The 144,179-nt window shown below is 43.4% G+C and overlaps 5 protein-coding genes across 11 annotated transcripts; 3 read left to right on the top strand and 2 right to left on the bottom strand.

Moving 5' to 3' along the window:
• Window positions 1-8,683: 8,683 nt before the first annotated feature.
• Window positions 8,684-11,292, bottom strand: neurod6a (neuronal differentiation 6a). 4 transcript variants are annotated; one of them, XM_033638193.2, is made up of 2 exons: window positions 10,861-11,292; window positions 8,684-10,492 (listed from the first exon to the last, which is right to left on the bottom strand). In XM_033638193.2, the coding sequence occupies exon 2, from the start codon at window positions 10,484-10,486 to the stop codon at window positions 9,551-9,553; it is 936 nt and encodes a 311-aa protein (XP_033494084.1). In that variant the 5' UTR covers window positions 10,487-10,492; window positions 10,861-11,292; the 3' UTR covers window positions 8,684-9,550. The 4 variants fall into 4 exon arrangements, with proteins under 4 accessions (XP_033494084.1, XP_033494085.1, XP_033494082.1 ...); XM_033638194.2 differs by having other exon boundaries at window positions 10,885-11,292; XM_033638191.2 differs by having other exon boundaries at window positions 10,809-11,290.
• Window positions 11,293-30,092: 18,800 nt separating this feature from the next.
• Window positions 30,093-69,817, top strand: itprid1 (ITPR interacting domain containing 1). Of its 4 annotated transcripts, XM_078162861.1 has the most exons (17): window positions 30,093-30,299; window positions 31,020-31,140; window positions 32,999-33,050; window positions 35,822-35,859; window positions 37,503-37,556; window positions 41,997-42,045; window positions 47,652-47,729; window positions 47,851-48,053; window positions 55,080-55,609; window positions 56,037-56,094; window positions 57,441-57,553; window positions 57,714-60,062; window positions 61,902-62,029; window positions 62,822-62,933; window positions 63,612-63,896; window positions 68,075-68,125; window positions 69,030-69,817. In XM_078162861.1, exons 2-16 carry the CDS (start codon window positions 31,029-31,031, stop codon window positions 68,120-68,122), a joined length of 4,209 nt encoding a protein of 1,402 aa, XP_078018987.1. In that variant the 5' UTR covers window positions 30,093-30,299; window positions 31,020-31,028; the 3' UTR covers window positions 68,123-68,125; window positions 69,030-69,817. The 4 variants fall into 4 exon arrangements, with proteins under 4 accessions (XP_078018987.1, XP_078018988.1, XP_078018990.1 ...); XM_078162862.1 differs by lacking the exon at window positions 68,075-68,125; XM_078162863.1 differs by lacking the exons at window positions 30,093-30,299; window positions 31,020-31,140; window positions 32,999-33,050; window positions 35,822-35,859; window positions 37,503-37,556 and adding exons at window positions 39,276-39,304; window positions 39,513-39,634.
• Window positions 69,818-73,565: 3,748 nt separating this feature from the next.
• On the top strand, window positions 73,566-79,543 carry ppp1r17 (protein phosphatase 1 regulatory subunit 17). The gene is made up of 3 exons (XM_033638202.2): window positions 73,566-74,079; window positions 76,546-76,713; window positions 79,404-79,543. The coding sequence occupies exons 1-3, from the start codon at window positions 74,010-74,012 to the stop codon at window positions 79,472-79,474; spliced, it is 309 nt and encodes a 102-aa protein (XP_033494093.1). The 5' UTR covers window positions 73,566-74,009; the 3' UTR covers window positions 79,475-79,543.
• An 812-nt stretch (window positions 79,544-80,355) lies between these two features.
• pde1ca (phosphodiesterase 1C, calmodulin-dependent a) lies at window positions 80,356-113,072 on the bottom strand. Its single transcript, XM_078162913.1, has 17 exons — window positions 112,842-113,072; window positions 102,173-102,223; window positions 101,918-102,077; window positions 101,117-101,230; window positions 99,695-99,877; window positions 98,360-98,426; window positions 97,717-97,833; window positions 94,668-94,808; window positions 93,075-93,175; window positions 92,743-92,871; window positions 91,271-91,372; window positions 87,753-87,873; window positions 86,572-86,653; window positions 85,054-85,174; window positions 84,123-84,286; window positions 82,352-82,660; window positions 80,356-82,103 (listed from the first exon to the last, which is right to left on the bottom strand). Exons 1-17 carry the CDS (start codon window positions 112,924-112,926, stop codon window positions 81,943-81,945), a joined length of 2,208 nt encoding a protein of 735 aa, XP_078019039.1. The 5' UTR covers window positions 112,927-113,072; the 3' UTR covers window positions 80,356-81,942.
• A 5,741-nt stretch (window positions 113,073-118,813) lies between these two features.
• Window positions 118,814-128,197, top strand: LOC117265040 (uncharacterized). The gene is made up of 5 exons (XM_033639426.2): window positions 118,814-118,959; window positions 121,316-121,424; window positions 123,194-123,313; window positions 125,852-125,930; window positions 127,786-128,197. The coding sequence occupies exons 1-5, from the start codon at window positions 118,862-118,864 to the stop codon at window positions 127,875-127,877; spliced, it is 498 nt and encodes a 165-aa protein (XP_033495317.2). The 5' UTR covers window positions 118,814-118,861; the 3' UTR covers window positions 127,878-128,197.
• Window positions 128,198-144,179: the final 15,982 nt, after the last annotated feature.

The following is a 144,179-nucleotide window of genomic DNA, read 5'->3' as shown; positions in this document are numbered from 1 at the left end:
GGGGCCCCCCTTCAGTCCCCACTACATTGGACTATTCCGTCTTACTGCGCATGTGCCGAAAGGATTCAGGAAGACAGCAGCAAAACAAATGGCTTGGCGCGGAGAAGAGAAGAGGATCGTAAGAGAAATGAAAAGAAGTTACCCCAGCGGAGCTGAGAAAAGGAGACAGAAGGAGGAGAGTAGAATATTTGTCACAAAATTGGCAAAAGTCACTAGTTTTTCCACCGTCACCACCAGCAACAATCAACCAGCAGCAACGACGTCGACATCCGTTCAGGAGGGTCTGACGTGTGGAGACCGAGATGAACAACCAGTGAGTAACGTTATAGTATACGCTGATAAGTATTCCTTTACGTTATGCATTCAAAACATTACACAGTATGAAAGTAAATTGATCCCTGTCAGTGTTTTAGCTTTGTAATAATATCGCTTTAATGTGTTATAATTTACTGCTGTAGATGTTTAAGGTTGAGGAAAAGGAAAAAAAAGGAGAGGAAGACAATGAGTAAAAGGGACGGGAAGAGAGAGGGACAAAAGATAAAAAATAATACATGTGTATTCTGTTCAAATGTGTGTATCTGTATAATTGACCTGTTGTTGTTGTTTTGTGTGTTACCTTCTCATTTCAGCACCACAGCAATAAAAGGATCAATAAAAGGATGTGGAGGCCCCATGCCTGTCTTCACCCTGGGCCCCAAAATGACTAAATCCACCCCTGACTGTTGTCAGTCATGCTTCTGTTATTACTGCTGCTATTGCGGCGCCTACAAATAGTATTCTGTTTATTCCATAATTATAATTCCTGTGCATCTGTGTCCCTCTTCCTTCTCTCAGCCCGTGCAGCAGAGGCAGACGGTCGCCCGCCGTAGAGTTTTGGTTCTGCTCGAGGTTTCTGCCTGTTGAAAGAAAGTTTTTTTTCTCACTACTGTCGCAGAACGGAGAAAAATATTAAGTGCTGATATTGTTTGAACTGTTGGGTCTGAGTAAATCAAAAGAATACAGACCAGACCGGCTCCACATGAAGAGCATCCTGAGATAACCTTTAATAATAAATTAAATTAAACTGACTTGACTAAATCTGTGTCCATGAGATATTTCACTTCATATAAAGGCTTGAAATTTTGATTTTTGTTTTCATAGTATTTAAAACAAACCTTCACAGGACAGCCTAACAGCCGACGCCCCTGCCAACAAAACAAAAAACAGTGGGACGATGCCAAACACAGAAAGAGGGGGAGCTCCTCGGGGGCCAGGAGAGAGCAGGACGAATGCCAGAGTGACTCCAGTTGAAAATGCAAATGACTTGTTGGCTGTTACTGCGGCGCGACTTCAGTTCTGGAGCATCACCTGCACCCGCCTCTCTTGAGAGCCACTGTTCTGAGGAGCTTAGCATCTTAAACCCTCTAATTAAAACTAGAATCCCTCCACCAGGCTCCGCAGCACCCTCCTCGCCGAAAAGCAGCTTACTGAGAATTCAATGGAGTAGACTATGTGTCCCGCACCATCTGCAGCGCAGGACTTTGAAAATGGTGACAGAGGGAGAGAATACAGTGTGTATGTGTGTCTGTCTGTCTGTCTGCGCGCTCCACGGACACATGACGCATGCTGACCCACAGAAGAGTCTTCGTGTGGTCATGTCTGGTTATTCTGTCATGGGCCCAGACTGGCGAGGGACTTCCTGCGAGCTCCTCTCACCTCCTCTCCCTCTGCACACATCCATGTCTCATTAATGCACGTTGGCCTCCTCCCTGGAGTTTTGTGCTTTCTCATCCTGCAGGTTCCCATGGATCGCCGCCATGTTCCTGACGCCCACTGCTATTGTTAGCGTTAGTTTTCTTATTTCCATTTTTACATACATATTATTATCATTGTTGTTGTTGTTGTTGTGCGTCCCTCTCTCTTTAAACCCAGTCGGTGGAGGCAGATGGCTGCCCACCTAGAGCCTGGGTCTGTTTGAGCTTTCTGCCTCTTGAAAGGACGTTTTTCCTCTCCACTGTCGCCAAGAGCTCGCTCATGGGGGAACTGTTGGGTCTCTGTAAATTAGAGTACAGTGTGGACCTGAGGAGTGAGGCCTGTGCTGAGAAGCAGGGTTTGGAGTTAACTCTGGGTTTTCAGTACTGCAAAGCTGGCTCTCTATTTACTGGGATAAATCACCGTGGTGACTGATGCTAAACAGCTGACCTGATCACAGCCCGTCAACAGCCCGACCTCTGACCAATCAGATCACTGAAGACAAAAGTCCAGAGTCTCAGATAAGACAGAGGAGCCTGTATGCTGTTACAGGTCAGTAGAATCAACTCATAGTTTCCACTGGTTTTAAACCAGAGCTTCTAACAAACACAGATGGTTTACACACTGAACACATTTAGCTCATTTTAACTGATGCAAAGTTTATCTTAGTCGCAGTGACGTGTTGATATTTGACACTCTGATTCATCACTGCAGTTCAGAATAACACGAGACACCTGTGTGACGAGAACTAGGAACATAAAGATATTAGGAAAATAATCCACACACTGTTAATCAGCTCCTGTTATTATAAATGCCACATTTGGGTCACACAGACACAGTGCTGCCAGGTGGGTAATGTAGGATTATCGTACCAGAGACTCAAAATTATCGTATTTTGAGGGAAATTATCGTACATCCGCCATAACCAAAATAACAATCCTACTGATGCGCTATAGGCAAATATAGTCACTCTAGTGTTTACTTTTTTCATTTTCCTTGCTTCTGTTTTTCCTCTTCTTCTTCTTCTGTTTTGAATCTCATTCTCGCTCGACTTCCTGACGGGTCCTAGCGCCTCGTGGGGTGGGTACAGCTGACCATTCAGCCAATCGTGCTCATTGTTCAGAGACAAACGTCACCCGTAGCTCACGCTAAGCAAAGTGCGATTGGCTGGAAACATGTCACATGGGAACAGATGCCTTCAGGGCTCACAAAAAAACCTCTGGCATACTGATTACAACCACACATTCATGAAATGGTCAAATTATCGTACATTTGGCCTTTTTTGGGATTACTGATCGTACAGAGGGCCAAATTATCGTACAAATACAATAATTATTGTACACCTGGCAACGCTGGACAGACGTCATCAGTCATCAACAGTCAGCTTAGCTTTAAAGCCTTGTTATGAGGTGAATTTAAAAGCTGCAGTGATTACTCAAACTTGGTTAGCGGGGGGTAGACACCAGCAGAGGAGAGCCCGGTCTCACTCCAAAATCCGGCACTTGGGCAGTGACTTTTTAACGTCTTATTTAACGTCAACATGATACGCAGCTTGTTGCCGTCATATGTTTAACAGCACCAAGTAGCATCAGGGTTAAACGCGGCGGGACAGGGAGGAAAGTTAAGGCGGTGAAAGTGTGAGTGTGGCAGGTGGGAGGGGTGGATGGGTCCAACAAACACGGACTTTCACCTGAGAGAGCGGTGTCTGTGTCATGTGAGATTCTAAAGCCAACCACATGTGTTTGTTGTTTAAGGGGAAAAAAGTCTATTCATGGTGTTGTACTGATGTTATGCTTTTATTTTGAAAGAGACTTAATGCAAACTGTACACTTCCTGTGAAAACGGGGGTGTATTTTGAAAATAGACAAAGTGGAAAGTCCATGACCAAATGTGGACATGAGGAGGTCGCAGTGAGAATGTGTTGGCAGGAAAACGTACTGAAGGAAACTTAAATAGGCTCAAATATGATTTATTTATAAATTATTCCCTTCTGCAAATGAAAATACAGCAGAAAGAAATGAATGAAAGGTAATAATCATAAATATCTCCTTTGTCCAACTGAAGATAATCACAGTGAGGAAGAAATGCCCAAAGTTCACTATTTAAAATGAAAAAATAGGAACCTGGAAGAAGCAATGCATCGCAAAAAAACAAAACATAAAAGGAATCAAACTCACCGGAGAGGAATCAAGAAAAGAAACAATGGTCCCACTTGTTAGTCGGCTCAGTCCTCTGATGGTCCTCCACACACCCGGCCGAGGAAACACCAAATGCAAGAGTCCACTGAGGTTTATTTCCGTCCCAACACTGTTCTCCTCTCCTCCTTTGCAAACAAAATCAAAAAACCCTCCCCAAACAATTCCCTGCTCCTTTGTTCCCCACAGGCCCCGCCCCCTTCACCTGTGTGCAGCAACACACCTGAACACAGTGAACTAACAGGTGTGAGAGAGCGACACTGCAGGACACACTGACAGAGGATTTGAAGGCTCTTCTGCTGTAAACCCTCCAACAGTGCCGTACATGTGTCCTCACCTCTGTGGCCGTGTCATTAACGACCCGCTCTTCACTGCAGCAGCAGCAGGAACAGTCTGGTGTCACTTCAAAGTGTTTATGTGACATGTTCATATTCAGATGTGTGGAGAGTTGCCAGATGACGCTAAATGAGTATCTTGATTCTCACGTTAAGAAAACTTAAAACAAAATTCTGAAACAAACATTCCTCACATCAACAGGTCTGGTTTAAACAGATCTGGGCAACACTTCCTCTTCTGCACCTTGGACATGAAACAATCTTCAATAAGATCTGACGTTAGAAAAACTTTTATCCATCAATGAATTTAAGGGCATCATTACAAACGTGGTGACAGAGACGTGGGTTTTTTGTTTTTTTGTTTTGAGCCTGGTCTCACTCAGAGAACCAACTAAGAAAGGCGTCCTTTAACGTCGGCATGATACGCGGTCGGTTGCTGTTATAGTTTAACAGTGCTCTGCAGCATCAGGGGTAAACACGATGGGACAAGGATGAAAATTAAGGTGGCGAAAGTCTGAGTTGGGCAGGCAGGACGGGTGGTGGATGGGTCCAACAAACACCGACTTTCACCTGAGAGAGCGGTGTTCGCGTCCCGAAAGATTCTAAAGCCAAACCCTGCTCTTTTTTCCTAAACCTAACCACGTGTGGTCATTGTTTAAGGGAAAAAAACATCTATTTGCAGTGTTACATAGTAACATAGTGCTTTTATTTTGAAAGAGACTGTATGCAAACTGTGCATTTCCTGTGAAAACAGAAGTGTATTTTGAAAACAGACAATGCATGTAACAGGCTGAAGTTGACACGGCGTCCCAGAACGTCAACAACCAACACACCCAGGGTACCTTGGACGCCATATGTGGATGTAGTCTGAGTGGGCGGAAGTTTGCTGCATAGATCAGCCTCTCATTGGGCGGAACGAGCCACCCGCTGAAGTCCCGCCCTGCCAACTCCGGTTGTGTAGCAGTTTTCAACACGTCCTTTACTAAATTTTGCGGTGTTTGATCTTGCGGGGATGTAGCCATTTTTCTGCCATGGTTCGCGTCCTGTAGGCGATATTTTTGTGGGCGTGTTACACCAAAACCTGTTTCCCCCTGGCAATATTTTTGCAAGTGCACCGTTGCTGTGGCACCGCCCAGAACGATTGTGATTGGTTAAAAGAAGTAAAAAAAGCCGGGTGTTTTTTTTCTCCAATCTTAAAGTGAGAGTCGGCCCAGCCAGACCTTTCTTTTCTTGAGAAAGGTCTGGTGAGCGAGACTAACGTGGACGTGGAAAGTCCATGACCAAACGTGGACATGTGACGAGGTCGCAGTGAGGATGATGATGGTTTTTCTTGGGAGGCTGCTCTGTTTGAAGAGCTGTTATTTTATTGTAGATTGTTGTATTACATGTTGTATCTGTTGCATTGGCTGCTGCCTCGGCCAGGTCTCTCTTGTAGAAAAGATTTTCAATCTCAGCGGCACTTCCTGGTTAAATAAATAAAAATAACTAAATGAAACATTATTTATTCATTTGTTCTGCTGCTGCTGTGCTGTCCTCGTTGCTGCCATGACAGACAGCTGCGATGCTTCTTCACGTACACATGGAGTTACTCTTTTTTTCCACCACCATCTACAGGAAGGACTAGAATAGAGTTGAGGAGGTCCCATGTGACGAACACATCTGTGAGTTTTATGACTTAATTCTTATATATCACCAGACTGCAGTTTACAGCTCTTATAATCGTTAACTAATCACTCCTAAGGTGGTCTTCTCGATGGTTGTGAGGTGAGCAGTGGAGTCATGGCGTTCATGTCACTCTCAGGAGTGTGTGCTTGCACGTATCCGACAGGCCATCACAGTGTGTGGTGGGATGATGCTGATGTTGAGCTCTTTGGCCAGACAACCCTGCATAAAGAGCTCTTCCTGGTTCAGAGTTCATCTCTGTGCCTTGTTCTTGCAATCGAGAAACTTCAGGTCGCCACAATATATTGTTGTAGTTCAGTGAAATAAGTCAAATGTTGTAAAATGTGTACTCAAATGATGTTGTTTCAGTTAAGAAGCTGCTGAGATGTGGCAGCATGATGAAGTGATGAGTGCAGCATTATGACAGGCTGTGAACAACCCAGCAATTAATCCTGATTATTTAAAGCACGTCTTTGATCTGAGCACAATGTTTCTCTCAACGACAGAAGTGATGGCCACAGCTTTCAATATCAGAGGTAAATACTGGAATCATCCCTCAGAACACTGCGGCTGAAATTAAAAATATATATTATGGAAACATATCTTTTTAAATAAATGTGGCCACTGACTTTACAACCTTCACTGTGACTGCAGGGTCCTCAGCAGCGATGCTGTCAGACATGTAGCGTGTGCAGGGATGAGTTTCCATCAAGCTGACATTTATAGTTGATGCAGACACAGAGATCAAGCAGCAGAGCCGGCTGCATTTCATACACCGTGCTGAGGCTGTTGGACGGTTCAGACGCTGACACTTTGCAGCTAATGTTGGCAGCAGTGAGATATTAAAGGTGTGAAGACGAAGCTCGCTGTCGCCCTGTCACAGCCCAAGTGTGAGGAAGCAGTATTGTGTCTCGACACACCTTCTCGCAACACAATCAGACGTTCTTTACTGATGTGCTTTGATATGAATGGACAGGAAACAGGAGGGCGTCCTCACTGTGTTTAGTAATATTGATATAATAATACTGAGATGTCATTTTTGAGGAACTAAGAATAACAGAAATGATGTCACTGCAGTATTGGGTCTATTTATGGGAAGAAAATAAAGAAGAGTTTTATCAGTTTGCTATAGCCGCGTTACGCTGTAAAATATTTCACTGTGCATTTACAGTAAATTACTGGCTACTAGTTGCATCACGTTCACTGTACATTACTGTGTCATTTTTACAGTAAATGACTGTGAAATGGCAGCTGTATACTGTGATCTCACAGCAGTTACACCTGCATATTACTGTGATTTAGCAGCATGCTCCTGCAGATTTACTGTATTTAATGTAATCTGACAGTTAAAGCGCGTTACATTACGGTGATATAACAGTATGTTCCTGTAAATGACTGAATTTAACTGTAACTTCACAGCTCATGTGCATCTGATTGCTGTGATTTCGCAGCATGCTCCTGTAAAATTCCTGTATTTTACCTGCATGAATTTCACAATGAAATTCTGAATTTGGCTGAATGTCACAGTAAAAGTCTGCGTGTAATTTTTATTGTGAAATATTACAGTTACATTTTGTGACTTCCTGGAAATAATTTGCAGCGTGTGATATTATATTTTTACATTACATTATATTCTATTATATTTTTATTTTATATTTTTACAGGAGGATCACATTATTATTATTATTATTATTATTATTGTTATTAATCTGTGTAAAAATGTAAGCCTCCTGCTTTCAAAGCAGCAGATCTTCAGGAGGCTGTTAACTGGCCTCTTTTACGGGCTCCTTTCATTTGGATTTTGACGCCAATGTTTTTAGGAACATGTCTGGCTGAATCCTGTTTTTAATCAATGAAAATCATGTCATTGATTTAAAGATAAAATTATTGAAAAATTAAAAACATCAAATCCTTTCATATAGCTGGTGTGTGTGTGTGTGTGTGTGTGTATGTGTGTGTGTGTGTGTGTGTGTGAGTGAGGGATCAGAGAGTATCCGATCATCATCCCTGATAGATTTGGGTTAATGTACGAGTGTATCAGGGATGATGAGGACAACATATGGGTTAATACACTGTGTAGGTAATTACAAAAAATTCAGGTGCTCTTCAAGGACAGGTGAGCTCAGTCAGAGTGGAGGTCCAGGGTTCAGACAGGAAGTCCAGAAATATCTCTGCAGCTCTCTGACTGGTTAAATGTCCTTTATTAATACACAGATAAACCAACAACTGAAGAGTCCTCATCAGGGCGTAAAGTGCTGGAAACAGGTGTGTTATTTAAGAGCTCATGTAGAGGTCATATGACACAGGTTACATGATATATTATATCATGATTTTTTTTTTTTAGAGTATAATTCTTTTTAGCTCAGGTTTTATTTATGCCTCTACTTATTATATCTTATATCCTATATCTTATATTTTATATTTGCATGTTATGTCAAGTGTAGTGTCTGCACCGAGGGTCTAAAGACAAAAGCAATTTCGATCCTCTGTATGTCCTGTACATATTGTAGAATTGACAATAAAGCTGACTTTGACTTCGATATGATAATAGATCAGGCTGCCTGAACCCTGGACCTCCACTCTGACTGAGCTGAGCTGTCCTTGAAGAGCACCGGAATTTTTGCAATTACCTGCACAGTGTATTTTGTATTCACCATCCCAGTTTGTTTTAACCTGCACACACACACACACACACACACACACACACACACACACACACACACCAACAGTCTCTGATGCCTCCACACAGAGAACAGGAACATCATCTCTCATCACCTGTTTTTTAAACTCGTCTTTTATTTGTTCTATAAAACAAAGCTGTGACAAAGCTGAATGACGCAAACGTGCACTGCACCAGAACAGAGAACAATTCACCAATAAATGTAAGACTTTCCAACAAGAAGGGACGGCAGCAGCTACACTCACTGAGGGCCACGGGAATGAGGATGACACTCCACCTTCATCACTGGAGCCAAACATCTGTTTTCATTCATCTGACTGAGATTAAATATGAATATAATGTCAGTGTGTTTGAGTCAGCTGCAGCGGGAACACTCAGCCTGTTAGACCTGAGTATAAGGCGACATTATTACCGAGATATCTACATCAATAGGACTGGCTGTGCAAATTCACAAAACGCGTCCATGTCGGAATAACTCAGCTCCCCTTATTACAAACATACAGTTAGCTATTTACATATTATCAGTCAAAGTTACACTCAGTACTCTGCACGGAATATTCACAACAAAAGAATAATACAAATAATAATAATGATAATAATAATAATAATAATAATAATAAATGCGGATAGAAAGGCGCTGAGTGTGTGTGTGTGTGTGTGTGTGTGTGTTTCGTTTTCCATTGGATGTGTCGCTGTCTGCTCTGTATTGCATAGTTCCCTGAGCCTTTCTTTGCAGCTGCAGTGAAGACACCAGCTTTAATTAAGAAATAGAAATAAATAAAAATAAAATAAAATAAAAATACAATAAATAGAAATAAAATAAAATAATTCTAAATATCGCTGTGTGTGTGTGTGTGTGTGTGTGTGTGTGTGTGTGTGTGCGCGCGCATCCTCTGATGATTAAAGTCAAACTGTACAGTCTCGGTGAGCTGTGTGTGGCTGGCTCATTAACTATGGAAAGGCTTGTTCAGTTCCTCCTGCACCTGGTAAAACTGGCCCCGGAGGTGGATGTCATACGGGCCGAGCTCTGCGGAGGAGCCCTGGCTGCTGATGGAGCAGTACCGGAGGCCGTAGTGACAGCTCCGCTCCGCCGGCTCCTCGTGTTTCAGGGAGAAAATCCCGTTGAAGTTGATGGGTGGGCTGAGGGTCCCTGCGTCCAGCGGGCTGGAGCTGTCCGGGGACGGACTGTCGTACAGAGCCTCGTAGGGCCCGAAGAGGGAGCCGAAGGGCCGCACGGCTCTGCCGCTGTCCGCCGAGCTGTTGCTCACCGCCTCCATCCCGTGGTGGTGGTGATAGGTCGGGTAGAGGGAGAACGAGTCCCCGCCCGGCTCCGAGAGGAAGCTGCGGGAGTTGAGCTGCAGGCAGCCGGCCACCAGGTTGGTGGTGGGCTGGGAGAGACCCTTGCACAGGGTCTGCACGAACGTGAGCAGGTCCGGCCTTTTCCCGGAGCTCAGGATCTCACTGAGGGCCCAGATGTAGTTCTTGGCCAGGCGGAGCGTCTCTATCTTGGACAGCTTCTGCGTCTTGGAGTAACACGGCACCACTTTCCTCAGGCTGTCCAGCGCGTTGTTGAGGCCGTGCATCCGGTTCCTCTCCCGCGCGTTGGCCTCGATGCGCCGCAGACGCACCCGGTCCAGTCGGGCCTGGCTCAGCTTCTTTTTATGAGGACCCCTTCTCCTCAGACCGCCCGTCTGTTCCTCTTCCTCCTCCTCCTCCTCCTCCTCCTCTTCCCCCTCTCTGCCATCCTCTCTGCCGGACTCAAACGTGTCCTCCGGGGCTCTGCCGGGCTCCGGCTTCACCGGTCTGACTAATTGGTTGGTGGCCCAGCTGGTCCTGAAGGGACTGCCGGTGTGGTTGGAGGGCGGCTTCTCAAAAGTCAGCATGTCGTCCTGCAGGAGGAAGAGTGACATGAATATTAGAGGACAGGAGATCAAACTTTATTGATGCCAAACAGATAGAAAAATTAAAAAGAGATCAGCTGGTTCCTGTTTGCATTTTCAGATAGACACAAATCACCACAGCCTGAGGCTTCACCTGAGCATTATTATTATAATTATAATTATAATTATAATTATATTGACTTCAGTCAGAGAGTCTCGACATAATGACATCACTTAAAAACAATAACTCTGAGTGTACAGCATAAATCCATGTGATGAGAAAACATCCTAATCATGCAGCTCCTGCTGAACACAACCAGCCCACCTCTCTTTATTATCTTCCTCTTCAACAAGACAAATCAACCTCACAGCAGAACCTGACAAACTGTGCTCCATCTCACTGTGACTGTGCACCAGCAGCTCCTCACCCAGTCCTGCTGTTACATTCCACAGAGCATCTTCTTGAAGCTTCCAGACACACAGACAGGCTTTCAGCAGCAAATATCAGCTCTCCTCCTCTTCCTCCCTCCTCCACCTCCTCCTCCCTCCTTCCTTCCTCTTCTCTCTTCTCCTCTCCTCTGTCTCTCTTTTCCTCCAACAGTAAAGACCTTGATGCCATCTGCTGCTGACGTCACCAGGCAGGTTAGCTCTCCAGGGACGCTCTCCCTCTCTCTGTGTGGCTCTCTGTCTCTCAGCGTCTCTCTGTCCGTCTCCCCCAGCTTCTCCCCACGCCTCTCCTCCATGCCTCTCCCCGGTCTCTCTGGCTGCTGTGTGGGGGATTCAGTGCCAGTCTCTTCCCGTGGGACTGGTTCGAGTTTCTAGATGAAAAGTCTGAGCGGTGCAGCTCGTTCGGTCACGTAATCGCGTGAAGTGATGATGCTGGTGGATTTGTTCACGCCACTTTCATTTCATCAGCTGACTGTGCTGTCAAACATGCACATAACTTCCGGTGTGCTCCAGGAAACAACTCAAGGCTTCCTGTGAACCAGAGCAACGCGTCCTCACTGTGACCTCATCACATGTTCACATTTGGTCATGGACTTTCCACGTCCACATATGACGTCCAAGGTACCCTGGGTGTGTTGGTTGTTGACGTTCTGGGACGCCGTGTCAACTTCAGCCTGTTACATGCATTGTCTGTTTTCAAAGTACACTTCTGTTTTCACAGGAAATGTACAGTTTGCATACAGTCTCTTTCAAAATAAAGAGCCTGGTTTCACTCTGAAGACGTTGAAATCTGGCGTGTGGGCAGTGACTTGGGGTGTCAGAAACCAACAAAAATAAGGCGTCCTTTAACTAGTGATGGCCAAATGAAGCCTCATGAAGCATTTACTTTATTTTATGAGCCCACTAGATGGCGCTTTTTGTTCAACAAAAGGTTGAAAGCACACTGAATTGCCATTCTTTGAGCCTCTCTCTTTAAACCATGAGCGCCATCTAGTGAGATCAGAAAATAAAGAAAATGCTTCACAAAGCTTCATTTGGCCATCACTACCTTTAACGTCAGCATGATACGCAGCCAGTTGCCGTTATAGTTTAACGGTGCCCGGCAGCATCAGGAGGAAATGCAGCTGAACAAGGATGAACGTTAAGGCGGCGAAAGTCAGAGTGGGGTGGTGGATGGGTCCAACAAATGCAGACTTTCTCCTGAGAGAGCGGTGTTTGTGTCCTGTAAGACTCTAAACCCAAACCCTGTTCTGTTTTCTCAAACCTAAGCACATGTTTTAGTTGCTCAAACCTTTTTGATAAATAGAGAGCCAGACCTCCAGAAAGAGGTCTGTGCTGAGCCCCGAATGTCCTCAAATCCAAGAAACGCCTCTGCGTACACCTGACCTGTGTGGGGCTTTTGTGATTGGCCCCTGGCTACCTGTTATTTTGCAGAAGTGGCCCCTGGGCAAAGCAAGTTGAGACTCCCAGGTATGGGCTTGTCATGATAGGCTTTTAATGTGAAACACCTGCAGGAAAGTTTTGTCGATTGTATGCTAACATCAGCAGAGAGCAGCATGGAGGTGATGGAATTATTGCTGTAGAAATATAGATTATGCTGCATTTACCATGTACGTCATTATAAGACCCCTTCCCTCCCAGTGTTTGAAAAAAACAAAGTATTTTTAATTTAGAAGACAAAGACCACCTCTGATCTGTGTTGCTAAAATGAAAACACCTCCATGACCAGCAGAGAGACACACCAGCTCACAGTGGTAACAGGTGTGTAGTTAACCTTCATGTCCTTTGAGTTGCACACATCCACCTTTCCCTTCACATCCACTGAGACAGAGCTGCTGTAGTGAACCCCGCCTCCCGGGGTGCCTCAGCTGGCGTGGGTCTTTCTGGTCCAGTACACACACTAACATCTGATGAGTCAAACTCCCCATCTCCAGCTAATCACCTCACTGCGCTAATTGCAAAAGCAAATATGCAAATTCATATTAATTAATTACTCTGTTAATTAGTTATCTCGGCTTCTGGGGACGATAAATCATTGTGTAGTAAATATAAGGCAAAGAGGAGGCGCCCTCCCAAACTGAGCACACATACTCATGACGGCAGATCCCACAATAGCAGGTTGAGTAAAGGCCCCTGACCCGCTGACACCGCCGTGAACAGATACCACAGTGTAGTCGAAGGCAGGGAGAGAGCAGTCCGACACACACTGACTTCATTAACACATATCCTGCTCTTATAGACTCAGTGATGGGAGGCCAGTCTGCAAACGAGGCTACAGACGTTCACACCATGTGGCTGGGCTCACACCCTCTGCTATTACTGGCAGCAGAGGCGTTTTGGTGTACCACGAGACAATGGTAATGACATGAGGGCTGTCAGTTTGTCAGCCTCTGATGTACCAAAGTGAGAAATACAAGTTTCAGAAGTTGTCAGTAGCATCTTCTAAACTTCCCAACCATCACTCCATGTAGCTCCAAATAATAAGGTAATTATTAATAAATGACAAAAGTAATTGTAAGTTTAAAAATGTTTAGTTTATGAATGCACACTGCAAGTTCATAATGTCATAAATACATGGATAAATAATTTTGTTCCCTCAGGTTAAAATGTACGTGATTGCAATTAGTGATGGCCAAATGAAGCTTCGTGAAGCATTTTCTTTATTTTCTGAGCCCACTAGATGGCGCTCATGGTTTAAAGAGAGAGGCTCAAAGAATGGCAATTCAGTGTGCTTTCAACCTTTTGTTCAACAAAAAGCGCCATCTAGTGGGCTCAGAAAATAAAGAAAATGCTTCATGAGGCTTCATTTGGCCATCACTAAGTGAGGCGAGGAGGAAGACCAAGGCACGTTTCAGTCTGTGTATCATTTCGATAAAATACATAAACTGAGTTTAAAGCAAACATGTGATGTTTTGTTTTAATATCACCCAGGAACCCTCCTGCTGTGAGGCGACAGTGCTAACCACTGCACCACCACTCTGCCATTTATTTATATATTAGCGCTAATTAGCATGTATTGTGGTTTTTGTGGCTTGTCAGTTTAGCTCATTATCTCGTTATCTAGCTGCTAACCGGCAAGCACCAAAGTCCAAATGTAATACAGAAGGTGATAATACTTTTCAACAAAGGGAGTTAATGTTACAGCAAAGTGATGTGGAAACAACAGGTCTGAAAGGTTTGGCATGCAGCAACATACAGACAATAAAGAGAATGGTACTGTGTAATATGTTTCATCCTTAGTTGTGTATTTCATACTGCAGTTACAGAAATTACAGTCATGCTCAGAGATATATCTCAAACCTTTAAGGGGCATTCAGTCTTTCATCAGTGAAAATATATTTCTTTTTTATCCTTGTTTTATTCACAGGTTTCCACCAAATCAAACGTCTTCCTCCGACCTGAGGGACAAACTGTTGTCATCATCCTAAAGCCAGAACCACTTTTAGACTTAAATATCACAATTAATATTTTGATGTTTAACAGACTTTTAATTCTGTGAAGGTGAAAAGACGTTCAGAAAAGGTTCTTACACACACTTGGGACTGTGATCAGAACCGTTCATGTCATACTGTATATTACATTGCATTATACACAGTGTGCAATGATGGTGGTTTAAGCAGGCTGAGAATACTGTACAACGTTAGTTATCTATTATCTCTGAAGGCCCAGACACACCAAACTGACTTCAGAGATCTAGCAGCAATGAAAGCCCCCTGCTGTGACTCCTGATGAATGCGCTGCAAAGATTATAGCCGACAGCCAACCAGCGAGTATGCTCAGCACCTGCATGAGAGGAAATAACTCTCCACACCTGCAGAGGGCGGTAGTCTGTAAATGGTAGGCTGAGCCAGTGACAGTCAGGTCCAAAACCTCAATTCCATGACTGTTCTCTGATGTTTTGATTATTGATTTGACTTCTTTGGACCTCTGATTAACAACGTAGCTCCCATGTGCCTCCCAGTATCATGGGACTTTCTCCAGAGGGCCAAATAAGGCACTATCAACCCACTGCTCCGGGGCCAATCTCAACTGTCAAAAACTGCTCGTCCAGTACCAGCCCCCACCATGATGAAAAACAATGAGTGTACAAACACACACACACACACACACACACACACACACACACACACGCCATAGTTACTGTTGCCATAGTCACACACACACAATAGTTACTGTTGCCACGGTCACACATCATGGTTACTGTTGCCATGGTCACACACACACAATAGTTACTGTTGCCATGGTCACACACACCATGGTTACTGTTGCCATGGTCACACACATCGTAGTTACTGTTGCCATGGTCACACACCATGGTTACTGTTGCCATGGTCACACACACTAAAGTTATTGTTGCCATGGTGACACATCGTAGTTACTGTTGCTATGGTCACACACACTAAAGTTACTGTTGCCATGGTCACACACACCATGGTTACTGTTGCCATGGTCACACATCATGGTTACTGTTGCCATGGTCACACACCGTAGTTACTGTTGCCATGGTCACACACCATGGTTACTGTTGCCATGGTCACACACACTAAAGTTATTGTTGCCATGGTGACACATCGTAGTTACTGTTGCTATGGTCACACACACCATGGTTACTGTTGCCATGGTCACACACACCATAGTTACTGTTGCCATGGTCACACACCGTAGTTACTGTTGCTATGGTCACACACTATAATTACTGTTGCTATGGTCACACACACCATGGTTACTGTTGCCATGGCCACACACCATGGTTATTGTTGCCATGGTCACACACCGTAGTTACTGTTGCCATGGTCACACACACCATGGTCACTGTTGCCATGGTCACACACACACACACAACCACACACACACACACCATGGATACTGTTGCCATGGTCACACACACAATAGTCATTGTTGCCATGGTCACACACACACCATGGTTACTGTTGCCATGGCCACACACCATGGTTACTGTTACCATGGTCACACACACAATAGTCACTGTTGCCATGGTCACACACACCATGGTTATTGTTGCCATGGTCACACACACCATGGTTATTGTTGCCATGGTCACACATCGTAGTAACTGTTGCTATGGTCACACACCATAGTTACTGTTGCCATGGTCACAAACCATAGTTACTGTTGCCATGGTCACACACCGTAGTTACTGTTGCTATGGTCACACACACTATAGTTACTGTTGCCATGGTCACACACACACACACACACACACACACACACACCGTAGTTACTGTTGCCATGGTCACAAACTTTAGTTACTGTTGCCATGGTCACACACACCATGGTTACTGTTGCCATGGTCACACACACACACACACACCCACACACACACCATGGTTACTGTTGCCATGGCCACACATCATGGTTACTGTTGCCATGGCCACACACACAATAGTCACTGTTGCCATGGTCACACACACCATCGTTACTGTTGCCATGGTCACACACACCATGGTTACTGTTGCCATGGTCACACACCGTAGTTACTGTTGCCATGGTCACACACACCATGGTTACTGTTGCCATGGTCACACACTAAAGTTACTGTTGCCATGGTCACACACACCATGGTTACTGTTGCCATGGTCACACACACCATAGTTACTATTGCCATGGTCACACACCATGGTTACTGTTGCCATGGCCACACACCATGGTTACTGTTGCCATGGTCACACACCATGGTTACTATTACCATGGTCACACACACTAAAGTTATTGTTGCCATGGTCACACACACCATGGTCACTGTTGCCATGGTCACACACAACATAGTTACTGTTGCCATGGCCACACACCGTGGTTACTGTTGCCATGGTCACACACCATAGTTACTGTTGCCATGGTCACACACACTAAAGTTATTGTTGCCATGGTCACAAACACCATGATTACTATTGCCATGGTCACACACACTAAAGTTACTGTTGCCATGGTCACACACACCATGGTTACTGTTGCCATGGTTACATACACTAAAGTTACTGTTGCCATGGTCACAAACACCATGATTACTGTTGCCATGGTCACACACACCATAGTTACTATTGCCATGGTCACACACCGTAGTTACTGTTGCTATGGTCACACACTATAATTACTGTTGCTATGGTCACACACACCATGGTTACTGTTGCCATGGCCACACACCATGGTTATTGTTGCCATGGTCACACACCGTAGTTACTGTTGCCATGGTCACACACACCATGGTCACTGTTGCCATGGTCACACACACCATGGTCACTGTTGCCATGGTCACACACACCATAGTTACTGTTGCCATGGTCACACACCATGGTCACTGTTGCCATGGTCACACACACCATGGTCACTGTTGCCATGGTCACACACACCATAGTTACTGTTGCCATGGTCACACACCATGGTTACTGTTGCCATGGTCACACACCATAGTTACTGTTGCCATGGTCACACACCATGGTTACTGTTACTATGGTCACACACACACCATGGTCACTGTTGCCATGGTCACACACACCATAGTTACTGTTGCCATGGTCACACACCATGGTTACTGTTGCCATGGCCACACACCATGGTTACTGTTGCCATGGTCACACACCATGGTTACTGTTGCCATGGTCACACACACTAAAGTTATTGTTGCCATGGTCACACACACCATGGTCACTGTTGCCATGGTCACACACAGCATAGTTACTGTTGCCATGGCCACACACCGTGGTTACTGTTGCCATGGTCACACACCATAGTTACTGTTGCCATGGTCACACACACTAAAGTTATTGTTGCCATGGTCACAAACACCATGATTACTGTTGCCATGGTCACACACACTAAAGTTACTGTTGCCATGGTCACACACACCATGGTTACTGTTGCCATGGTTACACACACTAAAGTTACTGTTGCCATGGTCACAAACACCATGATTACTGTTGCCATGGTCACACACACCATAGTTACTGTTGCCATGGTCACACACCGTAGTTACTGTTGCTATGGTCACACACTATAATTACTGTTGCTATGGTCACACACACCATGGTTACTGTTGCCATGGCCACACACCATGGTTATTGTTGCCATGGTCACACACCGTAGTTACTGTTGCCATGGTCACACACACCATGGTCACTGTTGCCATGGTCACACACACCATGGTCACTGTTGCCATGGTCACACACACCATAGTTACTGTTGCCATGGTCACACACACACACACACACAACCACACACAACCACACACACACACACCATGGATACTGTTGCCATGGTCACACACACAATAGTCATTGTTGCCATGGTCACACACACCATGGTTACTGTTGCCATGGCCACACACCATGGTTACTGTTACTATGGTCACACACACAATAGTCACTGTTGCCATGGTCACACACACCATAGTTACTGTTGCCGTGGTCACACACCGTAGTTACTGTTGCCATCGTCTCACACACACACACACACACACATATACACACACACACCATGGTTACTGTTGCCATGGCTACATACCATGGTTACTGTTGCCATGGTCACACACACATGCACACACACACACACACACACATACACACACACACCATGGTTACTGTTGCCATGGTCACAAACACCATGATTACTGTTGCCATGGTCACACACACCATAGTTACTGTTGCCATGGTCACACACCGTAGTTACTGTTGCTATGGTCACACACTATAATTACTGTTGCTATGGTCACACACACCATGGTTACTGTTGCCATGGCCACACACCATGGTTATTGTTGCCATGGTCACACACCGTAGTTACTGTTGCCATGGTCACACACACCATGGTCACTGTTGCCATGGTCACACACACCATGGTCACTGTTGCCATGGTCACACACACCATAGTTACTGTTGCCATGGTCACACACACACACACACACAACCACACACAACCACACACACACACACCATGGATACTGTTGCCATGGTCACACACACAATAGTCATTGTTGCCATGGTCACACACACCATGGTTACTGTTGCCATGGCCACACACCATGGTTACTGTTACTATGGTCACACACACAATAGTCACTGTTGCCATGGTCACACACACCATAGTTACTGTTGCCGTGGTCACACACCGTAGTTACTGTTGCCATCGTCTCACACACACACACACACACACATATACACACACACACCATGGTTACTGTTGCCATGGCTACATACCATGGTTACTGTTGCCATGGTCACACACACATGCACACACACACACACACACACATACACACACACACCATGGTTACTGTTGCCATGGTCACACACACCATAGTTAGGGTTGCTATGGTCACACACCGTAGTTACTGCTGCCATGGTCTCACACACACACACACACACACACACACACACACACTCTTCATGCTTTGCTGTTCTTGTTTTTATGTCTTTGTATGAAACACGTCTGTGATGAGAGCTGTAAATGTTAAACGCATTCTGCGCTGCACTGAAACATGTTCTGTCTCTGTCTTCAGGATGATAATGATTCTTTTGTCTCATTAAAAGTCTTGCTTTCTCGTTCATTTGTGTGAGCCAGTTCTTTGGCTCTCGTTCACTTTGAAGAGCCAGTTCAAAGATCCAGTTTGTTTGTTTGTTTATTTTTGTTTGTTTTTTTTGCTTTGTGTGGGGGCGGTGTTAGTGGGTTCAACGACGAATCACAAATATAAAAACAGAATAAAACAATTACAAACGTGGCAAGATTAAAAAATACCAAAACATTAAAACCACTACAAACAACCAAAGGCCGTTGAATAATGTACATTTTAAGATTTGTCTTAAAAGTGTCAGTGGTGGAGGATTAATTGAGAGCAGAAGGCTACTCCAGTGCTTTGGAGCTGCTACCGCAAAGGCACCATGTCCCCTCACCCACCAGCCTCGATCACGTGACAGTTACGAGACCTTGTTCGGAGGATCGGAGAAGTCCGGAGCTGGAGTAGGGGCAGAGAAGTTCAGCAATATAGTCGGTGCCAGCTTAAAAAAACCCTGTATCTGATAGGTAGCCAGTGCAGGGACGCTAGCATTTTCTTTATCTGGGGCCGTATTCGCAAACGGTCAAAGGATACTCCTGATTTAGAAAGTCTAAATTAGCCAGTCAACATTATCTATAGGTCTAAATTCATTCATTTATTCATTCATCCTCACTGTGACCTCATCACATGTCCACGTTTGGTCATGGACTTTCCACGTCCACATATGACGTCCAAGGTAACCTGGGTGTGTTGGTTGTCGGATTTCGACGACTTCGGAGTGAGACCGGGTAGATGATACACAATGGTTTGTTGAAAGGAAGAAATTTATCCCCTTCAGATCCCCCGTCTACTCCAGTGGACATAATGTTTTTCTAGGATGTCTAGATCTATCATAACTGCCATCTGACTCCACCCAAATTAATTAATTCATTTTCCAGGACACTGGGCGAGAGGCAGGGTTCACCCTGGACAGGTCACCAGACTATCACAGGGCTGACACATAGAGACAGACAACCATTCACACTCACATTCACACCTACGGACAATTTAGAGTCACCAGTTAACCTGCATGTCTTTGGACTGTGGGAGGAACCATTTTAATGAGGAACCCAATTTTAATGATTCATTTTATTAAATTAAAAAAAAAAGTGTATGTACGGAGCACTTGGTGTCCACAGTTTTGTCTTTGTTGTTCTTTGTTCTGATTGGTTGGCCACTGGCACAGTCCTCCTGAGCCACAGATGATCCAAAAGGCCCATCTGGCAGCCTGCTCAGGGTGCTGATTAGTCATGACTCGGCCCCCTACACCCTACCCACTCCCCTACTGACTCCCTTGGGTGTCATACCACCCACATACAAGCTGTGCATATGGCAGCCTCCTCTGAGGAGCCCCAGTCTCCAACAACGTGAGGCAGAGATAAAGTTCAGGGCCAAAATTCATGTAAAGACTTTTAGTCCTTTATAAAGTCAGAGGATCAGCTGGGAGAGTGTGACTGCTGCAGACAGAACTGTGCACAACAGACTTTTGACTTTTTTTGGTAAACATTTAAAGTTTTAATGGAGTTTCTATGTGAATGTATGAATTAAGAAATAGGCTCTGAAAAAGTTTGTAAAAAAAACTTGTGTCAAACTTGAAAACGGATGTAGGCCTATTATATATTTGGAAAGTTTGAGACAGTGTTTATTTTGTTGATGAAAACTACAATGACAAGTTTTTTCCACGACGAACAGACGATGACAAGCTAAAAATAGAATTTGATTATAAAAGCTGAGCTGATATCTATGTTTCATTTTTATTGAAGAGATGAGATGTGATGAAAATGTTGGTGGTGGACTGTCGGACACTGACAGCTTGTAATAAACTCCAGTAAATAGTCTGCACCAGGATGTTTGGGTTGGTGCGAGTTGTGAGCTGTAATTCAGCAGTAAATAATCAGCCGTGTGTGTCTGACTGTGGATGGTGGAGCTGCTGAATGGATTTGTGGAGTTTGTTAGTTGCAGCGGTGGCTGTTAGCAGCTAGCTCCGCTCGCAGCCTTCACAGCTTCACCCCGCAGGACTCCACTCAGTCCGGACTGGAGAAGGTTTGTGGGTTGATGGTGTTTGACAGGCAGGTAGGAGGCTCAGTTATCTGTGAGTGTAGCTGTGTTGTAAGTAAACAGTCTGAACTCAGATCAGTTTTCTCTGACAGAGATGAAAGTTTAGTTTGAATCACCAACTCTGTGAGAGGACACCAGTTTAAACCTCCAGACTAACATGTTGCACATGAAGAAACAAGTTATGTTTCTGCTTCTTAACAGTCACATGGATAAGTCAGAGTTTACAATGAACCTGGGGACAAATCCTAGTTGGCTCACATTAGTTATTTGTCATGTCAAAGTTTTGACACCACTAAATCACTAAATCAGTTCAGAAAGGACTGAGTGCTGAGCAGCAGGCAGGTTTAAGCAAGCTTTAATGCAGCTAATAAAAAACATCCAGAGCAGGCAGGTAACTGAGAGTCCAAATGAAAGCAGAACCAAAACTAAACTGAAAACCGTTTGGGATAAAATATGATAATTTCAGGATTTAAAAAAAATCAAACTCAAGACACCAGGCAGGAAACAGAGCAGGGAACGACACCATGAACACAGGGATGAACACAGACGAACTAACGAGGAACAAAGGGAAACACACAGGCATATATACAGAAAACTAATCAGAAGAACGAGACACAGCTGGAGGAGGAGGACATGGGGATTGGCTGACAACAAGGGAGACAAGACTAATACGAAATTTGGTATTATTAAATTTCTGAGGTTAAAGTTTTAAAGGTTGAGCAAAAAACACATAAAAGTCACATGATTTTAGCAAAATGATATTTAATGTCATGTATGTGTTTGTTTCACCTGATCTAGTTTTACTGTACAGTACTGGACGGTGCTTGGCCAGTGACCTGTGGCAGCAGAAACCAACGAAAAAAGGCATCCTTCAACATTGGCATGATACGCAGCTGGTTGCCGTTACAGTGTAACAGTGCCTGGTGGCATCAGGGGGAACACAGTGGCACAAGGACTAAAGTTAAGGCAGAGAAAGACCAAGTGGGGCGGGAGGGGTGTTGAATGACTTTCATCCAAGAGGGCGGTGTTCACATCTTGATTCTAAATAATAAGATTGTGAAGCCAAACCTTGTTTTTATTCCTGAACCCAACCACATGTGTTTGTTGAAGGAAAAAAAAAGGCCTGAGACCATCTATCCTCTGACACACAGGAAGCCAGTGAAGGACTCGAGGACCGGTGTGATGTCACTCTGGACAGTAATATTTATGCTGGTAGAAAACGAGTTCTGCCGTCGGGTCAGTGCTGGTCGGTCAGCGGCGTGTACCACTGGTTCAGGCGCAGTATGTTGTTATAAAAGTTACTGCAATGGTGTCTCCACAGGTCTTAGTAAATAAATCAAGCAGACAGCTGCAGCTGGTGCAGGATGCTGCTGTCAGAGGTCACTGAATGTTACAGGCCTGCAGCGTCTGGACTCAGCTCAGATATGGATTGTTTTAGAAGTTCAGGTTTGTGATTGTGTAATGCAGGCAGTGACCACTGGGTGGTGCAACAAGTCCAGTTACCTCTGTTTCCTTCAGCCTAACAGCCTGGAACAGTGCACATTCTCAGAGATTTTTATTTGAGCACATGAGGAGATATTGACCTGGTTATCAGCTGTGTGGTTATGTGAGTTTGTTTCTTTTTTCTAGACAAAATAAAACATTTTGTTTTCTTATTTATTATTTTTGCTTCTATGGCTTTCTTTTTAAAATTCAACTTTTATACAACAGTTTAACATTTTAAAAGACTGTAAAACTTTTAAAGTGCTTTTATAAACAATAAAACAACAACATACAAACACTGACAGAAAGAAAACAAGATTTTTTTTTCTCTTTTTTGGATTTTTTGGGGGATCTTATAGGTTTCTTTAACATTTAACCTCCAAACAGTTTAACATTTTAAAAGACAGTAAAACATTCAAAGTGCTGTTATAAACAACAACAACAACAACAACAAAATCGATTAAAAAACAAAACAAGAAAACAAATTGTCTTGTAAAACTAAAACTCAAAAAATAAAGGCAGCTAATCGTCAAACTCAAGAATGGGCTCATCTCTGAGGTCCATGATGGCATCAACGGTCTGAAACCACTCAGGACAGGAGGGGCCGGGCACCTCCACTGGAACATTGGAGGGGCCCGGGTGAGCCTGTGGCCCCTGGGATGGGGTCGCCACACCTGGGTTGGGTGGCACCCCGTGAAGAGGCAGGGGCCAAATGCGAACAGGAGTCATCCCACTGTAAACAGGGACTGCCACCTCACCTCTGGACAGCAGCTGCGCCGGCAGAGCGGGGTGCCAGCTCACTGTGGCCTGTGGTTGTGGTGCGGGGGCCGCCCCAGGGAGTTGGGGTGCTGCTTCCCTGTGAGGCAGGGGCCACATGCGACCATGAGTCATCTCTCTGTAAATGGGCACTGCCACCTCATGTCTGGGCGGCTTCTGCGGGGCAGGGGGCCGGCTCGCTGTGGCTTGGGGTGTTGGCGGGGGGGCCGCCCCAGGGAGTTGGGATGCCGCTGCCATGTGAGGCAGGGGCCACACCCGAACAGGAGTCATCCCACCATAAGTTGGGACTGCCACCTCGTCTCTGGGCGGCAGCTGCGGGGCAGGGGGCCAGCTCACTGTGGCTTGGGGTTGTTTTTTGGGGGTCGCCTTGAGAGGTTGGGGTGCTGCTGCCCTGTTGGATGGGGTCCATGTATGGGGGGTGGGGGGCCAGCTCCCCGTAGCCTGGGCTGATGGTATCGGGGTCACCTTGAGGGGATGGTGTGTCTCCCCCTCATGTGGCAGGGGCCACACAACACTGGGGGCCATCTGCGTGGTGCTGGAGACTGCCCCCCAGCAAGGAGTCTGGGTCCCCCTCATTACAAAAGACCAGGGGGGCGTTTGGGTGCCCTGGTCTCGGCGTGTCATGTCTCTGGCTGTGCTCCGGCAGTGTCTTTAGCGTCTCTGCTGCTTCGTCTTTTTCCGTCAGATATGTGTTTGATTTCACTGCTTCGTGTTCTCGATCAGCCGAAATACAAACTGTGTGAAGCTGCTGCACGAACACGCAGCACTTCCTCATGTGCTGCTTCACAATAAAAGCTTTTACTGAACAAAAACAACAGAAGACTTTTATTTTGAAGAATCTAAAGGAAACGCAGTGTGCTTATCGCTGCATTAGCGGAGCTTTGTTAGCGCACAGGTAAGTTTAGTGACGCTGCAGGGAGGAAGAGTGAAGAACAAACAGCCACTGTGAGATGATGATGATGATGATGATGAAGAGCTGCAGACAGCAGGCTCTTACTGCACCTCTGCAAACAGCTCACCTCCAGCAGGTAAAGTGCCCTCACCTGCCCTGATGTAGAAAAACACTCAGCCGCTGCTTTTAACCCTTTGAAACCTGGAGCCACGTCACTTCTCCCGTGCTGCCTTCACAGACCTGTCACGTGTCTGTTCAAACCTGTGAGTGCTGAGCTCATTGGTTTGTTTTATTTTGAAAACATAGGAAAAAGGCAACGAGCAACTTGTTAGAAATGAGTAGATCTGGAAAAGTGTTTTAAATTATCGAGGAAAAATGTTCAGGAAACTAAATATATATATTCATATGATCCTAATCACAGAATTATTATATATTTTTATTCTATTGTTTATTTCTTACCTTTTTTTATTTTCTTGTACTTTTACTTTTGTACTTCAGTCATTTCTAGTTAATTTTGGGGTAATTTCTTTTTAAGCTGCTCGTTGTTTTCTTACAATACTTTTAAAATTAATTAATTTGCTCAGGTTTCACTGACTGCACGAGAGCACAACACACTGACACCAGAACACACACAGCACTACAGAGGAAGATTAGGGCCAAGTTTAAAAAAAACAAAAAACATCTTCGAGTTTGAGAATAAAGTCGTAAATCTGCTTTTTTTTTTTTTTTTTTTTGTGGATTTACAACTGTATTCTTGAAATCTAAGATCATTTTCTTTGACATGGCCCTATGCCTCCTTCACACACTGCAGCTGAGAGCACACACCACACATACATTTGATTTAACATCTAAAAAAACAAACAAAAAACAAAACAAATGGCAGAGCTGGGGATGTCTGGGCGGTTCCTGGACATGAGTCCGTCCATCTCACCTTACTGGCAGATATAAAGTGCTGCAATGATACAGTAATAAAGTTCCAGTGTCCTTGAATGAGGACTTTTGAATTAACGTGTCTAAAGGTGCGGACACACCAAACCGACATCAAAGAACTAGCGACAACAAAAGCCAACTGTTGCGTCGTCTATGTCGCCTCACGTCGCCCTGTGTCAGTTGCATTTGAACACACTACACGGACTACATCCAACGGCCAAGTAGCACGTACGTTCTGCGCCTGCGTGAGAGAGAGCGGAGTGAGAGAGTGGTACATCCTGTCAGCCGAGGGATTGCCTCTGTGCCGGAGCTAGCTGGGAGCGGCCAGCGGAGGGTTAGCCGCAGCATGACCGGAGGGAAGCACAGCCAGCTAGCTCCGGTTTGTTATTCAGGTTAAAGTGTGAAGAAGCAGTGGGTCTGTGGGGCAGCTGAGTGAAGTGGAGCCTGAGGAGGAAGCACCGGTTAGCCCCGGTTTCACTACAGGCAGATTCACTCGCTACAGGGGCGAGGAAATAAAACCTGAACAGCCAATCAGAGTGATCTCTCTCACCGACAAGCTCCGCCGCTGATTCAACATGCTCAATCGGCTGAAAAGCCGCAGACGCCGAAGTGCCGACGGTGCGGGACACACCACAAAAACTAGGGCGACAGACGCTCACTGACGGCCCGACTTTGGTCGACGGCCGACCGTCGGCTTGGTGTGTCAGGGCCTTTAGCTAGCTTAGTATTGCTAACATAGATTACATTTGTCTGCAGTATTAAAACCACAAATGTTATTAAGCGCAACTGAACAAGTTTTCAACCATAACATTTAATCAGGTTTGTACATCAGGTCTTGTACATTTTTGTGTCGGGACCAGCTGCAGACTGAGCAACGAGGACAACAGGTCCAAGTTCAGCAGAATCAAGTACGAGGTGCAGCAAACCCAAAATGTCGTGCCCTCACGTGAGGACGCAGGGTCTCAGGAGGAGACAACAGGGTGACAACACTGAAGTCCTCCTCTGGGATTAACAAAATCAGGTTCAGGTTACTGTATTGATACCCAAGGGTAAACTAGTTTTGCAGTCGAGAGTCAAAACATCCATCACAGTTTGAACAATCAAAACAAAAACATAGAACATAGAATACAAGAAAGAAATTTAAAATGACAGAAAGTGCTGCAATGCATGAAATCAAAGCAAATAATTAAAAACGCCAAGAGCAAAATTCCCTACAAGACGTAGGTTACAGGAATAAAAACAGTTCAATAGAATAAGAATAAAACAATGAGATAAAAATCAGTCAATACATGAAAAATAAGATACATGCTCCAAAGTGACTGACTTGTGCAGTTGTGTGCCAAGTCTGTCTTCTTCTTGTTTAACATGGAAACATTTTGAATGTTGCAGCTGCTGCTCTGAGGGAACAGGCGGAGAGAGGAGTGTTGGGTCACAGAGGAGAGGCCCAGGTGAAGATGATGATGAAGACCAGCCAATGAGCAGAGGCTGCACACTGACGGAGTCTTCTGTGAGGAGCAGAGAGCTCTAAGGAGGAAAGTCTCATGTGTAAGCGGCGGCAGCGAGGGGCGGCGTGCACAAAGGGCAAGGACTTATGAGCTCATGAGCCGTGCAGACTGGGACTTCCTCATTCATGGGAAATGATTCAATCCTGAATCCCTATCACGCTCACACTCTGTGTGACTCTCCTGACAGCTGCCAGTGTGCCTCCAATACACAGCCACTCATTCCCACCGTCCAGCCTCAGCCTGCTGCAGGAGAGCAGGGCTTATGGTCTCTAGCACCACCCAGTGGTCACTGTTGAGATTACACAGCCAGAGCCGTACAGAGAACATTGTCATGGAAAGATTTTGATGCTTGATGCATGATACTGGACACTGTGACCAGACATACAGGCAGTCGTATTGTTTAACATTGTTTATTTGCCACTGTTGTGTTTAATGTCTGATATTGAAACACGTCAAGGTTATACATGTGTATATATATGTATATTGTGGCATGCTGTTCAGGAAATTATTATATATATAATATGAAGTTTGAATATATTGAACTAAAGTCAGAATATATGGAATGAAATCTGACATCATGGAGGCACCAGCGCCCTCTTGTGTTTCCTCTGTATGCTTGTATTGGATGCTGCAGCAAGAACACAGTGAATATGAGTGAGTCTGTGAGAGACGTAGTGGCGGCAATTTTAAGCAGTGAAGACGTAATAATTTCCATATTATCTAATACACATGGTAATGTTTTGTTTTTTTTAAGATTATTTTTATTGGGTTTTTGCCTTTATTGACAGGACAGAGAGTGAAATGGGGAGACAGAGACAGTGTGGGGACTGACATGCAGCAAAGGGCCACGAGCCGGATTCGAACCCGCACCACTACGCTACCGACGCACGTTTCAAACAACGTCTAAAAAAAGTGGTGTGAATTTTTTAAAGTCACTTTTTACCACATTTACAGCAATATTTGAAATATGTTAAATATAATGTCTAAGTCTACATATTAAATGTTAAACCTAAATGTTAAATCTAAACCTAAATATTAAATGTTAAATCTAAATATTAAATCTAAATCTAAATGTTGAATCTAAATGTTGAATCTTAACCTAAATATTAAATGTTATATCTAAATGTTAAACCTAAATGTTAAATCTAAATCTAAATATTAAATGTTAAACCTAAATTTTAAATCTAAATGTTAAATGTTAAACCTAAATGTGCTTGGTGAAACTTAATATAAAGCTAATATACAAATACTGCCTGTCAGCAGAAGTACCAAAATAAAAGCCTGGGTGGTCAGACTGTGTTTATAGCATCAAATAACGAATTAAAACCAAACTAATCGGAGAAAATGAACACTTGAACATACATCAGCGTGATTAGAACTACCTTAAATATTCAAGGTTCATTCCATATATTCAGTGCGCAGTATATTTAGCAGTATATTTAGTGCGCCGGCACTATCCACTACGCTACCGACGCACCACACACATTTTGCCATATTTTGCTTCAAACAACGTCTAAAAAAAGTGGTGTGAATTTTTTAAAGTCACTTTTTACCACATTTACAGCAATATTTGAAATATGTTAAATATAATGTCTAAGTCTAAGTCTACATATTAAATGTTAAACCTAAATGTTAAATCTAAACCTAAATATTAAATGTTAAATCTAAATGTTGAATCTAAATGTTAAACCTAAATGTTAAATCTATATCTAAATATTAAATGTTAAACCTAAATGTTAAATGTTAAACCTAAATCTGCTTGGTGAAACTTAATATAAAGCAAATATACAAATACTGCCTGTCAGCAGAAGTACCAAAATAAAAGCCTGGGTGGTCAGACTGTGTTTATAGCATCAAATAACGAATTAAAACCAAACATACATCAGCGTGATTAGAACTACCTTAAATATTCAAGGTTCATTCCATATATTCAGACTTTTTATTCAAACTTCATATTATATATACATAATAATTTCCTGAACGGCATGCCATAATCTCTCTGTCTCTCTCTCTCTGTCTCTATCTATGTATGTATATATATATATCTATATATATCTATATATGATACATATGTATATATATATATATATATATATATACATATATATATATATGTATATATATATATTTATATAGTGCTCAAAAAATAAAGGGAACACTGAAATCACACTTCAGATCTTGATGAATGATTTATTCAAGTGTAAATTCTTTACTGATGTATCAAGAAGACTTTGATGATAGCATATTTGGACCTCAAGCACCTCACCCAGTATGGAGACACTGCCCCCCAGTGGCCAGTGTTGGCTTCCTGTAAGATGTAAAGGCCAAACCCTGTTCTTTATTCCTAAACCCAACCACATCTATGTGTTGTTGAAGGAAAAAAAATGTCAGTTCATGGTGTTGTACTGACGTAGTGCTTTTATTTTGAAAGAGACTGTATGCAAACTGTACATTTCCTGTGAAAACAGAAGTGTATTTTGAAAACAGACAATGCATGTAACAGGCTGAAGTTGACACGGCGTCCCAGAACGTCAACAACCAACACACCCAGGGTACCTTGGACGTCATATGTGGACATGGAAAGTCCATGACCAAACGTGGACATGTGACGAGGTCACAGTGAGGATGAGCTGTAAAAGACAGTGCTATGGAAATAAAGAATAGTGCGAAATATTGACAAAGACAACATTGATTCCTTTAAATCTTCTATTTATAACATTTGAAATGAAGCACACAACAAGAAGCTATCAGATGACCTGTGAACGGACTAACAGTAACTCATTCTCTCCTGCTTATAAAGGAATGTTTGAATATTACATTTAAAGGTACTGTTCCAGGAGCATAAACTTTTCCTGACCTGATGTACCCTGGCAGGCACAAACTGATAAAAGAGGCGCAGGAAGCGATGAAGGCATTAACCAGTCAGCCAGCCAATGTTTCCTTGTAGGGCTGAGAAGTCTAACCAAGTCATTTGCATGTCCCTCCCGTGCTCTGGCATGTTTACTGAGCGGGTCAGGAGCTGAATGAGAACATGCTGCCTGCACCGCTCTGCCTGTCAGCTCCGGCTCGAGACGAATATCAGCTCATTGTGCTGCATCAGGCTCCTCACTACTGGGATCAGCTGCTGCTGATGAGGACAATGTAAAACCAGGAATTATCTGGATCAGTCCAATTACACAGGTAAGTGCTGTGTGCACAGGTGGTCTCTGCTTTTCTGGGGGTCTTTATGTCTCAGTGCCGTGGATGGAGGCAGTATGTTTTCAGGTTGTCTGTCCCATCCTTGTGCACACGTTACTTCAAGAATGCCTCGAGGGAGTCTTTAAATTTGGCACAAACTTTCACTGGGACTCGAGAATAAACTGATTAGATTTTGGTGGTCGTAGGTGAGAGGTGAAGTCTGAAAAAAAAAGTCCTAAAATAATATCTAGATATTTTTGAAATAACGATATTCTTGACAAATTAGTAAAATAATAATTTATTTTTAATTTAAGAACGTAGAGTTGCAACAAAATCAGTGATAGTTTCACAGTTTGCTTCAAATCTTCAGTAAAAACTAAAATGATGTTTCATGTCTTCAGTTTGTGAACAACAACAGTAACTCAGAGTCAGATTCAGATCCTGTCACAATATTAAGAGTTCAACTAAATCAAATCTACCACTAATTACACATTTAAACAAATGTCCCCTGGGATCTATATATATATATATATATAAATCAACAGCTGATTTCCCTCTTTGAGCAAAATCCTGTCATGTTTTCACTGACGTGGATGGAGACTGTCAGAGACACTGGCCTGGCGTGCAGAAGGGTACGACCGTGAGGCAGTAAATCTAGTTTGTGCATCTGTTGCTTATCATTTTATAAGATGTTGATCCCGTCTGTGGTTCCCACCTCTCCAGGTTCCTTCCATGGCATCTGAAGGAGCTCGGGCCAGGAGGACCAATCTGCTTGCATCCAGGGTCCACTGGAGCCCCACAGACATACCTGACTTCATCATGGCTCAGGACCAAAAGGCTCACGGTATGGAGACTATGAAGATGCACTCTGTCAGGACATGATACATACTGAAATTAAAAAAGGATACCAGAGATTTAGTTTAAGCTCATTTACTTTTAATCATCTTGCAATAATGTAACATTAACATGAAAAAAGAGTTACACTAATCATTATTGTGGTTTTAAATTTTGCACATCATATCTCGACGTGGAAAGTCCATGACCAACCGTCAACATATGACGAGGTTGGAGTGAGAATGTGTTGAAGTAACAGACTGCAGCTACATAATTTTATATCCTATCTGTCCATGTAGAAAAGATTTTGTCTTAAATATTTGTAAATAACCAAAATGGATTACCACACAACTGCAAGTCCCCCACTGCTCCGCTCTCCCATGGTGTTCCCCAAGGTTCAGGTCTTGGCCCCCTCCCTTTCATTCTGTACAATCTCTCCCCCTTGGTCAAATAATCTGCCGCCGTGGACATCAGGTTTGCTGCTTCACTCACAACGTTCAGCTCCACGTGTCCACCAAAGCCATCACTCTTGCCGCTCACTCTGCCCTCTCCAGCTGCATCACTGAAATAAAATCCTGGCAGCTAAAATGCCCTCAAACTTCAGCGGGATTTATACTTGTGCGCAGACCCTACGCCATAACCTACGCACATGGCTCTTAGTGATGGCCAAATGAAGCCTCATGAAGTATTTTCTTTATTTTCTGAGCCCACTAGATGGCGCTCATGGTTTAAGGAGAGAGGCTCAAAGAATGGCAATTCAGTGTGCTTTCAACCTTTTGTTGAACAAAAAGTGCCATCTAGTGGGCTCAGAAAATAAAGAAAATGCTTCATGAGGCTTCATTTGGCCATCACTAAGTGAGCATTTCTACTTGTGTGGTGGTGTGTTTGTGTCACTCTGCAGTTACACCTTCGAAACACTAGTTGGCGGCAGAGGCTTCTATGAAGTGCTGTAAAGTTTAGTTGATTCAAAACACACATTAAACACACATTAAACATGGCTTAATAGAGACCATTTCAAACACAAGTACACAAATCAGCTTCACTATAACTCGCAGCATTCACAGACAAACACTTGTCTTTATCTGGACACATTTTCCCCACAAATACAACATGCTAATGTTATTTGCACAAGCCTATGGCATTTTACATAGTAAACATTAGCATAGTGGCTAGTGATCTTCTCATATACAGCCCACAGCAACATTTAACAAAGGTAGCGTTACAAAATTTGGCTCCATTACAACTCACAAGGTTCACTGATAAAACAAAACAGGATACAATGTAAAGCTCAGCTCACCTCCCAGCTACATCAGCTGGGAGGTGAGCTGATAGATCACATGATTCCTTTCTGTGCAACCAATTGGCTAATCCCATTCAGGGCGCCCTATTTAAACTGCTCTGACCTGCCTACTGTTGCTGCTTCCTCTGCAAGCTGCTTTGCAACCTGCCTCCACCCCAGCTCCTCCTTTTCATGCTGTGTCTGACTTATCAATGTCATTTCTGTTTGTCACTGATGCTGCTCTGTTCTGTTCCCGGGGGTCTTTGCTGCTGCTCTCCCTGCCTTAGACTTTCTGTGTCAGCACATGGAAGGGCAGAGATGTGTACTCTCTCCACCTTAGACTCTCTGTGTAGGCCCTAGTGAAGGTAGAGAGGCCCAAATATAATACTGCAAATGAAAACAAAGTTTTCTTTGGCTGAACTGAGGTTATCTGTGCAGCACAAGGAGGAAGACTGTCAGATGAGATGTTGCTGCTGTTCAGCGGTCAGCGCTCAGTGGAGGCTTCCTGCTTCTGTTACATCATGTGTTTGCTGTCAGTTGTTATTTGTCAACGGTCTCATTATAATTTGTTGCATCATGTCAACCACAGGAAACTCGAGCCAGGACAGCGTCAGGAAATGGCTCACCACCGCGGTCACAGAGTGAGTAGTGAGATGGCAGAGCTGTCGTCTGTTCCACCAGCCTCTCTTTTCCACCAAGTATTTTTGGCTGGCAGGTTTCAGTCACTGCCTTTTACCTTTTGTTTCTGAGAAGGTGACATGTGACACATTGGAGAAATGTGTTCTTTTGAGATTTAAAAATTCAGAAGCCCCCTTTCCTCTGTACAGAAAAAACCCGCTAACACTTGCTACTGTAACATCTGGCTTTTAGTATAATGGGAGAGTTCACAATCGGCAGTCGCACCCGGGTCAAATGACTCTGCAGTAGTTACAGGTTTTTATTGGCTCAGGCTTCGATTGGCACTGATGGAAACCAAGATACCCGGCGCTCAGTTATTGACTTCCGGCGTCAGACAGTGACGAAAAAAGCTGTCCTCACTGGAATAGTTTAAAGAGAAAAAACAGATAGAAAACATTATGACTAAAAGTTGACTAAAACATTTTGAATTTTTGCTGAATAAAACCATGAAGGATAAAATGACTAAAATGTGACTAAAACTAATAAACATTTTCATCTGGAGATTAAGACAAAATCTAAAATAGCTGTAAATGAACAGTGTCATTGTGTCGAGCACCACAGTACAAAATAATAGTGATGACAGGAAATAGTTGAATGTTTGAATGGATTTACAAAATACTTTAGATAAGGCTTCTAGCTCTGTTTCTTCCTGTGATACTCCTCACAGTGAATTTATCTTCAACTTCAACACTTTGTTATGACCTGTATTTGAACGGCCACGTATAAATATTTGTGCTGCACACTCCAGACCACATGCCATACATTTATATAGGATATTGCATCATAGGATTGTGACCAGGGGGGTAGACTGTCTATCAAGCCAGGGGGAAATTTTGGGGAAGACCCATACAGGCCAATGCAAAAAAATCCTCATGCAGGATTCAGCCTACAAACAAAGACAAAAGAGAAACGGGTAGGTCGGAGGAAGCATTGTGTCCGCTACTGCTAATAAAACCTTTCACAAAAGTTAAACACATTAAAATGACCTCTCGGCAAAACTGCAGTAGCACTGCAAGAAAACAAGAGAAAAACTCAATTACCCAAAAACCCCTTGATTTAAATTAAAGGAGAGTTTCTGGAGTGTTAACAGAGACGGTCATGAGGTTAAAAGGGTTAAATCGGTTCTCACTTAAGGCAATAATTCACCTCTGTCAGACAGACTTCAAACCCAGGGAGTGTGCTGACCTTCGAGGGAAAATCGTGTTGCCCTCCAACACTGAAAGAGCGATACATTTCACAAGCCACATGCAGGACACCAAACCATACAATCAAAGAAACGCTCCAGTATTACTCACCACAGCAATGATCTGCAGTGTCTTTGCAGCATGAATGAGCTACACCTGAAGCCTGTAGTACGAAGCAGGATGTGGAGTTAGCGAGGTAACTTCAGGGTTAACTCTGGGTTGTCAGTAGTGATGGCCAAATGAAGCCTTGTGAAGCATTGTCTTTATTTTCTGAGCCCACTAGATGGCACTTTTTGTTCAACAAAAGGTTGAAAGCACACTGAATTGCCATTCTTTGAGCCTCTCTCTTTAAACCATGAGCGCCATCTAGTGGGCTCAGAAAATAAAGACAGTGCTTCATGAGGCTTCATTTGGCCATCACTAGTTTTCAGTACTACGGAGCTGGTTCTCTTTTTCCCTGGATAAATCACCGTGGTGACTGATGCTGAAAGCTGACCTGATCACAGCCCGTCAACAGCCCGACCTCTGACCAATCAGATCACTGAAGACAAAAATATCTACGGACAAAAGGAGTCGTAGGTAAAAAAGAGGAGCCTGTACAGTATGTTGTTAAAGGTCAGTAGAATCATTTCATTGTTGAAGGCTCTGTTTCTACTGGTTTTAGATCGTTAACACACTAAACACATGATTTTAACTGATGCAAAGTTTATTGTAGTCGCAGTGACGTGTTGATATTTGACACTCTGATTCATCACTGCAGCTCAGAATAACACGAGACACCTGTGTTGTGAGAACTAGGAAAAAATATTTTATTTTATTAGTAAATGAAATGCAACATTTCAGTCAGACAGACGTCATCAGTCATTAACTACTTTTCCAAACTTTACTGCAGCAGCAGAAACAGTCTGACGTTACCTTAAAGTGTTTTATGTGACTTACTCACCATCATCCAACTAAACAGCAAAAAACACTCTGTGCTAATGTCACATACAGCTCAGTGATACCTGTACGTAATTTAAGACTCTGCTGACGGAGACAGTTTTGACAGCATTTCCAATATTTATACAGTTCCGTTATAAGATTTCAGAGTACAGCTTACATCCCACACCACTGACATTTTACTGTCTCAGGCAGTTTCGTTATCATTTCATATCACATGAAGCAGCCTCCTTCATTCATGGCTCTGATGATGTCGCTTGTAATTAACAGCCCTGCCTCTTTCACATCAACGTTCTTGTGGCTGGAGAGGAAAAGCCAGAGTTGAGTGAACTGGTTGACAACCAGCTTTGTGGCACCAGTTATCAGATGGCTGATGTGATGAGTTAGTCAGACCAGATAACGAAAAGATATCTGGCTTCGTAGTGCAGGCCTCAGGAGCCCATTCAAAGCTAATCAGGCCCTCTAAAGGTGGACTGACCTTTAAGGTGGCCCAGCCAACCCTAATACATGATATTTTCACAATATATTGCCCACATTGCGTGTGTGTGTGTGTGTGTGTGCTTTCTTGTACTCTGTCCCTCCTTCTAATAAAATGTGACCTGTGTTTGCAGGGAAGATGCAAAGCATGAGCCACTGAGGGAAGCTGCAGGTACGACCAATGGAAATCCCTCTTTCTTATTTTCCTGTCGAGAGGTGTGTGTCGCCTCTCCTCTGTGTCAGCTTTATATTGTCGTCTTGCTTGTGTGATTCAGTGGTGCACGATGGTGAGTACAGCGTTTGTGTGCTTCTTACTGAGCTCTTTAGTGATGGGAGTGAAGTGAGGTGAACGGTTCCAGTGAAGTTGCGACTGGCTGCTGAATCTGTGGAGCGGAAAATGAACTTTAAGGCTGCATGTGTTTTGTCACAGAAGTCATCAGTGAGTGAGAGAAAAGGCAGACGCACAGTAGCTGACACGCAGTGTGCACAGTAGCTGCAGTGAAGTACACAGTTACATAACAGCCAGGTTAACATGTTTCTGCAGCTTCAGTGGAAGAAATGAATGTTTTTATGTCTGATGCTCTTCCCCAAATGAGGTTGGTTATTTCTTCACATCAGTTGCTTCAGTTGTTGTTGTTTGTGTTTGTCACGTTCACATTTCCTTCCCATAGAGCTGAATTTAAAATCTTCCGTCTGAATTAATGACACTGAAAATGAATCTGGAGGTGTGACATCACTCTTTGGGGAATTTACACACGTTGTTGTTGAGCAGTGTGTACGATTATCTAACCTACACACCTCCCCCCACCCTGCCCTGAGGCCAGCCCATTCAAACAGCATGCAAATGGTGGTTGAGAAAACCATGGGAACGGCAAATTGCTCCTTGTGCCTCTGCCCCCCCATCCCCCCCCCCCCCCCCCCCCCCCCCCTTGTCGCTCAGGCCGAGACGATCTCCGTCCACTGTGCTGCTGGCTGCTACCTCGGCAGTAATGTCAAGGTCGTAAAGGTTTAACCATGAAAAAACTTGAGCAGGGAGCGTGGGAGGCTGGCCACTCTGCCGCTCAGCTATCAATCAAGTGAAAGCAAACCCTTCAGCACACTGGGTAGGCCCTGAATCGAAGGTTACAACATTGTAACCCTAGTTCTATTGGCACAGGCAGAGCCCTTTACTGGACTCTATGGGTAATACTCTCCTCCAATCATAAGCATGCATATGCCCACTGATGTTTGCATAAATGTAGCAGACCAATCAGGACGTGTCTACCTGAAAATGTGCGTGCTAATAGAACTAGGGTTATCATGACCTTCATTCTATGTCAAACAGGCTCCGCCCTCTACTGGACGATTTGGGTACAGTGGGTGGAACCAAAATGAATGAACACACTATTTCAGCATAACATCGACAGACAGCAGTCTCCTGTCCTCTGTCAGATAATGTCCCGCTCTAGTTTGGAGTTGTGTCAAGCTGAGTGTGTCCAGTGTTGGTTGGTTTTTAGGTGGAGCTGGTTTTACGTTAGCCTCCATCTTTGTTTTGATGAACTTCCTGCCAGATGCCGCTGACTGAGACCTCTGCTGACCTCACCAGGGAACAAACATCAGCACCATCTAGTGGAGCGAAAAGCAACTGATTTTATTTTTCTAGCACCAAAAGTTGGATTAAAATGTGTAATTGCAAAAATTAATAATGTAAATAATAACAGGAGACAGGAGACGTATACAGTCTTGAGGAGGATTACTCTCCTCATCTCTCCCGCTGCTGAACAACACAACACTATTATCTGTCTCTCATGTAGCTGTGTCCTGTGTCCCCTGCAGAGCCTCAGAGGAGGGACCCCAGCGGTGACGATGACCTGGCCCTGGGCGTAGACGGTAAACAGCCTTCTCTCCTGGACTTGTAGGGTGCCATTCTCAGCAGGGAACCTTTACAGGCGCGCTCTGGCAAACTCTGCAGTTTAGGAAAGCAAGCCTGTGATTTATCTTTAGTGTGTATCTTCCAACACCAGCAGAGACAGAATGACTTGCCAGAATCTTTTGTGTATTTATACTGAGGAGGGTGCAGAGTGGTGTGGGGGAGTTCAATTGTTATGTTGCCTCAGCACACCCAGGTCCATACCTCTGAATGTATTTCAAGTTGTACAGAACTGGGTGTTGAGGTTTCAAGGAGCAAAGAGGGCACACTACTGTGATATGAGAAGCAATATCCTTTATTATCCTCTGGTACACCCCCGTGTGGGGGAGTAGGAGCACAACATAAAAGTGTGTAAGGCTGTTCCCTTCCTGGTCCCCAAACCAGTCAGCTCACAGCAAGAGTTACAGTTCAGAGTTAAAATATTTATTATTGTAAGAAAATTAACTTATAACAATAATGTGAAGCAAAAATAACTCAGGGTGGAGCGAGGCCAAAACAACTGTCTAAACCCGGAACATGCTAATTCCACCTATGTGAGAAACAAACAAAAAGATATTCAGTGAATGAGGCTCCCCGCGACGCATCTGAAAACATGAGGAAAGTAAACAAAATAAAATGGCAGCCCACGCCAACAGCTTCAAAACTAAGTTAAACATAATAAATGTAAACTAGTGCAACAAACAGTCTATTAAATGCTCACCATGTTTTACACACACTGACACTAACACTCACTATGGTGGCCCACAGGAGGCACAATCAGTCAGTACCGAAAAATGAATCCCCACATTTAACAAAAATACAATACAGGAGGTTTGGAGGTCGACGACAGGAATGCCGCTGCTGTCAGTGACTGTCAACCGGCCTGTTGGGAGGCCGGGGGTTTATGGTGCGTTTGTTTTGTACTTGGAGGTCAGAAATTCCCAGTTCCCAGTTGGAAGTTTAAACTCGAACGCACCCTGAGATCGGATTTCCAACTCGGAAACTCGGAGCAACCGCATCAATCCCGACTTACGAATTCAAGATGGCTGCCGGTCACATACATAGTGAGTAAACACTCTGCTAAAGTACTGTTTATAGCAATTTTATCTTGTTTGTTTTACATCAGGTCAGCCTCATCTGCAGCATTCATCAGTTGGAGTGCATGATGGTTTTGAAGCTGTCTATACTCTAAAGTGTAAGGGCAACAAAGGGGTCGACACTCCCAGACCAAGCCCACACTGCCATCCAATCAGCATTCCACACCTGTAGGTAATACACAAAGATCCTCTTGCGAAAAGGAGCACTCACTCTCACAGTCAGAGAAACAGGTTGGAGTGAGTCCAAATACAGCCAGAGCTGTGACCTCCTCTAAAAATATGAAGCTGATAACAGATGATATCAATACTGTTTTACTCACTTCATAATTGCAGTAACGCTTCATGTAAATTATTTTATTGCAAATTATCAACAACCACATCAACTCACATGTTATGTCACAGAGCAGACAGATACATGACCTGGGGACATTAAACGTATTTAAATCAATATGCAAAACAATTATTAACACTCACAGGCAATAAAAGTTGTCTATTAACCAAAGTGCAGTCTGCAGACAGCAGGCTGACCTGCACCGTCTGACGCTGGTACAAGAACGAATCCGGCGAGCCCTGAAGCTTTTTGGTATTCTGCACCGTACAGGAAGTAGATCAGCATGTATGGAAAGTGTCAGGTATCTGGTTTGTTGTACTGGATGGCAGAGGAGGGGGACTCGAGTCACATGACTTGACTTGAGTCGCAAATGTGAGGACTTTAGACTTGCTTGACTGACACTGAAGAAAGACTCGACTTTGACTTCAGAACAGATGACTTGACTTTTTTATTTCATACTTTATTTAGTATTTGTAGTTTTTTAGATATTGAGAAGTTTTGTTTTTAAGATATGATGGCACACATGTGGCAGCGGGGGAGGACCCGCCGGCTGATATTCGTGTCCACACGGCTCTGTCCTCCTGCTCTCAGCTCTCCTCTGAGGAATGGCAGTATGAAGAGCAGCATCACCGTGAGCTTTAATTCAGTTCTATCTGTGTCATACGTGTCAGTTAAATTTTCAATAACTCATTCAGTGTTGAACATGTTTTACAGCCAGCGTCACACAGTCGACTCCGGGCTGTTACGCACACACAGTCTCCACTGTAGGAGTCGACACATGCACTTTCATGTCAGCTTTCTGTGCTCAGGCTCTGCTCTTATCTGCACAAGGCTTTACAGTATAACGACTTCCTGCCTGCTGTCCCAACATAAGGTCACTATATGTCAGTGTGTGTATCTGTGCGTCATGAGATAGTGTCCTCAGTGACTGTGCTATTATCTCAGCTGCTCTCTGACAGCAGCAGGTGTGTTACCTGAGCAGAGACTGTCACCCTGACCAGAGGGCTCGGAGCAGCACAGGAAGTATTTCAACCCTCTACTCTAGTAAAAGTAATTAAAACCAGCCTGTAAAAAACTCTGTTTTGTACTTACAGCAAAAGTCCTGTAAAAATGTGCCCTGCGACTGTGTCTGATCTCATCACGTGATTCTGACTCATTCATGTAAAAGTTGAGGTGAAGCTCATTTTAAACTAATGATTATTTTCATTATGCGTTAATCTGCTGATTATTTTCTTTATTAATAAATTATTAAATAATAAAAAGCAAAAGCAGCCAAAAAAAAAAAACAACTTGCTCGACTCAGCAGGGATTTTCCAGTGACTTGAGACTTGAAGGTTATGACTTGATACGTGCTTATGACTTGCACGTGTGACTTAAAGTTTCTTTATGCTTCTGCGTACACTCGACGCAACGTGCACACAGCTGCTCCACAGTTGCTGTGTGCCTATCATAGTTCTGCCTCCTGTTGGTAGTGATGGCCAAATGAAGCCTTGTGAAGCATTTTCTTAATTTTCTGAGCCCACTAGATGGCGCTCATGGTTTCAAGAGAGAGGCTCAAAGAATGGCAATTCAGTGTGCTTTCAACCTTTTGTTGAACAAAAAGCGCCATCTAGTTGGCTCAGAAAATAAAAACAATCTTCATGAGGCTTCATTTGGCCATCACTACCTGTTGGTCTATGTTTATCTTCCAGCTTTGCTCTAGTCACAGTGAAGATGGCGACCGAGAGAGAAAGACTGTTGCTGGAGCTTGAAATGATCGACACTGAACAACAAACTAAGCTCTTCAACTTGATCCATCTTTTAATCAAAACTCAAAACACAACTGATCACAATGGAGACTTCTGAAAATGGCGGTGTTGTGGTACTGCAGCAGGAAGTGAAACCTTGTGAAATGATGTAGTTTGAAGGACCAATCATAGCTCTTGCAGTCCGCGTTGTGTCTGCGTTGCCTTGACGCATGGTTACAATTTGTTGCAGGTGCACGTTGCATCTCTGTGTCGGTCGCAGAGGAATGCGACGCCTCCGCAAAGCCCTCTGCGTCGGTCGTAGGCACACAGAAGCATAAACCTTGCTTCACTCCCACCTCTGATGATTTGACAGGATTGCTGAAGCTGGGATGGGCGGCTGTGTGAACACTAATGACGTAGGCGTGGGCGTTTCCTGTCGCCTCTCTGTCACCTCGACTGAGTGTTAAATTTATGCCCGTGTCTTTTTTGCATGTCTTGATGATGCTTTTGAGGCTGGCTCTGGACAGTGGTGGCGTGACCTGATGAGTTAAGTAAAAATGACATCATCTGAGCTGCTTTCAACCTCAAAGTGAAGGAGTAGTTCCCAGTTTCATCAAAGCCATTTGCACTGCCACATTAAAGTCAGCCTGTTAGAGGTCAGTTTACGCAGACGCTCTCACTATCTTCAGTTTGACAAGAGCCTCTCCGTGTGTCCTTCACTGCAACCCTAGCTTTCCATATGGTCCTTATAGAAAAGCAAACTGTGCAGATCAGAGCTCAGATGACAGCAGACACCAGTCACCACCTGAGGAGTCTGTGCAGAAATGCCTGTAGCTTCACTGGTTGTTGGAGGTTTTGACAAAACTACTGTGTGCGTTTTAAAAACATAAGATATGGCACTACAGAGGGAGAAAGACGACTTTTTTCTTGACACCATGCCAGCATCAAATGGAGTCCCAGTCTGGGAGAGGGAGGCAGAGGTGACTGCCAAAACCCAAACACTCACTGGAGGAATAAAGAGGAGAGGGAGGGAGAGTCAGAGACAGAGACAGAGAGAAACACTTTCCTAATATAGCTCAAGCAGCCTTAACACCAGACCTGGACAGGATGTGCTGACTTTTAACCAGGAGAACATCAAGGAGACGTCTCCCTGTGTTCTGCCTTCCTCCTCTCCTGATGTTTAGCTCTCTGCTTGTGTCATGTATGACCCCACATGGCCTGTTTGCCTCCTCGTCTAGAAGATAACATGACTTTTCTCTCCTGCAGCGTCTTTATATGGTAACCAGGGAGTGAGGACGGTCCAGGAGTTTCTGCGGTAAGACGCCTCTCTTCTTCTTCTTGTTTTCATCTCTTACAGATGTGCACACAGCCAGCAGTGTAGAGTGAGGGGGAGCTCTGTCACACAGCACAGTGCTGGAACTCACTGGCACACAGCTGGTAGATATTCACTGTGGATATTTTAATACCAGTAAAAGTGAAAATGATCTGACTTCAGTGGTGTGAAGCTTTTGTCAGTTTAAATCAGGGTGAAGCTGTTGATGATCTGGAACCAAATCTGAAAACGTTTCATTTTGAGCTTGGTATTAATCAAAGTTTAAACTTATTTTCAGATGTAATCAGGCTGCAGCACAGTTGCAGCTGTATATTAATGTGTTTATGGTCAACGTTAGATTCATTTGAATGTGTTTATTTTGCAAAGACAGCAGCGTCTCAGAGGCCTCGCACCAATCTACTGTATGACCTGAGTCAGAGTCCTGCATGGGTCCATTTTTGAAAACCTGCACCCACACTTACCCTTAAGCTCAGCACCAGAACCAACATGTTTGATCACGGGTGCAGCTTTGACTTAGACGTGACGGGTAACAGGTTGGTTATTGGACGTCTCTTTGACTGGATGGTGAAAACATTCAATCACTGCCAGGTTAGGAAACATGTTAGCATGCTCCTTCCACCACCATCAAACCTCCAAAGGATCCCAACTCCATGTAGGCTGCCACCTCATCCTCGGGCTGCAAAGTTTCATGGCTGGAGTCCTCCACGTCGGTGACCAATGTGACCACGGGGTCAAAGGTTACACTGGTGTCACTGACTTTCAAAATAAAAGGAACTGCAGCTTGATAATAGTGTTTTAGATTTTAGAATATTACACATATACTGCACAGCTTTTTACTGCGTTTTATCCTGAAAAATTAAATATAGATTTTTGTTCTCCCTCACTGCCCGCCCACATGGAGTTCATTTTTACTTATTACACAGCTTTTTGCAGGCTTATAAATAAAACTGAATTAAATTGAACCAACAAATCTGCATAATGCCTAATCTCAGATTAATGCTTTACCCTAAAACACAGAGCTGCAGGGTCAAACTTCAGTTCATGTTCTAACACAATGAACCATCCAAAGCCTCGTTTCCACCAAGCTGTTCAGTTCATTTCGGTGAACATTAGAACCAACACGTTCTCACTGCGACCTCGTCACGAGACACGACGTCCAAGGTACCCTGGGTGTGTTGGTTGTTGAGGTTCTGGGACGCCGTGTCAACTTCGGCCTGTGACATGCATTGTCTGTTTTCAAAATACACTTCTGTTTTGGGAAGAAAAAATGAACTTGAGGCACTGGTGCGTGCAGCAGGAACAGATGCATTTGAATTAAGTTAAAAAGCCTTTATTTCAAAACACGGCTGCTTACATTAAAACATCGACAGGTTTCAACCCGAAGGTCTTCGTCAGGGTGCAAAAGGGTGGACAAGAGTCAAGCAAACATTTTATAAGCTTGGAAGGGGGTGTCACCCAATCTTGATTAATAAGTGAGCGCAGGTGGGTGACAGCAGTGGATTACAATGAGAGGCCGTTTACATGTACACGGTGATTTTGATAAACGGAGACATCTTCCTTCGTTTACCCGCAAACGGAGATTTCTCCTCTGAAAACGAGTCTTTCTAAAAACTCCGGCCAGAGTGGAGATTTGCACGTTTGCATGTAAACTGAGATAAACGGAGATAAACGGAGTTATAGGCAGCCGACGTCACAGTATGCGCCAGAACTTGCGTCTGTGTCAAAAGTGCGACCTATGTTGCTATGGTGACAATGGATACATGGAAGGCTTGAGCTTCTCGTTACACTGCCACCTACAGGTTTGGCATGCTCTTGTGTATATATACATGGGTAAGTGTAAACGAAGATCTTTTTGAAAACGTAGACGGTGAAATGTCCGTTTATGAAAATAGCCAGCAACGTGTAAACGGCCTCTGAGAGGACATTTTGGAAGTGACTCCACAAGTGTTCAATTAAAAAAAGATAATTAAAAAATCCCTGTGCTAAAATGAAAAATTATTAACTAAATATAAAAAATATGCATGTACAAAAGGGAGGAAAGATTACGTATTGGTGTATTTATGTTCTGAAAGTCTATCTTTAAGGCGTCTTTGGTGCGTCCTACACCATTACCATTAGTCTTATATTTTCATTAGTTGAATTTAAGCAGTCATGAAAGGATCTTAATTCAGTCTCACAACCTGAAAAACGTAAATAAATATCATCAGTAAATCAAGAACAGAATTAGATCTTGTCAAGGAAAATATTCTTTTGGGGGTTGTAAATGAATTCTTCCTCCCAAAGACCAAAATACAAGCGTGTTCATGAGCAATATTGGCCGCATATTCGGTGTTGTACATACGCAGTGCTTTTATTTTGAAAGAGACTGTATCAAACTGTACATTTCCTGTAAAAACAGAAGTGTATTTTGAAAACAGACAATGCATGTAACAGGCTGAAGTTGACACGGCGTCCCTGAACGTCAACAACCAACACACCCAGGGTACCTTGGACGCCATATGTGGACGTGGAAAGTCCATGACCAAACGTGGACATGTGACGAGGTCACAGTGAGGATGATGATGGTTTATAAGCAGCTATTGTGTGCATTGTCCCGTTGCTTATGAGCAAAATGAGTTTGACTGGCTGTGATCCATCTTTACATGCTATGTTGGTGACGTGTGCATCAAGTTTGGTTGCATCTAACCTTTAGTCCTGTCTCTGCTAAGAGTTTACCCTTAATACTGAAAAATAATCATCTGTTATTTATTGGTTATAAAGCTTTTGTACGTGATCTGAACAGGAACACAATAACACAAAGCTATTTTTCTGTCCAGGGATCGACCCTTTTACTGTTAGTAAGCAGTGTGACGTCGTGGGCGGGGCTTAGCTGGAGGCAAAACAGTTCTCCACAGACGTTAGCTAGCGCTAGCTAACAAGTTGTGTTGTCTTGTTTTAGACGATGGGGGAAGATGATGTGAGTGGTGCGTACCAACAGGGCTCTCATTTTAGTGTAGAGCGTCAGACTGAATTTACCAACGCACCATGTCAGGTCACTCACTCTCCGGGACCGCCAGTGTTACTTGAATAAGTAAACACTGACCAACGGGACCAGACTGGCCGACCCGTATGCTCTCACTCAGTGGATGGATGATGTCACAGGAAGCCAATCTTACAAAGGAGGACCACACTTGTTTGTTTTGCTATGGAAGCTAACGTTAGCTAATGTGCTAAAAAGTTAGCGTTGCAGAGAAATCCAATCTTCCTCTTAATCCCTCCCCAGTTTCTGATGAGGTGGACATGATAACCCTTAATACACATAACCTTATTCATCCCTACAGCAGGAAATACTTTTTCCCTAACCTGATATGAAGTGTGCGCTGCACATGTGAGCATTTTTGATGATGGCCTCCGTCCAGTCCTTTGGTCTTATCACATTTAACCATAGTTGTCTTTGTTTTTGTTGACGGGCAGTGGCGGCTGGTTTTGAGCCATGACTCCTTCTATTCTGGCTCCCAATAACACAACAAGACAAACACATTTTAACACTCCTATGGAGCCTACAGCCCTGTGGGGGAGAGGCAGCTGCACCTCCAGCTGATGACATGACGTCATCGTGACGTCTGGTTTATTAAAGGGTTGATAGAATGAGTGAAATGAATGTGTGTGAGTGTGTTTGTGGGAGAGAGAAGGCTGAAACATAGTTTATGTATAAACACATTATTAAGATATGACATATTAATTACATCACATTCAGTTGAAGCAGATAGTGAGCTGTATAAAAACATTACCAGCATTATGCTGAAAGGACCTGATAACCTGATGCAAATAGGCAGAGTGATTAGAAGAAATTTAAATAGCTGTTGCTGTAATGTGTTATAGATATGAGCTTCATAAGGACATGGTGTTTTAGTTCATCTTTGTGATTACGTACGGCACCCTCTCAGTGTCTGGTTCAGGCTGTGACAGCAGCCTCTGGACCTGAACACACAGACGCATAACTACAAGTCATATTTACCAGGCAAATAAGCCTCACCTCCCCACATGCACAGCACGCAGCACAGTTTGCATAGAAAGCGAAAGGATCAGAGGAAAGTTACTACAATGCTTGACTGCTGTACAGAAAATATGAATCAGCAAAGAGCAGAGGGGTTGAGTATAAAAGATCCAGGACAGCAGGTTACACTGAGTTGTGATCAACAAAGACCTGCCGCACAATGTAAGTACACAGCTGTTGTTCAACACAAGGCTGCATTTCTGTTCTGTTCTGTATTTAAGATCTGTCTTAATTCAACAACCAACAGCATGTTCATACATTTGATGCTTATGTTCCTGCACATGGAGAGAAACACACAGAAGACAAAACAGCTGGTTGTGAACAGTAGAGCGTCACAGGATGTGTCAAGGGTTTCGAAATAAGCAGGGGTGGACTGGGACAAGAAGTTGGCCCTGGCATGTCGGCCCAGATCAGCACACCATCATCCATCACACAAATATTTGTCTTTCAACATGTTTAACAGGGGCTCTGAGGCTGTTTTTGGAGCATGACATGGTGAAGATGAGCTGCTGAAGTTCAAACGGAGCATCAGAATGATGAAGAAAGGTGATTGAAGTGACTTTGAACGTGGCATGGTTGTTGGTGCCAGACGGGCTGGTCTGAGTATTTACTGGGATTTTCAGCACAACCATCTCTAGGGTTTACAGAGGATGGTCCCAAAAAGAGCAAATATCCAGTGAGCCAAAATGCCTTGTTGATGCCAGAGGTCAGAGGAGAATGGCCAGACTGGTTCAAGATGATAGAAAGGCAACAGGAAGTCAAATAAGCACTGGTTCCAACCAAGGTGTGCAGAAGAGCATCTCTGAAGCAACAACACCTTGTCCAACCTTGAAGCAGATGGGCTACAGCAGCAGAAGACCACACCAGGTGCCACTCCTGTCAGCTAACAACAGGAAACTGAGGCTACAATTCACCAAAACTGGACAATAGAAGATTGGAAAAACCACATTCAGATGGAAGCATGGATCCATCCTGCCTTGTATCAACGCTTCAGGCTGCTGCTGGTGGTGTAATGGTGTGGGGGAGATTTTCTTAGTACCAACTGAGCATGGTTTAAACACCACAGCCTACCTGAGTATTGTTGCTGAGCGTGTCCATCCCTTTATGACCACAGTGTACCCATCTTCTGATGGCTACTTCCAGCAGGATAACGCACCATGTCACAAAGCTCACATCATCTCAAACATGACAATGAGTTCACTGTACTCCAATGGCCTCCACAGTCACCAGATCTCAGTCCAACAGAGCACCTTTGGGATGTGCTGGAACGGGAGATTCTCATCATGGATGTGCAGCCAGACTGGATGCTCTGCCTTTTAGAGGTTTTTTTTTTTTTTTCATAATTCAGTTTTAAACAGAATCATGAAAACAACAACTATTCACAGGAGGTCCATTTTTAAAGGGTTAAAAAAAGGCAGAGCACAGATATGACCTTATGCACCCTGCAGTTAGACAGCAACATCATAATATTTATATATGAGCAATTTATAAAAAACACATGAAAGAAATATTGTTGTGACTGAAAGTGTGAACCCTTTGATGTGTATTGTAGGTGGAGCAGATCAGATCCAGCTCTCAGCAGGTGGAACAGCTTCAGCTCTGCAACTTCAGGTCACTCTGGACCACTCAGGTTAGACACACACACACACACACACACACACACACACACACACTTCAGATGCACTATATTAGTGCACAGTAGAGACATGTACTGAGATCTAAGCATGGCTCCGTTGGCCCCCTGTTGGCAGTGTGATGGACATACTCAACCTGTGGAGTGATGACCCAGAGGAGGTCCTCTTGGATCTGGGCTTTGGCTGCGACGAGCCCGACCTCTCTGGACGCATCCCAGCTCGTTTCATCAATCATCAGTCTCAGGCGAGAGGAATAAACCTGCAGGTGTTTCTGGAGGCCCAGAAGAACCGGCTGGACCTGGAGAACCCAGATGTCAACAGTAAGTCTAAGTCAGCGATCATCAATTGGCCGCTTGCGGGCCACATCCGGCCCGCCAAAGCTCTCCATCCAGCCGCAGACTATTAATTAAGTCAGAAAACGTGAGAGGGGAAAGAAATGCGTTACAGTCATCAGGTTATCTGGTATTTTTTCTTCTTATATTGAAGCAACCCCCAAAACAATTGAGATGGAAATAATTTTATTTGGATTGAGCCAACCAGCGGCACAGGAACAGGGCGATGTTAACCTCCATGTTCGCCTACAAAAAAAAAAAAAAGTCATCCCTATTTACCTGCTTGTTTCCTTTCCTGTCAGCTGTTTGATTTGTTTAGACAATCAGCCTTTTCGTGACACTTTCGGCCTTGCTCTTGTAAAAGGAGTTGAAACAATGCATAGGATGTAACAAGCTCACTGGCTGGCTGTCATCTGCCCTATGTAAATGAATGCGGTGGGTTTGGTGAGGAGAAAGTGGTAACGTTAGAAAAAGAGTTTGCATTTGAAGCACTGAAATGGAAAAGAAATGTCGAGGAAACCCCTGCACAAGCTACAGCTTCTTCTCATTGCTTTTATGTTAAAGATTTTTATTGCAATCCTAGCTCAGCTGAGTTTGGCCTTAGCTACGCTGACATTGTTGTTAGCTCATCTGACTTTGTTGTTAGCTCAGTAGGCTTTGTTGTTAGCTCAGTAGGCTTTGCTGTTGGCTCAGTAGGCTTTGTTGCTAGCTCAGTAGGCTTTGTTGCTAGCTCAGTAGGCTTTGTTGTTAGCTCATCTGACTTTGTTGTTAGCTCAGTAGGCTTTGTTGCTAGCTCAGCTGACTTTGTTGTTAGCTCAGTAGGCTTTGCTGTTGGCTCAGTAGGCTTTGTTGCTTGCTCAACTGACTTTGTTGTTAGCTCAGTAGGCTTTATTGCTAGCTCAGCTGACTTTGTTGTTAGCTCAATAGGCTTTGTTGCTAGCTCAACTGACTTTGTTGTTAGCTCAGTAGGCTTTGTTGCTAGCTCAACTGACTTTGTTGCTAGCTCAGTAGGCTTTGCTGCTAGCTCAGCTGACTTTGTTGTTAGCTCAGTAGGCTTTGCTGTTAGCTCAATAGGCTTTGTTGCTAGCTCAACTGACTTTGTTGTTAGCTCAGTAGGCTTTATTGCTAGCTCAGCTGACTTTGTTGTTAGCTCAGTAGGCTTTATTGCTAGCTCAGCTGACTTTGTTGTTAGCTCAATAGGCTTTGTTGCTAGCTCAACTGACTTTGTTGTTAGCTCAGTAGGCTTTATTGCTAGCTCAACTGACTTTGTTGTTAGCTCAGTAGGCTTTATTGCTAGCTCAGCTGACTTTGTTGTTAGCTCAGTAGACTTTGTTGCTAGCTCAGCTGACTTTGTTGTTAGCTCAATAGGCTTTGTTGCTAACTCAACTGACTTTGTTGTTAGCTCAGTAGGCTTTGTTGCTAGCTCAACTGACTTTGTTGCTAGCTCAGTAGGCTTTGCTGCTAGCTCAGCTGACTTTGTTGTTAGCTCAGTAGGCTTTGTTGTTAGCTCAGTAGGCTTTGCTGTTGGCTCAGTAGGCTTTGCTGGTAGCTCAGCTGACTTTGTTGTTAGCTCAGTAGGCTTTGTTGCTAGCTCAACTGACTTTGTTGTTAGCTCAGTTGAGTTTTTTGTGTTAGCTCAGTTGAGTTTTTTGTGTTAGCTCAGTTGAATTTTTTTGTTAGCTCAGTTGAGTTTGTTGTTAGCTCAGTAGGCTTTGCTGCTAGCTCAGCTGACATTGCTGACATAGCTGCTGTGAAGTTACTGTTTTAATGTAGGTTTAGATACGTGATGGCTACCAACACATGAAAATACTGTATGGAGTCAGACTGTATGGAACATCAGAAACCTTATTAATTTGCTTTGCAATGCTGTGTTTGATTAACGTTAGCACCCTGTTGCTATTGTAGGCCCTGATGCTGTAATATGAGTGGCCAGCTGGACTGTGTGTAAAATTATGCTGAAGCCAATATGATGATTCGGAGATACACTTTTTATAATATTTTATCATCACACTGCAGCAGCTCTGTTGAAGTTTCAGTGGAACATCCTGTGAATATTAAAATAGGCCTACTGTCAGCAGCAGGTCTCTCCTGTCGCCGTCATGTAATGTCATACTGCAATATAAATAGTGTTCGTGACTCTAAAAATGTAATATATTACTTACTACTCTTTCAGGGGCGGATCTAGAAAAATATTTATGGGGTGGCAAGAGGGGGGCAGGAATTTTTGAAGGGTGGCAACATATGGCAGACGTATATATACTGAATTTAATCACAGTTATCACAGTTTGATGAGAAATAGTATGTTCACACTACATAAGGGCACAAGCTGCCATTTATAAACTCATACAGACAAACTTAATCTCATGCAATCAATGTCTTGCATTTGAGGTTTCATGTGAAATAGTTCATATTAGGAATAAGTGTTGAATTAGGTTCAACAAACTCTGAGTCTGACCCTGAACTCTGAGTTGATTTACCCTGAGATGGGAAACTCTGAGTTACCGGTTCCAGAACAGCTGATCTGAGTTAGTTCAGTCAACTCTGAGTATGTTCATTCTGAGTTAAGCCGACAATAAAAAGCCATCATCAATGGAGCTCTGACTCCACGATTCACCATGGCAACAGGTAAATAAAAGACAGCGCCTCCATTTTAATCCAGTGGATGTAGAGATATTAATGCACGTGTAGCAGACGGTGCACGTTTATCTTTAAAAGAAGAGCCTGAGTCAGAGCTAGGAAAGTGTCAATAAGTTAACCATAAAGTTAATAAAAAAGTTTATTCATCATTTATCAGACTTACATTTCCTTAATGAAGATAAAGTGGTGGAATCTGACTGTGTATCAGGCTGTAGATACATTACATTATATTAATAATATATCATAATATATTTGTTCAGATTTAATCTGATGGGGGAAAAACACAGGAAGCAGAAGATTTAAAACATATAGGCTAGGCTATAGATCAAAGACATAAAGACATGACTGTAAACTCACAGTCTGACCCAGTAATAATATGTTTGGTGATTTGCACTTGAAAAGACGTTGAGGTTAAAATACAGTAGATTTTAAAATGTTGCACATCTATTTGTATCTTGACTCAACAGCATTCAGTGACTTTATTTAAGTGTTGGTGGCAAATGCCACCCTATGCCACCCCGGTAGATCCGCCCATGTAAAGTAATAAATTAGTTTACTTATTACTCCCAGCACCCATTAAAACTGGGAGCGCCGTATCTCCCCAAAATTCAGATGTGTGCCTCTGTGTGGATGTCAGGGTGATCACTGTTATGTGCAGCTAAGGCTAGATAGCGTGATTTCTTTTTTTGTTTGTTTTACCTGGGGGGTTTCTGTTGCCTGTGAGCGGTATTTTCCCAAAGATCTGCCTGAAAGATGGAGAGTCACTCATGGAGCAACATTTCATCCACCACATCACTTCTCTGTGTCTGCAGCTGTCCACCAGTTAAATCCACTTGTTGTTTAGCCAGTGCAGAGCTACAGCTGACCTCTGCAGCCGTGGAGGGCTCACCTTTGGTGGGGTGTTTTTCCTGGAGTTTCACGTTGTTGTGCTGTCGGTCGTAGTAGCCGAGGTGTTTCAGACCGGAGGTTTGAGGACGTGTTTTTCACAGTGGAAACAGTTTTACCTGCAGCAGCAGTGTTCCTGTCATCTTTCCCTCTGACAAAATCAGAGTAACGGGAATATTTCCAGTCTCTAAGGTAAGCATTTCCATCTTTCAAGCTAGCGTGCTGCTTTGTGACATGCCTGTGCAGCACAACGATTACTGGAATGAATCAGCTGATGTGATGTTGTATTTTAAGTCAGTAGCGATGTGATAATAAAAGTAAAGTTGTAATGAGTTGTTTGGTTTTGGGCTAATTGTAAAATGAAAATTTTATCAGTAATTAGTTACACTACTGGTTACTGGAAAAAGTCATAATATCACTGTAACGCATTACTGCCCAACACATATTAGAAACAGTACTGGGTCTCACTCGGTCACATTTTGCACCTCCATTAAATTCACAACACAAGTGACATTGAAGTCAAATGTTGTGTGTAATCAGTTTCTTCCTCTGTAACTGATTGAATTTATATTTTACACTCTTTGTAGCTGTCTCCGTAACTACACATGTAAGATGATGTGGCAGTGAAGTATAACTGTCCCTCCTGTCATACTGTAATCACCTTGATATTATCACACAACAGTGCAATCTAACACTGAATCTGTCATGTTTTACAGGTCATCTGAGTCAACTGATGCTCCTCCCTGTTTGACGAGCTGCTCCTGGACTCAGCAGACTCTACTGATACCTTTTTTCCATTGTCACTCCTGGCTGCGCTGAGTAAAGCCATGCCGTGCAGATGTGTCTCCATTATCAGTTTAGAAGCACTGTGCCACGCCAAGCCGCACAGGAGATGGACCTTCTCTGGAGTGGGTCCAAAAGCCGGGCCGCCCGCTGTCAAGCGGGTAGTAGTGAGGTCTCGCCGACCACAGCCAACCCCTGGTGACTCCCCTTCTCCCCCTCAAACAAGCTGTGTGTGTGCTGTGAGACTCTCCTCCCCTCTGTCTGCAGGAGACCAGAGAGACAGGTGTCTTTAAAAGTATCTGTGTGTTCAGCTCTCAGTACATCTGTAGCCTCTGACTGAATCTCTGTGGTGTGGAGTTTAGTTTCTCTCCTGCGTCCTGTTTGTGCTTTAGATATCTGCTTTATTTCACTGTTCCATGTTCACTATCAGCCGTATTAGAAGTTGTGTGAAGTTGCTGCTGGAAAACTCAACATTTCCTCATTTTGCTGCTTCACAATAAAAGCTTTTACATAACAAAATAAGCTAGGACTTTTATTGTGAAGAATCTACAGGAAATTAAATGTGTTTATGACTGAATTAGTGGAACTTTTTTAGCGGCTTTTCATTTAAGACAAGTGTAATAATACAGAAGGGAGGAAGAGTGAAATCAGAAACAGCCACAGTGAGATGTTGATGAAGAGCTGCAGACAACAGGCTCTTACTGCACCTCTGCAAACAGCTCAGCTCCAACAGGTAAACTTCTTTTACCAAAATAAAACAAACCAAGCCATGACTGTGGAAAAGTAGTATTACAGTATGAAAAACTGTCAGATGAGAATTCGCATCAGTAAAGTCTCCACCACAGGAAGTGCCCTCTGTGACCTGAGAGCTCCGTTACCAGCTGACATAACTTCAGTATGAAAACAAGCCTGTACTCTGATGGAGGAGATAAAGTGGACAGTTTGTCTAAATGTTAGGGCTTTTCTACTTTTTGTGTGTTGTAATTTGTAAATTTTGATTTAAGTTTCCATTAACTTTGAATAAAGTTATGTTTCAGGAGGGTTGTTGTCATTTTTGAACTTAGCAGTAAGGATCTGTTGCAGAAATGTGACACGTCCTTTTACAAAGACTTGATGTTATGACACTGACAAACAGGTGAAAGTGAAAAACCAAATTGATTTCATGCACGTAAAAGAGTAATAAACCTGCCTGTTTAACATCCTGACTAAAATGTATGTAATACAGTAAATAGTGACTAAGCACAAAAACATTTCTTAGTATAGAGGTTTTTCTTTTTTCAGACAAAGAGATTAAGAGATGTTTTACCTTGACATGTTTCAACTGTCAGTTTCAGTCTTTTTCAGAAGCGTCATCTGACGTGCGTCGTGACGTGTCTTTATCAGCTGGTGTTTCCTTGAAGGCGTGACCAACCTGGCAATCTCACAGATGTGCCAAAGACACGTCACGACGCACGTCAGATGACGCTTCTGAGGAAGACTGAAGTTGACAGTGGAAACGCGTCAAGGTAAAGCAACATCTCCTAATCTCTTTGTCTGAAAAAAGAAAAACTTCTATACTATTTAACTGAGTCGACAAAATGAACCTAATTGAGACAAAACATTTCTGTTTCACCATCAAACTTAGTCACAGTGACAGATGACAATATGAATTAAAGCTCAGGCCCTCAGGGTGCTGGCAGGGAGCTGACTAATACCACTGTTCATTTCTCTGAGAATCGGACCCTGCACGCAGGAGCGAAATGGCCTATCCTTCATAAAGTGTGCACCTATGAATTACTTATTTCACCATTTTTGCACCACTTTTTGTGGCCACTACATGGCGCTAGAGAACACACTAATTACACATCATGTTGCTGCAAATTAACTGTAGATCACACCATGTAAATTTCTGACAAGTCTTACTTCCTGGTGCCAGTAGGTGGCACAATCACCATGATACCTAATGTGCATGCAGTCGGCTTCAGACCTGTGGTCTTATAAAGCATGTGAAGTTTGGGGCAGATTGGACCATGTATGCTGGAGTTACAAAGCACTTCCTGTTTGGTGGCAAAACATGGAAATTTGACACCTCCCCACGGTCACACGGTTTGATGAAAACTTAAGCTTTAATCAACTTTTGATGTCCAAGGTCTTAAGATGCTATGGACAAAATTTCAAGTCAGTTGGATCTAATCTGTAGGCGGAGTTTGTTAAAGTACAACCCCTGGAAAAGGCCAAAAAATGCACCAGAATGACACATTAAATTCAAAATGGCCGATTTCCTGCTGGGTTTAGGGCACGGCTCCAAGAGGCTTTTTTGTGTGTTTTGGCGTGTTACATATACCCAGCAATTTTTATACCTCTAGGCAAATCATACTGTGGGGGCTGCCTCATTGAAATGTTCTAGGGGAGCACTACTGAGCCCCTTCAGCACAGCAAGGGAAAGAAATCGGGAAACGACAGCAGAGGCCAAGCACATGTCAGTTGGGGTTGGGATGTTATGGTGTAGCAGAGGCGGTGGTGCTAAGGGTTTTCATTTCATGTTTGGATCAGCCTGGTTCTGATGGTGTTTGATGTTCTGAGGAACATCAAGGTTTAAGAAATGTTAGATCATGTATATGATCAGTGGTTAACACTGTAGAGACCGGTGTCACTGAGTTACTTGTTTTGTGGCTATCAACAAATTTGCTGTGAAACATTTTCCTTGTCTTCTTCTCCTGTCTCCTTCAGACCGTTTTAGACAGCTGGAGGTTCTCCAGCAGGTCACTACAGCATTCTCCTCCTTGGTTGGGTCTTCCTCCTCCTCACCTCTCACAGCACCGCTGGGGAAAGACCTGTCTCCTGAGGCCCGGGAGAGGAGGAGTCGGGTGGGCATGCTGTTCAGACGAGCATCAAAGAAATCACTCAGCCAAATCCACAATCAGAAAACCCCGGAGTTGACTGCACCTGCTGCCACCTCTTGTCCCTGTGCTGCACCTGAGTCACCGCAACCTCCATCCAGCCCTGGAGACAAGACAGTCCTCTTAAAAAGAGTCAAACCTGGAGTCCCTGAGACTGTGTGTCTGAGTCCTCTGGCAGAGGAACAAGGAGCTGGTCCAGACCCTCAGCCCCAGCCTAACGAGACACCTTTGATAGGCCAGGAGGAAGCACTCAGACTCAGACAGTGCCCCCTGAGGGAAGGTCCCCCCGTGACAGCCAGCACTTCTTTACTGAGGAAGAGGAGCCCGGGGCTGGCCAGGGAATCATTTGAAATGGAAGAGGCAAGTCAAGCTGCAACAGTTGTCAAAGTTCATCAACCGCAACACAAAAACTATTGTAGCAAGGTGGTTTGAGTTGCTGCCACAAGATTGGGTTAACAAGCAGTTGAGCAGGTGTACCTAACAAAGTGGCCCGTGAGTGTAAACTCTACATACATGCACATATTTTGCAGGATGAGATTTGGTCTGATAAACAGCAGCTTTCTGTCGGAGAGGAGTGTTTCAAAGAGGTTGTGTTCAGGGTGGGAGGGGTCGGTCGTGATTGGTCCTGCCGATAAAGAAACAATTTGTGGAGTGGTGTCTATATCCACAGTTTTTACTTTGAATTGCATTAGATTTTAAAATGCAAATATCTGATTTCCCAGCTATAGTTACATCACTTTAAAGCACTTTCCTGCAGTTTGTTAATGTTGTCTTTGTCTCATTCCAGATCCACAGTTTTGATGAAAGCAGTGTCACTGGGAGCTACACAGGGGCAGAACATTCAGGTGGGTCCTTTATCGTATCATTATTTAATAGAACAAGGAATCTATGGACACATGGACAGGTGTCTGTTACTTTGTATGGCGCCCATGTCTATTATAATAATGCTTTATAATCTGCTTGTAACACTGTATAATTAAAAAAGCCTCGTGTTAAAAAATGAATGTTTCCAGAGTTTGCTCATTACACAAAGCATCACTAGGCACGCCCGATTTAAGAGGATGACATCGTTTTCCAAACTCAATTTTGAACATTTGCACAGATAGAAAGTAGACTTGTAGCTTCTGAACCGCTCTGACTACATGCATGCATGAGGTCTTGCCAGAAAGAAAACTCCCTTAAGTTTCTTGTGAAAGTGTCAGAAACACTCTAGGTGATACAGAGACAGAGTAATGGGCCTCTGAAGTCAGTACAAAATTGAAGATTTTGCCTAAAATAAAATAAAAAATGTGTTTCAGGATGAATAACTGTCTGTGGCTTCATCTGAGCAGGTAAATGACACTGTGGGGCTGTAGGCACACTATCAATGAACACTTATTTCAAATTTGAAGAAGACTGCTCAAAGTATGACCATTCTACAGTGTTTTTACCATGAAAAGATCCAGGCGGAGCTCCAAATGACAAGTCAGTCACTCTGCTTCAAAACAGTCCTATCAGTGATCAAACAACACTCAGCCAGCTTCAAACATTGTACCTTATTGAAATCAGGTGTGATTATGATAGCTGATGTTGTTTATGACACAGAAACACCATAAAATATCACCAAATAAAGCCATATGAAACGTGAAAGTTATGATCCCACTTTCTAGACGGTATATCGCAGCCAAAAATAGTGGTAGGAGTGAGACTCTTACCTTTTATAAAACAGCTAAGTCCTCGCTAACAGCTCCACATAAGATCGCAAGTAATCCTTTAACTTTTCCCGTCGAAAAACGTCATGACATGACTTGTCACCACTCATCATGATTTTGGACTTTGTGTGTTTAGGCTGCTCTGGTGCAAAATACAGAATAAATAAAGAAAAACAATGTTATTTTTGAAAAGTCGAGAGCTTCCTGAATCCAGGTTAAAAAATATCAGTGTTGCTGACCTGAAACTGTGTTTGCGTGGACGAGAGGCTGAAAGATGGAGAAAAATATGCTTTTACAAAAAACGTCTGGATGCATAATAGACAGGGTCATAGTTTGACCTTTAGTGTTGGTATCTGATGAGTTGGGAAAGAGAATGTGTCGAAGCTGTAAACCTTCACAAATTGTGATGTTACGCTGGACGCACAGGATGTTACGTTATGATAATGACGCTCTGTCCCTCCTTGTGTTTGTTTCCTCTCTCCTCCCTCGTGTGTGAGCAGCGCAGGGTGTAATACGGACCAACAGCTGCCAGTCAGACAGCAGTGGCTTCTTAGAGGAGCCCTTCATCCCCTCCCTCTCCCAGCAGGCATCACCAGGACCTGATCTCATCAAGGTCTCTCACTTACTAACACATACTCACTTCTCTCACAAGACCCCAACTTGACTAAAGTGCAATGCTAAACCATTTACGATACTGAAAGGGTTTGGTGGAAACGTGGCTTAACAGTTCCTGTGTCTGTATGTTTGACTCTGTGTTGTCTGTTTGGTTGCAGGCTCTGGCGGGCCTGTCAGGAGGGAGCACCGACAGCCAGAGCAGTGAGAGGCCGGGCTCCCCGTCTCCTCCGTCCTCTCACACCCCTCCATCTCTCCTTCACTCCTCGTCTCTGACCTCTTCTGCTGTTGATAAATCTCCCCTTCCCTCACCCTGTCCTTCACCAGAGCCTTCACCCTGTAGCCCCTCCCCAGAGACAGAGAGTCCACCAGATCAGGTTCAGTCTCCACCTGACTCACTGCCTGTAGCGGCGTGCGATCACCTTCCTCCTCGCTCATCCTCAGCCGAGCTACAGATCGTTACTGGCTCCCAATCTCCAACGTCTCCCGCCTCCTGTACCTCTGCCTCCCCTACGTCTCCCCCCACGCAACCTGCCTCGTTGATTAAAGAGTCAGAGGAGATTGAAATGGAGGATAAGGATCCTCCATGCCCCCACCTGTCCACTGCAGTTCATGACTCTAAAGACGCAGCAAGTGTCCCTCCTCCTTCCTTATCTCCTCCCCCCTCTCCAAATTTGGATTGCCAGTTTTCTGCCTCCGCTGCAATGTCTCCTACACAGTCCGACTCCTCCTCTTGGAGTCCAGGGAGCAAACAGTCGGAGCAGAATGAGGTGGCTTTGTGTGAAAATTCCCCCTCTGCTTCTTGTGGCTTATCACCTCTGCTTCCCCCTTCCCCCGACGAATCTCCCTCTGTGCCTCCTAACTTTAATGTTCCGCCCTCTTCATCCTCTCCCTCACTAACTGAGTCCCTCTCACAGAGTCCAGAAAACAGTCAAAATGATTCCCTTTCCCCAGACTCAGATGGAACAAGCCGCTCCGATCCAACTACCAACACACAAAAGAAAGAGGAAGAAACACCGTCATCTCTGCCCTCTCAGTTGGACGAGGACAAGTCAGACGGCTGTGCCACACTGTCCTGCCTGTCTCCTCACTCCTACACTCCAGTTTATCAGTCTGCCTCGTTATCTCCATCACACAATTCAGAGAGTCTGACAGATCCAACTGTTGGAGGAATATCAGATCTGACCGAGCAGTCCGTCTCCCAACAGGAGGGACCATGCTCTCATGATCATAACACAGACCCTGCTCCAGCCTGTCCCGTCCAAGATGTTATTCATGATAAGATGAATCACCTCTCCCTGGACCTCGGAGAGGGAGAGGGCGAGAGACACACTGACACTGTGCAGACTCCAGAGGCAGCTGTTTACATCTCAGACACAGAGAGCTCTGCGGGCCTGTCAGAGGGTTCTCGATTAGTCTCTGAGGAAGTATGTAACCAAACAGAAATAGATCTACAGGTCCCATCCTGCAGTTTGCATGATGACCTTTCAACTGGAACCAAACCGGAAGAGTGTGAAAGGGGAGAAAATAGCTCAGAACGTGAATCTCTCAGAAGTCCTTCAGTTTTAGTGGAAGTGGAACCAGAGGGTCTCATTAAGATTGAGAGCTTAGATGTGGTATTTCAGACCTCAGTGGATGGATCAGAAGGTGAAAATGAAGACGTGGAAGCCTTTTTTCAGCAGCTTGATTCAGAGGGGCGAGTCTATTGGGCAGAACCCATCCGGGTTTCCAATCCGACCCCCGTGAATGAAGACTCAGACAGCTTTGAAGCCTCAGACAGATCTCCTGGAGGCCTGGATGTTCTAGATCCATTTTTATCGTCATCATCCCCGACAACAACAGACACTGACCAGACGTCAAGAAATGCAACTGCCTCCCCAGATACCAACTCCTCCGTAACCCTAGCTCCAATCCAATCCCCCTCAGCACCCCCGCACCTCAAGCCATCGAGCCGCTCTGTCTCTGTCCAGATGCCTTCGTCTCTGTCTTCTCATATTGTCCACAGGAAGGATGTTCCCTACATGACTGACTCAAAACGCACCCTTCTCCCCAGCGTTCTAACACTGGACACCTCCACCCCTTTCCGTGCTGTACAGTCATGGACAGACCAGCAGATCCAACGAAACACTCTCACCAAGAAGTTATCACACGGAGCTCTTCATGCCGCCCCAAAGGAAGTAACCGTATCCACAAGTGCCACAGAAGCAGCACAAAGACGGGCACTGAACTTCTCTTCGTCTCCGTATTTCCCTCTGCTGTCTGACGACTGGCAGTCACATGACTGTCTCCCCGGGGTGGCTGGAAGTTACCATACGATGTCAGTCTCTATGGATAAGGGGCTGTGGCCTGACGAGGAGGAAGAGGTGGATGGTGATGAAAATGAAGATGAGGAGAAGCTTTGGGAGGGCAATCAGACAGCCACCATGGCATGCTGCTGCTCCTGTGACCATCAGCATACCTGCTGTGCTCAGAGGAGCTACAACAAGCAACACACTCTGGGAAACAGTCCTGTGAGTAATTCAACTCTCTCGATGGTGTGACATGATTTAATTTTAGGTTTTCAGTTCCACTTTTGAACCTGCTCATATCCACACATTTTATAATGTACAGAAGTTTAAAGTTGTTTTGCCATCATTTGATGTTGACTAGAGATGATACGCCGTCTCATGGCGGTCACTTCCTGTCGACGTTACAGATCAAAAGCACAGAGAGTCGTTGACTAGAGATGATACGCCGTCTCATGGCGGTCACTTCCTGTCGACGTTACAGATCAGAAGCACAGAGAGTCGTTGACTAGAGATGATACGCCGTCTCACGGCGGTCACTTCCTGTCAACCTGCAGGTTTTTGCAGAATGGAGTGTTGATAGTTGTTTGTTTCAGCTTGTCTCGTCGTGAATCTTTGTTCTGAACTGGGCTGAGGACCGACAGCTCCTCTGTGTATGTCTGCTGCTTTCACTGTGCTGCACGTTGAATACTGATGATACACAACATGTAATGAGTTCTGGAGTCACTACAACAAATGAACAACAAAAAAACACGAGCATCATTTTGTTCAGTGAAACAGTTTCTTCTGTCTGTTGATGTCAAAGCTCGAAACAGTAGTGAGCTGTGAGCTGTGACGTGTCCACCGTCCAATGAGTCACGATGTTTACACGCTGATATAAACAGTGTATTTGTTGTTACCACAGTTCTTGACATGGAGTCCTTTCAAAGCCGCGACTACATTAACATATCAATGTCTCATTTGCATGTGGAGCTTGTGGAGCTCTCTGAGAGTCGGACAGAGGTCTGTTTGTTCCAGGTACAGAATGTGGTGCTCAGAGGCTGAAAGCTGCTTCACCAGGTTTAGTTTTGATCCTGAGGACAGGAAGCAGACTTGACCCTGACCTCCTGAGAGCTCTGGATGGTTCGTAATGTTGCAACAGATACAAAATCTTTCAGTGCTCCATAATCCAACAGGATATTTTAAAATCAGGTCTTTGACACACAGAAAACCAGTGCACAGTGAAGTGGACTGATGTGGTCTGCTCTCCTGGTCAGAAGTAAAGGAGTATTGTAACATCGCTTTTATCATTTGTTTCGGCATTTTTATTTTAATTACATGAAACAAATAAAAGCACCTTTGTAGCTTTTAAATAAAAAAAACATGTATCTTTACAACCTAAAAACAAATTAAAATGGCTGAAAATAATTACAATGAATATTTGCTTAAAAAATATATGTAGTGTGTTATAGTCCAATGAAGTAATGTACTTTTACAGTGAAATCAGATCATATCTTTCAATACCAATGTGTGACAGTAGGACACATACACATGTATAAAAAACACAACTATATTATACAGTATATAAAGTATGTAAATATAAGTAAGGAATATATATATGTATTAATAAATAAAAGGGAAAAATAAATAAAGAAAGAAAAAAATAATTAAATAATAAATTGAAAAAAAGAAAAATAAATTCACAAAATAAAAACAATAAATAGATATCCTACAAGAAAATTCCTAAAATTATAATAAATGTCTGTTGGATATGTGCATGCTTCTGTGCTTTTAACACAAGTTTATGCACCTTATTTTAAATAGTAAAATGAATACTTTTATAATAAAATATTGTAAAAAAATAAATCATTTTTGCAGATGTGAACTTACAGAAAATCAGATGGCTACATTTACATATTTATTATATTATTTCATGAGCTGCAAGTCAACATTTTTGCTGTAATTTTACTCAACAAATCAGAAAAACCGTGTAGCTTAGCCTGAAAATGTTATATCTTGAATTTCCATATTTCCCATTACCTGGGTACGTGGTTGAAAGGTAACTCTTGCACTTGTTCTCTGCAGTACTCCCTCGATGAGTTGGAGGAGATGATGCTGTGTCTGCAGCAGTTTTGCTCTGTGCTCAGCAACATGGAGGAGCAGCTGTCTGAAGACCAGGCTGCAGTTTACAGCGCTCTCTCTGACCAGGACAGGTATACGCTGAAGTTAAAGAAGCTGTTTGAACCCTGATGTGTTCCACTTATGTCAGCATTAAGGTTACAACACTCACAACAGTCAACATGCTACATTCAGTTTCCATTTTGGCAGTATTAGGTCCTTATCACACAGGAAGCAGCTGGATGAGGCTTTTTGTAATTGTTTTAATGAGATTTGACCTTTTTGCTTTTACCTTTTCCCTCAGTGGAAACAAATTTATTCACTTTAATTTGAGACAATAAAGCCTCCACAAAAATAGTACTTTAAGTCTTGTGTGTGATTTATCCTGGCTGCATATGAGCAGAGGAAATCTCTGCTCGTCGCTAGGCTAATTTATACAATGTAAAATGCCATAGCCTTGTGCTAATAACGTTAGCATCTTGTTAAGAAAACATGTTTAGTATAAAACAGTTGTTTTGTCAGTGAACCTTGTGAGCTGTAATGGAGCCAAATTTTGTAACGCTACCTTTGTTATGGCTGACTTCCTGTTCAGAGCATGGGTCCACGAGATTTTTTTGCATGTCTTAGGATGTTACATGTGCCCACCAATTTTTGTACATGTAGGTGAAAGTTTCGGAGACTGTTAAGGCAAAATTTTGTAGGGGGCACTACTTAGCTGTTTTTTCAAATCAGAGTAAAATACCAAATTTTGTGTGCAAAGTTTCATCAGTTTTTGAGTATGTTAAGCCCCCATAAAAGCAATTTATTTCTAAGAAGAAGAAGAAGAATTCCTCCAATTTCAAGGGTGCTCGGGCCCTAAAGGCTGCATGTATGTGTGTGGTCTGTAGGGAGAAGATTCGGGACATCGAGGAGCTGAGGCGAGCAGTCAAACAGGAGGCTGGAGAGCTGGAGACGCAGTTGAGTGAACTGGCCCATCACTACGACGACAGCTTGAAAATGGTAACAGTCACACCGGCACACTCGAACCTGTCTGCTGCGAGAGTAGTCACTATGGAAGGGATGTTTGAAAATCATCTGTGTGTCTGACTGTGGATGGTGGAGCTGCTGAGTGGATCTGTGGAGTTTGTTAGTTGCAGTGGTGGCTGTTAGCAGCTAGCTCCGCTAATTAGCCGCTGAACGGCAGCAGAGCTAGCAGCCACCAGCCGCTGGACTTCAAGTCTGTTGAACCCCGCAAGACTGCACCCCAATTCAGACTGTGTGGGGGAGGTTTATGGGTTGATGGTGTTTGACAGACAGGTAGGAGGCTCAGTTATCTGTTGGTGCAAAACTTATCCACAGTCAGACACACACAGCTGATTATTTACTGTTGAATTACAGCTCACAACTCGTGCCAACGGCTCACACTGCTCTGATGTGGGTATTTTCGCCGGCTAGCAGAACATCCTGGCACAGACTGTTTACTGGATTTTACCAGCCTGTCGCTCATTTGGCATTTGAAGATAGTTGCAAGCACAGCCGTTCTGCTTTCAACGTCCGATAGTCCACCAATAACATTTCAGTTTCAGTTTTTGTCAATCAAATTAACACTGTTCTGTTCTGTATAAGTGAAGTGGTATTCTTTTAGTTTTACCAACTGTATGACGATGTTTTCTGATTATATCTTTTGTGTTTGAGTAGAAGATGCACAGACTGTTGGATGAGCAGTCTCTGCTCTGCTCTCAACTCAGAATCTTCCTACCTGCATCATCGAGCCCCGCCCCCAACAGGACAGTAGCCACTCAGTGCTGTCTACTGCCCTGGATCCCTCCGGCTGATCAGCAGAGCGGCCAAGTCTCCTCCTGGAGCACTTGGAATGTGGACTCCCTCAGACAGTCACCTCCTGGATCAAAGTGCACCTGTGAGGGCCTGGGATGTTCTCCCACGAAGGCAGACAAGCTGGACATGATGAGTTTCCTTCAGAGAGTAAGGGTATCACAATATCATCTGTAGGGAAACAAGTAGAGAGTGAGGAAGGGGGGGTTCTCACTGTGCTGTCACTGTTTACTATATAACTATATATGCAGTGCTTAATTTGAGCCGGAACGTACTGGAACGCATACCAGGATCTTTTCAGAAAAGGCCCTGGTGCGTTCCGGAACTAATTTGCATGGGTCTAGAACTTTTCGCATCTAAAAACTACATACAGTATTGCCTCATGTCACTAGTGTTGCAGGGTATACTGGTAATGGTAGACCGCGGTACTAAAACTCCACAGTACATATGATAGTTCAAAGTCCAATCGCAAGACGGTGAGTGTCCATGCGCCGTCCCGGCGCGTGCTGGTCAATAACGGCCCGCGCCGGCCACCTGGCACTCAATATGCTGCTGTAGTGGTTTGTTTAGAAACAAATTAGAAGCAAAATCTGGGTTTACAGTGTTCAAACAAGTTGGAGCTGAGCATTTAAACGTATTGTTTAATTTCTTCATTTCCATAATATTTAAAGGCGCTGTATGTAAGAATGTGGCCAAAACGGTTACTGCACTCAAATTCAAAATGCTGCCGCGAGTCGTGTCCCCCCCTCCCCTACAGATTCGAGGTTGCTGGACAGCGGCACGCTGGAGACTGACTTGTTTGCCCACGGGCGGCTGCCGTGGCAGGGCCGCGTCGCCGCGTCCTTGATCTTCGGTTTTCCAGCGGACCGTTCGAGCAAGTCCGGCTTCTCTGCTAATGCTATGTACTGGGACACTGCTAACGCTGCTTGCCGTGCTGCTGTAGCTCAGTCGTAACTGTAACTGATGCTGAGACTCTACTGACTGTGTGACTGGTAGACGGCGGTGGGTGGCACAACAGGCCAAAACACAAATTCAAAACATAAACATGATTTGCGGACCGTAAAAATATTTTTAATGCGAATATTCTGGCTGTACTATTGTTGTCGGTGAGATCAGTGTGTTATATGAACATTATTCCTTAGTCTCTGTGACATATTAGGAGGATTTTAAGACTATTTGCTTTAGATTTCTTACATATAGCTCCTTTAATTGAAACAATGTTTTTAAACAATCTTAAAAATCAAAAGCTAATTAAATTAGAAGAAAATACATTAATTGTAATGAATGATAAGTTGCAATAACTGGTCATATTAGATAGTTTTTTCTAATGATTTTGAGTAGACACTACTAATACGTACTTATCAAGCCTACTGCATAAAATTAAGCTTATATGTTAACACAACTTGACGTCTTTAGTTTCAGCTAATGTAAAAACTAAAGTGGTATAAGACAACGGGTTTCACGCGATTTGCAAGTAAAGTCAACTAATTTGCGTTAAGAGTGCAGATTATGTCTTACCTTTGCTGTTTCTGTGGTCAAAATTTATGTCGGGTCCATAAAACTACTAGAATTGAGTAATCCTGGGTCCCGGTGCCTCTATCAGTCCACGCCTGTCGGAAAATGTGGAGTCTATGAGTTTAAATGGCCACGGGAGAGAAATGAAGTCCTCTGACATCCAATGGAGCCTTGGTCTATGTCTCTATCTGCTTGTTGAATTGGTGATAACACTTTCGTACATGCGTCACCTTATTATAGTTTTATATGGTTATACGTACATAGGTCTGATTGATTTTTTGGAGTAAAGCCAAAAACCACTGGTTTTAGATGGATATAATGACACGTTAGTGACATCTAATAAGTTCAGCTGTTATCTTGGTGCCAAAGAGGGTGAACAAATGTGCCAAAAAAGGCCAATTTCAAGATCTTGCCAAAGCATTTCTGTACTGAAACCTCTCTAAGTGTCTTTTGCTGCATTTTATAAACATCTGTCTGTGCACAGGTGCAGATAAAATGTTGCTTTGTGATTTACTACAGTTCTGTGCTGCTACTACATCATTTCAAAGGAATATTCACTCCAAAAGTGTAAAGTTTTGTCAGGCGAGAATGAAATCTGTCATTTATCTGCCTTTTTTTCTCTCCTATAATCTGACCCAGTTATTCATCTCGACCTTGTAGTTGTAAAGAAATATTCTATTAACTATGGGCCTGAAATGTTTGAGCAGATATCTGAGAAAGAGGCTCTAACAGTGAAAACTCTGGTGTGATATTTCATTTTATTTCGTATATTTGCGTCCTGTCGCTCAGACAGCTCTTCCCACTCTGCCTCCACGTGTCTGTGTGCATTGTACGAGGCTGTAGGCGGGAAACCCTGGAGCCAGCGCAGCAAGTAGTGGATCCCCGTCTCGTCTTGTCTCGTCTCGTCTCGTCTCGTCGTCCTCCGCTTATCCGGGTCCGGGTCACGGGGGCAGCAGCCTCAGCAAAGAAGCCCAGACACTCCTCTCCCCAGCCACCTCCGTCAGCTCTTCCGAGGGAACCCCGAGGCGCTCCCAGGCCAGCCAGGCGATGTAATCCCTCCAGCATGTCCTGGGTCGGCCCCGAGGTCTCCTCCCGGTTGGACATGCCCGGAATACCTCCCAAGGGAGGCGTCCGGGGGGCATCCTTACCAGATGCCCGAACCACCTCAACTGGCTCCTCTCGATGTGGAGGAGCAGCGGCTCTACTCCCAGTCCCTCCCGGATGTCCGAGCTCCTCACCCTATCCCTAAGGCTGAGCCCAGCCACCCTGCGGAGGAAACTCATTTCGGCTGCTTGTACTCGCGATCTCGTTCTTTCGGTCACTACCCAGAGTTCGTGACCATAGGTGAGGGTTGGAACGTAGATCGACCGGTAAATCAAGAGCTTCGCTTTCTGGCTAAGCTCCCTTTTCACCACAACGGACCGGTTAAGCGTCCGCATCACTGCTGACGCCGCCCCAATCCGCCTGTCAATCTCCCGCTCCATCCTACCCTCACTCGTGAACAAGATCCCGAGGTACTTAAACTCCTCCACCTGAGGCAGGACCTCCCCTCCGACCCGGAGTGGGCAATCCACCCTTTTCCGGCTGAGGACCATGACCTCAGACTTGGAGGTGCTGATTCTCATCCCAGCCGCTTCACACTCGGCTGCGAACCGTCCCAGCGAGAGCTGGAGGTCACTGTTCGATGGAGCTAGGAGGACCACGTCATCCGCAAAAAGCAGGGACGAGATCCTCCTGTCACCAAACCAGACACCCTCCACCCCTCGGCTGCGCCTAGAAATTCTGTCCATGAAAGTTATGAACAGAACCGGTGACAAAGGGCAGCCCTGGCGGAGTCCAACCCTCACCGGGAACAGGTCCGACTTACTGCCAGCCACGCAAACCAGACTTGTGCTCCTTCGGTACAGGGACTGGATGGCCCTTAGCAAAGGGCCACCAACCCCATACTCCTGGAGCACCCCCCACAGGATGCCCCTGGGGACACTCCTCCGAGAACCGTCACCTTATCGTGGTGGAGGAGTTTGAGTGCCCTAATGACCCTAGGAGCTGTGCTGTCGGGGGCATTTTGCCCCTGGTAGGGTTTCCCATGGCAGATTGGTTCTGGGTGAAGGGTCAGACAAAGAACGGTTCAGAAGACCCTTCATGATGGAAGATAACAAGAGTTGGTGTACCCGGCCCGGAGGGTTACCGGGGCCCCGCCCTGGAGCCAGGCCTGGGGTTGGGGCCCGTGGGCGAGCGCCTGGTGGCCGGGCCTTCGCCCATGGGGTCCGGCCGGGCCCAGCCTGAACTGGCTACATGGGCTCATCCCCCTGCAGGCCCACCACCCACAGAGGGATCCAGAAGGGTTCGGTGCAGTGTGGATCGGGCAGCAGACCAAGGCGGGGGCCTTGGCGGTCCGATCCTCGGCTACGGAAGTTGGCTCTTGGGACATGGAATGTCACCTCTCTGGCAGGGAAGGAGCCGGAGCTTGTGGAAGAGGTTGAGCGCTACTGGCTAGATATAGTCGGTGGATCCACCCACTGAAATTAAAATGTTCCACCTTCCTGCCAAATAGGAAAATTAAATATAAGGAGTAACACTTGTGTAAACAGAATGACTTCTGTGGTTAACTGTCCACATTGTGCTCTAAGAAAGCAAAAACAATGTCCATTAAAATATGCAGGTTAACTGCAGAACATGTTCCAGGGGTTAATGCAGTATATGCATACGCTAGATGGCAGCTAATATATACAGTACAAATATTATTGATATCATGAGATCAGAGATATTTGAAACCTTAGCACTGTCTAAATGTTGTGTGTCCTTCTTTTCAGTTGAAGGAGTCTTTGCGTCATTCTGTGAACACAGACTCGTTGGAGTAAATGGTAAGTTTATAATTTTACATGGACAATTTGATCATTGTCAAACGATCCAACCTCAATTGAAGTTTCCTTTATTTTCTCCATAAAGGATGCTCACTGGCACGCAGCCATGACAAAAGGCTTTTTAAAAATCGAATAAATACTGAACAAAAATTTAAACAAAATGCTTTTGCTGCCGTTTTTCCACAGATTTAAGTTAAAGGTCTGAGACCTTTGTCAGGAAGATTCCTTAGGAGATCACAAAAGTTTTGAGAACGAATGCAATTGTATCTTTTTTATCCATATTTTTCCTCCCATGACCCCTTAGGACCAAAACACTGGTGGTGAATGCTGCACGTCCAAAATACACCCCTAGTATTCTCAATGTACAACCCCACATACTGGTGACGGCTAGACACACGTCGGCGCTCCTGGACGGGCTGCCCTGCGGTACTTCACGCCACTGTCCTATATCCAGCCTCGCCGCCCTCAGAATTAAATGCAGTTTTCCCCCACTCGCTCTCTGCTCGTACATATCAGCTCCCGCAGTGGCTCTTTTTCTCTGCTCTTATGGCAGCTTCATTAGAGGCTGTCCACACATGATTTTAAGCTAACGCAGAGGAGGAAGAAGTACAGATCTGTAACTTTGTGTGGTCGTCTGTTGAGGAGCTGCAGCACACTGCGTCCAGTGTGTGCTCAGGGCCACAAAACGAATTAAGAGTAGATAAGGAAGGTCTGTGCCATCCAGGTCTTCATGTCCTCAAGGCCGTTTATGAGATTGGCAACATTGGACCTGTGTTTAGGCTTGAGAGGGAGATACAGCTGTGTGTCATCAGCATAGAGTTGAAGGTGATGTTATGTTCTTAATGGTTAATTTATTAATTTAATTGTGCTTCTTTGACAACTTTTATATCATCCTTTGTTTCAGGTGCGAGGCATGCTGCATGAGACTGCATCTGACTGACTCTGACATTTCCTGAGGTCTTCTAATCATATTCAGTATCTTTTCAGATTTACAGTGTAGTGATGGATGTTTCAGAAATGCAAACAGCTGAGTGACTGTCTGATATAACCCCCTAGGATTATGCAAAGAGAAGCGATTGTAACGGCATAGAGTAGGCTGTTTCTGAATTATTAAAATGCTTATTAACAAGGTATCTCAATATAAATGTAAGACAGATGAAGATGTTGTTACACACTAGGCCTCTGCTCAGCGGATGCACAGCGCTTCATTTAAATACCACGACAACAGACCTTAGAACAGTGAAAACGGGTTTGTGTTGTTTGTATGTTCATGTTCTCTATCAGTCTTTGTTATATTGTCTTAGAAAGCCATTAAGGCTGCTGTGCTGCAGAGGAGGTTGGGAACAATAACTCCAACGAGCTGCAGCACACACTTCAGAGCAGGATGTACCAATTACCACAGCACAACCCCTCATCCAGACTTCAAAAGGCTTTGGTTTGAATGGAGAATCACAAGTGTTTTATTTGTAGGAAGCAGAGCTCATATGACTCACCTGCGATAGACAGAACACGGACAGAAACAATCTGTTGCTCCTGTTTGCTTCCACACACAATGTCACTTCCTATTAAAAAGTCGCATACTTGTGCAATACAAACTGTACAAATGTTTTTATTTTCTTAATACTTCTTAATACATAAAATGTAAAACAAATATGAGGGACATAATCCTGAAATAAAAGCCTTTAACTTCTCTGTTGTGACTGGAATATTTCTCATGAGACAAAGAGGGCATGATATGTTTTAACCGGGATTCACCACATCATTTTTCTGCATGTGAAGAGTCCAAGATCCCCCTAACTTGAACACCTGGAGCACCGTGTGGCTTCACATGAATCATGAAATCATTTTCTCATGTCGCTGCTTTAGATTAGATTGTTCTTCTTCAATGTTTGCTTTACTTTCTGGATTTTTCCCACATGGAAATTCTGACCAATCAAGAGCAGCTTTCTGACACAGGAATTTGATCTGGTCCGCTTGTAAATGCTTATTACTTATATTTATTTGTCTCTATATATCATACAGGAGGCTACACACGTTCAAAAACAGTTTGTAAATCAGGACTATAACTCAATAAATTGGGCATTACTGAAATTAGAAACATTCTTTTGTTGTTTTTCAGCCAATTGTTTTGCTTATTACACTGCAAAATGTATTTTCAGTACAATTCAATTAACATTTTAATAGGCCAAACTACCAATAACTATTTTACACATTCATGAGTTTTTTCTTCGGCAGTTGAAAAACCCACAACGTCACATCTGTACTGCTATGAATTGTCAGTTTTCTACGGGGTGCCGTTGTTAGCGCCACACCCAACCCCGAACCTGGAGGACCAGGATCGCTCTTTGTCAGACCTCTACCCTTCGACCTGTCCAGTGTGGGTGACCCTGCCAGGAGACTGTGCTCCCACTGTCATAGCTCTAGAGGTCATTGAGGTACGCAAGCCCCCCGACCACAGCAAGGTGTCGATCCTCCGGGGATAGACCGAGAGGCATCCAGTGGACCCTGCTCTCCCAGCTGGAAGATCTTAACTTTGCTGACGACCTTGCTCTCCTTTCAACCAACTACCCCAAAATGCAGACTAAACAACTTTGCCAGGCAGGTTGGACTCAACATCAACACCTCCAAAACCCAAGTGATGTATGCGAACTCCCCCACAGCACCCATCCTTGGTATCTTCATCAGTAAGGACAGAGGGGCACAAAAAGACATCAACGCAAGGCTGGGAAAGGCCTGGGTTGCCTTTTCCATACTCTGTTCCATCTGGAGGTCCAAGCAATACAGCCTTAAAACAAAGATGCTATTGTATAACAGCAATGTCAAGCCTGTTCTGCTGTATGGTGCAGAGAGCTGGTGAGTGGTCAAAACAGACAAGAGGAGACTGGACGTTTCTCACAGTGGATGCCTCAGACGGATATGCCAGGTCTTTTGGCCTAATAAAATCTCCAGCCATGAACTGTACAAGAAAACAGGTAGCCAGAGCATCACCAAGGAAATTACACACAGACGCCTGAGACGACTAAGACGTGTTGAGAATGGAGCAGGATCGGATCACAAAAGTTGCCTTAAGATGGACACCACCAGGCAAAAGAAAACCTGGGAGGCCCAAAACCACCTGATGCAGAACTGTGACACAAGAGCTGGAACAGATGAACCTGTCATGGGGAGAGGTGCAACATGCTGCCAAGGACCGAATATAATGGAGAGAGCTCACTGAAGCCTTATGTCCCATAGGCGATGAAGAGGAGTAAAGGTCCATTCTCACTGCCGGGATGCAGAAATGCTGGACAGATTTATGGAATATTTGCGCAGCGCTTTCCCGCGTTTAAACCATACACACAGGTGCGGTGCAGAATTTCGCGTTGTTGTGTTCCAATTCCGCTCAGTGTGAACGGGTGTGGGTGAACATGGACGAGAGTAGCAGCAGCAGCAGTGAGCTAGCACTAACGTTTATCAAGCGTCAACATCAACTTTCTTTAGCACTTACCACTCTCACTGCAGCCACCAAGCTGGACAATGGACTGCCAGACGTTGTCCTTTAATTCATTGTTCATAAAATCATCCTGTCTTTTATCAAAAAGGACGGGGTGCTGTGAAATCATGTTTATCAACCTCTCTCTCATACTGTCCTGCCTGGCTGGATTTTGGACTCTCCCGGGTCTGCGCGACGTCACTATAAACAAAGGATTTCATTGGCCCAGCTGTGTAGTTCCGCCGGCGAATTCCACGGGGGTCAAAGTCTGGGGGGAAACTTCTGTTCCGCCCCGGTGTGCAAACTTCCGTAAGAACCCATGAAATCAGCTTTTATATTTTTCCGTGAGAATAATCCACGCGGATATTCACTCTCAGTGAGAATGGACTTTAAATCAGTGAAATCTGCTGAAGTCTGCACCCCAAGCGGACTCTCTGGAAGTCTGCAGAAAGTCCGCTTGAGTCCCTTGTGGACTGGATGAATTGTGGATGTGAACAGCCCTCAGCACTCCCAGACTTCCTGGGAACATGCCCCTAAAATCTGCGGGTCTGCAAGTGGGGTGAAGTGCTGACATCTGGATTCAGCCTAGGTCTGAGAGCAGCCTTAAAGACAACTGAGTGTGAAACAAAAAGCACTCGCCTAATGTTAGAATTACAAGATCACACTTCTGACTGCGCTGTAGTCCTGTCATTTAAAACAGCAGCAGACTGTTTAGAGCAGGCGTGTCCAAAGTCTGGCCCGGGGGTCAATTGTGGCCCGCAGACCAATTTTAATCGGCCCTCGGCTTGACTTTCAAAATATACCATATGTGGCCCTTTACACAATAATGGTTAATCGAGCAAGATCACTTTGCACTTTTACCCTTCACCTCACATATAGGTCTATCATACAGTTTGTAGACAGGCATCACGTAGTAATAGTTCATTAAAAGATAAAAATGGTTGCATTTGTCTCACTTTTTTTAAACCCATTTGATGCGAGAATCAGTTGGCCCCCAGATATTTTCACCTTTCACCCATTCAAAAAAGTTTGGACACCCCTGGTTTAGAGCCTCCGTCCTGTTGCTTCACGTGGAGCAGACCACAATGCATTGCTCACTACAGTACCAAACATTTTACAGCAGTACAGTATTTTAGTGTTATAGACCGGCTGTAAATTCACAGCAGTGGTTTACAGTGTGGTCACCGGCAGTGATGGCCAAATGAAGCCTCATGAAGCATTTTCTTTATTTTCTGAGCCCACTAGATGGCGCTTGAAAGCACACTGAATTGCCATTCTTTGAGCCTCACTCTTTAAACCATGAGCGCCATCCGGTGGGCTTCAGAAAATAAAGAAAATGCTTCATGAGGCTTCATTTGGCCATCACTAGTCAACTGGCAGCATCAGAATATTCAGGCGAAGATTAAAAACCTGTTATTTCTGTGTGAAACCTAAAGACAGAAGCACTGACAGTCACTCTGACTGTTGGGGAATTAACGTCAGCATTAACTTATAAATGAGACCAGACATGTACATGTACGAAACATGGAACAAGAACAGCTTTCAGTTTACTCTGGGTTTGACTTAGATCAGTGCTCTAGGTGAATTTTACAGGACTGGTGAGATGTTTTAAAACATGTATGAATTTAAACCATAAAAGTTTCTTGTCTGCTTAACAAGAAAGTCACGTACAAAACAAAGAAAATAAGAATAGAAGCAGTTTGTTGGGTGTTAAATACCCACTGTCCGTCCCTGTGAGTCTCTTTTATTGCTCTATTTATTAGGTGCAATGTGAGGGTGCATCCAGATGGTCAGTCTCTTGAGAGGAGCTAATTAGACCTATATTGATATTCAGCAGCTCTTCAGCCTGTGGGGGAGGGCACATGGTGGCTGCAGAGGAGAGATGATGCTCCTCCTCTGAGCTTCATAAGCCGCTGCTCCAGTCTGTCTGTGTGACACTGCAGAGACGGAGGTAAGAACACACTTTGACTCTTTTGGCTCAAACGTTCTGTGCTTTACATTTTTGTTTTGTGTCTCTGTTATTTATTTGCAGCCACTTTTGTTGCTTCTTTCTTCTCTTGGTTTCCTTCAGTTTATCTTTCATGTGCCGTGCTGGCTTTGTCAGTTCGGAAAATCCAATTAGATTTCGTCTACTTACCTGACAAAATGTGCGTTAGATTTCAACATGTTGAAAGTTTACAGATCTGAAAGTGACGATCACGGACAAAAAATGTTGTTTAAAGTTGACTGCAGCGTGTGTCGATGCTGTTTTGTCTGATATTAAGCAGATGAGTCACACACACACACACACACACTGCTTCATCCTTTGTTAGTGTCACAAGGTCCACTAATAAATAATGGATTGCAAATGCGTGTGTGTGTGTGTGTGTGTGTGTTATGTGATCTGTGTAGAAAGCTCAAAGGGCCTCAGAGATGACGACTGGCTGTGTGAGGTCGACCCTGGAGCCTGAACATCGACTGATGACACAGGAGAGCAAACACTGTAAGTAAAGAGCTTGGCCATTTAACAATGAAAAAATAAAACAATAATAACAAAATGTTTCAGTTTAAATCTGACTTTGTGCAATCATTTTGTAAAACATATTGTGACTTTTACATTTTTTAGAAGAAGCTTGTGACTCAAATAAATCCCCTCTTTTTAAAATAAGACATGAAAATAAAAGTCCTGACAAACAAACAGTTAATCTGCCGATGGGACAACGATCACACAGAAAGTGTTTTGATGGTTGCAGAACACAAGGCGCAACATACTGCTTTATTTTTTCTTGAATTGAATGCCACCAGTAAAACACTTGCTGCACCTTTTTATTGTTGCAAATCAACCACCCCATCACCTCCTCACCCTGACCTCCCTGTGTCATCAGTCTGCTGTTTATTTATTTATTTATTTATTTATTTCATTGTATTTATCTGACAGCAGTCACTATGTAGCTCCTGACAGAGGGTACTGTCTGTAGCTCTGGTTGAGGGTGAAAGGCTGTCAGCAGATAAACAGAGATCTGTGTGGGTACATGAGACCCTAAAAAAGAGGCTGGATCATGGGGAGTACCACCAGTTGGTCCAGGAGCTTCTCCTCCATCATGGACGTTTACAGTACTGCACTTATCTGCTGTTTTCTACTGAGATGGTGCTAACTGTGCTTTGTAAAGTCGTATAGCTCTGGGTATCCAGCAACCACTACCACCAGTTTCTCCTCCATTGTTTACCAACCGTCACCACCACACAAGCCCCGCCTCTCAAATCATATCATTGGACAATGAGGAAAAAGCAGAGATAACGTGGGGTGTTGAAGTTTTTTCAACTCGAGTTCAGAGCGCTCCAGCAAAAACACCAGGTGTGTAGAGTGCAGAAACGTGAGGCGCCTATCAACGCGAAAACAGTGAGCAAAATATGACACCGCAGTCAGACTTGATATCCACCTTTGCTCGAAGACTAGATTGTATTTAATGTTTTCACCACAGAAGGAAGCCATCTTTTCACAAGCCAGCTGGTGATGTCACTGGGTACAAGACTGTACTTCAGACTAGTCTGACTAGTTTTTATCTTAATAAGTGTTAGCACACAGATCTGGTACTAAAAGGTGGAGCTAGAAACCCTGCAGTCTGATTGGTCAGTAGAGGACGCTCACTCTGGTTTTATGTAACCTCTGTTCATACATCAGTAAACTACAACTATAAAATGAAAGAGAAAAAAATAACTTCATTCACTGGGCCGACTGCCGGCAACTTTTAAGGTGGAACGTTAACTTGTAATGTTACTCAATGCATGAGTTGATGACGTGAATCCATCAGCACACCTTAAATTTCACTGTGACAACTTTGAGCATCACTTTAGTTTTTATATGACACACACTTTTAGTAATGACTTTAAAAATATAGATTAATTTGGAGCGGATTATGTGAAGGTCATATATTCTAATCCTCACTTCCTGTGGGCTACAGCAACACTAAACCCCTGAGCTTGCCTGAGAAGGACTAAATGCACAAAGCTGCTATTTTTAAATATCCCATGGAGAGAGACTCTCACTGCAGCCTGTTCTATTTTGTTGTGAAAATGTGGGCGTGCAGCCTCGTTCTGTGGACGATAAACCAGGTGCAGACTTCCATCTGTGTCACCGCTGATGAGGAAATACAGCGAGTGCTGGACGGAGCAGTGAGTGACAACAACCCCGCCCACATTTAAGAGGACTGTCTGAACACACCGAGGGTCTAGGTACCATGTCTGAAGGCTTACTGCTGGTTCCAGAGGTGCTGGACTGAAAGGGTTTGGTGGAGACGGGGCTTAGTAGACTGTTGACATGGAGACATCGCAGAGATCCTGCTGGCTCTTAGGTGAAATACCGGAGAGGAAGAGCTCCCTCCTCAGCAACAGAATTATAACGTCAGGCTGGTTGATGACTTCAGCTTCCCCTCAGATCATAAACCAAAAGTTTTACTCTGTTTACTCCTCACTGCTTTCGTAACAGCTCCTCTTCTGATATTGTATATCCATGGAGGAAATCCCAGGAAAAAGTACAATATTACAACCTCTTCCACTGTCAGCTCATTTATTGTTGTGAAAGTTTTGACTCCGCCCTCTAGTGCCATCTATTGGCTGTATCTATGCCATCATAATGGATGCATAGAAATATGTGTGCAGTGACGTTTACGTTTGAAGTGGATGTATCATTTTTCCTACGTAAAGGGAGAATAAATGATCCTGAAGATGGAGAAAATATTTTGTTTTTGTTTGTTTTGTAATTTGAGTGAACTGACCGTTAAAATGCATCAGATCACCGCTGTGTTTCACAACAAGCAAAAAACGGCTAAAAAAAGGAAAATTAGTGTTCGCTGTCGAAAAAATCAGAATGAACACCTTTAAATATCTGCATCATGTCTCGTCCACATGTAACAGGTGTGACTAAGAAAAGCTGCTTGGAAATGTGACAGTTTGACTGACTGTGTGACAGACAAGGAAGCACTGGAGAGCCCGCTGGACAGGAAGTCAAAGATGAAGGATGAGGAGGAGGAGGAGGAGGAGGAGGAGCCTCTCTGCGTAGAGAATCAGGAGGCAGACCAGGAGAAGAAACCTCGCAGAAAAGACACGCCTGTCCTCAACTCTCCTCCACATATACCAGGTTAGTACCAAGGTTATTATCCTTCACTACAACTCAACTAAAACTAGAAGTGGAAAAAAAACATTTTGGGAGATGTAGTTGCAGCTCGCGTTTAGAATTGCAGATTGCAACCAGTTTAAATTTCTCCTGATCAGAATCCCTTTAGCGCAGGTTTTAACCAGGAGCCGAATTATCCACAACGGTCCTCTGCACAACAAACAGCCCAGGTGATACAGTAAATCAGTTCAGTGTTTCTCCAACTCTGTTTGGCACACTGGAGACAGGCCTTCAGCCCAGCAGCTGCTCATGTGTGCTCCTTATTATTTCTCTGATAACTTAAGATCCAGGAGCCAGCTGCACAAACCCAACACGTCCTCACTGTGACCTCGTCACATGTCCACGTTTGGTCATGGACTTTCCACGTCCACATATGACGTCCAAGGTACCCTGGGTGTGTTGGTTGTTGACGTTCTGGGACGCCGTGTCAACTTCAGCCTGTTACATGCATTGCCTGTTTTCAAAATACACTTCTGTTTTCACAGGAAATGTACAGTTTGCATACAGTCTCTTTCTTTACAGTTCGGAAAAAAGAACAGGGTTTGGCTTAAAATCTCTCTCAGGTGAAAGTCAGTGTTTGTTGGACCCTCCCACCCCATTTGGACTTTCAACGCTTTACTTTCATCCTTGTCCTGCCGCGTTTCCCCCTGATGCTGCCGTGCGCTGTTAAACTATAATAACAACTGACCGCGTGTCATGCCAACATTAAAGGACGCCGTTTTTCGTTTCTGACACCGCAAGTCACTGCACAAGCACTGGATTTCGACGACTTCGGAGTGAGACCTCACTCTTCAGACAGGCGTATCCACATGATCTAAACCACTTCATTTAGGCTGAAACATTGCTGATAATCCGTCACTGCTCAGGAAACTGGGAGTGAATAATTGTAGTACAGCAGGTTAAAGTTTGAGCAGGAAGTGGCTCTGTAAACTCTGATGGGAGTTTGGGTAATAATTTGTCTTGCCTCCGGGGCTGGACTGGCACACCGGGCAGCACCCCACTGGGCCCATGTGACTTTTGGGCCAACACAGCTGTCTTTTTTTTCTGTCTGACTGCTTCTGTTTCATGACCTGTCACATTTATTTTTAGTGACAACATCCCCTGACCCTTTCCTTTGAGAGTAGGTGTCACTGTAGCTGCTGGAATCAATGGCCAGACCTCAGGAAATTCTTAGGGCTGCTGTTTGGCTGCACCTACTTAAGGCAACAAAAAAGTTTGTCAGTATACTGGACAATCAAGAGAAAATGGCAGAAGAAATACCAGCGCACCAGTTCAGCTGAGCTGGACAGCCACTGAAAAGGTTCACAGGCTGACATCAATGCCAAAAAATGTCAGTTTATTCTGGACATCTGTGCACAAAAAGAAATGTGCTCAAAGTGCCAAAAATTGCAATAAAAAGTGATTAAAAACAGCAACAAATGTTTCAGTCCCTGACTTTCATCAGTGCTCCTGACATGAGTGCTTCACAGAGCAGACACAGACAGATTCCTACCAGGTGATGAATCAGTCAGCTGCTGCCAATTATTAGATGAGATCAGCTCTGAGGAGCAGAGGCCTGAATACCAAATCACAATCACCTGTCCTATGAGTACACATCATATCTTTAAATACCAATGTGTGACAGCAGAACATATACACATGTATAAAAAACACAACTATATTATACACAGGAAAAAAAGAAAGTAAAAAAAGAAAATTATAGATACACATAACAAAAATAAAAGGAAAAAATTAAACTAAATAAAAAGTTGTATGGAAAAAATAAATTGAGAAATTCAAATAAATAAATAAATAAAATTAATTAAAATGAAAATATAAATAAAATAAAATAAATAAATAAATATGAAAAATAATGAATAAATAAATTGAATTAATAAAAAGAGCAAACACAAAATATGACAAAGCATATCCAACAGGGCCAACAAGAAAATTCTTAAAATTAAAATAAATGTCTGTTGGATATGTGCATGCTTATGTGCTTTTAAATTTATGCAGCTGGTTTTAAATAGTAAAATTAATAATTTCACTATGAAATATTGTAAAACAAAACAAAAAACCCAAACAATTTAACAGATGTGAATGTACAGAAAATGGCTACATTTACATATTTATTACCTGACTTATATATATATAATTTATATTTAAATTTATATAACTTTATATAGATAAAAAATTAGACAAAGCATATAGTCTTGGATATTAAGTTGATAATAATTTGTTCAGAACAATTCTGTTCTTATTTTTTATTTATTATTTTATTTTTATTTATATATTTTTCTTCTGTGAAGCACTCACGTCAGTAGCACTGATAAAAGTCAAGGACTGAACATTTGCTGCTGTTTCTAATCACTTTTTTTTTTTTTATCTTTTACACGAATGTTCTGAATATATTGTCATTATTTTGACATTGATCTCAGCCTGTGAAGCTTTTCTGTGGCTGTCCAGCTCAGCTGAATTGGTGTGCAGTAATTTCTCCTGCCATCCAGATCTCAGCAAATAAAACTCAGGTTGTGTAGAAGTTTGACACAATGTTTATGTTGTCCTCAGTTAACTGTGCTGCATCCACTAACAGAACAAGTCGTTTCTCCACCCGAACATCACAGCGAACTGTTTGTGGGTGAACAGCTGACAGCCTGTGTTTTCTTCCTCTGTAGGAGTGAGACTGCTGAAAGCAGAGAAGCAGATGGTTCACTTAGAGGATGAAGAGAGAGATGTGAAGGACTGAAGCCTTTAACTTTTGTTGTCAATGAATGTTTTTATTTTCACAGTCTCATTAAATGTTGCTTTGACCAAACACTGTATTTTCTTTTCTTCACTGGCCACACACACTTCGCACTGGTCACAAATGCAGCGAGGATACACAGCATTTAAGACATATTAGGTAGTGATGGCCAAATGAAGCCTCATGAAGCATTTTCTTTATTTTCTGAGCCCACTAGATGGCGCTCATGGTTTAAAGAGAGAGGCTCAAAGAATGGCAATTCAGTGTGCTTTCAACCTTTTGTTCAACAAAAAGTGCCATCTAGTGGGCTCATAGAATAAAGGAAAATGCTTCATGAGGCTTCATTTGGCCATCACTAAATTAGGACCACAGACAACATGTTCTCATCCCAAGTCACATGTCACCACTTTGTCAGTGGACCTATACGTTTACATATTGTGCACTCGGTATCCTCCTGCGTCAGCTGTTGATGTTCCGGGACGCCGCAATAACACCAGGACATTAATTTCAAAGCAAATATCAGCCGATACCAATTAAAAGAATTTAGTTCTATTATAATTTATTTATTTTAATTGGTCCACTGATTGAAAAAGCAGTCCAGCCCAGTTGACGAGAGGCGGAGTACACCCTGGGTGGGTTGCCAGACTATCACAGAGCTCAAGCTATTTAAATGTGTATTTGTGCATATCAAAGAAAAAAAGGTTGATTTGGTCTTTCTCTCTTTTATTTAGCAAACTTCCTGTCCTTAGTAAATGTGTAATGTGAAGGCCTGATATGTGATGGCCAGTAGTGATGGCCAAATGAAGCCTCATGAAGCACTTACTTTATTTTATGAGCCCACTAGATGGCGCTTTTTGTTCAACAAAAGGTTGAAAGCACTCTGAATTGCCATTCTTTGAGCCTCTCTCTTTAAACCATGAGCGCCATCTAGTGGGCTCAGAAAATAAAGAAAATGCTTCATGAGGCTTCATTTGACCATCACTAAGGTTGGTACACTACTCTTGAGAAAAGCGTGAAGCGTCATGACAAAGGCACAGCAATGCTCAAACATGAACTTGTATTTAAAGGTAAAAACTTCACCTTGTCTTTATTTATTTTTAATCAGCTCATGAACTAACAGTCAGACATTTCACTGTAACACCAGAGCTCACCTGTCTCTGTGCTGCTGCTATCAGGATTCTCATCCTAACGTCAATCTTACACAACAATGTCAAAAATGATTTACTGATTATAGAGCAGCTGTCTGAAACATTCAGAGTATAATACTAACCCCCTCAAACCTCCATTCACTCATTACTATTCAGGTGCTTTGTACTGCCGGTATCATCAGGTCAGGTGTGTTTCATGTTTAACTCTTCATTGACAAAGCTCACTTTTTACAGAAGACACACAAACCTGACAGCTCTGCATACGTCTCACTGGTAACACTGAGGAGTTCGGATGTCGAGTGCATTGTTGATGGAGACTGGTAAAAATATTTGTAGAGGACATTCAGCAGTGCCTCGACATGTCAGCCTTGTGAGCTGAAAAAATAACATAGAACCAAAAACACACAACCAAAAACACACATTGACCCACATTTACAATGAACGTACGACTGAATACTGGGTGTGTTGTCATTTCCAAGCAAAGCTCAGCATTTATCAATGTGGACGTGAGTGGAGGCTGCGGACAAATCTCACGTCAGGTCTCAACTCTTGTAGGCTTGTAGGTTTCTCTTATTGGCTGTCACGTCTCTCCATGATGTAAACTCGGGGGGACGGATAAGAACCCTTCATGAATCACATGCGAACCCTATTGTGAGATGACTTCTGCATTCAGATCTACGTCGGTTTGTACGTTTGATTGATAAATGAGGACCAACGACAATCAGTTAGCAAAACTGCATTAAAAACACATAAATGGTTCCTGCTGGACACGAGTGGAGCAGGGCGAGCAGTGGAAACTAAAAGCAAGCCTATAGACATAATAAAATATACAGTGTAGCCCTATAATATTTTTATCAGTGGACCTTAAAATAATCAGCGATAAAATACAAATTAAGAAATTCTGAATACAAAATGTACGTTGCAAAAAAGAGTTTGAGAAGAGATTTAAAAGAAGTGGTCGGTCCACACAAAGCAGGAGCTGGCAGTGTTGCAGTGAAGAGACACCACCAGAAGATAAAGAAGTGATAATGCAGCAACAGTTACAGACACAAGACTGAAACTAAGCAGAAGGTCCGCTGGAGTACAAGGCTGCGATACGCAAATAAAAACAAAGACTGATTGTCATGTTGTAGTTAGTGATGGCCAAATGAAGCCTCGTGAACACTGAATTGCTATTCTTTGGGCCTCTCTCTTTAGACCTTGAGCGCCATCTAGTGGGCTCAGAAAATAAAGAAAATGCTTCATAAGGCTTCATTTGGCCATCACTAGCTGTAGTATCTCAGGATGTGACATCACGCTGATGTCACACTCCATACTATAAGGTCACTTTCGGCGACGCAGAGAGATGCGCTGCAGTCTTCTGGCCTTCCCCCTGGCATCAATGGGCCGCATCTCAGTGACCTTTGACCTCAGCAGCCGGTGGGAGCTGGCTGCATAGCTGGGTCTCTTACAGTAATGGATGACAGGGCAGTCAGGCTGAGGGCCTGTAACGACAGCAAAAGCTAAGTCAGCATGACATCACAATCTAGTCTTTGAGCTTTGAGCTCTGTGTCTGCGTGTGAATGGGTCCTTTATCAAGTCATATTTTCACTGTCACGCCTTGTGAAGCTTTCTAAACGTCTACAACATCTCAGAAAGTCAGCATTATGCTCCATGTGCACACCATGAATCTTTTAAAGCCTTGTAAATTGTAAATGTAGATTCAAAGTGATGAAATTGTCAGGACACGTACCGTTCGGACGCTGCCGCTGCTGCTTCTCTGTGTGACCGTCAGGCTTCTTCCTGTCTGGGTCATTGGGGCCTGATCCCAACGAGGACTCTGCTGCTCCACCTGGATTCTTGTCTCCTTCCTCCTCTTGAGGCTGTTGCTCCTCCAGCTGCCCTCTGTTCTCCGCCTCCTCCTGCACCTCCACATCGGTTTTCATTTTGTCCTGTCCTGTTTTGGATGTGTCGACAGTTCTGTTTGACTGTTTCTCTTCTTCTGTGTCCTTCTCTTCCTGGCCACCCTCCTCTGCCTCCTTCTTCACCTTTTCCCCCATGTCTACCAGCACACACACACACACACACGAGCACATGAAACATGCTTTTCAACATTTTAGACTGTCAATTCATTTTATTTTGTACAATTTTAGAGTGGAAAAAGAGGAAAGCAGCACCATGCAAAGGTTTGGGCACCCCAAGACATTTGAGCTCTCAGACAGCTTTTCCCAGGGTCTCAGAGCTTAATGAGCTTGTTAGGGCTCTGGCTTGTTCACAGTCATCGTTAGCAAAGGCCAGGTGATGCTAATTTCAAAGCTTTATAAATACTCTGACTCCTGAAACCTCGTCCCGACAATCAGCAGCCATGGGCTCCTCTAAACAGCTGCCTAGCACTCTGAAAACTAAAAGACCTGATGAAGACTAGAAGAAGATAGCAAAGTGTTTTCAGGGAGCTGTTTCCTCAGTTGGTCATGTCAGTAAGAAATGACAGTTAACAGGAACTGTGGAGGTCAAGCTGAAAACTTTGTGAGAGAGCTGCTCGTAGGATTGTTAGAAAGGCAAATCAAAACCTCTGTTTGACTGCAAAAGACCTGCAGGAAGGTTTGTCAGACTCTGGAGTGGTGGTGCACTGTTCTACTGTGCAGACACACCTGGACAAATATGAGCTTCATGGAAGAGTCATCAGAAGAAAACCTTTCCTGTGTCCTCACCACAACATTCAGCGTCAGACGTTTGCAAAGGAACATGTGAACAAGCCTGATGCTTTTTGGAAACAAGTCCTGTGGACTGATGAAGGTAAAACAGAACTTTGAGGTATGTTTGGAGAACAAACTGTTAAACACGGGGGTGGATGGATGATGCTTTGGGCTTGTGTTGCAGCCAGTGGCACGGGGAACATTTCACAGGTAGAGGGAAGAATGGATTCATTCTGGAAGCAAACATCACAGCATCTGTAAAAAAAGCTGCAGATGAAGAGAGGATGGCTTCTACAACAGGACAATGATCCTAAACACACCTCCAGATCCACAATGGACGACCTCAAGAGGAGCCAGCTGAAGGTTTGGCCACGCCCCTCACAGTCCCCCGACCTAAACATCATTAAACATCTGTGGATAGAGCTCAAAGAGCAGAGCATGAAGACGGCCCAATAATCTCACAGAGCTAGAAGCGTTTTGCAGGAAGAATGGGTGAAAATCCTCCAAACAAGAACTGAAAGACTCTGAGCTGGATACAAGAAGTGTTTAGAAGAAGGGGGCGCTACTGAGCACTGAGCATGCAGGGTGCCCAAACTGTTGCTTCAGGCCCTTTTCCTTTTTTGTTAATCTGAAACTGTCAAAGATTGAAATGTAAAAGTCATTTTGCTAAAACATACTGACTGTTTCATCTTTAAATTTTTACTTTTTGGAGATCAGTTCATCTTTAAATTGCTTGGCTATTAACAATAAATGAACTTTTGACCAGGGGTGCCCAAACTTTTGCAGCCATTGTACAACACTGAGATATTAAGAGGTCAGCGTATCTACCTTTGGCTGCCTGATCCTTCCATGTCTCCCTGTTGTGATGAATCTCTTGGTTCCATGTGACCTTGAAGCTCTTAAAGTCCACTGCGGTCAGACAGCAGCTGCCTTCTGAGCCTGTACTCTTCACACTGGAATGTTTTCCATCACTGCCACAGATACTGTTGACACTGCTGACAGTGGAGACAAGCATGTGCCCACACAAAGACATACAAACACAAACATTCAGTCATACAAATGTACGCCGATTATTAAAACTGTGGAACTGTGTGAAGATGAAGATGTGACAATAAGCAGGTGAGTGCTGCTGTGTACCTCTGGCTTCAGTTACCTCTGGAGTGTTTATTAGGGCATAACCTCGGGCTGCTCTTGATTAATTACATGCCCTGTGATTAATTGATCTAAATTAATCGCATGTTTCAATTTTTGCTATGAAATTATTTAAAAAAAATTCATTTCAAATGAATGTTGTCAGATGTGTCGGAGTAAAGCAGCTGGATGTTGGACACAGTTTTCCCCCTGTCCTGACCACCCAAACTGGTCTGCAGTCCATTCTGTCAGGGAGTCAGTGAGTCGGTCACAGGTAGACTGACTCAGTCTGAACGCCTGGCCGAGCGTGTCTTGACGAGGCTGGCTGCCAGCGTTAGCATCAGAGGCTGTGCTAGCTCGGACCTCTGTGTTTGCTGCTAAATGCTTTGTGTTGAGGTGATATTTCAGGCCTGAAGTTCTCAGATAGTACAAAACTTCCACCTGCAGAAACTGCAGAGCAGCGTCTTCAATGATGCACTGGGTCAAAGGGCACCACGGAACACAATTAATCAACTTTCTTTTTTTTCTGTGATTAATTAATCAAAATCAACGCATTATTTTTACAGCCCTAATCATTTTACATAGTGTCAGGCGTGTCACGTAGAACATAAAGTCTTTCGTGCATCACCTAGAGCGTCTGAAGCCAGCCAGTCCAGAGCGAGAGGCCTCCTCAATAAGCGGTGTCACGATCTTCTCAATCATTTCTGTCAGCACGGTGAATGTTGGCTCCACGATGAAGTCAATGAATCCTGCAGGAAACAGCAGCCATGTCTGATTAACAACAAGTGCATCTTATTGATTCTGTCCACAGGTTATTCATCTCAGGAGGTTTTCAACAGAGATACTTCAAAAATGTAGTATATTCTGAGTTCTGATGATAAAAATACAATGAAAATATAGCGCAAGCTTCAATTCCGGGTTCAAGCCAGCACGGACCTTTAAAGCTTGAAAGCTGTGTAGGATCAAGACCTGTGATAGTTCACAAAGCCTGCATTAAAGGTTACCATCAGGTTTTATGACAATCGGATAGATACTCATTCATTAAAGTAAAGATCTCCACCAGGCTACACTGTTATTAAAAAACTGTAGTTTGGTGATGTTTGAAAAAACTGCCATTGATTAATGATCAAATTTTGCAAAAGCCCACTGTATTTGTTGGAACTGGTGGAGCCCCCTATTGACTGATAGTGATGGCCAAATGAAGCCTCACGAAGCATTGTCTTTATTTTCTGAGCCCACTAGATGGCGCTCATGGTTTAAAGAGAGAGGCGCAAAGAATGGCAATTCAGTGTGCTTTCAACCTTTTGTTGAGTAAAAAGCGCCATCTAGTGGGCTCATGAAATCAAGAAAATGCTTCATGAGGCTTCATTTGGCCATCACTACGATTCAGAATGTCAAAAATGTGTTTTTCAAAAGAATAAAAATGTCTGAAAATTTTGTTGTACTCCCTTCGTGTTGTTTTTTTTAATAGAGCGCACTGAGCTGGACTTGTGTGTCAAAGTTCAGGTCAGTCAGAATTACAGTGTGAGGGACGTGGCCTTTCAAATATGGACATTTGGGCCTTAATTATAGCGCCCCCATCTGGCCAATTTGCATCATATTTCTTGAGCTGCATTTGCACACAACGTCCAGTCACTGGTGAAAATTGCATCCGTCTACAATGTTCCATCTCACGGCTATTTTGCTCAAAACATTTCTTAAGCAAACAAAGAAGCCAAAGCAACCTTCAGGTTTAAACCTGTAAATATATACACAATGTGTGTTAAAGCGTCACTTCATTTATTGATGTGAGTAAACCTTTCATGAAAAAATAAATATTTTTGTTGAAAAAATGTCTGTAAAGACCATTTATCATTTTTATTATTAGGTGTTTTCTGTGTTCAGATTCTTCACCCACTGGAATGGACAGAAAAAAAATAACACATAGTTTAGTATCCCAATCAAATTCTTTTTATTATTATGATATTTATTATTATTATGATTCTTATTAATGATTTATGAGTGAATTTAAATTAGAAATCCAGCATAACAATATGTTTTTTGTTCAGAACATAATTGGGTTGTGAATGGGTTGAACAAAATGGCAGATTTCTCTGGCTTTGATCATTGTTGGAAAGATTTGTGTGGTGTTATTCGTATACCTTACCAATCTGAGACTGAGCCACCATGGTAGATTTGCGGTCACACAGAGGGGAGAAAGGCAGACCCAACTCTGCTTCTTTATCACCCTGAAAACAAGTTCAGCATCACAAGACGCTGTTAGCACACGGTCATTTGGACAGGTTCACTTACACATCATTATGTTTTTCTACTTATTTATACTTTCAGTTTTTATATCCATATTATATTATCTATGCTGGTTGTACATGTAATGCTGTTGCTGTAACAGGTGGGGTTTGGAGCCAATAGCAACTCCAGGGAAAGGTGGAACAGTTTAAACTGAGCTTGAACGCACCACTTCAATACAGGGAGTGCAGACTGGTGAGGCAACAGAGAGAGTCCATGTTGGGTGTCAGTGTTCACAGAGCCCCCAAAGGAATAGAATCTGCCTACAGCTCCCAGTGTGGAAAACTGAAGCATCACACAGATGAAATGCCAGCATCTGCCGGGCGCACACGCACAGCAGACAGTTCAATTGTGTGCGATGGTAACGAGAGGGGGCAGGCGGAGGGTGATGTCAGGAGAGCTGAGATTCCAAAACCAGGAATACTCACTGAGAAAACTGTCTCTCTGATGATGTGAAGAGTGGAGCTTAACAGCAGTGATGAAACGTGGAATCTGCGGCGCACACTCAAAGACGAGGCCGCGCAATGAAGCAAACCACAGCCAGAAGATCTCAGGTGACTGGGCTGGTAAACTCACTTTGGAAAGTTGGGTGACGTTCATTCCAGAAAGCCGCAGAAAAAAAGGCAAACAGGAACCAGGAAGGCAGAAACACCGTGCGTGGTTGAAAACAGAAGGCAGAGTGGTTTACCGGGGAGCAGACGAAGTAGGAGAGTCAGGGACGAGCAGGGTCGATACAGAGGAAGCAATCCGGCAACAAAGTCTCGAATGAGGTGAAGAATGTACTGTTTTCATGGCCAGAATGGAAGTCTAAGTGGAGCAACACTGTCGTTTCCTAGCAACCAAAAGATGCCTTGGTCTATACGTTAGTTTTTTGGGGGTGTGCAGAGCAAGCTGCCATATACCTTCAGTTAAAGCCAGCTTGTGAGCCAGTGTTGAAATGATATGTAGGCTGAGTAACATTTAAACACAATTAGCTTGCTAACCCACTAACGTTGCTTTATCAACAGCAGGAAGTAGGTGACAATTTGTTTTGGTGGCTACCTGTCTGAAGAACTCCTCCAGCAAGGATGTAGTCCAGCGATGATGGAGGCCCCAACGTTTAGCAGGGTGGCTAATGTCAGCTGTGTGCAGGAGCAGGGATAGGGCCTTTGGTTTGTCAATCCTGCCCAAAAAAAAAAAAAGTCCAGTCAGTCACTGCTGGGCAGCTGTCAATCAAGCAACATGTTACTGTACTTATTTGCATAGCTCATGTACATAGCTTAATAGAGCTGATGTTTTTGCATGATTCTTTATATTGTTGTATCCACAAGGTTAAATGCACTTATCATAAGTCACCTTAAAGTCATGATGGCTCATAAAAAGGATGTTCACAGGTTTTCAATACAACAAGTCCCCATGACCCACAAGATGTCATTTGAGTGTGTGCTCATTACAGTGAGTTCTTGGACAAACTGTATTGTTAAGCTTGTATTTGATGTCATATGGTCATAATAATGGTTTATTATAATAAAGCATTGATGCTTCACGGCAAGAGGGTTCCAGGTTTGAACCCTAGGGTGGGGGAGCCCTTCTGTGTGGAGTTTGCATGTTCTTCCTGTGTCAGCGTGGGTTTCCTCCAGGTGCTCCGACATGTTCTCTCCGTGTCAGCATGGGTTTCCTCCAGGTGCTCTGACATATTCTTCCTGTGTCAGCATGGGTTTCCTCCAGGTGCTCTGACATGTTCTCCCTGTGTCAGCGTGGGTTTCCTCCAGGTGCTCTGACATATTCTTCCTGTGTCAGCGTGGGTTTCCTCCAGGTGCTCTGACATGTTCTCCCTGTGTCAGTGTGGGTTTCCTCCAGGTGCTCTGACATGTTCTCCCTGTGTCAGCGTGGGTTTCCACCAGGTGCTCTGACATGTTCTCCCTGTGTCAGCGTGGGTTTCCTCCAGGTGCTCTGACATGTTCTCCCCGTGTCAGCGTGGGTTTCCTCCAGGTGCTCTGACATGTTCTCCCTGTGTCAGCGTAGGTTTCCTCCAGGTGCTCTGACATGTTCTCCCTGTGTCAGCGTGGGTTTCCTCCAGGTGCTCTTACATGTTCTCCCTGTGTCAGCGTGGGTTTCCTCCAGGTGCTCCCACATGTTCTCCCTGTGTCAGCGTGGGTTTCCTCCAGGTGCTCTGACATCTTCTCCCCGTGTCAGCGTGGGTTTCCTCCAGGTGCTCTTACATGTTCTCCCTGTGTCAGCGTGGGTTTCCTCCAGGTGCTCTGACATGTTCTTCCTGTGTCAGCGTGGGTTTCCTCCAGGTGCTCTGACATATTCTCCCTGTGTCAGTGTGGGTTTCCTCCAGGTGCTGTGACATGTTCTCCCTGTGTCAGTGTGGGTTTCCTCCAGGTGCTCTGACATGTTCTTCCTGTGTCAGCGTGGGTTTCCTCCAGGTGCTCTGACATGTTCTCCCTGTGTCAGCGTGGGTTTCCTCCAGGTGCTCTGACATATTCTTCCTGTGTCAGCATGGGTTTCCTCCAGGTGCTCTGACATGTTCTCCCTGTGTCAGCGTGGGTTTCCTCCAGGTGCTCTGACATATTCTTCCTGTGTCAGCATGGGTTTCCTCCAGGTGCTCTGACATGTTCTCCCTGTGTCAGCGTGGGTTTCCTCCAGGTGCTCCAGCTTCCTCCCACAGTCCAAAGACATGCAGGTTAATTGGTGACTCTAAACTGTCAGTTGTTCAAATGTGATATATGATTGTGACATGAGACAATTCATCGAAAATTAAATTACCTACTGTGTAAATTCAACAGTTTCACACTTTTAGAAAAATGCTTTCATTTCATTTCATCATACAGGAAAGTAATTAAAGGCATCACTGTGAGTTACAGTTAAAACTGGCCTGACTCAAAAACACATGACAATACAGCATAAAAACAAACAAGCAACAAAGGCAAAGCAACAATATCTAGGCAGCTACATGGACAATGCAGAGTAAAGGACTGAAGTGGAGTGAGTACAATGGGATTTAAATCAGTGGTTGCAGGTGTGTCCTTCCATCACATTGTGTTTATACACGTGTTTGAAATGTGTAATAGAGGTTATTGCTCTAATGTAGTGTGGGATGTCGTTTCAGATCTTAGCTGTCGGTGTGACAAAATGATCTTTGACATATTGTATAATTGTTTTTGTAAGCTGGTTTTAATGGTTTTAACTTTAATGGTTAGATTATTTGTGTAGTTTTGAAAAGTGAAGGCGTTAGAGAGTGAGAGTGCAGTGCAGTGATGAGTCCAAAGATGGAGGTTACTGTGGCTCTTGTGAACTCTGTTGTGTAGTCTTGCTATGAGTGCAGTGGTTTCCTTTGTGGTGAGGGACGATATGGGGAGACAGTAGGATATTGAGGGGTGAGATATGGTCTGATCTTGTTATAGACGTACAGTTTCTGGTTGAGCTTCTTTGTTAGGTTCTGAATGTGGGGTCGATAAGTGAGATGTGAGTCAAGGAATACTCAAAGATATTTGTAGGTTTCTGTGATGGTTAGTGTTTGATCAGCTTATTCTCTTTCTTTCACGTTAGAGTGTGTATGTCTTTTCCTTTCTCTCACTGAGACTATAAACAAAACTGGATGTCATCATATATGCAGACAGTAAGAAAATGGCAGCTACTGGTGAAAATAACTTCCATCCACTAGATGGTGAAGCATCATCATTAACGTGAGTGAATACAGCATTGGCTGTCAGGTGGGACATAAGATTATGGGAATATTTGTAGTAATATCCTACATATTCGTGAATTTCAGTACAATTTATGAGCCTAAAAAAATAAGATTATTGTCTACCAGTGGGGCCCCTGTGCCCTTAGACACTGCCGCTGTTTAGTGATGGCCAGATGAAGCCTCATGAAGCATTTTCCTTTCTTTTCTGAGCCCACTAGATGGCGCTTTTCGTTCAACAAAAGGTTGAAAGCACACTGAATTGCCATTCTTGGAGTCTCTCTCTTTAAACCATGAGCACCATCTAGTGGGCTCAGAAAATAAAGAACATGCTTTATGAGGCTTCATTTGGCCATCAGAGCACCTCAGAGAGCTGGTGATGAGGGTGGACAAGCACCTCTGTGTCTGTGAGGCTGGGGTATATATACTGGCTGTGAGTCATGAGGAACAGGTGAACTGAGTTGCCTTAATGAGGTGGATGTGACTGATGCTGAGGCACGGGGAAACAAGGGTGAATGGGAAACTACTGAATGGGAGCGGGGTGACTGGGCAGGCAGAAGTAAGCAGGTGATCAAAAATGCAGAACTGTGACAAATATATTGAAACATATAGTATAACCAAGGTAATATGGAGAGGCTAAAGAATAATTTTTTTCTCTCAGGCAAGGAGAGTTTTCACTCATTTAGTGGAAAAAGTCAGTGCAGGTCAACTCACTCTGTGTTTAGCCAAAATAACGCCATGACAAAGATACTCACTTCGTACACCACAAAACAGTTTTACTGTTACTGTTATACCAAGCTTTGCCTCATGAAAGACCTGAGTCAGATTCATAACTTGGCATGATGTCAACAAAACTGACACTGACTCAGAGATGAAATGCACTACTCACGCCTCGGGCTGCTGCAGGGAGCTTTTCATGGCTTTGATCTGCTGGAAGTGGCACGACATGTCTGTGGCCAGCACCATCTCCACGACCAGTGTGCGCAGTTCTCTGAAAGTGAATGAGAGTGAAATATCTCAACAACCGCTGGATGGATGCCATGAACACCGATGTTCCCTTCAAAATAAAGTTCATTCAGCAAGACCATCTATGTGCTCACTGAGGGTTTGAACTTTTTCAGTTGTGAGACAATCATCTTGTTGCTGTCAAATTTTAATAGTGTTCTCACTGGTGGGCGATATAATGCAAGTAGCCTGTCCAAAAACAATATGGTGGCTGGCTGATAACAAATGTTTTTGAATTGAAGTCACACATTATACTGAAATATGTTTTTGAAGACATTTAATGTGAGAAATAAACAAAGCGGTAACTGAATCTTGGTTCATATTAGATCAACGCTGCTTAGTTCTACAGTTTGATGTCAGTGTTATCCAGCCTCCTGGGAACTGGGCCGGGCTTTGAACCAAATTTTCGTAGTAATACTGCAATTGCTGGGGTCTGTCTCGTGATGTCATTGAGCCCAAAAAGACCTTTTTCCCATAGACCCTTGGAAAGTCTACTTTTTTTTTTTTTACTTTCGTTTGATCCGCTTCTGTACTTGTGTCTGTGGTGGTGGTGGGCACACAAAAATGAGGATGTACAATCTGTAGTTCAAGCAACAGCCCCAAAGCAAATGACGGGGAGATCTGGTTGCTGGTAAGATTGAGGGAAGTTCACCACAGTTCATACGACCCACACTGTTATGATACCAAGCGGCTGAAAAATGAAGCCAACATGGTAGTGTCAGAAAGTGCAGTTCCTCTAATGGCCACTTGAGGCTTGGTTTAAGGTCAACGCAAAACATGTTTACAACCATTACAACAAAACAGTTTTTGTCTCTGTAGCTAATTTAAACATTCATGAACACTGAACGGGGAATGGGTTTTTATCTAACTCGCCTGTTTTCATTTTATTAAGGCTTAAAGTTACGCATAATTAATGGCGGGCTGAGTGATAGGCTGTCTGGTGATAGTGTCCTTGGCTTCTCGGTCAGATCTCCACAGCCCCAGCCCCTTGCCCAAATACGGTAACTTCTGGCTCCAAATAAACAAACAAAATTGCAGAGACTGAAATGCTGAACTCAAGGCTTCAAAATGTCCACAAACCAGTTGGTGACATCACGGTGGCATCGTCTAATATATTTACAGACTATGTATAATACAAAGCTGGTTGAAAACCAGTAGGTTCCAGTAGAAACTGATGAGTATTTTATGACTCATACTGTATCGTAAAGTCTTCCAAAATTTGATGCTAATTCGAGAGTAGTAACTATCAATTCAAAGGCACAAATTAGTTTTTTTTCTCTCCGTGACACCTCCAGGGACTCCCCAGGACTATGATGAAATACCTGTGACATGTCAACCTCAGCTGTCTCCTCTCACCTCCAGTCATCTTTGGTAAGATTAGAAAGGATGTTCATGTCGTCATCGTTCTGTAGAAGGCGATAGGCAGCACTGACGTGGTAGTTCTCCAGAACAGCGCGGTCATTGTACAACATGGCTGTGTCTGACCTGCAAATCCCACACAGCTACAGTCATCATAAGGCTCATTATGCAAATAATTATAACAATATCAAACACTCTCCTGGTTGGTCATGTTGGTAAATGTGTTGATGGATGTGTTGATTTATATGTTGCAGGATTTTTCCTTGACACATTTCTTCACTCACCTGCAGTGATTGAAATAATACAAATGGTGCTTTGTGGATATTAACCTGGTCTGAATATGGAAGTTATTGGTGGTTCCTGTATGTTCATAGTCATGGATGGCAGCCGCAAAAATGATGGCAAAGATCTCCAACTCAGTTAGCCAGTGCTGAAAGAGAGAGAAAGAGATTGGGGAAAATTAACGTCACAAAGAAACAAGACTCACTTAAAGTTGCTGCTTCTGCAGTTCTACATGTGCTGTTGGGGACACTCCACCTACTTAATACTGCACTTTCAAAAAGTTAGGGGACACTTTAGAGACGAATGAAAAAGCAGGTGCAGAGGTATCCCGACTTTTAGTTCCTAATGGGGTCAGGCCTCCCATCAGGCAACTCAATAGTCTTTTCATTAGCATACAAGCCTGATACACTAGTGATGGCCAAATGAAGCCTCATGAAGCATTGTCTTTCTTTTATGAGCCTGCTAGATGGCGCTTTTTGTTCAACAAAAGGTTGAAAGCACACTGAATTGCAATGAAAATACAGACAGTACTTACTGACCCTCATGCCGACAAGAAGTCCAGTGTAGTTTTTTAATCCACCAAACTTGTTCGGGGTATCGGAGGATAACAGCTAGCCGGAATAACTGCTACACTTGAAGTGCATGGAACCCACATTTTGAAAATGTAATAAAACTCCGCTAATGCATTTCAAAAACAAAACTGATTTGAAAAGACGTAATTTACTCCACTTTTATAGCATCATTTCTCACCGTGGTCAGTTAGCCTGCAGGCGTGCTGTATTTACATGACAGCTTGCGCGAGACTCAAGAATGTTCAGAGACGTCTCTGAACGTTCTTGAGTCTCGCCACCACGGTGAGAAATGATGCTATAAAAGTGGAGTAAATTACGTCTTTTCAAGTCAGTGTTGCATGCCGCGGCTTCAGGGCACTCGGATTACGACGGACGAGCTGCTCTGACATTTTTGAAATGCATTAGCGGAGTTTTATTACATTTTCAAATGTGGGTTCTGTGCACTTCGAGTGTATGGAAAAATTCGGCTAGCTGTTATCCTCCGATACCCCGAACTAGTTTTGTGGATTAAAAAACTACACTTCTTGACTTCTTGTCGGCGTGAGACTCAGTAAGTACTGTCTGTATTTTCATTCTAAAGTGGTCATTTCCTTTAAACCATGAGCGCCATCTAGTGGGCTCAGAAAATAAAGAAAATGGCCATCACTAATAAACACCCACCCATCTTTTAAATTTCAAACTTCTAGTAGGTCTTTTAGGCTCTCATTAATCTTAAAATAACTCTGATGACATCATCATGAGAAGCAAATCATTTACATCCTTTATATCTTTAATATCCTTCATAATATGGTGTAGATTATCAGTGTGTGTTCTTGCCAGATTATTGCTGCAGATTGCAGCCCAGCTGGGCACCGAAAGGAAGCAGGCAGTGCTCCCCTAAAAAATCAGCACACTGGCGTTACATCATCACGTCATCTATTGATCAATAATGTTTATACAGCCTTAAATGTTGGAGACAAAGGGACATTTGTTTGCTTTTAGGTTGTGAGCCATGAAAAGCTCCATGTGCTGCACTACTTCTGCATTCACTTCTAAGAAATGTTAACCCTAACTCAACTCAAGGCTTACCATCATGCCCGTGTGGAGGAGCAGGTAATGGATGGTCTGTGTGACATCTGCAGCGTGCATCAGGTTGTGGTAGGGGTTCTTGTGTTTGCTGTAGCCCATCTCCAACGACTCCACAAATGATATGAGAGCAGAAACAGGGACCTGCAATAGAGGCAACACAACAGTGACGCACTAAGAAAACTACTGTAGCACTAATGTCAGGTAACCACGGATCCATCACCTCGGAGGAGATCTCCAGAAGTTTTTTGGCCGAAACAATGAATTCATTTGCAAACTTGAATTTCAATCCAGATTTTTCTGCACAAGTTCAGAAAAGGTGCCATACAACAACAAGTTTTCATCATTTTTTCAAGTCAAATGCCATTACTCTGAGAATTAAGTAAGACATGTAAAAGATTCATATAATATATAAACACATACTGTACCATATAAGGTTAACTTATAACATTAACATAACATAAAACATTATTGGACTCACAATGGACAGTGAGTCAAATCGATGCAGTAGAACCATCCATGTCTTCCTCTATATTCCATGCTTTCTCCTCCATAGTCAAAACCTGGGGCCTACATTACTTACAATGCACTCAACCACCAACATGCTTTGTCAGAGATGTTTCATTATGCTAGTAGCTGCTAATGTAGCCTCAACCCACCTGCTTTTTATCACAGATGTGGTAGACCTCCCAAAGACCTGTAAACACAAGCTGCTGTGTAAAATTGGTGGAATTCCTCTTTAAAGTTTGAGTCATCAGTGACAGAACGCTATACTGGAAATAACAAAGGTAAGAGTACAGAGATTACAAGCTCTGCAGACCCCAAACTTAAACCTCCACAGAAGGTTTAGTACATTCACAGGGCAAAGGATCAAACTGTGGCACCCTGGACATTTCTGTGATCGTCATTATGCCCAGAATTGTTAATGTATTATTTTGTGGTGTACCCTGGTCTGATCTGCTCTAATGTGAAGTTGTTCTTAAGCAATACTTGTTTCCCCCAGTAGAGGGCAGCAGCAGCTTTGCAATGTAAGAGCGCCACGCTGTTATTCTTCCTTAACCCTTTAAAATCTGAGTAAATTGGCTTAAATACTTTCAAGAACACAAGAGAAAGGCAATGAGCAACTTTGCAAGAAGTGATTCAAAAATTAGCAAGAAACTAGTAAAAGTTACAAGATCATTTCCTGGAAAAACAAAACAAATTACCCTGTGTTTTACACATATACATAAATATGAAGAGACAGGAGAGATTTTTTTCTTTTTGAAAATATAGTTAGAATAATTCTAAATACCTTTTTCTGGACATTTTTTCTAGTTCTTTTCTATTAATTTTGCCCTCTTTCTTTTTGCTTGTCAAGTTCTACTATTTTTTTTAAATTTGCAGGACATTTCTTCCCAAGTTGCTCATTGCCTCTGGTAAGAAATCAAACCAGTTTGCTTTCTAAGGTTTCTAAGGTTTAAATGCTTGTAAAAAGCATCTGTTAGGACCCAGGGGCCGTATTCACAAAGCTTCCTAGCACTGAGAGTTGCTCCTATTAAGAAAATTGTGACATTTTCTTAAAATTTCCCCTTAAAGTTAAGGCTGGATCCTCGTAAAGATCAAATGTATTCACAAAGCATCTTTGACCTTGAGAGAGCTCCTGAGGTGAAACCTTTCTTAAAAAGAGGAGAAAATGGTGGAAACACAAAGAGGTGAGACAAATGGAGTACATGAAATGCTACTGATGAGATTGTGCAGAGAATTTTACCTTTTGTACCTTTTTTTCCTCTTCACTCTTTTATTATGTTTTATGCTTTATTGTTCTGTAAAGCACTTTGAATTGCCTCAGTGTATGAAATGTCCATCCGTCCATTTTTATGTGCTTATCCTGGGCCGGGTCTCAGAGGCAGCAGGCTGAGCAAAACCTCTTTGAGGTCCTTGAGGTGTTCCCAAGCCAGACGAGATATATATAATAGAAACACTTCCAGTGGGAGGCGTCCAGGAGGATCCTGATCAGATACCTGAACTACCTCAACTGACCCCTTCGACACAAAGGACCTCCAGATGTCCGAGCCCCCCTGGTGGCCGGGCCTTGGGCCATGGGGCCTGGTGTGGCTCAGCCCAAAAGAATAACACAGAGCCGTCACCCTGTGGGGCCAACACTCGCAGATAGAAATCAGGGTGTGGTGCATTGTGTGCCGGGCGGCAGGCAGGGGCGGGGCCTCAGGCGTGTTGATCCCTGGCATCGCGGACTGACTCTGTATGAAATGTGCTATACAAATAAAGCTGCCTTGCCTTTGGGATGAATATAGTTAGTGTTTTTATGCACTGGATGAAGTTACAGTTTGCTGTTATTCTTCCTTAGAGGAAGTTGGAGAAAGATAGTACAGTAATCTTTTTTTACTGTGTTTACAGTTTACTAACAATAATCTGACAATTGTCTTTAGCTTATTCCCTTTTCTTTGATTTGTCACAATAATAATTATAAAAATAAAAAATGTTTACTTGGTGTCAGTGTATCAGAGATTTGATGCAGCTTCTGCAGTGATGCGGGCGTTGTGCAGGTCCATGGTCGTCCCAACCCTCACCTATGGTCATGAGCTCTGGGTAGTAACTGAAAGAATGAGATTGCGGATACAAGCTGCCGAAATAAGTTTTCTCCATGGGGTGTGGGTAGAGATAGAGGGAGGAGCTCTGACATGCGGAGGGAGCTCAGAGTAGAGCTGCTGCTCCTATGTGTCGAAAGGGGTCAGTTGAGGTGGTTCAACATCTGATCAGGATCCTCCTGGGCGCCTCCTGTTAGAGGTTTTCCAGGCACGTCCCACTGGTAGGAGGCCCCGGGGCAGACCCAGAACATGCTGGAGGGATTATATATCTCATCTGGCCTGGGAACACCTCGGGGTCCTCCAGGAGGAGCTGGAAAGTGTTGCTGGAGAGAGGGACGTCTGGGGTGCCTTGCTCGGCCTGCTGCCCCTGCGACCCGGCCCCGGATAAGTGGATGAAAATGGATGGTGTCAGTGTAGCAATATGATAATGCCAATCCACAGTGACCAATAAAGGCAGAGAAAGTTACCTTGAAACGATTGATCAAGTCGTATCTGGTGAGCAGCTCATAGAAGACAAATTTCAGAGCGTGATCTCCACTCGCATCATTCAGTGCAAACACATCAAAGGACCACATGTCCACGTGCTGGAACAGATTCACACAAACACATTTCATCAGCACATGAATATCAACATACCTGTTGAATACTATGGTTCTGTATTTCTGTTTAAATGTATTAGAAATAAGGAAACATGGAAACACCCATGACATGTTGCCTCACACTCACTCATCCACAACTCTAATAGTAAGCATCATCAGTTACTTCATCCCACCCTTCAACCTCAGCCTCTTTTCATCCCTCCATTCTAGACTCAATTCAATAATGGACTGATGGATAGTGATGGCCAAATGAAGCTTCATGAAGCATTTTCTTTTTTTTCTGAGCCCACGAGATGGTGCTTTTTGTTGAATAAAAGGTTGAAAGCGCACATGAGTGCCATCTAGTGGGCACAGAAAATAAAGAAAATGCTTCATGAGGCTTCATTTGGCCATCACTACTGATGGATGAATTAAGATTTTCAAAACTCAGCATTAGCTTGACAAAAAGAAACACAAAAATACATACACACACAATACACGAACAAACGGACATGTACACACACATTAATACCTTGAGCACAGTGATGACATCTGGGGGATAAGTCAGACCGGCCATGTTGGAGGTTCGTCTGTACATCCTGTCACAGAGATATAACACACACATAGACACACACCACAGCACAATGTCAAAAATACACACACACTGAATGCAGCACTGAGAAGTGCAAACAAACTTTTGCTTATCTCTTTAATGTGTGCAGAAGGTTCTATAATGATAAAATATTAGAAGACATGAATCAGCTGATCTCCTCTTTCTCCTGTTCACTAACATCCTCACCAAGGAGATGAAGACTGAGACTGAATCTTTATTGAATATGATGGACTAAGGATTTGGAGGAAAGCATGAAGGGATGAGGATCAAGGGATTAGAGAGTGAACGGATGAGGATGGAGGGATGATAGGGTGTACAATAAAGGGATGAGGGTCACAGATAAAGGATGAATGGATGTGGGTCGAGGGTCAAAGGGTTGAGGGATGAGGGTCGAAGGGTTGAGGGATGAGGGGGTGAAGAGATGAGACATGAATGGATGAGGGTTGAGGGTCAAAGGGTTGAGGGATGAAGGGATAAGGGTTGAGGAACAAGGTGATGAGGGTCAGAGATGAAGGACGAAGTGTTAAGGGTCGAAGGGTGTAGGATGAAAGGATGAAGATGGAGGAATGAGGGGGTGAAGGGTGAGGGATGAATGGATGAGGGTCGAGGGTGAAAGGGTTGAGTGATGAAGGGATGAGGGTTGATGAATAAGGGGATGAGGGTCGGAGATGAAGGACAAAGTGTTAAGGGTCAAGGGGTGAAGGGTGTAGGATGAAAGGATGAAGATGGGGGATGAGGGGGTGAAGGGATGAGACATGAATGGATAAGGGTTGAGGAACAAGATGATGAGGGTTGGAGATGAAGGACGAAGTGTTAAGGGTTGAGGGTCGAAGGGTGTAGGATGAAAGGATGAAGATGGAGGAATGAAGGGGTGAAGTGTGTAGGATGAAATGATGAAGATGGAGGAATGAAGGGGTGAAGGGTGAGGGATGAAGGGATAAGGGTTGAGGAACGAGGTGATGAGGGTCAGAGATGAAGGACGAAGTGTTAAGGGTCAAGGGGTGAAGGGTGTAGGATGAAAGGATGAAGATGGAGGAATGAAGGGGTGAAGGGTGAGGGACGAAGGGATGAGGGTCAGAGGGTTGAGGGTTGAGGGATGAAGGGATGAGGGTTGATGAATAAGGGGATGAGGGTCGGAGATGAAGGACAAAGTGTTAAGGGTCGAGGGGTGAAGGGTGTAGGATGAAAGGATGAAGATGGGGAGATGAGGGTTACACATGGACTGTTACAACAAATAAACCAAAGGAACCAAACCTTTCCACAAAGATGCCAGCCTGCACTGCATGGACGATGCTCCGGAAGCGTGGTTTGTCTTCGTTACGGCGCAGCATCAGACGCCTCTGCCTGGTAAAAGTGGAAGCCAGCCAGTCCCGGACCTCTGACGGCACCGAGTCGGACTGAATGTCACTCAGCTCATCTTCTGGATCCACCAGCCGCCTGCAGGGAGAAGAATTTTCACATATAAAAACACAATTCACTATTCAATTACTTCAAAAATGAAACCTTATTCAAAGCAGATACAATTTATGAACTATGAACGCTTTGGCTCTGACACTGACCCCAAAATCCACTTGGTGGTATGATAAACAGCTGGGTGACATCAGTTTGTAACACAGCTGGACAGAATCTTTCACGGTGTTATGATTCCCCGGCTGGATGGCACCAAGTGCTGCCGGTTATGATGTCATAAAAGGAGCTAAAGAGTGACAAGGGAGGGTGGGAAAGGTGGTGGAAGGCTCCAACTAGTGATGGCCAAATGAAGCCTCATGAAGCATTTTCTTTATTTTCTGAGCCCACTAGATGGCGCTATTTGTTCAACAAAAGGTTGAAAGCACACTGAATTGCCGTTCCTTGAGCCTCTCTCTTTAAACCATGCGCACCATCTAGTGGGCTCAGAAAATGAAGATAATGCTTCATGAGGCTTCATTTGGCCATCACTAGCTCCAACAAACCCTTAACTATCACCCGGAAGCCAGTATTTCACTTCCTGTATGAATGTAGAGCCAAATGTTTTTTCTATACCTAACCATGTGCTGTTGTTTGAACTTAGCCATGTGGTTTTGTTTGTGTCCCAGCATTGGTTGTGGTGTCTGTCAACAGAAGAGAAAGTCCTCTGACAAAGTGGTGATGTGGGACGACTTGGGATGATGTGTTGGGAATTGTCAACAGTGTTGGAACTCATATGACACTTGTGATTTTGAGATTCTCAGTGGGAAGTTGAGCACACATTACGTTGGGCATTTACGTGGTTAAAACCCTGATGGCAGTAATGAAAGGCAAATTGGGAATACTTTTTATTAGGGATGTATCAGCCGATATCGACTTTAAAATTAACTATTGGAATCGGCCAACATACTTTTTCTTGCACAGTGAACAAAGATTATAAACTGTTAATTCATCAAATGGAAATGATGCTATCCCAAGCATGAGCACTTTAGGTGCGTCTAGTACTGATCATTCGTCTGGGCTTCATCTCAGCAAAATTTGGAGTGCAGGACTTTTACTTGTAACGTAGAATCTTTACTTTGTAGTACTTCTTCCACCACTGCTCAAAAGCCAGTTAATCCATCACGATGGGTTTGAGCTTGATTCAGTAGCAGACACAGGTACTGGTATGACACAGTGTGTGTTTAAATGCGGGTTGATAAGAGCAAAACTGAGTGGAAACCTCCTTGCCTGGTTTCCTCTATGTACAGAGTTTCAAGGACTGAGGCAGCGTACTCCAGGTTTTTCTTCAGGTCCACCACAGATGCCTCCCCCCGCTCCAGCTGCTTTATGAGACACCGCAACCTGCAACACAAAGCCGTCACACCAACATCAACACTTCATTTAAAGAACGCCACATGCTCGATTTGGGAGAGCAGGAAATATACCAGAGACCCAGCTTGTTATACAACTGTTTCTCACATCAACATAATGGCTTCAACCTTTGACCTTTCATCCATGACCTGAAGATCTTAAACACCTGAACTTAAGTCCCGTTTACACCGAGCAGTACACCTCACTGGATTAGTTAAAAAGAAAAAATATATAGAAAACTTAATGACTAAAATTTTTGGCAACTAAGACTATGAAGGATAAAAATGACTAAAGATCGACTTGAGCTAATAAACATTTTCATCTCAAGACAACATCTAAAATAGCTGTCAATACTTAAGACCATGAAACTTGGTTCAGACATGCATTGTTCCCAGAGGATGAAGTCTAGTGACTATGAAGACCCCTTGACTTTTTGTCACAGCCAAAACAGATGGCAATCCTTTGCTCAGCTAGCATGACTGTAGACTCTTTGTAATTCTTTTGATTCATTTTAACCAAGGCGGTCTCAGGCTGCAACACATTTCCCTTCATCACAACTTCATATGGCAGCTGTACGTGACACATTCACAGCGCAGACATAAATAATCATGCACAAGGAGAAACAAAGACCAGTTAATGTTTGTTCCAGTTTCTGTGTGTGTTGCTCCTTTGTGTGACCTGATTGCAGTCTTCTCCATGGCGTCGACAGCATCAGGGACCGGCAGCTCATCAGCCAGGATCTCCTCAGCGCTGCGCGGGTCAATCAGAATTCCTTTGTGTTCAGTGATCTCAAGGCCGGCTGTGACAGCGGTGCATAGTGCATTCTGGGACCGTGAGCCTGAGCAATTTTCACACAAACCACATCACATCTCTATTACACACCTCACGATTGTAACCTGAAATTACAAAAACAGTGAATCATGGTGAACTCACGTGCGAAGCGGGCCAGTGGATGGCGGTTGCTTTCCCCCGCCTCATTGGCAACTGTAAAGAAAAGAATCAGAATTTCTTTTATTTAACATAATTCTTGGTAATATGAGGGCGCGTCACACCTAACCTGTTTGTTTCAGTTAAAACAAACTCAGGTTTGTTTGCACAGTTACTAAGGTTCCTTCAGGCTGGCGTGAAAGTTGCTATCAAACTCTGGTGTGGACCAAACAACTAAACCAAGACCACATGAAAATCTGGGTCTCGTTCCACTTTGTGGTGTGAAAGCATTAACAAACCAACCACAGGAGTTTATGACAACAGATATGTGAATTTAGCAACAGCTAAAGTACAATAAATCCTGCTGATCTTGAAATCTGTCTAAGATCTCATCATTGATACTGATAAAGGCCATATATCCCATAACCTATGCTAATGCACACATGTAACCATGGTAACAGTCTGGTTTCCACCCTTTCCACTCTACTGAAACTGCATTGCCTAAAATCACCAATGATCTCCTTCTGGCAGCTGATTCTGGTCTATTATCCATCCTCATTCTGCTTGATCTGAGTGCGGCCTTCAACACCATCACACACACCACCCTCCTGGACAGACCTCATACTATTGGCATCACACATTGGCTGGTTTAAATCTTACCTCTCTGGCCGCACTCAGTTCATTCAGCTGAAATTATTTACCTCGCACCCCCTCCCAGTCTCCACAGGTGTGCCCCAGGGCTCTGTCCTGGGGCCCCTGCTATTCATCATCTACTTACTCCCCCTTGGTCACATTTTCCATAAAAACCACATTAATTTCCATTGCTACGCGGATGACACCCAGCTCTACATCCTCTCCAAACCTGATTCCACCCTCCCTCCCTCATTCCTTACTGATTGATTTCATGAAATAAAGTCCTGGTTCACATGCACCGCCACCCGTGGGGCAGAGCATTCAGCTGCTCTGCACTCCCCCCTGACCTCTGAAATATTGATTCACTCCCACACTTTAAATCCAGGCTGAAAACTCACCTGTTCAGGCTTTCCTTCTCTCTTTGAGTGGGTAAGCCTGAACAGATATTTTGTTAATGATTTGTTTGCTTTTTAAAGTGATGTTTGTTTGTTTGTTGTAAAATGTTGAATTATCTTGTACTTTGTATTTTATTGTATTTTAAACTGTATTTTTCTCTATAAGGCGACTCTGAGTGTCATGAAAGGTGCTCAGATATAAAATGTATTATTATTATTATTATTATTAACACATATGCACATCAGTGAGGGTATTTTCCCTGATTAAAAAGCTGTTGAAACTTTGCCTGTTCATGAAGTCCATTAAAAAGTGTGTGACAGTGATCTCACAGTATGAAGCCCTGAATCATTACTGTACAAGACGCCTTCTTTTCATCCTGTCTCTGTGTTAGTCATTATTCAGAACACTGACAACACATTGATCTGCAGTCTAATAATAGCCTCCTAATAATGCTTACAATCAGTTCTTTGTCTGTGAGCTCTTTGTGAAACCAAGGAATATAAAAATAAACACTTTAGAAGCATTAAAGTGCTGCTGCAGAAACTTCTGTTTGTCACAAGAATTTGATTTCCCCACATGGGTTCTGATGCTGCAGGAACGCCAAAACTGTCCAGTCAACGAGTCACCTGTCAGTTGGTAGAACTTCATGTTTACTCCTCTTGGTTCGTCTGCAAAAAGTCAGTGTGAACAGGAAAGGAATCAAAACTAATATGCAACAACATGTCATTTTGTTCCCTCTGGTGCGACCAAACGAACCAAACTACAGGTGTGAAAGTAGCCTCGGTCAAATGATTAACAGTCTCAAACAGCCCTGGTTCAGCACCACAGTGTTTTCACTTCTGCAGAATATGATCTCAACTCACGCTTGTTGCATGTATTGTGTCTCTGCGGCTGGAAGGTTTGCTTATCCAGTCTACATGTGCTTTGTGGACCTGGAGAAGGCTTCAGACTATTTCCCATGGCAAGTCTTGTGGGGGTACTGCAGGAATACGTGGTACCGGGGTCGCTGCTATGAGCCTTCCTTGTATAACTTGTATAACCAAAGTGAGCGTTGCGTCCACATACTTGGCACAAAGTCAAACACGTTATCAGTGGGTCAGGGCAGGGTCATCCCTTGACTCTGATTCTGCTTGTGATTTTCATGAACAGGATCTCAAGGTGCAGGCAGGGGGGAGGGAAGGAGTCTGGTTTGGTGACCTCAGAATTGCATCTCTGCTCTTTGCAGAAGATGTGGTTTTGTTGACCTCCAGCAGCCACTGGGGCGGTTTGCAGCCGAGTCTGATGCCAAGTCAGCACCTTGAAGTCTGAGGCATTGGTTATCTGCTGGAAAAAGGTGGATTGCCTCCCCTGGGTTGGGAAAAGGTTTCTGCTCTAAGCAAGGGAGTTCAAAGATCTTGGGGTCTTGTTCACAGGGAGGGTAGAATGGAGCATGACATGGAACAGCGGTTTGGTGTGGCACCTGCAGTAATGTGGGCGCTGCGCCGGACCATTGTGGTGAAGAGGAAGCTGAGTCAAAAGGCAAAGCTTTCGATTTACTGGTCCATCTACATCCCAACCCTCACCTATGGTCATGAGCTCTGGGTAGTGACTGAAAGAATGAGATCGCGGATACAAGCGGCCAAAACGGGTGCCGCCTTAGAGATAGGGTGAGGAGCTCTGAGTAAAGCTGCTGCTCCTTTGCTTCGAACTGAACTTACAATGGGTGTGGTTACATGATGGCTTCTCACTCGGAATGAAATAAATCTGAATGAAATCATTCTGAATTAAAGTCTTTCCAGGTAGTTTACATGAGAAATATTCATTCCGCATGAGGGTTTACACAGGAGATCAGTTTAATCACCTTTATTCGGGTCTGTGCAAGGTTTGGGGCAGGGAAGGTTTCTGATTGGATAGGGGGCGGGGCGGATGTTACGTGTACTCGAAGAAAACACTGTAGTCTTCGCTCCGGATAACAAGATGCTTGACGACGCCGTTCTTAGTGCCTTTTTCGGGCTTGTTTTGCTTATATTCTTGAAGCAGCAGTACGACAACAACCTTGTTCTGCTAATGCTTCGTCTGTTGAGGAGGAGAAGGGAGGTAGAAGGTCCAAGAAGGGAGGTAGAAGACCGTGCTGTGGCGAATGGAAACCGGTGAGTGCAACGAGTCCGACTGCTCTATCTCAGCCCGTTGCTATGCGCGCTATATACGTCATGGCGCCAGAAGGGCAAGGAAACGAGCATGTGCAGAAAGACAGGAATGAACTTAAAGAGGAATGAGTGTATACAAGTGCGAGAAATTCTTTCATTGGGAATTATAAACGCAATATTCCAGCCCCTTACATCGGATTGAATTTTCAATGGCATTGGCCATTTTCATTCTGAATTAGGTGTTTACAAGATCACTTTTAATAGGAATGAACTTTGATTACGAATGAAAAGGGAATTAAGCTGTCCATGTAAATGCACTCAATGTCTTTGTTCATTGGTTTAGAAAAAATAAAACATCATTGTTTGGCTTAAAATAACTACATGTAATGTCATGTCATGAGACGTACATCACTGATGTAGCATGCTACACATACCAGCAAACTAAGTTGTTATTAATATAGTTCCACTGACTTTCACATGGGAAACAAATAGTGGGCTCCTGGTTGAAAGCCCAGTGTTTGTTTGACCCTCCCACCTGCCCTATAGAGTGCGGAAGTCACGCCCCTGCCGGTGAAGCTCATGGGACCTTAGATCGGAAAAAAATATGAATGGCAGTGAATGAGGAGAGAAATATTATCTTTTGTTCCCGTTTGAGTTGCGACATGAAATCTAAATATGTTGTTAATGGATTTAAAACATAAATTTTAAGGTCAAGAAAGTCATACTTTGTGGTAAAACTGTTGAGATATAAGCTTTTTAATTAGAAAGACTCAAGAGTACACAGGAAGAGGTTGTGTATGTGACATCATAGCTTTCGCTCGCTTCCTGCAGCTTGGCCTCCCCGCTGAAATTCCACTGTTTTATGATTAATCGATTTATGATTGAAGATGTCTGTGTGTTTTGTGCCAGGTTACAGTCACTCCAAGCTGCAGGAAGCGAGCGAAAGCTATGACGTCACATACGCGACCGCCTCCTGTGTAGTTTTTCTAATTACGTTTTTTTTTTCAAAAGCTTATATCTCAACAGTATGACTTTCTTGACCTTAAAATGTATGTTTTAAATTCATTAACAACATATTTAGATTTCATGTCGCAACTCAAACGGGACCAAAAGATAATATTTCTCTCCTCATTCACTGCCATTTATATTTTTTCCCATCTAAAGTCCCATGAGCTTCACCGGAAGGGGCGTGACTTCGGCACTCTATACAGACGTCCTTGATCTTTATACTTCAACAGTTGCCGTTGGCATCAGAAATAGCTGCCACCCAGTGCATATCATAAAACTGCTTCTGTGCGTCAGTATCTGACTCTGATCTCTGACAAAACAGGTATTTGACAAGATGGGAGTGAGAACGGGCTGGGATACCTTTAACCAAGTTCAACTCGTACAGAGTTTAAATCAGCCAGACTACCTGAACATGCCGGTGTTGGTGTGCAGGACTGTGTGAATCCACAAATTAATGGTGCTGCAGCTGTAAATGTGCTTGTTGGCAGCTCCAAACAGTAAGCAGAAAACCTTAAAGGTTCAGTATCCTTGCTGATCTGTGACACTTTACACAAAAGGATATTGTAGCTCCAACTAATTAAGGTTAAGATTAACTAATTAAGCAACTAAAATTATGTAGCATCGAGCAAGAGAGAGTACATGTACATGTGTTTTACACCAGGATAAATATAGAACAGTGTGTGACCCAGGAGGACACCTGACCCTTTCATTTTTAATGGAAGGCACTCAGAAAGAGCAAAGATTATTAAGTGTGTGCGTGTGTGTGCGTGTGTGTGTGTGTGAAAGCGATTGGTGGATGGGGAGTACGGCTGGAATCAGGCAGAGAAGGAGGAGATAAAAAACAGCCACTTCATTAGTGATAATGACTCCCTGAGCTCAGCTGCCTAACAACTGACAACACACGCACATTTATTTGCACCAGTCAAAATGATGTCACACTCATGTCCCAGTCTCTTCTGGTTCCCATAGAGACAGCAGTCAGTAAACACACACACATACACACACACCTGCACACTGTAAAATGACATGGCCTTCTGTTCTATTAATGTGAATACAAACACGTACCTGACTCACAGTCATATTTTCTGTTTTATATTATTATCATCATCCTTTATACTGTGCAGACACTGTTTTCATATTTGTGTTCAAAAGAGCAGCTCTGGTTTAACAGGCGATTCAGAGTCCCTGCATTTAAACACAACAGGTTGAAATGTGCGTTTATACATCAGTCTGTCCTGCTGCTACATCAAAATCAGTGAGCCGCTAATTAAGATCTGAATCTGAGGATATTAAGTGCTCTGTGGTCACGACTGTTTGGTGTGCTTCTATGAGTATGTTCTGTTTCTGTAATTGTATGTCTGATTTATGTGGGAACTTCTTGAATGGAGGAATCTGAGAATGCAAAATGAATTTCAGTGTAAATTAACAAATAAAGTAGTATCGTATCATATCCAATCGTAAATGTACTTGTCACCGGGATGACATCCTCAGTTGTAAACTGACATACTTCTGTTCATTAGCTTTGCCAGCACTGCAGTCACATCGACACTGGCATGCAAAAGTTTGGGCACCCCTGGTCAAAAGTTCATTTATTGTTAATAGCTAAGCAATTTAAAGATGAACTGATCTCCAAAAGGTAAAAAGTTAAAGATGAAACAGTTATGAAAAGGGCCTGAAGCAAAAGTCTGGGCACCCTGCATGGTCAGTGCTCAGTAGCGCCCCCTTCTTCTAAACACTTCCTGTATCCAGCTCAAAGTCTCTCAGTTCTTGTTTGGAGGATTACAAAATAAAATTAATACACTGATCTTGCTTAAAATGTTGAAAAGCATGTTTCATCTTTAACTTCACGCCTTTTGGAGATCAGCTCATCTTCTGCTCACTTAACTATTCACAGTAAAAGAAATTTTGACCAGTGCCCAAACTTTTGCATGTCACTGTGCACATTAACAGTGGCAGGGCGTTAGATCAAAGAATGCTCATATGATTCATTTGGGCAGGTAATTACAATGATCTATTTACTCAGACAGGTGTGAGGCCTCATATTCAAGGATTGTTGGCACTTTCCAAGGTCTGAAAGGTCAAAAAGCAGTGACATCTGCAGCAGAGGAAAATGTTTCTAATCTGGGGAAAGCAGGAGTAAAACTCGCTGACTGTCGGTGGTATTTCTGTTCACTGTTTGTCACTTTTTAGCACATTGGCTGCTGCGCAAGTCTGAGCACTATTTTTGGACCACGTCATACATATGTTGAGTGATATGCAAAAGACTGGAGGTGTTATTTTTCACATGGCAAATCTAATCCTGGTTCACAGTGCTACACTAATACCCCAAAAACAACTGTCAGTGCGTGTACGTCCTGCTCCCAGACGTAGAGGACTGTGGAGCTTCGTGATTGGCCTACCTGCTGAATGACATCAACACAGAGCTCATGTGGTAAACTCAGACAAGCTGCGTGCTGGCAAGGAAGTGTGGCACGAGGAGCAGTGTCAGGAAGTGTGTTCAGGGAGACAACAAAATACTACTGCTGCCTATGTTACTCCCCAACATGTTTGATGAGCTGTGTACACATCCTTAAACCTGCTGCAAGTGTTGTTAGTCGAGCTTTTTGCTTTGTACAGAAACATGGTTTTGCAATGGTCTACAAACTAATGAGTTTACTCACTTTTGTTGTGATGCAGACAAGAAGTCTGGCGAAACAAGGATGTCTTCATCTAAATTACAGTTACTGAGTCATTTAACTCGGATGTGAATGCTGATCGTAACCTTTATCGTTACTTTCCAAAGTCAGAGGCCGTTATCACAAACATTCTGAGAACACTCTCAGAGAGCTCCTAAAGCCAAGCTCAGATCAAAGATTTGCGACAAGACAAAACTGTTTTTAGAACACTGCAGAGAAAAGTGTCAGCGGTGTGAACTCGACTCAAGCTGGCTGATGATGTCACCTGACACTCAGCTGGTCAAATGGCCAGTGGCTGTTTTTAAAGCATGTCATCTGTTTCAACAGCCAATCAGCTTGTAGTGAAGTCAGCTGGTCAAGTCAAAATGACCACAGACGGCGTGTTGGCTTGCTGCAACAGGTGCTCCGTCCCCACCGAGCCCTATGAATCTGTCCTCACGTGTGCCGGTGTCAGACGGTGGGTCGCTGCTGTTGCTGGCTGTATGTGCTTATGCCCTGGTAACCTATGCTGGTTATTTATATTATTGTGGCGTATTGATTATGAATACAGTCCATCTGATGCTGGTTTTGTTTTATCACTAATACAAATGATGAAAACTATCACCAACATCCTTTCTCCCCTCATGAAAACGAGACAATGACGAGCTAAAAATAGGTCTTGCTAATAAAAACTAAGATGAAATCCGTTTTTCATTTCTTTTGACGAGATGTGACAGAAATGTTAATGGTAGTCTGTCGGACAGTGAAAGCAGAGGACAGCCGTGTTTGTAATGATCTTCAGATGCCTGATGAGCGACAGGCTGTAAACTCCAGTAAATAGTCTGCACCAGGATGTTTGGGTTGGTGCGAGTTGTGAGCTGTAACTCAGCAGTAAATAATCAGCCGTGTGTGTCTGACTGTGGATGGTGGAGCTGCTGAATGGATCTGTGGAGTTTGATAGTTGCAGCAGTGGCTGTTAGCAGCTAGCTCCGCTCGCAGCCTTCACAGCTTCACCCCGCAGGACTCCACTCAGTCCGGACTGGAGAAGGTTTGTGGGTTGATGGTGTTTGACAGGCAGGTAGGAGGCTCAGTTATCTGTGAGTGTAGCTGTGCTGTAAGTAAACAGTCTGAACTCAGATCAGTTTTCTCTGACAGAGATGAAAGTTTAGTTTGAATCACCAACTCTGTGAGAGGACACCAGTTTAAACCTCCAGACTAACATGTTGCACATGAAGAAACAAGTTATGTTTCTGCTTCTTAACAGTCACATGGATAAGTCAGAGTTTACAATGAACCTGGGGACAAATCCTAGTTGGCTCACATTAGTTATTTGTTGAGAGCATAAATAGAGAGATGTTGAGCTTTTCAGATGATGATCAGTGAGTGTGTGCTCGTAAATCAGCCCTTAAACCTGTCACACACTGCTGGAGACATGACAGTTTTCTCTGACACCTAAAAGTTGATCAGATCAATATGGACAGCCACAACTAAAGAGTGTTTGATGACAGTGTCCTGTTCTTAACCTCTTGTCCATGGCCAGAGCTGAAGAATCTGCCTATGTTTACTTGAGGACTAGGAGAATGAAACAGGAAGTAGAGGGTTATTAAATTTGCATTTCCTGCTGTATCAACAATCCTACACCTCAGCTGTCACAGAATCAAGGGATGGAGTAAACCTCAGGAAGCATGGGCAGAGTAACCAATTTGAAAGATGAACCAACCACCTGTGGGGCCTGACGGGACTCCTTAAAAACGTGGTTTTGCAGGACGTAGCAGTGCACGATTCAGTGACGGCAGAGACCGTCACTTTCATCAAAGGAAGTCAGAAAAACGCAGGATGGAAAGAAATCACAGCGTCGCAGTGGACATTCATGCTTGAGGTGGCAGCATGGATATGACCCAACGCCCAGTTTTCTGTCGTACATTAGTTTCATAAATGATAGCCAATGTGATCACACAAAATGAGATCACTTTATTTGGTATAAGTCAAGTATAGAAATATACAGAATATACTATTCTGTTTTCTTATCACTTGTTGATTTGGTCTCACACCTCTATACACGGTCTGCCTTGTAAGCATGTTCAGGCCGGGCAGCTATTGATGCAACACATTCTCACTGCGACCACATAACATGGATGTTTGGTCGTGGACTTTCCACGTCCACATATGATGAACACCAGCTTCTTGGGTGACAGTTAATGGTTGTTGGACCCATCCACCTCCCCTCGCGCCCATCTTAACTTTCGTTGTTGTCGTGCTGTGCTCCCCACTGATGCTGGGCACTGATAAACAATAATGGTGACCGGATGGTTCGTTTTCTTTTGGGATGCAGCATCATAATGCTTCACTCAGGAGCGGCTGCTGAGTCAAGAGGGATACCCAGTGGTAAAATTCAGTACACCAGTCTGGTCTGGTGTTTGAGTATCTCAGGCTGCTGTCAGCCCTAGAGTGGTCTCCTCTGGTCTGAATCAGGGACTCATGTTGTTCCAAAGTTGTATAATTGCCTAGAGTTGGTTCGTGTTCTCACGGCAGCATTTACAAGAGGACCAGATCAAATGCCTTGTGTGAGAAAGCTGCTCTTGATTGGTCAGAATTTCCATGTGGGAAAAATCCAGGAAGTAAAGCAAACGTTGAAGAAGAGTACACTTGCAAGATAAATGTGACACTTTCTAATGTCACAATGGAGGGACAACTACGCAGGTTGATTTTAGCGCTGCTCATCGTGGACTATATTGCTGTCATTGTTCATTTTAGTCAAACCATACAGTTTGAAAACGAGGCGCGGCTCCAACTAGAAAACAATGTTTTGATGCATTGGATGTGCTGAATGTGCATATTAAGGCAGTACAGGAGGAGGTGCACATTAATAATCCTCCAGGACTGTAACATGCTTATGTTTAACCCAAACAATGTGTCATGTGACTGCAGTTGCTTCACATCCAGGTCGGAACACCTTCTCACCACAAACCAACCGCACCAGAGTTCCTTTGGAACTGGACTGAGACCACCTCTTCAAGAAGGTCTCAGTCCGGTTGGTTTGCTGTGTTCACACCTGCACAAACGAACCGCACTGAGGGGGCAAAACTACTTAAATTTGAATGAACCGAACCAAACAGGACAGGTGTTAAAACACTGTAAGATTTCCCTTCATTAGAACTAAGGAGCCAGAAACGGCCCCAGTATATAGACTGATTCACATCCATATGACATGAAGTTTAAAAAGGTCATATTATGGAATTGGATGAAACAAAAATAATAGTGATCGTGTCAAAGCTGTCAGCTGTGGTAGAAACATTCATTATACAGGACAAATGTATTCATATTGTTTAGGTTCAGGATTTTAAAGCTCTTCATCTTGGTACGCTTTATGTTTGGAGACTTTGCTCTGGGTGTCTGGAGACAAGAAGAAGACCTTGTAGATGTTCCCGACTCCCATGGTGAATAGTCTGGACCCATGGTTACACAACAGTGTTGTGCCTCCTCCCTGGTGGTGTCATATGGCTGACTCTGTATAAAGAAATGTACAAAGATCTTCTCTGGCCAGATTGGTGTTGCCATAAACATTTATATTCTACTTATGCTTTTGTTCACCTGAGTGAAGACTGAACCTGAAGTACAAGTTTTTCACGTCATCAGCACAGACGCATGTTCTCAGATATTTTTTTTTTTTCCTGAAGCAAAGATGGAGCACATGTTACAGATGAACACCTACAATTCAAATATAATAAACCTTAAGTAAAGAATACCACCTGTTCAGCAACACAATAGCACCAACCATAACCTCTGTCTCACACACACACACACACACACACACACACACACACGTACACGACCACAGTATAACAAAGAGTCTCTTACCGATGGTGAAGCTGAAGCCATCAATGCTGAAAGTGGCACTCCTGCACTTTTTAAATCCCTGTTTTTTGGACGTGGGTTGTGTCATGGTGGATCTTGATGTGCACCTCTCTGCTCTCTGTCTGTCAGTGGATGTTTGCGGAGAGCAGAACACTGTTTCCCAGGAGAGGAGTGAGCCCAGAGGCTGTTCCGCTCTGAGTGCCTGTATCCCTGGCAGTGCTGAAGTCCCGCTGGAGGCTGGAGGTGCTGCGGAGCTTTCAGCAGTCGTGTTCAGGAGGAATGCTGCCTCCTCCTCCTCCTCCTCCTCTTCTTCCTCCCCCTCCCTGCTCTTCATCCCTCAAGGCCACTGTGATCCTGCAGGAGCACTCACAATGGCAGCTCTCTCACTCTGTCTCTGCTTTTCCTCTCTCCGTCACTCACAGTTGACTCAGCAGCAGATACATGTCTCTTTCCCCCCTGTGGTCTGCTATATGGCCATGCTCACTTACTTCAGTGCTAAAGCCAGTTGAAGTCTCCTCCTCCTTCACAACCTCCTTGTTCTGTGATGTTCTTGATGTTTTCCCTGAAACTGGAACATCAAATTATCGATATTAAGCAAGGACATTTATTATTTTACACCTTGAGCAATTATCAGTGAGTGCACCTGTTGTGTCATGTTCATCCAGGCCGCTGGAAAGAATGACGAACGCAGACATCAGTCAGCATCAGTCTGTCCTCTGTGCTCCTCCCTCTGCTGCTGATGGTGTGACTGCCTGCAGGTAATGTTATGTCAGGTTTAGACTACACTACAGTTCAGTCAGGACCACTTGGCTCGGCTCTGTTCTGAGGCCTCTTTGCCTTTTCTAGGCCTACACAGCAATCCAAAGGCAGAGAGAGCACGCCTGTCCTTCCTATTAGTGACTGTCGGAATAAACAAAAATTGACCATAGCGTTAGTTCAGGCAGGACACGATGTCAAGCTCAGCTCACATCCCAGCTACATCAGCTGATCTCTAGCAGCTCAATTGACCTATAGCTAAGCCACGCCCCCTCCACTCACTCGGACAAACTATCAACATTCAGTGAGCGGCGCTATGGCAGGTGTCACAGTACACGGCATTTCACAGGAGGCAATTGATGATTTTTGGGGACATAACGATCAGATGTCATTGAGAAGTAACCAAAAGGGCCTAAACTACACATTGGAGGGATATATTCATCATTTTATTGTTGAGAAGGTCGATGAAAAGCTTAAATTACAAGCCAAAATTTACAGGTCACAGTGTACGCTTGTGAACCGCATCTGGTTGCCGTCACCATCAAAGACAACAAGTTAAAGTGCCACTGAAGTTAAGGTTTTTGGCTCAGAATATGAGAAAAGGATAACGGCCTTTTTACCATCTTTACCAAGAGTGTCTCTCCGTTAGTTTGGTGCTACAGTATTTACACTGAATCATTCAGCATAACGTTTGCCAACCTTTGTTATCTCTGCCATTACAGATAAGTTAATGAAGCTAAGCTCCAGAAGTTAACGTTAGCTTAACTAGAGCCCTTTGGACAACAGCTAACAATGATGTACGATCACCAAAGTACAAAACTAGAACAAAATAGGCTAATGAACTCCCAGCAAACAAGGTGACATGATGAACAACGCAGCTAGGAGCTAACGTTAGGCTAACTTTAGCTAACGTTAGCTAGAGATGTTAAAGATAACTTTATATTTCTTTCCAGCAAAGTGACAATATGTTGCCTCAAACACAATGTTGACTTACCTTAGAACAGATGTAGACATCATTGTTAATCTTATTCACGTTGAGTTGATGTTGTGGTCTAACGTTACCACACAACTTTATCCAAAGGAGACACTTTTCTCGCTTGAGATGTGGTTTAAAGTGTAAAAAATACACCTGGTTGCCCAGCCTCTCAGGATACCTTGTGTCAGAGTTGCATGTACCCCATGCACACCGTTTGACCATTTTTAAACTTCAAATCTCAGAAAAAGCTCATAAAACCCAACAAACTGACTTTCTGTAATGCATTTCAATGGACGTCCAGGCAGAGAATGTCCCAGTGTAGAGACGTATGGCCTAATATAATACTGCAAATGGAAATAAAGTTGTTTTTTTTGCTAATGTGATCCTGACTGAATTAGCTTCAAAGCCTGGTGCACTTTCTGAGGGGTCTTTGTTACGCCCACAGCAACACAGCCTCTGATTTGTGAACAGACTCAGCCCAATCTTGGGATACCTTGTGCCCTCAGTAAGCTTTGGCGAATGGCGAAGCATGGACAGAAGACATCCATTATTGGATTTATTAGGTTTATAAAGTCTCAACAAAACACTGCTGTCCCATGATGATTATATTCAGCTTCAGTGGCTGCCATTAGAGATGGATGCTGAAATAGCCTGAGCTGGTACTGATTGGGGAGAAGGCAAATATGAGTGAACTGGATGGTCTCTCATGTTTTACCTCTGAGGTAAACCACTGAGTTCAGACTCAGATTCAAGTATATGGCAGGGTTTTGTGTTTAATCCCTTCATCTGTTCTGCACCTTGAGATCACTCAGCTGTAAATATCACACGGTTATTTGATTTCATTATAGGTTTATGTTCTAAGAGATCCAACCAAGATCTGTCTTGTTTTTGGTCGCAGCATCATTAAGGACAGATTTCTTGTATCCTCTTTGTTGAAAATTGTTTTTTATGACCCTAATTTTTCTTTCAAAATCATCAGTTTTCTAGCAAACATGTTTTAATCTGCAAAACTGACTAAAGAAAGACTAATTAAGGGTAAAGAATGATCAGAATCTGTCTTTAGTTAAGTACTTATTGCATTTCAAACATGCTTTTGCGAATGTCCTGGAGCATCACTTGCAGACGCAGGAGAATACCTGGCGTGTAAGATGTGAAAGTCCTCTGACAAAGCAGCGATATGTGACGACTTGGGATGAGACGTGTTGCAGTGACACACAAGAGGGGAAAGAAACAAAACATGAAATTAAACATTTTACATCTGTGCTCTCCCATGAATAAAAAAAGGCAGTCTGTGTGTTACTTGGCAAAACAAACTGAAAACCAACTGTGAAAAACACGATGAAATGGGATGGATGCAGGATGAACAACAGATGAACTGACAAGAAACAAAGGGAAACACACAGGTATATATACACAGAGAACTAATCACAAGAACGAAACACTTTTTCAAAAGTGGGCCCCAAATCCAAGATGAGTGGCCCTGCAAATATAATACAATTCATCATATTTCCACGTGTACTTGTATCTAATGTTAAGACCTTATTTTCTTACTTTGAAAAGCAGAGGTTGTCACATGTGTTTTGGGCCAAGAAAATAACCTCCAATGAATGATTAGAGAAAAGTCGAATCAAACACTGAAGAAAAGACTGCAGGGTATTAAATCATCAGATCAAATCAAAAGTGAGCTTTTTTTTCGTCATTTATTCATTCAGATTTGATTCTACTTTAATCAAATATCGGTCAAATTGTGTGCAGAGCTGAAACAGTGTAAACACTATGTGGCTGTCAGCTCTCAGTTTTCCAGTCAAATCCAGTTTATGTAATTTAAAGACAGCTCAGTCTGCAGAAATATTTAAATACTCCATTTTGAAAAATGCCAATGTTCATTTTTCCCTCGCCAAAATTTAGCCAAATTAAGAGTGTTATTTGTCCCCCGTTATGACAGGATAGTAGAACATGGTTGGAACCAATGGATGCCTTAGGTCCTCTAGTTTAATATGATACCTGCGCTTCTACTGTAGCTTTAAAACTGATCCTGATACTGTAGGTTTAAAGGCCCTGACACACCAAGCCGACGGTCGGCCGTCGACCAAAGTCAGGCCGTCGTGAGCGTCTGTCGGCCTAGTTTTTGCAGTGTGTCCCGCACCGTCGGCGGCTTTTCGGCCAATTACGCATGTTGAATCTGCGGTGGGGATGGCACGGTGGTGTGGTGGTTAGCACTGTCGCCTCACAGCAAGAGGGTTGCCCTTCTGTGCGGAGTTTGCATGTTCTCCCCGTGTCAGCGTGGGTTTCCTCCAGGTGCTCCAGCTTCCTCCCACAGTCCAAAGACATGCAGGTTAATTGATAACTCTAAATTGTCCATAGGTGTGAATGTGAGTGTGAATGGTTGTTTGTCTCTATGTGTCAGCCCTGCGATAGTCTGGTGACCTGTCCAGGGTGAACCCTGCCTCTCGCCCAGTGTCAGCTGATAGGCTCCAGCCCCCCTGCGACCCTCAAGAGGATGAAGCGGTTAGAAGATGAATGAATGAATGAAGCGGCGGCGGAGCTTGTCGGTGAGAGAGATCACTCTGATTGGCTGTTCAGGTTTTATTTCCTCGCCCCTGTAGCGAGTGAATCTGCCTGTAGTGAAACCGGGGCTAACCGGTGCTTCCTCCTCAGGCTCCACTTCACTCAGCTGCCCCACAGACCCGCTGCTTCTTCACACTTTAACCTGAATAACAAACCAGAGCTAGCTGGGAGCGGCTAGCGGAGCGTTAGCCGCAGCATGACCGGAGGGAAGCACAGCCAGTTAGCCTCCGCTAGTCTCTGAGCTAGCCCCGGCTCTCCGTTTGGATCCAACCGGAGCACCGAGCCCTGGTTTGTTATTCAGGTTAAAGTGGGAAGAAGCAGCGGGTTTATCGGGCAGCTGAGTGAAGTGGAGCCTGAGGAGGAAACACCGGGACCGTCTGGATGTAATAGTCCGTGGAGGTGCTGCGGTGCTCGGCTGCACAGATAGGAAACCCCTCGGCTGACAGGATGTACCACTCTCTCACTCCGCTCTCTCTCACGCAGGCGCAGAACGTACGTGCTACTTGGCCGTCGGATGTAGTCCGTGTAGTGTGTTCAAATGCAACTGACACAGGGCGACGTGAGGCGACGTAGATGACGCAACAGTTGGCTTTCGTCACCGCTAGTTCTTTGATGTCATTTTGGTGTGTCCGCACCTTTATTCACTAACATCAGTCTTCCTCACTCCTCACCTTCAGCTCTGCCTGTCAGACCTGCTTCTTCTTCACTTTCTTTGTCAGATATTTGTCCATCACCTCTCTGCTCCTTTCATTTTCTCATTCTCTCTGTACTCCGCCTCCCATGTTAGTTACACTATGTCAGATGGACCGCAGCACCTGCAGGTAGCGATGGCCAAATGAAGCCTTATGAAGCATTTTCTTTATTTTCTGAGCCCACTAGATGGCACTTTTTGTTCAACAAAAGGTTGAGCCTCTCTCTTTAAACCATGAGCACCATCTAGTGGGCTCAGAAAATAAAGAAAATGCTTCATGAGGCTTCATTTGGCCATCACTACCTGCAGGAGGGGCTGAGAGTATCAGATGGCACGTTAAAATGTGTTTTCATGATAAGATTACATTAATTTATGATGTAAATACATATGATTAGATCCCATATCCCATTGTACTCACTCCACTTCAGTCCTCTACTCTGCATCGTCTGTGTAGCTGCCTGCATGTTGCTGATTGTTTCTGTTTTTATGCTGTATTGTGATGTGTTTTTGTTGCATAACAGGAACCTGCTGAAAACCAGTTCTGATCTGAGTCAGGCCAGTTTAACCTGTAACACACAATTTAACTTTTAATTCCTTTCCTGTATGAATAAATAAATGAAATGAAAACTTTTAATGTCAGTGATTGAAGTCAGTGAGTAAATTGTTGTAGCTGATCCCATTTAAGGTTCAACTATTGACCTTTCCATGCCCCCCACCCCCACTTGGCCTTGGGCCGGGGTCATCTGTACCCTTTGAGCCCCCTGACGACAGTTTGACTGTAGTAGCAGAAGTAGAATTGGTGGAAGGACAGCCTGAGGCTCTCCTGCTGTATCAACGACTGCCTCTAGGTGTCTCTGTAAATCAAATACCTCTGCAGCCTCTCTTTATTGTCTCCTCCTCTGAAGTTAATTCAATTCAAGCTGTTTCCTTTTCAGAAAAGCGCATGACGGTCCTGTGATTTTTATCAGCCGAGCTGTTGCCAATGTGAGTATGAAACCCCAGCTGAACTTTGCTGAGACAGTCTGAAGCAAAATGCATCCAGTGCGTTGGTTCCTTGCGCTTCTCCTGACAGCTGGCACCCTGGAGCTCTGTAGCGGCGGACCTCTCCATGCCCAGTGCAAAGTAGAATGGTATGCTTTATTTCTTTTGTACATACTTTAGTAGAAGAATTCAGTTTTCACATTGCATATTTCTGCACACATCTCAAGTGTCTGTCATATAATGATTTATCAAATTGCATCTGCAAACACATGGTCATTTATTAAACATACAAAGTTCTGAACTTTCTCTTAGTGCTGCTGTCATGTCTCATGTATTTAAAATTACATATTGCACTGCTCACCAGGTCTGTCTTACTGAATACAGTCCTCATCCTGTTGTAAATTCTGCCTTTGGTAAGCTTAATGTTGAGTATTTGATGTGTGTGTTTTGCAGGTTTTTGGTGACATATTCAGTAAATATTGTGAGGGTGTGAATGTGTTTATAATGCTCCACTTTACTGTGTCTGCTGCATCACACAGGGATGCATGATAATATCGCCACATCAGTCAATGACTGAATATTACAGACACTGAAGAGAAAGAGTCAATATATTGGTATCAGTTATTGGCCGAGTAAGTTATATATCAGCATATTGGATATCTTACATCCCCACATCACAGTGTTACATAATGCCTGTGGTTGATGTATGATGGACGTTGTTGCCTGCAAAAGGCACATGAGGTCATGAGTGTTTCCAGAAACATATCATCGCATGAGCAATAAACATCACTAACTTGTGACCTATCAGCAGGCCCCAAACCGAATCAGATTTTGCAGATTTTTTTTAAATGTTTTCAGCCGTGATCAAAAATAAAAATCTGTGGAATCCTGTGCCGTGCTTTTTTTTTTTTTCTTTTCGTAATGCAATAGAAAACATTCAGTTATGATGCCAATTGTTTTTTAACAAGACCTAAAATGACCTCCAGCAGGCTGAAAGACCTGCTTAGTGGATTTTAGTCGAAACTTTGAATTTAGAAATTTGATTTAATCATGAATAATTAAAAAAAAACATTGAACGTTTGTTGGAAAAGTCGATCAGCAAAATGTGGGACATTAACATGGAAGGTTCAAAATGGAGCAGAGAGAACAAAAGTTTTTTTGCCTTATCTGTTCACAGTTAATCTGATTTTGGACATTTCTTCTCACGACACCACTAACTTTGATTTTAATGCTCACTGAATACAATACATGATCATCACACACAGCACGAGGAAGTCAAGGAAACAGTAGTGATGGCCAAATGAAGCCTCATGAAGCATTTTCTTTATTTTTTGAGCCCACTAGATGGCGCTCATGGTTTAAAGAGAGAGGCTCAAAGAATGGCAATTCGGGGTGCTTTGACCCTTTTGTTGAACAAAAAGCGCCATCTAGTGGGCTCAGAAAATAAAGAAAATGCTTCATTTGGCCATCACTATTCATCCAGGGGTGTAAATATAGACAGTGCAGACCCCTGGGGTGGGGGTGGGGGGGCTTGTAGAAAGTGGGCCCTTGCAAGTTAGTCAGATTGCCACCTTAAATATAAACCTGTGTTCAAAGAGGAATGACAAAAACAATGTTCCCAATTAAAAATGGTGCCGTTTGCTGTTTATGTGCTCAAAAAGGCAAACACATCTGCGTCATGGTTTACTTGTTACATTTTTTTCTTAAATAGTAGCTATCTAAAACAAAATTAAATGCTTTTTCTATACATAAAATCTATAAATAAACAATAGAAACTATTCAGTCTAATGATTAATCGAGACACTGGCAAAACATCCAACATGATATTAGAAAATGTTTGGATATAAAATTACCCTCACACTCTCTGACTTCCTATTAGAAACACTACCAAGGGACGCAGAATATATCTTTTTTTTTTTTTTTACCCATTGTGTGTTTTCCTGACACCTGACCTGAGGATGGTGGGAAACAAAATTGGACATTGAAAAGCTCCCAAGCTCCACAGACTCTTCTGCAAGGCATTAATGCATGGGCTGTGTCTGTGAACGTGACGACTGCATTTAATTTGTCAAAATAAAAAGAAGCCATCTTGACATGATGTTTTTAGATGAACTGCCTCAAGAGAAGTGAGATAAAAACATGCCAAGCTGTGTGAATGTAGATGATGGGACTGTGCAGCTTTCCTGAATTTAATCTTTACTTTGTCTGCGAGTTAAAAAACAAAACAAAAAAATTATATCAACTGAGAAATTATGTTTAGCACCAAAAAAGAAAGTACTCATGTCACTTACAATGCCGCTGTAATAAAAGCGATTATATTTAAATCAGCCTTCAAAGGCTCCATATAGAGGCAACAGAGAGCTGACACAGTGATGAACAGCACTCACAGCTAATGCCCACTAGATGGCGCCATTTCATTGACAATGTCCACTTGAGTTGTTAGAAGCCAGCCAGATGCTCACATGGGCCTGACTGCACATCCACTGACTGCTTGTTCCCATGCAGGTACTTTGGGATACCGTGCCAAGAGGTTTATGAATCCCTGGTGTCACAGATCAAGAAGTGGAGAACGATGGCCGGCTGCACCATGGGAGGACAGAGATGCCTATATACGGTGTGTGTGTGTGTGTGTGTGTGTGTGTGTGTGTGTGTGTGTGTGTGTAGTGACGACCAAAGTACATATTTTAGCAACAGAGTGGGGACATTTTTGCAAAGTGAGGACATTTTTGCCGGTCCTCACTTTTTCAAAGGGCTGTTCGAGGGTTAAGACTTGGTGTTAGGGTTAAGGTTCGACTAAGTTTTAGGTGTGGTTTAGGGTTAGGCATTTAGTTGTGATGGTTAGGGTTATGGTAAAGGGCTAGAGAATGCATTATGTCAACAAGGGTCGTCATAAAGATAGACGTACAAGAATATGTGTGTGTGTGTGTGTGTGTGCATGCTCCTGCACGTTAGTATGTTTACATGACATCAGAGAAAATCAATTTATTGTGTCAGTCTGACTAAAACCAGACTTTTAAAATCCGTGTAAACATAATAGTCTGACTGAAATCGTACTAAATCAAATTTCTCATCGTCAGACTTACACACCCAGATAATCCCTCCTGCATGTGTACAGTCAATCTGACCCAAACCGGCCGAGGCACTCTGAGCATGCTCCAGTTTCTATAGTAGCTATGTAGTGATGTCCAAATGAAGCCTTATGAAGCATTTTCTTTATTTTCTGAGCCCACTAGATGGCGCTCATGGTTTAAAGAGAGAGGCTCAAAGAATGGCAATTCAGTGTGCTTTCAACCTTTTGTTGAACAAAAAGCGCCATCTAGTGGGCTCAGAAAATAAAGAAAATGCTTCATGAGGCTTCATTTGGCCATCACTAGTAGCCAGTAGTAAACAAACTGACTGACTAGTTGAGCTGACTGAGGGACACCTGACTAACTGAAAACTCAAAAGAAGTTTTAAGTCAGCAGGAGTGAACCTGTGAAGCGTTTTGGCCTTGCTAGTGCCATTGCTCTTTGGATGTTTTTCCAAACAGCAGACTGGAAAGCTGTTACTCATATATTCCAAGTTTAACAGTGAAATGCTCGGGAGCAATGTGGCCGTCCTCTGTGTGAGTTCTGAGCTCCATCGCATCTGTCAGGACATTGCTGTTCGACCTTTGTATGCGTCTGCAGTGCTCAGCAGGGCGGAGTAAAGAGTTCAGTAACCTAACAGCCTGTGGGGAGAAAGCTGTTAGACCGTCTTTTTTAAGGTTATTTTTTGGGGCTGTTTTGCCATTAGTAGAGAGTGAAGATTGAAAAGGGAGGAGGAAGAGAAAATAACATGAAGCAAAGGGCTAAGAAACCATGACCACTGCTGAAGACTTGGCCTCCATGGGTCACACACACACCTGAGGCACCTTTGGTAGGGCTCATTGATGGTAAACGTTAGATACAGAGATGGATGAAACCTTCTGTCAGTACTCTGCATTTACTTTGTCTGTATTTGTGCACGTTTTCTAAAAGCTTACAGAAACAGAGCAGTACGACCAGAGACTGTGGGGGCAGTGTAGCGTAGAGACGACCACCGGAGATGAAGAACTTTAAATATAATGGTTTAACAGAACGAGTTGGTCGTCTAGTGGAAATGATGCTCTGCAGAGTCCTGCACAGGTCCATTTTTGAAAAGTACCACCCACCCATACCCGTAAAGATCAGTAACTCCACGACGGTGACCAATGTGACTCTGGATGGTATAATGAGGTCTGCTCGGTTGAGGGGCTTCACCAAAAACCACAGAAAACTTAAGATAATTTCTGTCAGGAGGAGTTTGATCAGTTGAAACAATACAATTGATCAATTAAATTTTATGTCCCTGGCTTTTAATCAGAACCATGTGTTTCTTCCACAGCTGCAGTCTGCCTCCATCCACTTTATAGCAGCCAAACACACCACTCCCTTTAAGAAGTATGTGGACGACATCAACTTCAGGCTGGCCTCCTATCACTTCTTCACTTGCTGTCACGTTTCGGTAGGTTTTCACTCTCCTCTAATTCATGATCTGACAGTTTCTGGAAAACCAAACCAGCTAAATGTCCATCGTCATCCCACCACTGACAACAAATGAAAATAATGGTTCCTCTCAGGGTGTCTGTCCTCTCTGTACTGCCTTCTCTTCTCTCTCCTCATATCTCTTCCTCCTCTTTTAATTTCTATCACATCATCTGTTTCTTGTCTGTCTTAGCGTGTATCGTAGGAATGTGATCTGCAAAGGTCCAGAAAGCAGGTAAATAAACGCCATGTTTTTGGTTAATCTTAGTTTTTATTGTTTGATGGAATCATTTAAGTAAGGGGAGAACTTAGGCTGCTTTCCAACTGTGTCGGCTCAGTGTCGACACACACTTCACTATTGTAATCCTAGGTATTCTTTTTCTTCTTCTTCTTCTTCTTCTTCTTCCGAGGAAATCATACTTCCCATGGGTGAAAACTCACCAAACTTTGCACAAAGGTCCAGTCTCATGCCAGATATCCTCAGCTGTAAACTCAAGCCAATAGTCCTGATGGTGGCGCTACAGCAAGCGTCTAAAGTTCAAAACTTTGAAAATTCATAACAAATCAACCATACATGCTACAGCTTCACAACTTTCATCAAACTGTAGCCCCAATACTGAAGAAACTTTTGTACATTTAAACCTATTAAAAATTATGAAGTTCATCACTCTGTTTTTTTCAAAAACTGTAAAACTTCTTAAACCTATCTCCTCCCACAATTTTTGCTCAGTTGACACCAGACTTGCTACAGAGCATCTTCAGACTGTCCTACACAAACTATGTTTCTCAGATTTTTGATTTATCAAAAATTGAGCCTACAGTGCATCAAAATGTTTCACTGTAAACAGTACTGTAAACATATACATGCAAATTCTTGCTAAATAAATCTTCAATGTTCATGAAAAAAAGACAAAATTCTAGAGTCATGGTAGATGATGTGTGGCAAATATCAGAATTTTATCTCAAAAACTGAATTTTTGACAGCATTTTGAATTTTGCTCTAATGTGAACAACTGGAGTCAATGTAAAAATGTCAATTTTAAACATCAGTTTTTCACTTATGGAGCAAATCAATTACTGTTACAAACAAATTACCAACATCTCCATGCTGTCTAGATGCAATATGTGTATTTTCAGATTTTTGTTTCGATAACTGAATTTTTTACAGTGGTTTAAAATCTGCTTTTCCATGCATGGACGGCTGCTAAACCTGCACGTCTGGCTTAGTCAATTTCAGAATCAGAATCAGAAATACTTTATTGATCCCTGAGGGGAAATTATTTATGTTACAGGTGCTCCTTGCAAGAAAGGAAAGATACGTGAAAATATAAGAAATTTAAACAGTAGTATTTACAAATATATAGTTAAATAAACAGGAATTATTAACAAACATAAACGGAAATAAATATATATATATATATATATATATATATATATATATATATATATATACATTGTAAGTTGAACAAGATTATTTGCACAAACAGAATATATACAGTCAGGGTGAAATGGGGTTATTGCACAAGTTACATTGGATTATTGCAGTGTGTGTGGAAAAAGTCTCAGGGCTACTCAGAGGGAGGAGTTGTACAGTTTGTGAAGCTACACATGAATTGTCACTGACTAATTAGCTCAGTGAGATAGAAATTGATTCTTAGTCTCAGAGGTTGTGAGTTCAAGCCTTAGCTGATGCAAAAGGCAGATTGTGTTGCTAAATTCCTAAATGTCTTCCAATTCTTCTGCTTGTTGCTCAGAATTGCCTAAAAATGCCCGGACCCGCTGCGCAGCAGCTATAATTTCTAATTGCAGTTTGATATTTGGCAGTATGGCTCTGTTCTGGGAGAGAGAGCAAATCTCCCTGGCCTTCCATGTGCCTCCATGGAAAGCCTAAGGCAGGGAGAGCAGCATCAATGACAGACAGAAATGACACATCATGAAAAGGAGGAGCTGGGGTGGAGGCAGGTTGCAAAGCAGCTTGCAGAGGAAGCCAGATGTGCCAGGTGTTGGTGATTGGACCAGAGAAGACGTTAGCAGTAAAGCTATCATGTTGTAGTCAATGTATAGTGTATCTTTCAGCTTGTCCACCTAAATAAGGCATGATGCAGCTCCTTAAGACCAACGTAAAGTTCCTGTGTCTTGTTTCCCAGCTGCTGGTAAGGTCATAGAGTAACACAAATCGTTTCCTGTCCACTGTGCGTTGGCATGTGACTGAAATAGGACAATAACTCTTTAAATGAGTAATCCAGAACAAGAGATTGTTACAAACTTCAGGATTATATTGTTGAATTTAGTAATGAATGTCATTATGGCATTTAATTGGTTTCACAAAAAAAAAACAGGTCAGGTTTAAGTCTGAAATTCTCGAGATCCAGATTAGTTAAAAAAACAATCACGCCTTTCATGGTATCTGTCATTATTCCTGCTCCTGTCTCTTTCTGTCTTTGTGTTTCTTACTCTGAGTCTGTGCAGCCTTATCTTGCATATAACCCCTGTAGTGTATCTATAACTCTGTCTGTAGGCCATGTCCGTCTCGGAGACCTGGTATGCCATTAAAGACCACGGCACCAACTACTGCAACCTCTACAACCTTATAGAAGGTAAGATCAGACGGTCCTTCCATCCAGTTTGCACTGGTGACTTTACTCGAGCTAAGAAACCCTGCTGCACTCCACACCCTCCCCTTGGACACCTTTGGAGATGCCGTTGAAATATAGTAAAAAAAAAACATTTTCTAAGAAGGTTTTCTTTCATTTATTATATTCATTGTTTATTTTGATGTGATTTTGGCCTCTTTGATCCATGCTTGCAGATATCAACACAGAGGTGGCTTGATTTGTATTTTGAAAATGTTACTTCAGATTTGACAAATTGATGCCAGTGGAACTTTTTAAATGTTGGTCTCATATTTGAATAAGAGCGCTTAACAGGTACACAAAATCTAAAATGGTTACTGGGAAATAATGAGGAACTAACTGTTAGTCAATGACCAGTTCTTGAGTAACTCCCTGTCATAAAGGAGCAAATCAGTACTTAGTGATCACCGTAAAACTCCCATTAATTAATAAAACACCCAGTCCCTTTTACAAATAAAGGCTTGTCTCAATAATTTCTATAGGAGTTCTTTGGATGTATAAAACCAGGTTCTTGGCTACCTACTAGAGCTAATGTTAGATAGCTGTTCAGATTGCATATGCAACTCAAGGCAATTGAACCGAACGCAGCTGGACTTGGTTTTGTCTTAGAAGACGTTTCACCTCTTATCCAAGAGGCTTCATCAGTTCATGTTTGTCTGACTAGGCTGGAACTAGTCTGACAAACTGGTGTGGAAACAACCCAGGTATTTAACCTCTGGGGAGGTCTTCACAAGGCCAATGATGTCACTGGTTCGTCGAGATAACTATGATCTGGATGAATGAGAATATCCACAGGCATTGCATATGCAGATATAAATGTTCAAACCTTGTCAATATGGAGATGCTACACATCGTTGGCTTGGTTAGATTCTCCACAATTCAATAATTCAGTTCATTTTCAGAAACCACGGGCACCAGAGAAGACTGTAATTCATTCAGATTTACCGGCATGACGAACGACAAGCGGTGACTCCATAACATCAGAACATGTGTCCATTCCTCAATTACCCAGTAATTTATTCATATTCCTTTTGTCAGTAAGAGTCCTCAGATTAAAAAGAATCAAAAGGGTTTTTCATAAGAATTAATCCAGGTTGTTTTAACAGGATAAAAAGGTGTGTCGGTATGCCAGGTGCTGTAATCCTTGAGTGCCCTCTCTGATGCGCTGTCTGTCGCAGCTAGATCAAATAAATGATTTGTAATTGATATATTATTCAAAGCCTTTTTTTTTTTTATACAAGAAACATCCTCTTCAGACCCCAGCTTTTGTTTGGTATGCGCTTTCAATTTCTCCCAGCTGTTATGGATTAGAGTTCAGACCGGCCAGTTCACACAGCTGCAGCTTTCTAAAACGGTTTCGTCTCATCGTGAATCTTTGGTCTGAACTGGACTTAAAAGTTAAACAGTCCCAATTTATCATCATGTCAGTCTTTGTTTGTGCACTGTCAGACATTTAAAAATCTAATAAATGAATGAAACTAATAAGAAGATGTATCGGGATATTCATTAGAAAGAAGTATGAAAAATATGTTTTAAAACCCATCACCGAGGCAGCTGTGAGAGAGGAGAAAACACTCTTTGTTAATATATTTAAAACTCTGTGTACATGTGCTGTCATGTCTACATGAAGCCAGAAGGGACACTTTTATAAAATCTCTTTTGTCTGAACCACAAAAAGTCATTACTTGTGATAAGGCCAGCAGTATTACATTTCCCATGTGTGTAACTGCCATTGAAGCATCCAGGATGATTACAGTTCTTTTCTTCGTCTGTGGACACACGCTCCTCATACCTCTTTCTCCTTTCATTCATTCAACAGGAAGTGGTCTAACAGAAGCCAAAGGTTATAGAGAGGTCACCAGTGACTTCCTGTGTACCCAACGCTCCTCTGCTAACTGCACCGTCTACTGACTCAGTATTTATGTATAGTATACCAAGAGTCATCACTTACAGTTTTGATTGTCTTTTAATGGCTGGAAAAAAAAACATGACATTATCTGTTTGCTACAGATGTACAGTCTGTTTTCTTTATGCAACAAATACATATTGAATACACTGAAATATTATCCAGTGTAGTCTGAACAGTTATATTCTCACTATATATCACTCTAATTTATACAGCTACATTTGGATTGCTGTTTTTTATTTTATTTTACTGGTTTTATTTTACTTCAAACCATATGGCTCCATCTATTTGAACTGTTTTTTATTGTGTAAAATAAATTGTGATAACTAAACTATAGATGCTGATGATTTCCCCTCAACATTCCCAGCAACACTCATCATTACATCAACATTTTGTGAATTACACACTAAGAGAGGGAGTCGTTTATATCTCATAGGGATTTCATATATGGGACTGTAACAGTTTATGGTCACCTGCTCACTCCTGCCTGCCCAGTCACCCAGCTCCCATTCAGTAATTTTCCATTCACCCTGGTTTCCTGCGCCTCAGCATCAGTCACGTCCGCCTCATCAAGGCCACTCAGTTCACCTGTTCCTCATTATTCAAAGCTGGTATATATACTCCAGCCTCACCGACACTCTGTGCCAGATTGTTCTTCACCTCTCATGCAAGACTTCACAGCACTTTCTTCCAGACTGATTTCCAATTGCTGACCCTTTCTGCCTCTGACCCACCTGTCCTGTCTGATCTCTGGTAAACACTGTCCCTTTGTCCCCAACCTTGAGATCTGCTTCCCTGTCTTTGGTTCCTGTTTGCCTGTGGCTGCTTGGTGTTACCATCCAAAGACAACCCTGTCCTATCTGTTGACCTGTGGTTTCCTGTGGCCCAGAGAATTTCACTGTATCACCACACTCACCATTGTGTGTGCATCCTGTGAGTTCTCACCTGCTGGCTTCTTGATCCTCTGCCTGGCCTTGACCTTCCTTCAGCCTGTGCCCTACTGGTTCATCTGCATGGACTGTGTACTTACCTGGTTCCAGATTTACTGTCTCCATGACTACGTCTCCTTCCTCCTCATACATGGTACTGTTGCCTGTATTGAAGTGTGTTTGGCCAAATGTCACCACCCATTAACCTGCTTCCCGGCCTGGTTTGGCTTGATTAACCTCTGTGGGACTTTGTGTAGAGACTTTGGCCTGTACCTGCTGATTTCACTGCAGCTGTTCCTGGTTTCCTGTGTGCTGCATTTGGGTCCTAACACAACCCGTTCCAGGGACTCAGTTTGGACAAGACACAAGAAGCAGGCACTGACAATGTCAACCTTATAATACCAAGCTACAAGGGAGAAATTCGAGGGTCAAGAAAAGCAGCAACTACCAAACTATCTGTTCCAACATAAATCAGCGCAAAACCGGCAGTTATCAGTGAAGTAAACACATTAGCTAAGGGGGTCATGCCACGTTTTTTCACAATCAAATTCATTGTTTCTAATGTAGACGTGCAGCAGACACGCTCAAACACCAGAGCGATGCCAGAGCAACACGCATGTGCTCCCAAGCGCCTATTTTTCAGGGTGCAATGGCTAAAGATAAACTGAGTTAAACTTTCGCCGCCTGTGATGTGACAAGGACCAACCAATCACAGCCGACAGAATATCTTTCCTTCCGTCCGTAGATATCAGTCTGTGATATATATGGAGAAGAAGTTGAACATTTTAGTTCAGAGCTGTCAGAGCTTTACATCTGTCCCACAGACAATAGACCGACACATAAACAACGCCTGGAAGAAGATCAGCTCTGCACTCAGGATTTCAGGTAAATATGCCATGACACCTGGCGTCGCACTCGTGAAAGCTGGCACGGAGAAGTTACAAGAGTAGCACCCAGTGTGGTTAAAGGTGCAGCATATGTACGGCCCCTTAAAGGGATAGTGCACCCAAAACTGAAAATTCAGCCATTATCTACTCACCCATATGCCGAGGGAGGCTCAGGTGAAGTTTTAGAGTCCTCACATCACTTGCAGAGATCCAAGGGGAGAGGAGGTAGCAACACAACTCCACCTAATGGAGGCTGACGGCGCCCCAGATTCAAACGTCCAAAAACACATAATAGAAACCACAAAATATCTCCATACTGCTCGTCCGTAGTGATCCAAGTGTCCTGAAGCCCCGACATAAAAAGCTGTTTGGAAAAACCTCATTTGAACTCTGTTTTTAGCCTCATTGTAGCCTGTAGCTCTGACTGCCTCTCTGGGCACCGCCTTCATGTGTGTTCGCGTGCTTTCGCTGGCCTTGCGCACAAGCGCACACACGTGAGTGCGGTGCCCAGAGAGGCAGTTAGAGCTACCTCCTCTCCCCTTGGATCTCTGCAAGTGATGTGAGGACTCTAAAACTTCAGCTGAGCCTCCCTCTGCATATGGGTGAGTAGATAATGGCTGAATTTTCATTTTTGGGTGCACTATCCCTTTAAGGAAATGTGACACGTAATTTCTAAAACAGTTGTCAGCCCTAAGCATGATGGGAAATGGGGCCCATCACTGCAATATGGTGTTCTTTTGCAGGTTTGAGCTCCAACAGCTCCACGTGAAAAAATATAGGTTTGTGTCACATCATTAACAATCAAGCTCAAATTCATTTCTCCATGTATAAAGAACAGAGCCCAGCACCTGTGTTCATAAATGATCATCAGTCTTCCTGGTTCATGACCACAAACTCACCATGTATTATTTTCCAGGCTGTGCTGTGGCTCTGTCCGTCCACTAACAGCCAAATAAAGACTGAAACATCATTCTGGGTCTGGAGTCACCAGGTGAAAGTTTGATGATGTCCTCTGTCTTTCTTGTTTGTTCTGGGCCCTTGGTAAAAAACAAGAGCGAAAAAGAAAACAGCACACACCAACAGAGAGCCACTCAGAGTGAATATAGCTGTGGATACCGCTCAGAGGTGAGTCGCAGTCTGACGAGGGGCATCATTCTTTCTGACACCTAAACCAGTTTTCGCTCTTAAAAATGATGGTGGAGTGAGGAGGGCGGAGGGAGCCACCAAGAGAAAATACACCCATAGCTGCGTGTGGATTGCAGGGCAGCTTTTATTAAGGGGAGCAATATGCTCAGCTGGGCTTTGCCATCCATCACTAAGACTCGCCCCCCCTCACACTGTGGCTGGAGCACGTGGACTTTGGTGCCTCTTTTTACAGGGCTGAGCAAGTGACTGGCAGACACCTGTAACATCCTACACAACCTGCACTGTATCACAACAGAATGGCTGCAAGGCCCATATCAAATGATGAAATGAAGACATGTCTTTTATCCTGTAGTTCTGTACATTTAAATCATTTTAACAAATTACTGATAACAAAAAAAATGTCCATAATAACTGAGGTGTTACAATGATGCTATAATGATGATAATCCTGTCTTGTTAATGTCCTGACCTCACTGCACTACATTTAGAAGAAAACTTTATTAATCCCAGACAGGAAATTAAATTTTGTCAAATACACACACATGCACAAACAGGAGCTATACATGCATTAAATGGAGAGATGTCAGAGGGGGGTGCTCTCAGCAGTTGGGGGTTCAGTACCTTGGCCAGTGGCGCCTCTCCAGCTACCAGTACACCCATACCTTGTCTGTACAGGGACTTGAGCTGCTGAAGCTCCTTTCCAGACCCATGTCCCTATGCACTGAGTTACTGCTGCTAGTGATGGCTAAATGAAGCCTCATGAAGCATTTTCTTTATTTTCTGAGCCCACTAGATGGCGCTCATGGTTTAAAGAGAGAGGCTCAAAGAATGGCAATTCAGTGTGCTTTCAACCTTTTGTTGAACAAAAAGCGCCATCTAGTGGGCTCATAAAATAAAGAAAATGCTTCATGAGGCTTCATTTGGCCATCACTAACTGCCGCCCCTCCGGACATAATGATGCCAGACGATGTTGTATTTGCATCTTTACCACGAACAGTTGTGTTTACTGCCTTACGTCTGATTCATGTTTAATTCTTGAGTCTTTTTGGGAGAATATTAAAAAAAAAAAAAAAAAAAGTATCACCAGTGCAGTGGAAGTCAATCTACAACCCTGGGCCAAATCTGGAGTAGAGTGCTGGGTGGCCGCCCGGACGTTTTTCTAATTCACAGTAAGAATATATTGATTCACACTGGATACATCAAGCTGCCTTTACACTGCCACACAAACATGAAAGTCCGCCATGATGAATTTTGTAGTTATTTGCATAAAGTGAAATAAAGTAAAATGAAAGAACTGTTTTTAAAAAAAAATTGATTCTATCAGCACCAAATCTGGTATACAGCATTACGGCAGTAACTGAGCAGGAGTGGTCATAAAGCAGGGCGTAGCGGTAAATCAGCCATGAATGACAATTGATCAAATCATCATGAATTTAATCTTTATAGCCATTTCCAGTGTGTGTTGGGAAAAAGGTGAGCCAAACCAGTTTGCGCCTGACCTATAGGGGGCACTACATATGCCAAAAATGTGTACCTAAATGATTGGTGGACAGAATTTCACTAAATTTGGTGCACATGCTTTGGGGCCAAGTATTAACCAGAGCCTGAAGTGCCAGGATGGTTAGGGCATGCGGGTGTCGCCTGTATATCTTTATCTAATTTTCATATCTTTGCTCAATTTGTTGTCAACTGGAATGAGCATGAGACATGAGACGTGGCACCAACTTGGCCACGCCCTTCAGACCGTGAGTCAAAATGACTAGAAACTGAACTCTCACCTGCAGCGCAGTGTCCGCTACAAAAAAGCCCCCTGGACAATTGAGCCCAAAATGGCCGATTCTTTGCTAATTATTAATGTGAAAAACAGACTATTTGGGATTTTTACTGTATCAACACCAAACTTTGTATTTGGCATTGTGGGACACCTTTTTTTAGTCTGTCAAAAAACATGGCCACCATCAATGACAAAACTTTCGTCAAGGAAAATCCATCCATCCATCCATCCTGTTCTTATTCCTCTTTGTCAGTGATTTCAGCATCAGCCACTTGAAGCCAAGAGCCACCATTTACGGCGGTACGATCAGTTTTTTTCATGGCTGGACGAGACCTGTTGCGGCAGTATGATATGCCACTGGATTGTGTCCAGTTGAAACGCTGCCAGTTATGACATCAAGAGCTGGAACGTCCTCGTAGGGTGGGCAGGAGGGGGGGTGGATAGTGATGGCCAAATGAAGCCTCATGAAGCATTGTCTTTATTATCTGAGCCCACTAGATGGTGCTCATGGTTTAAAGAGAGAGGCTCAAAGAATGGCAATTCAGTGTGTTTTCAACCTTTTGTTGAACAAAAAGCGCCATCTAGTGGGCTCATGAAAGAAAGAAAATGCTTCATGAGGCTTCACTTGGCCATCACTAGTGGTGGATGGATCCAACAAACCCCAAACTTTCAACCAGGAGGCAGATGTTCGCTTCCCGTATAAATGTAGAGCCAAACCATGATGTTTATTTCTAAACATAACCATGTGCTCTTGTTGACGTCCTGTCATTGGTTGCAGCATCCCAGAACATCAAAAGCAGACGCAGGACGCTGCCTGGCGTGAAATATGTAGATGTGACAGTCCACTGACAAAGCGATGATATGTGACGACTTGGGATGAGAATGTGTTGATTTATCTATCTGTCTGTCTGATTGGTAGTTTTCTTTTTATTGGGGCCACTCCATACTAGTATTAATGTCTACACACATTTCAAGCAAATAATTTTGACTAACCACCTTATTTATATACATCAGATCAAAGGATTCATTTATTTTATAATGACAGAACATACCAGGATTTATTGTAGAGATAAACTGAAATGACTGAAATGAGTTGCAGCCCACACATCATTCAAAACGTTACACGATGAAATGGCCACATGCAGACAAAATAACCTGGTGTGTCACTGTGGTGTTGATGGGCACTGAGAATGCAAATCCCAACAGAAATGGGAATTTAAATTCTTTTTCCATATATGATCACCTTAGAGTGTGGTGGTGCTGTGTGATTGAAATCCTCAGTGCATTGGTTTATCTTCTAGCCTACCAACTGCCAACAATGTTCATTTTAGCGAGTAGTGTCTTTTAAAAGACCGTGACAGTGTCTGTCTGAAGTGAACTGAATTCCAAAAGATTCTCTTCCAAAGATTTTCCCACTGCATTCTGGAAATCCTCTTGGAAGCTGAACACCCAGTATAATTTTGGTACTGGATCATTCAGGAAATGGGCAGTTCACTGCTCACTGAAGCAGGGAACCGTCTGAGACACACCCAGTGTGAGCGTGACTGTGTGACATTTCACCAGCCTTGTCCCTCAACATGTCCGTCGGCGCTCCTGTCTATGAAGTCACGTTCAGAACTCCTCTGCATACTGCTAACGACGGCCATGTAACTGAGTTCCACTAATTTTCCTATAATGTGCTGTTACTGTACGACTTTAAAAGGTTCCAAAGATAAAACAGAGATTTGTGTCTTATAACTAACTCCACTCATCAGACTTACATTGGGAGAGGGCAGTAGTAGGTCTGACTTCAAAATAGCTTCGGCTTTCAGAGATCATTTTTAATTGACAGTTTTCTGTCTGGCTGACACGTTTTATCTGCCCCTTCTGTGTCCGCATGTGAATGCATTTCACTCCACCCCAATCTGTCCAATTTGAGGGCTACTTTGCATGCGACAGGCATTACTGCGCATGTCAATATTGTTTATTCAAGAGTAAAATGCATACTGTTTTAATATGTCAGTGTTATCGCTGCATGTGTTTTTGTTGTTTGCTTTTTTCACACAACAAGAGTGAGGACAAAGAACTGCCCAGAAAATACACACCCATCCACACGAACACTGTCTCCACCTCTCCCCTTTTTCTTGCTCTTTCTCTGTCTTTCCATCCCTCTGCCTTACTCTCTTCTTCCCTCTCTGTCTCTCTTTAGTTCAAAGGCTGCCAAATCCTTCCCAAACCAATTAGAGTGTATGTAAGGTCCTCAGGGGGGCCCTGCGGTGACAGTACAGGGTACGGAGTGGCAAGGGGTCTGAAGAGGCAATCACAGTCTGCAGTATTCAACAATATCTGAGAGGAACAACAATAGCAGGCCATAAATCAGCCCCGGAACAGTGAATAGACATTGACTTGTTTGATATGGGAGACAAGAATAGTGGCTGGTTGAAGGAGCAGGAAACACACATACAACACCACAAAAACAGAGGAGGCCCCAACAAATGTACACAAGCATGCATGTTAACAAAAATGAACTATCACACACACCCATTCTCTAAATGCCTGTTTCTAAGATATGTTTTGCAGATGTAATAACAAAAGGATGTACGAAGCCCCGGAGAGGACGAGGGAGAAAAAAATAAATGTGTGAAAAAAGAAAAATAAATATGTTTGCCTTCAAGAAGCTTTGCCGTTTTTCCAGGAAATATTACGACCATTTGGAGCTAACGTGATAAAGTGTGGTCAAACCAACCTGCAGCTGCCATTATGCCTCTGAGCAAGGCAAGATCCTCAAAGATACATGTACGTGTTTTTATGTTGTGTGAACTGTGAACAGGATAGTCAAAGAAGAATTAAATGGTAAAAACAATGGCTTGACTTTATACACATATAGTAGGTGGTCATGTACAGTACTGTATATACAGCCTGTTCACATAAACAGGAGTGAGTAAAATACATTGTGCATTGTACAAAATTTTGTTCTCTGTGAACAGATATGTAAGTAGAAGATGAGCTGATCTCCAAAAGGCATGAAGTTGAAGATGAAACATGCTTTTCAGCATTTTAAGCAAGAATACTCCAGGTGATGCCAATTTCAAAGCTAAACAGCTGCCTAGCACTCTGAAAACTAAAAGACCTGATGAAGACTAGAAGAAGATAGCAAAGTGTTTTCAGGGAGCTGTTTCCTCAGTTGGTCATGTCAGTAAGAAATGGCAGTTAACAGGAACTGTGGAGGTCAAGCTGAAAACTTTGTGAGAGAGCTGCTCGTAGGATTGTTAGAAAGGCAAATCAAACCTCTGTTTGACTGCAAAAGACCTGCAGGAAGGTTTGTCAGACTCTGCATGGTCAGTTCTTAGTAGCACCTCTTTTGGCAAGTATCATAGTTTCTAAACACTTCTTGTATCCAGCTCAGAGTCTTTCAGTTCTTGTTTGTAGCATTTTCACCCATTCTTCCTGCAAAAGGCTTCTAGCTCTGTGAGATTCTTGGGCCGTCTTCATGCTCTGCTCTTTGAGCTCTATCCACAGATGTTTAATGATGTTTAGGTCGGGGGACTGTGAGGGGCGTGGCCAAACCTTCAGCTGGCTCCTCTTGAGGTCGTCCATTGTGGATCTGGAGGTGTGTTTAGGATCATTGTCCTGTTGTAGAAGCCATCCTCTCTTCATCTGCAGCTTTTTTTACAGATGCTGTGATGTTTGCTTCCAGAATGAATCCATTCTTTCCTCTACCTGTGAAATGTTCCCCGTGCCACTGGCTGCAACACAAGCCCAAAGCATCATCCATCCACCCCCGTGTTTAACCGTTTGTTCTCCAAACATACCTCAAAGTTCTGTTCTACCTTCATCAGTCCACAGGACTTGTTTCCAAAAAGCATCAGGCTTGTTCACATGTTCCTTTGCAAACGTCTGACGCTGAATGTTGTGGTGAGGACACAGGAAAGGTTTTCTTCTGATGACTCTTCCATGAAGCTCATATTTGTCCAGGTGTGTCTGCACAGTAGAACAGTGCACCACCACTCCAGAGTCTGACAAACCTTCCTGCAGGTCTTTTGCAGTCAAACAGAGGTTTGATTTGCCTTTCTAACAATCCTACGAGCAGCTCTCTCACAAGTTTTCAGCTTGACCTCCACAGTTCCTGTTAACTGCCATTTCTTACTGACATGACCAACTGAGGAAACAGCTCCCTGAAAACACTTTGCTATCTTCTTCTAGTCTTCATCAGGTCTTTTAGTTTTCAGAGTGCTAGGCAGCTGTTTAGAGGAGCCCATGGCTGCTGTTGTTCCCCAAACCCAAACAGTAATATAACATTAAAAAAGTGGAGGGAGCCTGTGACTTGAGATCAATTTAAATGCTGTTCTCTCGATATTGTAGTCGTTGGACAGATAAGAAGAGATTACAGGGCTAACATTAATTACTAACTGTTTGGTCTTAGTGCAACACAAACGGCCACAGCATTACATTTGGCAACATTTTTCCAAAAAGAGCAACTGTTGAATTAAACTGGCAAAGACTGCATTTTGTGGACTTCCAGTGTGTTCAGTCGGCATGTATAACACAAAACTGTGAAACTGTTCATTATTCAAGAGTCCTTTATTGGCTGTTAAGCAGTGGAGCTGGATCCAGCAGGCTCCCTGCAGCACCACTCTGATCCATCACTCAACCCTCAACAAGCTCATTAATCCTGACAGAACATGAGCTCAGCCGAGGAGGGCAGGAAGAGAGGGATGAAGTTCCACTATGACCCAGTGACTGCCTTGGTGTGCACAGTGGATGCTATTAGTGTTTGTGTGTGTTCCTGAATGACAGTAGTGTCTTACTGGACACTGAGAGAACTGAATAACATCATATCAGTTTGCTCTGATTATGCATGTGTAAACATTTCCACTAGTACATACATGCTGTTTGAAAGACGGGCTGTCTCCTGTGAAGTAGTGTGCAACTTTTCTGCACCAGCAATTTCTGTTCAATTACAGCCTTTAGTGTCAAAGGATGATAATAAAACTAATACTAATGATTTACGGCTCAAAGTGCTTGACAATAAGGGCAATATAAGTACAGTACATGAAGACAGACATAAAAGTTAAAGGCTAAAGTGAACAGATATGTTTTTAGCTTTCTCTTTAAAATGTTAGTGAGCTAGCTTCCCTGATATCTAAAGGGAGTGTGTTCCATAGCACATTCCTCTGAGTGCTCTCTCTGCCATCTATGTACAACATCTTTCCCACTTAACCTGCATGTCTTTGGACTGTGGGAGGAAGCTGGAGCACCTGGAGGAAACCCACAATGACACGGGGAGAACATGTCAGAGCACCTGGAGGAAACCCACGCTGACACAGGGAGAACATGTGGGAGCACCTGGAGGAAACCCACGCTGACACAGGGAGAACATGTCAGAGCACCTGGAGGAAACCCACGCTGACACGGGGAGAACATGTCAGAGCACCTGGAGGAAACCCACGCTGACACAGGGAGAACATGTGGGAGCACCTGGAGGAAACCCACGCTGACACAGGGAGAACATGTCGGAGCACCTGGAGGAAACCCACGCTGACACAGGGAGAACATGTCGGAGCACCTGGAGGAAACCCACGCTGACACAGAGAGAACATGTCAGAGCATCTAGAGGAAACCCACGCTGACACAGGGAGAACATGTCAGAGCATCTAGAGGAAACCCACGCTGACACAGGGAGAACATGTCGGAGCACCTGGAGGAAACCCACAATGACACGGGGAGAACATGTCAGAGCACCTGGAGGAAACCCACGCTGACACAGGGAGAACATGTGGGAGCACCTGGAGGAAACCCACGCTGACATGGGGAGAACATGTCAGAGCACCTGGAGGAAACCCACGCTGACACAGGGAGAACATGTGGGAGCACCTGGAGGAAACCCACGCTGACACAGGGAGAACATGTCGGAGCACCTGGAGGAAACCCACGCTGACACAGGGAGAACATGTCAGAGCACCTGGAGGAAACCCACGCTGACACAGGGAGAACATGTGGGAGCACCTGGAGGAAACCCACGCTGACACAGGGAGAACATGTCAGAGCACCTGGAGGAAACCCACGCTGACACAGGGAGAACATGTCAGAGCACCTGGAGGAAACCCACGCTGACACGAGGAGAACATGTCGGAGCACCTGGAGGAAACCCACGCTGACACAGGGAGAACATGTCAGAGCACCTGGAGGAAACCCACGCTGACACGAGGAGAACATGTCGGAGCACCTGGAGGAAACCCACGCTGACAGGGGGAGAACATGTCGGAGCACCTGGAGGAAACCCACGCTGACACAGGGAGAACATGCAAGCTCTGCACAGAAGGGCTCCCCAACCCTGGGGTTTGAACCAGCAACCCTCTTGCTGTGAGGTGACACTGCTAACCACTGTCATTTAACCCTGCGTGTGAACCTTTGACCTGGGTCATCTGGGTGATTTCAGTTGTCATTGTGATATAAAAAGGGCTCACACAGTTACACAGTACATGGCTTTATCTGAACACTATCTCTAAACAAAAGAAAAGCTTTCTACATGGTTACTCATATGTTCCATTGATAAACATACCTCTTTGTGAATGTGTTCAATGATGTCAATGGCTCCACAAATTTTAAAGATTTCTTAGAATGATCTACTGACACATTCTCACTTTCTCATCATTTTGATTTGTTTAGCTTTGCAAAGTGATTGAAGTGATTGTATAAAATCCAATTCAATCACACAAAACAATCTTCCAGTTTGCCATTACTTTATGGCTCATTTGATGTTAGCCAAATGATAGCAGAGTGGTCAAATGAATCACAGGCAGAGCCCCTGCTCGAGATAATGACATTTGTCCTCATTAGGATGCTTAGTACCTCCTTGTCCTCACCCGCTCAACATATCCAATCATTCTTTCATTTGGCCTGTAAGTGATACCACCTCCTCCACTCCTGTTGAGGCTTTAATGAAATACCTGTGTTTTACTCTGTCTCTCTTACACAGATGATTTCATTTAGTGCGCTCAGTAATAGCCAAGGAAGTAATAATTACATTCAAATATTAATCTCTGTTGTTGGGACAAAGCGATGAATCAAAATCCTTGACTTGTTCTCTTTCCAAAGTCTCTCCTCCCATTTGATTGTCTCCCCATACGCCCCCCCCCCCCTCCCATGTGCCACCCAGCAGATTACAATGACAAATTATTGCAATTCTCCCCCACATGACAGAGAGCTGGATTTGAGGTGGGGCTTTGAACAACAATGTTCAAAGGGTGTGGAAATGAGTGCAGAGAGGTGACGACTGAAACATTATGAGCACATCAGTGTGTGTGTGTGTGTGTGTTATCCATGATCCAATAATGCACTTTTTAAAGTAAATTGCTCAGCAGAACAATTCTTGAGTTTATCATTGTTGGAATTATCAATCCAAAAAGCGTGGGTGTGTCTCCCATCTTTTGGTTTAATGTGTCTGTCTTTATTGCGTCTTTAAAGGGATAGTGCACCCAAAAATGTAAATTCAGCCATTATCTACTCACCCATATGCCGAGGGAGGCTCAGGTGAAGTTTTAGAGTCCTCACATCACTTGCAGAGATCCAAGGGGAGAGGAGGTAGCAACACAACTCCACCTAATGGAGGCTGACGGCGCCCCAGATTCAAATGTCAACGGCAAAAAACCCCACAAAAATATGTTTCTCTATAAAAAATTGGATTATTAAAGGACATATTTCTTGGTAGTGTTGTGCCCGAATACGAATATGTTATTCGTATAGGCAGGAATAATGCCTTTGAAACAGGTATGTTTTCTATACAAATATACCAGTTGTTATTCAGATGGGAAAAAACATGCGTGTCATGCACTTTTTTTTCATGTGGTTGAGAAATGCCGTGCTAATCTAACAAATCAAACACTGGCTATGCCTGCTTACAGTGAGACGATAAGACACATTTTCACTCACCCGTTGTCTGCCAGATAGCCTAAAGTTGAACGGTCATCAAAGCAGCAAGTTCCTTAATCCTGTGTAGGCCTTATGTTAGCTCGTCTTTGGTTTGGCTTTGGTAGGTATGGAGCTGAAAGTGCGTTCCACAGGCAGACGTTATATCCAATTATCCATTGCTGTTATCCACAGTGACCGTTACGGTGCAAGCTTTTCACTTGCATTTGCGACTTAAAATAGTTTTGTGTGAGCAAAAGAAATCATTCAGGAGCACGCTGTGTGAGTACAGATTTCAACCAGCAGCAGAAATGAAAGGCGAATCCTGACGGTTGTGGGTTGAACAGGGGTCACAGGAATATGGGGGAGCACTGAGGCCATTACTATGGCCACTACACCCGACTCCAGGTCCAGTAATTTCCTCTTTCGTTGGTGTCATGACTGCCCAGAAGTACCTGAACAGCCGAGCCGTGGCGGCACACAGGTATGTGACGTGTCAGAGGAGAAACAAGCCGTTCACATTTCTCTCTTTGTGGCAGGTCCACAAACCTCACCGCACTTTAGGGACTGTTCTTTACTTATCAGGGGAGGAGGGTGGCTGGTTGATTTTTATTTTATTTGTTTATTTTATTTTGATCCCCCCTGTAGCCACAAATATTTTTCATTGAGCTTTTCGAAGTGACTGGTGGAAAATGCATGACCCTTCACCATGAATTAGAATTTTAAAATTTAGCAGAGTTCATCCGATGAACTCAGCTGAGCGTGCCAGGCGACCCAACTACAAAATCCAGTGGACTAAAGAAATCCTTTGTGTCTAATAGTAGAGCAGTAGGCCCAATGTAGCCCTGTGTGTGTGCTGGGCTGGCTTATGTGTGTATTCTTATATAACCTCTATTCCCAATGCAAAACAGATTATTATTATTATTATTATCAATAAGTGAAGTATGAGGATATGGAAATATATTTCAGAATTATTATATGCCAATATCAAATCAATTTGATGCTTTGAATGCTCAGAAATTGCTTTGCAAATGAATGTAAAGTTAGAAAATACAGTGTAACACAACTTCCGGCCTAAGCCACGCCCACTTCCGGTTTTTATCCAAATACAAATACAGATACAGATAATGACGTCTCTGCGCATCCCTATTTCTTAACACTCCAACCATCCATCCAACACTAAGTAATTTGAACTATGTACAGTATTAAGTTTATGAGATATGCTCATTTTGCCTAAACCTAACCAGGGATTTTTGTCATCTAAACCTAACCACATGCTTGTGTGGCCTAAACTTAAGAAAATAATGTAAAAACAAAGTATTTTACCAATGCTGTAACTTTATTTTGAAAAAGACTGTATGCATCTAACGAGCAGAAACATTTCCTGTGAAAACTGAAAAGTATTTTGAAAAGATACAGAACATGTAACAAAGCGTCAGTTGACATGTTGTCAGTGAACGTCCAGCACCTCCACATGGGGGCACCTAGTGCATCATATTTTGGTCCACTGACAAAGCGGTGGTGTTTGACCAGTTGGGATGAGAGCTGGTTGTACGGTCATGGTGAAGTTTGCTGCGGGGCTACGGGAGGAGCGAGAGGAAATTATATACTAATATAGACCAAAACGAAGAGATAAGAAGTGATGACAAATCTGTTTGTTCACTCTGCACTTATTTCAGTCATCACTATACGTAACTATGATGAGAGGAGCTTTAGATCTGGTGCAAAGAAACTGCTATAAATTGGGACAGTTAATCAGGATTTGTGCTGAGTTTGAACTGTTGTTACTACACAAAAATAATCCTTTTGTAAAACATTATTAATTGCCAATCTGACTAGGTGGGCAACAGGATCCCTGGACCTCCGTCAGGAAGCAGATGACTGATGGTCATGGACAAATTGCTGTGATTTACATAGGTTTTGATGTCACTTTGACCTCTAGTCACTCACACTGGGCTGTGGCTGGCCCATTAATCACACATAAATGGTTGTCACAGCTGGATTCTGTGCTCATCCAACATGACCAGCCCCTGTCAACGGGTTGACAGTTGGACAAAAGGGGGAGGAGGCAGACTGAGCAGACGGTGTGGTGACGGGCCACCCAGGAGGGCTACATGAGTCTGAATGGTTCTTTAACAAAGGATGCAGTGTTCAGCTCTCACATTGGATCACATCGATCATGTTTACATTAACATTTATTATGTTATGTTATTAAATCGTATGCAGATTTGTCACTGATTTTTTTTTTAAATGTAATATGTTATTACGTGTCGTGTTATTTTTTGTTTTTTGCCCAAAAACTTCAAAAAGGCAGGATTCCTACTGAGCTGTGTACATGGCTGATGAAAATAAATATTCCACTAACATTGCATCAACATGCAGCCGTGCATACTCAGCGTCAGCGGTGTTGCGTCGCACTGTGGCAACGACCAAAGTGAGCGTGGGGATCAGAGATAATGAATAAAATGTAGGCTGTAAAGCCACCAGTATACCTCTATGTATATGTAGAATGAGAAGGTGTGTGGACACTCTACTAAATAAATGAGTAAAGAGACCGAGCAACAATTATCAGATTTATCTGAAGAAGAAACAAATAGTAATGCAAATAATTATAGCAGAATGCACAGTACCAGTACAAACAGCTCACAGTAAATGATACCAATATGTACAGTATCAGTACAAACAACAGTAGACACAGTGGAATTATACCAATATGCACATGTAAACAGTCCCCATTCTAGAATAAACGCTACCGTATGGAAACCATGCGGCCGGTTGGAGCTCAAATTGAATGGGAAACAAAGTCCAGTGTTCACTTAGCTGGGCGTAACTTAGCTGGGCGATGTCCGTGGATAGCTGCCTCCGTGAGAAGAGAACAGAAGGAAGGGAGGGGGGTATCACTGTCCGAGGGCTGCCGTAGAATGGCAACCAGGATGTCAGCCGACCAACACTCGCTACCCGCTCCCTGGTTGCGGCGATTTGCGATGCTGGCCAGCTAGGAATGAACTAGCAGCCAGTACAGTACAGTCCTCTCTGGTCTAGCTAACATTTAGCCGTGTTACTTACTGATCCATTAGAAAGAAAGCTAGCTGGACATGGGTTTTGAAGCCTCTTTGGTCACGGAGCTCCCTCCATCTCTTGAACGCCTGACTGAGGTTTACTCTTGTTTTTCCTCTTCTTTTATCACTTTCCTTTTTGCTCTTCTTTGCCTCCTCACACAGAGGAGCTCCTTTTCTTTTGCTAGGCTGTTTTTCACTTGTCTCCAAACTTTGTCCGTCTGCCATTGTGCTCGTGACTCAACTATCTCATGCCCAACTCCTCATAGGTACAGTCGACAATGACGGGAACGCCCACAAACATCACATCCGGTTAGAGCCGAGGGGGAAAACAAACCGGTCTCTGCCATTAGCCACAATGCCAAAGAGTTGCTGTGTGCCCTTTTGCACTGCAAATAAACAAAAAATCACCAATTAAAGTTTTACATTTTACCAAATAATAAAACGGAACCACAAAGGAGGACAACATGGCTTCAAGCTATCAGAAGAGAGCTTTTAGCTTTGCACAGAAAGACAACGCAGGCAATAGAAATGTCCTTCAGAGGGCTAACGTTATATTTTATTTTATGCTTGGAGTACATTTCAGAGCCAGCACTTTGTTTTTACATATACCGTACTCAGTAAAGAAC

This window comes from Epinephelus lanceolatus, chromosome 20 (genome assembly GCF_041903045.1).
Source record: "Epinephelus lanceolatus isolate andai-2023 chromosome 20, ASM4190304v1, whole genome shotgun sequence".
Classification (NCBI taxonomy): domain Eukaryota; kingdom Metazoa; phylum Chordata; class Actinopteri; order Perciformes; family Serranidae; genus Epinephelus; species Epinephelus lanceolatus.
This window is presented reverse-complemented; position numbering and strand designations above follow the sequence as displayed.

Bases quoted from the DNA above. Each gene is read 5' to 3' on its own strand.
- ppp1r17 (XM_033638202.2), top strand. From the start codon at position 74,010: ATGACGACTGGCTGTGTGAGGTCGACCCTGGAGCCTGAACATCGACTG. The intron at 74,080-76,545 runs GTAAGTAAAGAG...ACTGTGTGACAG, and splicing joins GACACAGGAGAGCAAACACT to ACAAGGAAGCACTGGAGAGC. The intron at 76,714-79,403 runs GTTAGTACCAAG...CTTCCTCTGTAG, and splicing joins CTCTCCTCCACATATACCAG to GAGTGAGACTGCTGAAAGCA.
- itprid1 (XM_078162861.1), top strand. From the start codon at position 31,029: ATGGCATCTGAAGGAGCTCGGGCCAGGAGGACCAATCTGCTTGCATCC. The intron at 37,557-41,996 runs GTAAACAGCCTT...TCTCTCCTGCAG, and splicing joins CCTGGCCCTGGGCGTAGACG to CGTCTTTATATGGTAACCAG. The intron at 62,934-63,611 runs GTAACAGTCACA...GTGTTTGAGTAG, and splicing joins ACGACGACAGCTTGAAAATG to AAGATGCACAGACTGTTGGA.
- pde1ca (XM_078162913.1), bottom strand. From the start codon at position 112,926: ATGACACAACCCACGTCCAAAAAACAGGGATTTAAAAAGTGCAGGAGT. The intron at 102,078-102,172 runs GTGAGTTCACCA...AAAATTGCTCAG, and splicing joins TCCACTGGCCCGCTTCGCAC to GCTCACGGTCCCAGAATGCA. The intron at 82,661-84,122 runs GTAGATACGCTG...GTGTGCTGGTAG, and splicing joins GAAGGATCAGGCAGCCAAAG to ACATGGGGGAAAAGGTGAAG.
- LOC117265040 (XM_033639426.2), top strand. From the start codon at position 118,862: ATGCATCCAGTGCGTTGGTTCCTTGCGCTTCTCCTGACAGCTGGCACC. The intron at 123,314-125,851 runs GTAGGTTTTCAC...CTCTGTCTGTAG, and splicing joins TCACTTGCTGTCACGTTTCG to GCCATGTCCGTCTCGGAGAC. The intron at 125,931-127,785 runs GTAAGATCAGAC...TTCATTCAACAG, and splicing joins CCTCTACAACCTTATAGAAG to GAAGTGGTCTAACAGAAGCC.
- neurod6a (XM_033638193.2), bottom strand. From the start codon at position 10,486: ATGCTGACTTTTGAGAAGCCGCCCTCCAACCACACCGGCAGTCCCTTC.